Consider the following 144,179-nt stretch of genomic DNA (forward strand, 5'->3'; position numbering starts at 1 on the left):
TATCATTAGACTCATTAACCACTTGCTGCCCACCCACCGTCAAATGACGGCGGGGCGGTGCGGTGCGGCTCTCGTTCTGGGCCGACATCATATGACGTCAGCCCATTCAAGCAGGGCATGTGTGCGATCGAGTGAATAACCCCTGAGACACAGCTTGTCACAGACAGGGGGTAAACAGCCAATAAGCATGGCTGTTTACCACGTGATCGGCTCTGCCCCCTGTGTAGACTGCGCATGCGCGCGTTTGGGAGCGCGCTGCGCAGTCATGTCGGTGGCGGTGTTATCCCAGGAACTCAGTTTGTCACCAACAGTGATAAACAGCAAATGACAATGGCTGTTTACCTCATGATTGGCCGAGATCCATTCACAGCAGATCACAAACGTAAATACAAAGTGGCAACTGGCTGTTACCAGCTCTTCTCTCCTCACACACCGTTTCCAGTGTGAGGAGAGAAGAGCCAGGAGCAGTGAGTTACCAATCTGTACTGCACAAGCACACAATAAAGAGAACCTGTCCCTATACAATCTTCAGCCCACCCCCATTGTACCTGTCACCCAACAGTCACCACATCAGTGCCCATAAAGTGCAACTGTCACCCATCAGTGCCCATAAAGTGCACCTGTCACCATCAGAGACTGTCACCCATTAGTGCCATCACCTGTCACCCGTCAGTCAGCCATCAGCGACCGTCGCCTGTCACCCATCAGTGACCGTGACCTGTCACCCATCAGTAACCGTCTCCTGTTCCCCATCAATAACTCATCAGTGACCATCACCTGTCACCCATTAGTGACCGTCACCTGCCACCCATCAGTGACCGTCACCTGTCATCCATCAGTGACCATCACCTTTCACCCATCAGTGACTGTCACCTGTCACCCATCAGACACCCATCAGTGACCGCCACCTGTCACCTATCAGTCAACCATCAGTGACTGTCACCTATCAGTCACCGTCACCCATAAGTGATCGTCACCTGTCACCCATCAGTGACCGTCACCTGTCACCCATCGGACAACCATCAGTGACCGTCACCTGTCACCCATCACTGACTGTCATCTGTCACCCATCACTGACTGTCATCTGTCACCCATCAGTGATCATCACCTGTCACCCATCAGTGACCGTCACCTGTCACCCATCAGTAACTGTCACCTATCAGTCACCGTCACCTGCCACCTATCAGTGACCGGCAGCAGGCATCTGTCACCCGTTGTGCATAGCCTATCACCAAAGTCCCTGTCACACAGCCCATCACCAAAGTCCCTGTCGTACAGCCACAATCATGTCCAAAAAAGTGTAAAGCAGTGAGGAGATGTTTCAGATCCTCTCTATGACTGATGAGAGCAGCGGGGAGTTCTCATCAGATTCCAAGCTCAATTCCGAATCCAATTCAGTATTTGAACTAATTGATAGCAATGGATTGGCGAGAGAATCAGAGGAAGAATGGGTCCCTCCTAAAAGGGCATGGCGCTCTGGAAACCATGAAACCGCCATTAATAGATGCCAGGATCAAATTCCCAGGCCCAGTACCAGCACTGCCTCCAATGATAAACCCCAGGTTTAAATGCCCAGGCCCAGGCCCAGTACCAGCACTGCCACTAGCGATACACCCCAGGATCAAATACCCAAATACAATATATTCCTAGCAAAGGGGCCAAATAGGGGGGTCAAAATGTACAAGTTATGTGAAAGAGCCACGGGATATCTGTATGCGTTCCGCATATATGAAGGAAGTGATTCCCAGCTTCGAGCCCTTGAGTGCCTGGCCTACATGGTCACAACTGGAAAAATTGTATTGGACCAGGCATACCCACTGCTGAACAAAAGTTATTATAAATACCTGGATAACTACTATACCAGCCTGCCCCTTTTCAAACACCTACACCTTGCAAATACCCTGGCCTGCGGAGCCACCAGAAAGAACAGGAAGGGCTTTCCACAGTCTTTGGTTAACAAAAAAATGTGAAGGGGAAAACAGCTTTGAGAAGCAACAAAGTGCTGGCCTTGAGGTGGAAGGATAGCAGGAATGTATATATAATGTCCACCATCCATAATGACACCACAGTTGAGGTTCAACGAAGACGAGGTCCCATTCAAAGCCAACATGCATCAAAGAATATAGTCTTTACAATGGGGGGGTGTGGATTTCAATGACTAAATGCTTGAGCCCTATTTGGCAACAAGAAGGAGGTCCTATTTCTGGTACAAGAAAGTAGCAATTTATTTAATTAATTTGGCCATTTATAATGCATATATTATCTACACCCCCCTTTCTAAATTTAACCACTTAAGCCCCGGAGGATTTGGCTGCTAAAGGACCAGACCCCTTTTTTCAACTTGGCACTTCGTGACTTTAACTGATAATTGCGCGGTCATGCAATGCTGTACCTAAACGAAATTTACGTCCTTTTTTTCCCACAAACAGAGCTTTCTTTTGGTGGTATTTGATCACCTCTGCGCTTTTTATTTTTTGCAATATTAATAAAAAAAGAGCGAAAATTTTGCAAAAAAATGACATTTTCAACTTTGTCTTTTAAAAAATATCCAATATACTCAATTTATGTCATTTTTTTTGGCCAAAATATATTTAGCTACATGTCTTTTGACAAAAAAAAATCAATGAGCGTATTTTTATTGGTTTGCGCAAAAGTTATAGCGTCTACAAACTATGGTGTAAATACTGAAATTTACGAAGCTTTAATTTCTGACTGCCTATCTCATTTCATGAAGTGCTAAAATGGCGGGGCAGTACAAACCCCCCCCAAACTACCACTTTTTGGAAAATAGACATCCTAAGGAATGTTCTGAGAGGCATGTTGAGCTCATTGAATATTTTATTTTTTTGTCACAGGTGTTTGAAAAATGACTAAAAAATTTTTACACAATTTTTTTTTTTTTTACACAGTTGTCATTGAAATGATATATTGCTCACACATGCCATGGGTATATGTGTAATTACACCCCAAAATATATTCTGCTGCTTCTCCTGAGTACAGGGATACCACATATGTGAGACTTTTTGGGAGCGTAGCTGTGTACGGGAGCCCGAAACCAAATCACCACCATCAGAATTTCAAAGGGTGTACATTTTTCATTGCATTTTCTCACTACCTATAACGGTTTAGGAGGCCCTGAAATGTCAAGATACCACAAAACCCCCCCAAATGACCCCATTTTGGAAAGTAGACACCCCAAGCTGTTTGCTGAGAGGCATGGTGAGTCCATGGAATATTTTATATTTTGCCACAAGTTTCGGGAAAATTACAATTTTTTTTTTAATATTTTTTTTTTTACACAACGTTGTCACTAAAAGATAAATTTCTCACACATGACATGGGTATATGTGGAATGACACCCCAAAATACATTCTGCCGCTTCTCCTGAGTATGGGGATGCCCCATGTGTGAGACTTTTTGGGAGCCTAGCTGTGTACAGGACCGCGAAACCAATCAACACTCTCAGGTTTTCTAATGGCGTAAATTGTTCATGTCACCTCTGCACTACCTGTCACAGTTTTGGAGGCCCTAAAATTCTAAGATAGCACAAAACCCCCCCCCAAATGACCCCATTTTGGAAAGTAGACACCCCAAGCTATTTGCTGAGAGGCATGGTGAGTCCATGGAATATTTTATATTTTGCCACAAGTTCCGGGAAATATATATATATATATATATATATATATATATATATTTTTTTTTTTTACACAAAGTTGTCAGTAAATGATATATTGCTCACACATGCCATGGGTATATGTGAAATGACACCCCAAAATACATTCTGCTGCTTCTCCTGAGTACAGGGATACCCCATGTGTGAGACTTTTTTGCAGTCTAGCCGCGTACAGGACCCGGAAAACCAATCTGCACCTTCTGGCTTTCTAAGGGCGTAAATTGTTGATCTCACTCCTTACTACCTATCACACTTTTGAAGTCCATAAAAGGCCAAGATGGCACAAAACCCCCCCAAATGACCCCATTTTGCAAAGTAGACACTCCAATCTATTTGCTGAGAGGCATGGTGAGTATTTTGCAGCTCTCATTTTTTTTGGAAAATTAAGAAAAAACAGGAAAATGCATTTTTTTTCCTCTTTTTTTCAATTTCCAAAACTTTGTGACAAAAAGTGAGATCTGCAAAACACTCAACATGCCTCTCTGCAAATAGCTCAGGGTGTCTACTTTCCAAAATGGGGTCATTTGGGGGGGTTTTGTGCTATCTTGGAATTTTAGAGCCTCCGAACTGTGATAGGAGTGAAATCAACAATTTACGCCCTTGGAAAGCCTGAAAGTGGAGGTTGGTTTTCGGGGTCCTGTACTCGGCTAGACTGCAAAAAAGTCTCACACATGGGGTATCCCTGTACTCAGGAGAAGCAGCAGAATGTATTTTGGGGTGTCATTTCACATATACCCGTGGCATGTGTGAGCAATATATCATTTACTGACAGCTTTGTGTAAAAAAAAAAATATATATATATATATATATATATATATATATATTTCCCGGAACTTGTGGTAAAATATAAAATATTCCATGGACTCACCATGCCTCTCAGCAAACAGCTTGGGGTGTCTACTTTCCAAAATGGGGTCATTTGGGGGGGTTTTGTGCTATCTTAGAATTTTAGGGCCTCCGAAACTGTGATAGGTAGTAGGAGTGAAATCAACAATTTACGCCCTTGGAAAGCCTGAAAGTGGAGGTTGGTTTTCGGGGTCCTGTACTCGGCTAGACTGCAAAAAAGTCTCACACATGGGGTATCCCTGTACTCAGGAGAAGCAGCAGAATGTATTTTGGGGTGTCATTTCACATATACCCATGGCATGTGTGAGCAATATATCATTTGCTGACAGCTACTGACAGCTTTGTGTAAAAAAAAAAATATATATATATATATATATATATATATATATATATATATATATATATATATATATTTCCCGGAACTTGTGGCAAAATATAAAATATTCCATGGACTCACCATGCCTCTCAGCAAACAGCTTGGGGTGTCTACTTTCCAAAATGGGGTCATTTGGGGGGGGTTTGTGCTATCTTGGAATTTTAGGGCCTCCGAAACTGTGATAGGTAGTCAGGAGTGAAATCAACAATTTACGCCTTTGGAAAGCCTGAAAGTGGGGACTGGTTTTCGGGGACCTGTACTCGGCTAGACTGCAAAAAAGTTTCACACATGGGGTATCCCTGTACTCAGGATAAGCAGCAGAATGTATTTTGGGGTGTCATTTCACATATACCCATGGCATGGGTGAGCATTATATCATTTACTGACAACTTTGTGTAAAAAGAAAAAATAAAAATAAAAAAAAATTATTTTCCCGAAACTTGTGGCAAAATATAAACCATTCCATGGACTCCCCATGCTTCTCAGCCAATAGCTTGGAGTGTCTACTTTGCAAAATGGGGTAATTTGGGGGGGTTTTGTGCTATCTTGAAATTTCAGGGCCTCTGAAACTGTGACGGGTAGTCAGGGGTAAAATCAGCAATTTACGCCATTAGAAAACCTGAAGATGTGGATTGGTTTTCGGGGGCACGTACACAGCTAGGCTGCCAAAAAGTCTCACACATGGGGTATCCCTGTACTCAGGAGAAGCAGCAGAATGTATTTTGGGGTGTCATTTCACATATACACATGGCATGTGTGAGCAATATATCATTTAGTGACAACTTTCTGTAAAAAAACAACAAAAAAAAAAAGAAATAATAATTTTCCCGACACTTGTAGCAAAGTATAAAATATTCCATGGACTCACCATGCCTCTCAGCAAATAGCTTTGGGTGTCTACTTTTCAAAAATGGGTCATTTGGGGGGTGTTTGAACAGTCCCGGCATTTTACGCTCAATCTTAGCCACACATCACCCACTCTTCTAACCACTTGAAAACCAAGCCTTTTCTGTGCCTTTTTGTTTACATGAAAAAATATTTTTTTTTACTAGAAAATTACTTTGAACCCCCAAACATTATATATTTCTTTAAAGCAGAGGCCCTATAGAATAAAACGGTGGATGTTGCAAATTTTTTTGTCACACGGTATTTGCGCACAGATTTTCCAAACGCAATTTTTGCGAAAAAAATAAATTTTTTTAAAATTTATTGCACAAATACACTATATAATTCCAATTTGTTTGGTAAAATTTAAAAGATGATCTTATGCCGAGTTCATAGACACCTGACATGACATGCTTTAAAAATTGCGCACACCTGCGCAGCGGCAAAAACGTACGTACATTTTTAAAAACCTTTAAAAGTCTCTACAGGTTACCACTTTAGACTTACAGAGGAGGTCTACTGCAAGAATTACTGCACTCAATCTGGCGATCGCGGCGATACCTCACATGCATGCTGAAATTGTGGTTTACATATGACACTAGACCACCGCTTGCGTGTGCCATTGCGCGCAAGCACGGGGGAAAGGGGGGGGGGCTCAATTTTTTTTTTTTTTTGCTCTTTTATGTTATTTTGACACCTTTCCTTTAATTTTTTTTTTTTTTTAAATCATTTTTATTGCTATCACAGTGAATTTAGATATCCCCTATGATAGCAATCTGTAGTGACAGGTACTCTTTTTTTTTAAAATTGGGGTCTTTTATACTCTAGATCTCTCCTCTGACCTTAATGCTTCTGACCACGCCAAAATTGGTGTGATAAAATACTTTCCCAATTTCCCAATGGCCCTGTTTATTTCTGGCGAAAAAGAAGTCATGAAATGCTCGTAGCCTCCGGCATCTTAGGCCATAGAGATGATTGGAGCCATTCTAATCTTCAATTAGCTCTATGGTTAGATAACTGAACCACCGGCTGCACTCTCGGGTTAACCGGTGGGACAGGAGAGCCCGAGAAAAACCACGGAAGGCTGCGGAAGGCGGCGGTGGGGGGGAGGAGGCCCCTCCCACTGCATGTAAAAGCAGTCTAGCGGCCAATTACCTGCTAGGATTGCTTTTACATGTAAGCCGACCGCTGGCTGTAAAAAACGATACCAAGATGATGCCTAAATCTGCAGGCATCATCCTGGTATAACCACTCAAAGTCCAGCAACGTACCAGTACATTGCTAGTCCTTGTTTGGCATATAGGTTTTTTTTTTTTTCATGCAGCCTGTGGGCTGAACGGAAAAAAAGAGAACCTATCAGAAATCAGCACAGGAATAATGCGTATTATTACTCATCATTAACCGCCCAAACAACCACCCACTGAATTTAATGATGGGTATACACGGCACTATCCACGTATACCAAAATAGGATTTTAACTGCAGTGCTGAAATCAGAAAATCACCACAGCTGCTATCAGCAAAGGTATCCATATATGCTGAGCGCAAACACTGTTTGTGTCAGAATATATAAAATCAATGCGTGGTAGCCGACGAGTACCTGCAAGAGAAACAGGTCACAAAAGAATGAAAAAACAAACAAAGGACATTTAAATGTACAGTAAGAAGAGTAGAAGGACATATAAAATGACTGACACAACAACAGTTTTTGGATCCTTTTATTTTTCTTTCTAACTGTTTCTTCATGTCTTGATTTGGGACTGCGATCTTCTGCGATCTTCTCTTCCAGCTTGGGTCTCTCAAAATGTCGATGGACATCCAACATCCTTCGAGACCCTGTGTTTGTGTGCCCTACACTGTGTCGTGCTGTACCCTACACTAATTCTCCACTAGTGTATGGTAGCGCTCAAAACATTCCCCGATGCAGAGACCAGGTTGGTCAGGACATTTGGGACAATAATAACGGGTGTCACGCCTAAATCCGCGCCTGCTACAGACACGACATCTTCTTTGGGGCCATCTTTGGGTAGGGGTACTCGGGAGGACATAAGAAAAATGCCTCTCATGCAGCCGGCTCACTGCATCTGGAAGGGGAAGTTGGGCAGGCATGCCTCCTGGGTACAGGTAGGCAAGGATGATCTCTTCCTGGAATTCCCGGAAAGATCCAGTTCGTCCTGACGCCCTGTATAGGACAAAGGCGTTCAGCATCGCCAATTGGAAAAGGTAAACAGACACTTTTTTGTACCAGCGTCTGGCTTTACGGGCAACTAAATACGGCGCCAAAATCTGGTCATTAAGGTCCACCCCTCCCATGTTAAGGTTATATTCGTGGACACAGAGGGGTTTCTCCACAACGCCAGTTGCCGTAGTGATTTGGATTGTCGTGTCTGCGTGAAGGGAGGACAGAACATAAACATCCCGTGTATCCTTCCACTTCACCGCAAGCAATTTGTCCGTTTTCAAGCAGGCTCTCGCCCCCCGACTAAGACGGGAATCTACAAGCCGTTGGGGGAAGCCCCGGCGATTAGGTCGCACGGTGCCACATGCGCCAATTTGTAATTCGAGCAGGTGACTAAATAGTGGCACGCTTGTATAAAAGTTGTCCACGTACAAATGGTACCCCTTTCCGGATAAGGGTGACACCAAGTCCCAAACGATCTTACCGCTGCTCCCTATGTAGTCTGGGCAGTTGGGGGGCTCCACAGTGCTATCTTTTCCCTCATAGACCCGGAAACTAACTGTATAGCCTGTGGCCCTGTCACACAATTTATACAGTTTGACCCCGTATCTGGCACGCTTGCTGGGGAGGTACTGTTTCATAGCAAGGCGGCCAGTAAATTTAATCAGGGACTCGTCAACGCAGACAACTTGTTCGGGGGTAAACAAGGCTGCAAACCGCTGATTGAAGTGGTCTATGAGGGGCCGAATTTTGTGGAGCCGATCGTATGCAGGGTCTCCCCGAGGACGACAGATTTCATTGTCGCTGAAATGCATAAATCGCAGAATTTGCTCATATCTCGCCCTGGACATGGAGGCAGAGTACATGCGCATATGGTGAAGTGGGCTAGTGGACCAATATAGCCGCAATTCACTCTGTTTAGTTATGCCCATGTGGAGGGAAAGGCCCAGAAAGATCTTAAATTCGGAAACCGTTAAAGGTTTCCAGCCGAATGGTCTGGCAAGGGGCGAATTTGGGTTGGCGGCGATGAACTGTTGTGCATATAAATTTGATTGATCCACAATAGATCTGAAAAGATCTTCCGTGAAGAACAGCTCATAAAAGTTCAGGGGCGTAAAACCAGCTGTCTCCACGTGGATTCCAGGTTGGGCGGTGAATGGGGGAAGTACTGGCGCTGTAGTATCAGTGGGTTGCCAATTAGGAAATGCCAGCGCATCAGGGAGGGCACTATGGGCTCTACGGGCCTGTCTTCGAATACGCGGTGGCTGCGGGCCACTACTTGTGCTAGCCACCGCACCAGCTTCAACTGCACTTAGGGGACTCGCCACGTCACCAGGTCTTACTGCAGTGCTGGTTGTACTAGGTCCAGGGTGTACTAGGCCGCTGGCGCTTGCCAGGCCGCCAGAAGGATGAGCGGCACTAGTAACCACACTCTGCTCCATACGAGCACCCTGCGATTCCTGCATCTCAACAACTCCAGAATGGGGTCGGGTACGCTTGGGTCTAACAGGGACCCATCTGTCGTCGGAGCTATCTGTCAGGGAGCCGCTGCTGTCATTTGGTTCGTATACTGACCCTGATTCTGCCGGTGAGGCTTCCCCATCGCTCTCACCTGACATGGTCATTATACTGTAAATAGCTTCATCACTGTACGAACGTTTAGACATTTTGGTAACTAAATTTACCCGTACAGTGATGCGACTCACAGGTAATAAAAGCACCTGGTTGTCGAAGACTATTTCAAGCGCTACCAAAAAAACTGCTAATGCTAGCAGGGATCAGGCCTGACTCTGCTAACACAGCGGTTTTGTGTCTTGTGTTTTTTTGTAAGTGACAGTAATCTATTGATTACTACACTTACCTGGGTGAAAGGGTTAAACGCAGGTGCTGGCAGGAATCAGTGCTGACCTTGCAAACACTGCGTTTTGGGAACCCTAAACTATGGGGGCGCTAGTATAGTTCTGATCAGATCAGATATTGATCTGTTCAAACACTATACTAGAAATGGAAGTGTATGTGCGTGCGTGCGTGTGTGCGTGTGTGTGTGGCAATCAAGGGGTTATTTCTAAACTATGCGCTGGGGATCTGGGGGGGGGTGGCGGGGACCCTAAACCTCCTTTGGGAAAGAAACTAGCTAGCTAGTGCAACCTCAAGTCACAATGACACTAATACAAAATACAGTAAAAACAGTATATTATGTGTGTATTAGTGCTAATGTGACAGAGGGTGTAGGGGTTAACGGGATGTGATCAGGGGGGGATCAGGGGTTTAAATCTTTATTGGAAGGGGCTGGCGGGTATCCTAAGGATAAAAGGAACGGTGGCAAGCGCTAAACCTGGTCACAAGTCACACTTATACGGGTATATAGAAAATGCTATATACTGTATACAGTGTGCGTTGTGGCAGGGGGTGTAGGGGTGATCAGGGGGGGATCAGGGGATTAAATCTTTATTGGGCGGGTGGGGGGGACCCTAAACCTCCTTGGGACACAAACTTAGTCGCCTGCGCTAATTCTGATCACAATCACACTAATACAAAAATACAAAAACACAGTATATTACGTTTGTATTAGTGCTGATGTGACAGAGGGTGTAGGGGTTAACTAGCGGTGATCAGGAGGGGATCAGGGGGGATCAGGGGCTCAAATCTTTATTAGGGGGGGTGGCGGGTAATTCAAGTGGAAAAAGGGGGGTCGCAAGCGCTAGACCTGACCACAAATCACACTTATACGGGTATATAGCAAAATGCTATATACTGTATACGGTGTGTGTTATGGCAGGGGGTGTAGGGGTGATCAGGGGGGGGTCAGGTGGTTAAATCTTTATTGGGCGGGTGGTGGGAACCCTAAACCTTCTTGGGACAGAAACTTAGTCGCCTGCGCTAATTCTGATCACAATGACACTAATACAAAAATACTGTATATTGCGTTTGTATTAGTGCTGATGTGACAGAGGGTGTAGGGGTTAACGGCGGTGATCAGGCGGGGTTCAGGGGGGATCAGTGGGTTAAATCTTTATTAGGGGGGGGGGTGGGGGGTAATTTGAGTGGAAAAGGGGGGGTCGCAAGTGCTACACCTGTTCACAAATCACACTTATACAGGTATATAGGTAAATGCTATATGCTGTATATAGTGTGTGTTGTGTCAGGTGCTGTAGGGGTTAATTGGGGGGGCGATCGGGGGTGAAATGTGCCTATCTAGCTGTGTGTGGTGTGCTTGGTGCAATTACTCACAGTTAGAAGTGCTCTCCTCTCACGCTGGATCCAAAAAGACCGTTGTGAGGGGAGGGCACATCTCCTCTAAGCCTGTGTTTACATTTCACAGGCTTAGAGGATGATCTGATTGGGCAGGACCGATCAACAGGTCCAGACCAAAAATGATTGGCCTGGACCTGATGACTGATCGGTTCTGAACCCAATCGAGTCATCGGCGGCGGCGGCGGGGCGCGGGAGCGCGCACAGGGCCGGCAAAAAGTGCTGACGTAGGCCTACGTCAGTTTGCCTGGCCGGGGCTGAGTGCCGACGTAGATCGTCGTGCGCCGGTCGTTAAGTGGTTAATTGAAGAAATTGTCACGTCCCTCATCTATCAACAAAGACCCCCCCCCAGAAAACCTTTGCTCTAATGATGTTAGCAGACTTCATGAGTGCCACTTCCCGGACAACATTCCACCATCTGAAGCAGGCCAAAGACGCCAAAAAAAGATGTTGCGTGTGCAACAAAAGAGGATTTTGATGAAATACCAGCTACCATTGTCCCCAGTGTCCCTCCCAACCCAGCCTGTGGATTGGGGAATGCTTCCAACTTTATCACACGTCCCTAAAATATTAGCTCATATTTTTAATAATTTCCCCATTTTCATCATTTGTGCTGACCATTTTACATGTTTCCTCAAAAAACCATGCCACTTCCTTCCACTTAAACTGACCCTGGCCTGTTTTTCGACTATGCCTCTGCCTACTGTTTGGACTGCTTTCACGTGAACTGACCCTGGCCTGTTTTATCGATCATGCTTCTGCCTACCGTTTGCACTGCTTCACCGTGAACTGACCATAGCTTGTTTTAACAATTATACTTCTGCCTACCGTTTGCACTGCTTGACTTTGAACTGACCCTGGATTGTTTTATTAATTATACTTCTGCCTACCGCTTGGACTGCTTACGCGTGAACTGACCCAGGCCTGTTTTATTGACTATGCTTCTGCCTACCACTTGGACTGATCTGTTGCCCTGCTACTGTAGTACACAGGGGTCTCACATATTTGTTTTTCCGGATGGAGAAAACTAATTTTTTCTCTCTGGGTTTCGTAACTTCCGGATTAAGGTCTGGAGGCCGGAGGCTTCAAAGAGATTTGGGAGGGAGAAGCCTCTACCCCTGTGCCCAGGTCTTACCTGAAATAGGCCCTCAGCCTGCTGCTGACTTACTGCCATCATGCCTCTGCTTGCCGCATGAACTGACCACACCTCTGCCTGCTACCTGTACTATGGGAATAATTAGCTATAGCAAGAGGCAGTATGTTTATGAATGGCTGGAGAGCGATACAATGATGAGTGTCTGCAGGTAACAGTGTACCAGGACCAATATTATGGCTGTGCTGACCATGTCTCTGCCTGGACAATCCCTTTGGACAAATGCTTTGGCTGTGCTGCCAATATCACAGTACTGACTATAGACAATATTCCTACCTGCTGCCTGCATAATTTCTATTGTAGCTGCTAAACATGTCCCTGCCTGCTGCCTGGACCAATGCTCTCCTCTGTGGACAACTACACTACTAAAACCACAGGTAATACTTTTTTTTTTTTTTACCCTTTCCTCAATAGAATGTAGTTTGGAGTGTAGTTCTTGGTATGTATTTGCTATTTGTTAGAAATATGAAGGGCCTTCAAAAATTATAGGTTGTCAGTATATTTGATGTTTTTTTTATGTTCCTAGAACAGTGCTACTTGATTGTTGGGACTCTGTATATGGCTAGACTGTGTAAAAGTCTCACACTTGGTATCCCCATATGTAGGAGGAAGAGCAGAATGTATTTTGGGGTGCACTTTTTGCTATGTACATGCTATGTGTTAGAAATATTGTATAAATGGACAACTTTGTGTAAAAGAAAAATGTGTTTTCATTTTCTTTCAACATTTTCCAAAAATCGTGGGAAAAAAAAAAGATATATTCAAAAGGCTCATTATGCTTTTAAAGATTATACGTTGGGGTGTTCTCTTTCCAAAATGGGGTCATTTTGTGGGGGTTTCAATTGTCCTTGTGCTCCAGGGCCTTCAAAAGTGCGATAGGTTGTCAGAAAATGATATGTGTAATTTATGCTCCTAGAACGCCTGACGGTGCTACTTGGATGTTAGGCCTCTGTATGTGGTCAGGCTGTGTAAAAGTCTCACACATGTGGTATCGCCATACTCAGGAGGAGTAACAGAATGTATTTTGGGTTGTAATTTTTGCTATGTGCATGTGTTAGAAATATTGTATAAATGGACAAAAAAAAAAAAAAATATGTTTTCTTTTTCTTTCCACATTTTCCAAAAACTTGTGGAAAAAAAATGACCTGTTCAAAATACTCAATATGGCTCAAAGATTATACGCTGGGGTGTTTGCTTTCCAAAATGGGGCCATTTGTTGTAGTTCCCATTGTCCTGGTGCTCCAGAGTCATCAAAAGTGTTATAGGTTGTCAGGAAATGATATGTGTAATTTTTGCTCCTAGAACGCCTGACGGTGCTACTTGGATGTTGGGCTTCTGTATGTGGCCAAGCTGTGTAAAAGTCTCACACATATGGTATTGCCATACTCAGGAGGAGTAGCAGAATATGTTTTGGGGTGCAATTATTGCTACGTACATGCTGTGACGGTACTAACCGTCACTATGAGTAAAAACAGACAATTAATGGTTTAAATTGCTTCAGATGGGACGGTCATATTTGCCAGCAAATTTTGCCTTAAGAGAAACGTATTATGGGATGTATAAAGATATGTGGATTGGATGCTAAGGGGGAGGGGGGATTGTCCCACATTGTATATTTTTGTGTACACTGTATGAGAGTGTAAAACTCTGTTCCGATTGGATGGTGAATGTTGAGTACAGTCTTCAACAAGGTCCACCTGGGTGGTACCTTGTGGGTGAAATCTGTATATAAATCTGTTCAATAAAGTTGTTCTTGAGTTAGTTCACCTTCAATCTAGAGTCTTGTCTCTTATTGGGGGAATCTGCTGCAAGGGATTGCTATGGTCTTCCATACTCCCTTAGAGAATCACTGAGCTCTTGTAAGAGCTTGTGTAAGAGCTTGTTCTGGTGCACTCTCTGGGGAAAGAGAGGTTCACCCACAGGAACCTGGAGCCTTGTCCTAGGTCCAGGGTGGGTAGGAGATTGCGAGACCCTAACCAAGCTGCGGTGGTTCGTGGGGTCTGAAGTGGTTACGGTGTCTGGTGGAGTGCTTGGAGCCCTTGGGAAGCACTAGGAGCATCTGTCAACGGAGGTACCCAGTCCGGGGTGCCCTGTTCCGTTACACATGCTATGTGTTAAAAATATTGTATAAATGGACAACTTTGTTTTTCATTTTCTTTTTACATTTTCCAAAAACTTGTGGAAAAAAATTACATGTTCAAAAGACTCATTATGCCTCAAAGATTATACGTTGGGGTGTTTGCTTTCCAAAATTTTGTGGGCGTTTCCATTGTCCTGGTGCTCCAGGGCCTTCAAAAGTGTGATAGGTCGTCATGACATGTGTAATTTATATCCCTAGAATACCTGATGGTTCTCCCTGCATGTTGGGCCTCTGTGTGTGGCCAGGCTGTGAAAAAGTCTCACACATGTGGTATCGCCATACTCAGGAGGAGTAGCAGAATGTTTTGGGGTGTAGTTGCAAGTATACATATGCTGTGTGAGAGAAACAACCTGTTAATACGACAATTTTGTACAAAAAAAATAAAATAAAAAAAAATCTTAATTTTGCATTTTGTGGGAAAAAATTACAACTTCAAACTCACCATGCATGCCTCTTAATAAATACTGAATGTCTACTTTCCAAAAATGGGTTGTTTGGGGGTATTTGTACTTTCCTGGCTTGTTAGTGTCTCAAGAAATGAGATAGGTCTTCAGTGCATCATGTGTGATCAATTTTCAATGATTGGCACCATAGCTTGTAGACTCTATAACTTTCACAAAGACAAAATATTATACACTTATTTGATTTATTTTTACCAAAGATATGTAGCAGTAAAACATTTTGGCTGAAATTTATGAAGAAAAATTACTAATTTGCAAAATTTTATGACAGAAACAAAGAAAAATGTGTTTTTTAACAAAATTTTCTGTCTTTTTTATTTATAGCACAAAAAAATAAAAAATCCAGTAGTGAATAAATACCACCAAAAGTAAGCTAAATTCATGTGAAAAATGGACACAAATTTATATGGGTACAGTGTTGCATGACTGAGTAATTGTCATTCAAAGTGTGAGACCAGTGAAAGCTGAAAATTGGTCTGGGCAGCAAGGGGGTGAAAGTGCCCTGTATTGGAGTATCCCTCTATTGTGTGTACCTGTCTCAATAAATAGCACTGAGTGTCATTTCTGTCTGCTTCTTCATTCCTCTGCTATCAGCATGAATCACTTCGGACAAGTTTTCTAGACACCAGCAGAAAAATGGTGACAGGGAAGGGAGGCGTGGGCTGTGTAAAGGGGATGTGTCCGTTTCCTCTATTCAGCTGTCGGACCTCTCCTCATTGATCTCTGCAATAATTTCAGCTCTCAAATCCCTGTTTTCTGACAGCTCAGACAAGCTTTATAAACTGTTCCCTTTGAAGTAGCTAAGGGCAACTCTCACTTGGCCTCACCAAATTGCTTGTGGAAGCAGCTGCACTGCTTGAACCATACTGCCACATGTATGGAAAGGGTTAAGTCACCTTACTCTTTCTCTCCAGCAATAGACTTGGTGAACTATACTCTCAGGATACTCACTAGCATCCCCTTTACTAACACCCATCCACTGACTCTTCTTGCTGCAGGGTTGGCCCCCCTTAGGTCAGGCCCCTTGACACAGATCTGTACTCACTGTACTGCAGAATCAGATCCTCCAGTGTCTCCTCTTTCAATCAGCTTCACAGGACCTCTGGGTTGAGTTTCGCACTAGCACTCCCCAGGCCCCCAGGTCGACTACATGAGGCCACATGGCAGCTCTACAGAGGAAGAGGCAGCCGCCCCACTCCCTCCGGGACTCTGCTACCACTATCCAGCCAACAGACTCCGAGTACATGTGCTCCTGCCATTTATACAGTATCCCAGCATGCAACGAGGCACTTTCCTTTGCCAAATCACCAGGGCTGTATTAAACGCCTGTGCGCTCATTTGTCATGTTTCCTCCCACTGTCCAACATGCCTCCCTATTGGACCAGTGTGAAACATTCTGCAGACAGAAATTAGTTGCACCTGAGCACATTGAGCAGACCTCACTAACAGATCCTGCTCTCCGGTAGGCAGAGGACAATATAGATTTACCTGCAATCCCTCTGGAAAGCACCTACCTAGTAGAGTGCTACATAGCGAAGAAAAGACTGCAGATAAACAGGTACAATTTATGTAGCAGGATCTGTTTAATCTCTGTGTACCAACTGAGGCCAGTTACTTCATTGGGTATATGTTAGGGTTTATAACCACTTGAAAGAATGAATGTGACAGTTTAATGCTTTAAACTCAGCACCTTACCTACACCACCTCAAGAACTGCGTAGACACCAGGATTTACTTTTGTTTAATTGTGTCACCTCTTTGCTAACAGCTAATGTCTGGAGACAAATAACGATCCTGGATGATGTCTGAGCACAGATGGCTAGGTCCTTCTGGAGAGGAAAGCAGAAGAAGACCTTGTCAGAGGGAGTACTGTGGTTTCCATGAGAGGTAATACATATTAGTACTGTGATCTCCATGAAAGGTAATACATATCAGTACTGTGATCTCCATGAGAGGTAATACATATCAGTACTGTGATCTCCACGAGAGGTAATACATCTCAGTACTGTGATCTCCACGAGAGGTAATACATCTCAGTACTGTGATCTCCATGAGAGGTAATACATAAATGTACTGTGATCTCCATTAAAGGTAATACATATCAGTACTGTGATCTCCATGAGAGGTAATACATATCAGTACTGTGGTCTCTATGAGAGGTAATACATAAATGTACTGTGATCTCCATTAAAGGTAATACATATCAGTACTGTGATCTCCATGAGAGGTAATACATATCAGTACTGTGATCTCCACGAGAGGTAATACATCTCAGTACTGTGATCTCCGTGAAAGGTAATACATAACAGTACTGTGATCTCCATGAGAGGTAATACATCTCAGTACTGTGATCTCCATGAGAGGTAATACATATCTGTAAATGTTATATTTAAACACCTTCTTTTACATGCAGGCTCTTGACATGAAATATAATTATAATAGGTCAAATATAATTATAATAGGTCACTTTAAATTTCACCCTAAAGCTGGCCATACATGAATCAAAATTCAGTTTGTTCAGCAGGGACCGGCCAAATTGTGATCCATGTATGGCCACTGTGGTTGAACAGAAGTCGATCTACCATAAGTTTAAATTCAGATTAATAGGAATAGTCTAGAAATAATTGAAATACAGTGTATAAATTAATATATAATTTTTACATTTTGACCATAGATATACTAAAGAGCTCATTCACACATATTTGACAGGTGATGAGGAGGTGTTTTATAGCCAAATTAACCCCTGCTTTAACCCCTTAAGGCTCGGTTCACATTTATGCGATGCGGGAAGGCTGCGAATTCGCAGCCTGTTCCCGCATCGCACACGCACCCCCGGCAGTTCACACTGCCATATGCGATACGCTGGGGGTGTCAATGTAATCTTAACGACACCCCCAGTTTGATCGCATATCGCAGTGCGATCGTGCAGTTCGCACAGGAGCGGATTGCACAAGTGTGAACCGCTGTGCGATCCGATCCTTATGCGGCTGCAAAAATGCCTCCTGTGCGTGTTTGCTCCGGGTGCGATGCGAATTTAGCCATACAAACTGTATGGCTAAACTCGCACCGCACAGCTGATCGCATGTAATGTCGGAGCAGTGCGCTCCGACATTACATGCGAACCCGGCACTCGCAGAAGTGTGAACCGGGGCTTAATCCTGCACTAGTGCAATAAAAGTGACAGGAGGTATAATGTACACCCTCAGCCCCTAATACATTTAACACTCTGTGAGCCCTTAATACACTCCCCTGCTAAATCTACTCAAATGGGCCCATTTACAATGGGCGTTGCATTACCACAGTTCAGTGGTGAATGGGTTCATACCTAAACCCTTAAATATAAAATTCTAAATTGCTGATCCTAATATTAATCTAACACATCCATAATCAAAGCTCTAATAATGAAAAAACCCAGGGTTCTGTACCGTCACCATGTCCTCTGCCAACATCAGCTGCACCAAATCCACCTGTGCCAGAACACACTGGTGCCACTGCCAAGTTGTGACAGCTGATTACTTCCACTACATAAAGCTTACCTCTAAATTAATCCCTAACACTGTTTTCTGAAGAATACTTACCTTACCAGTGCCAAAGTTATCAGAGCCAAATGATGACAGTCACCTGACACAGGGCGGGGTAAACTACATTCCGTAACAAGACACACAGGTACGTTCAAACTTTTCAACAAATCATTAAATCAGTAACTGGGCACCCAGACGGCCTTTAGGAAGGGCTGCTGAAGAAATCCCCACTTCCCTTTAGCAACTAATAGCTGACAGTGGTTTAATTAACCTGTAAACTAATCCACATAAGCATATACATAACATAAAAGTTTGCTTCCAAGGTAGACAGAAACAATAGAACAATGGGATACAGCCACTTAAGATTAAAACCTTAACAACCCCCACCCACCTCAAACTATCTAGCAATGGTGTATGAGACACTCCCACAATATTCTAGCAGTCTGAAAGGTGAAATTATTTATCTTCATATATTTCTCGGGTGATTGTTCATAAATGTTACTGTCCCAAGAAAAGTAGCCCCTTCAACTTTCAACACAAACCACACATAAAGAGACCTGGATAACAGGGGTAAAACGAAATGCTGAGTTCGGTATGGTTGTACTGGGAGTCTGGTTAGTGCAGACCCGACTGGGGGTTCTCGGTCACCCTGTGCCCCTAATAGACACAGGGTTACTTACAAGTAAGTACCCCAAGACCTCTAAGGACATCAACCTCCTCTCTCTCATGAGAGGACCCTTTCAGTAGCCACCCAATCCGAAGCATCCACATCTCACAGATGGACACCTAAAAAAGGCCCTTCCAGGAAGTAAACAGGAGAGGATAAGTGGGCCTGTGATATCATTTGGCTTGGGGATTTAGCTATTTTTTTTTTTACTAACTGGATCAGTTATAGAGGGGTGGGAGGGGAGGTGGCTTGGAGGTGACAAGTATGACGGAGTGGGGCTTTAAGTTGATTTTTTTAAAGGAAGCAGTATAAGTGCCTGCATTTGACTTGAAATCATCCTTTTGCAATCCCCAGTGAAGCAGAGTTCAGACTAGTGGAGGGAGAAGCAGCACCAGGGTGCCACTCTATTTGTTGCATTGCTCACAAGAAACATGTCATTTAGGTGTGTTTCAGTGTATGGATCATGCTGATAGGAGGAGAAAGCAGAGTGAGATGAGCTAATCAGTCTGCTGCCTTTAGATTCACTGTCCCGTCACAGGCTGGGGGAAGGACAAGACCTGTTACTGAACTGTAGCATAGAAAAATCAGGTCTCCTCCCCTGCCAGACAGGGCTGTGCTATATGGCCGGGTTGTATAAATTTACCAACTAGATGGGCAGAAATACCATTTCTTTTGGCAGAATAAACAGCTAATATGCATGTAATCTGTGTATTTAGTTGTTTGCTTGATGTTCAACCTAAAATAAATCCTCTTTACATTTAGAGCCTATTCACACTATGGAGGCGTGTTAGCGCACATGCATTAATACGTGTCATGACTTGAAATATGTATGTTGTGCCATTTGAGTGGACTGTGTAACACACCAGATCATTGTGTAGCACCCTCTTAGGCAGGTGCTAGGATTTGATAAGTTAGTATTAGTGGTGTTTTGATAGGCACATTTAGTTGCCACACTGTAGTTAGTGTGGCTGTATTTGGTTTGACAGGCAAAAGCATTTTCTGCTCACTATAATGAGTGAAGCTACAATCTGCTAGTCCGGTCCGTTCAATGTGTTCAGCTGCTGCCATTCTCTGTATCCAGGAGACTTGAGAAGTTTTTGGACAGTAGATGTGAAGCTATGCAGATGGCAGCATGAATATGGATACAGCCCCAGCCTATCCCAGGGAGGCAGGCTCTGATGGCATGCTGGGAGACTGTATTTATTGAGTGAACACACAGAGCTCTGGGTCTTGACCCAGTGTGGAGGAGTCCAGCCTGAGGGGGGCACGCTGCCCTCTTAGGCACAGGCTGCCATGTGGAGGCCTCAGGTGGGTGACCTGAGGCCTCCACATGGGAGGGAGAAAAGCAGAGACCCGAGTGCTTAGAAGAAGACACAGTCTGCCACAGATCTGTCTGGTATCACTGGAGGGTATCACTTGGAAGATTGGAAGCTGGCATCCATCTGTCCCTGGGCCTCGTGAGTACAAACTCTGTTGAATCTTGGATTACTTTGACGCAGTTGGTCAGCTTAAACACGTATTGCAATATATGTGAACTAAATATCCCTGTTTTCATTGCATAGTTTGCTAGAAAGGGTGTAGCAGTGTAACAGAGGGTCCATCCAGAAATTGTAGTGTTAATATGTGGTCACACCCCTTTAATACCTGATAGTTTAAATACACGTACGAGCTATTGGGATTTGAGCACAGGTATATCTTTTCACTGTTGGATCTTGGGGACCTTGTGCTCTAGCTACCCCTCTGGTGCCTAGTTATAGTCAGATCTGGGTCTGTTAAAGGGGACACTGGCTGGTGTCCTGAAGAGCTCTATCCAGAAATCTGTCCACTAAAGAGAAGGGACTTTGTTCTACTTGTTCACCCTACTACTACTTAAATCAGAAACCCAGATTAAGTCCTCAGTGTACATAGTTATTATTCTTGGAGTATCCCACCACTTCCCTCATCCCTATCCAAGATCTCCAAAAATATAAAACAACAAAAATAACATCCCCTAGATTGGTTTTTGGAGAAAGAGTGAATGAGCCTGTTGTGTGCCTGAAGTTGGGAAGACCTGGACAAGTAATTCCTGCTACAGGAGAAGCGCTACAACTGAAACACCTGTCAGTGCTTGCTGTGCGTTACACTGCTCTCAAATGTCTGCTGGAAAGGTGTGTTCCGGTGCCATGCGGCACTGGTCCAGCACAGCAGGATAGTGTGAAGGAGCCCTTAAAGTGACTGCAAAGTCTAAATGTTTTTTTTTTTTTTTACACCAAACATGTTATATTTAACCTGCTCTGTGCAATGTAACTGCACCTAACTGCCTTTTCTGGGGTTTTTGTTTAGGCTTTAGAACCTATTTATTTTCAAAGGAGAAGTACAGCCGAAGCTCGTTTGGCTGTACTTCTCCTGTGGATTACAGGAGTGCAGTTCATCCTGTGACCTGTTTTCAACAGACAGTGGGCTGAAGCGTGCTGTCGTCTGACACCACAGAGCGGGACCAGGCTGCGGAAAGAACGTGACCATAAGTATGATTCCTAAATAAAAGTGAAACCCATACTTCTCTTTTAAGCAAGTGGGTAGCATTTTCAAAAGGAGAGGTCAGAAAATACATACTCCCCATTTCCCCTATGATAGGTTTACTTTAACCACTTCCCGCAAACTGACGTACCTGTACGTCAGCTTGAAGAAGTGGCTGTACTGGTGTGATGTCTGCAGCTGCAAGCATCACCCAGGTACCATTTTTTAGAGCGGGCGGTCGGCTTTCAGGAGATAATAACCGATGCGTCTCAGCAGCTGCTCGGTTGTTATACCAGTGAGTGGAAGGGGACGTCCCCTGCTCCCGCTGCCTTCAGCCGCTCTGCCTAAGTCTCCCACCCCACTGGGAGACCCGAACAACCAGCCGGCAAGTCCGCTGGCTGGTTAGAGTCCTGAATGAAGCCGGATTCGGCTTAGATCGGATCTTCGATCATTTTTACTTGGCTGTCATCAGCAGATACTTTGATACGGAATAGTTTGAAGTCCAATGGAGGGGTCTGGGGTCTTTTAGACCCCAGATTCCTCCATAAAGAGTACCTGTCACTGCCTTTTACTGTCACAAGAGATGTTTACATTGTTGTCACAGCAATAAAAGTGATCAGATTTTTTTTTTAACCGCTTAACGACTGCCCGCCGCAGTTTTACTGCGGCAGGCAGCCCCTCCTGTGTGAATCGATGTAGGTATACGTCGAATACATAAAGGGAAACAACTCGGTAAAGGAGGAGAGCATATTTAAAAGAAGAAAAACTACCACAAGAGGACACAGTTTTAAATTAGAGGGGCAAAGGTTTAAAAGTAATATGAGGAAGTATTACTTTACTGAGAGAGTAGTGGATGCATGGAATAACCTTCCTGCAGAAGTGGTAGCTGCAAATACAGTGAAGGAGTTTAAGGATGCATGGGATAGGCATAAGGCTATCCTTCATATAAGATAGGGCCAGGGACTATTCATAGGATTCAGATATATTGGGCAGACTAGATGGGCCAAATGGTTCTTATCTGCCGACACATTCTATGTTTCTATGTTTCTATGGATGGCGAAATCACTGAGGCGGAGGTCAAACAGGCGATTAAGGGCTTACACCCCTCTAAAGCACCTGGCCCCGATGGTTTTCCGGGACTATATTATCGCAAATTTCAGGACGTTTTGTCCCCCCAACTCTGTACATTCTTTAACGCGATAGGCCTTGGGGGTGACCTCCCGCCTCAGGAGAACACGGCGTTCATTCATGTCCTCCCCAAACATTGTACAACAGTAACTATCCGTCCCTCTTTACTCGACTGCTGGCTGACATGGATAGGTGGCTGCTCCACCCTCCGTCGTGGTTTGGCAGACTACACTCTGTTAAAATGAATATCTTGCCTAAAATCTTATACTTGTTTCGCACATTGCCTATTGCCTTATGTAGACGTGATATCCAGAGATTACAGAGCAAACGATTGTCCTTTATCTGGGGGAATAAGAGACCTAGGGTGCACAGGAGAACACTTTTGACTCCTAGAAACAGGGGTGGTTTGGGGGTGCCGGATTTGATGAAGTATTACTATGCAGCACAACTGGCCCAATTAGCACAATTTCACTCCAGTGGCGCCCACCCTATCTGGATGCGCTCTGTTCCGGGTAAATTGATCTCTCATTTATTGTGGCAACCGCCTAAAGAGCGCCCCCCCCCCCGTTTTTTGCCCGCCACTGTCCCATTCTCTGGCCGTCTGGGACAGATTGTCCAAGTCACATAATTTTAAATCGCTCCACACTCCTCTAGCTCCTGTGCTCAACTCTCTCTCCCAGTTCCTTCCAGTGGTGGACAAATAAGGGGCTTTTACGGATAGTGGATCTCTGTGACCACAGGGGTATACTAACGAGACAGGCATTGATTGAGAAGTACGCTTTACCTACGTCTGAATTTTATCGTTTTAATCAAATTGTGCACTTCCTACGTACTTTATCTCAGGTTTCCGATTTAACTACTATGACTCCCATGGAATTTCTCTGTCGGAAATATGACAAGCTTCACGGTTATATCTCCATACTCTATAATATGTTGTCTGAATCTTCTGTGAAGCTGACATATATGGTTCAATGGGAGGCCGACCTGCAGGAGGGCATCGAGCTGGTCGACTGGCGAATTATAAGAACTACAAAGTATTGTTGCGCTGGTATATGGTACCGGCGAGAATTTCGAAGTTTGTACCTGGCGCATCTTCCTTGTGCTTCCGTGGCTGCGGTTAGGAAGGAACTATGTTCCACATTTGCTGGCAATGCCCTAAGGCGCTCCGCTATTGGATAAGGGTGTATAACTTTATATACACCCTTACACAAGTTAACCTGACTAAATCCCCACAACAAGCTTTGTTAGGATTGAAGGTGGACGCTGCCGCGGGGGCTCAGAGAAGGCTCATTTTGTTTATTTTTACAGCTGCCAAGATAACGCTAGCACGATCCTGGAGATCTCCAGTCCTGCCGTTCGACCAGCTCCGCCATAAACTTACCTGGATAATGCTCAATGAACGTATGTCGGCCATGCTGAATGATAAAATGAAACAGTTTGACAAGGTATGGGAGCCGTGGCTCCGTTTTCTCACTGGGGGCAGCTAATGGAGTCTGGGGCATCGGGGATTTGGGGACAGGGGGGCTGGGCGGGGTCCTACTAATTCTCTTTTTTCCTTTCTTCTCTCTTGCTATCCCATCTTATTCCTATCTCTTTGGCCTTATGGGCGTGTACCGTTAGCTCACTTAAATCTTCACAAGTTTAAACCCTACAAGTAATTACATAGGCAGCACTGGGGTCGGTATATGGCAGTGGGCTGAATGGCTTTTATTGCTTCCCATGTTTTTTTTTTTTTTTTTATTGCCCCTTTTACTTGCTGCACTAGGATGCTCGTATTCCCATTGCTTGTCCTAGTTGGGTATTGTTATGTAACCTGTTGTACTGCATGTAGATTTTTCGCTATATTCGGACTATGATACGTAGTGACTGCCTATGCTGCGAGTGCCTTTTTTCTACGTTAATGTTTTGTAATTGCAGTAGGACAATTGAGACTGTTAGGCCCCGTTCACATAGGGGCGACGCTACCTCGGAGGTCGCGGTGCGAGCAGCGCGCCGCGACCTCGGAGCGGCCGCTACGGACTTCATAACATTGAAGTCTATGGCGGTCGCCTCCTGGTCGCCCCAAAGAAGCTCCGGACCCTTTTTCTAAGTCGGAGTGACTTGTGTCGCTCCTATTAGAACGGGTCCGCAGCTTCCCTATGGGAGGCGACCTGCGGCGACCTGTGAGGCGACCAGGTCGCCTCACAGGTCGCCCTAGTGTGAACCGGGACTTATGCTCATGTTGACGGTATTCCTTTCTGTACCTTTGATGTTTTTTCTATTTCTCATGAAAATTTCAATAAAAACCATTGAAAAGTAAAATTTAGATTTTTAATTTTTTTTTGGGAATGTAATATAGCAGAATGTGAAAAATATTGTTTTGTTTTTTTTTTTGAGAATTATCGCTCTTTTGTTTATAACGCAAAAAATAAAAATTGCAGAGGTGATCAAATACCACCAAAAGAAAGCTCTATTTGTGGCGAAGAAAAGGACATCATTTTTATTTAGTTACAGAATCGCACGACTGCGCAATTGTCTGTTAAAATAATGCAGTGCCCAATTGCAAAAAAATGGCCTGGTCATTAAGGGGGCAAATCCTTCCGGTCCAGAAGTGGTAAAAATAAAATAAATAGGAATTTTTTTTTTTTTAAACCACCCCTTGTCCTCGTGAGCTCGCACACTAAAGAAAACACATACGTAAGTTGCACCCACAAATGTAGGACACACAATGTATCTGGCGCAGAGGGTATTCACTATAGCAAAAAACAATTAAATATGTCAATGAATGATCAAGTCCACAAATGTAAACAGTGTTCAAATAACACATGTGAGGTATATCAGCGATCGTCAGAGTGAAAGCAATAATTCTAGCAAAAAGACCTTCTCTAAATCCAAACTGTAACCGTTAAAAAATTTTAAACATCGCCTATGGAGATTTTGAAGTACCGCAGTTTGACGCCATTCCCCAAGTGTGCGCAATTTTAAACTGTAATTTGTTAGGTATCCATTTACTCAGCGTGACATAATCTTTCACAATATACAAAAAAACTGGGCTAAATTTACTGTTTAGTTTTTTTTTTTTTTTAATTCGGTGAAGTGTAATTTTTCCCAAAAAATTAAGTTTAAAAGACCGCTGCGCAAGTTCTCCATGAACCCCAAAAAATATTGCAACGACCGCCATTTTATTCTCCAGAGTCTTTGATAAAATATATATATATGTATACAGGATAATGTTTGGGGGTTCTAAGTACTTTTCTAGCAAAAATACTGATTTTAACTGGTAAACAACATGTGTCAGAAATAGGCTTTGTCCTTAAGTGCTTAATTAATTCTTGCAAATCACAGATCACTAATAAATCGATAAACAAGAAATGATTGTTTATTTGGTTTGTGTGACAGACCACCTGGCACCCTGACTGGATGCCTCCACCAAACCGTGCTTCCTGACCTCTAAACCCTTCCAGTAGACCAGTAACTAATACTTACCCTTCACCCCAAGCATCATACGCAGAGAAGATGTTAAGGTAAAACTAAAGGAATATCTTTATTAAGCAGAAATACAGGTTTTTATACACTTCAAAAATAGGGACAGTCACCACATGAACAATAAAAACAAATATTACAGATTGAGGTAAAAATCCCACAATGGTTAGGTAACAAGGTAAAGTTGACACAAGACTAATCACATCCTGTAGGAATCTCCAGGAGGATTAGCAAACAGACAGAAACAATAGGTTACTTAATTAACAACGGGAATTCACACCTAGGAGACACACAATGGGGAAATTACTCAATGGGAGAAAGACACTTAAGCCTGGTACACACGATGAGATTATCGGATGAATGATCGTTAGTTTCTTGTTTGCATGCTAGTCTCTATCAAAAACAAATAGGTTACTAAAGTACATAAATTCTTGTATGACAGAAAGAAAATTCGGTAGTGATGTAATGTATTTGTATTGTATTTTCGGACGAAAACGATGCAGATTAAATGAAAATCATACGATCTGGTATCGAAAGAAAAAAAATGTCATGTTTGACGCTTCTGAAATTTTCGGACAAAAGCTGTGTACAAACGATCAGATTATCATACGATCGATTCAAAAGCAGTATTTTTTGTGTGATTTTCTGATCATGTGTATGTCAGGGCTTACCTGGAGTCTGTAACGCAGAGATGTACGCTCATCCTTACAGATATCCACAGTCCAAGGGGACCAGGTAAGGAAGCCACCTGGGCTGTGAATCTAAGCACGGGGGCTTGGCAGGAAAGGTACTCCAATAAGCAGGACCGACAGGAATACAATGGAAGGGAAGTGCAGGAATAACTGTAGTTACTGGATCACACAAGCCTGGATAAGGATCAGGAGATGGGAGGAAGACAAGGTCACAGGGTCAACACAGAGCGAAGGTACAGACAGAAGCCGCAGTCAGTCTGGAACACAGGAACTAAGTCTGTCAACCAGGAACAATGATCAAAGAACTGACCCTGCTCTCAGGGAGAGGCACTATTTTATACCTTGCTTAAATGAGCAATTGGCTTCAGGTGGACAATGACAGACAGGAGTATACACAGGTAAAGTCCAGCCCCCTAGTGCTGCAGGCAATGTCAGATAAACAAGACTGGATCCATCTGAGTTGAAGTGTGGCTCAGAGGTAGGATAACAGGACAGAACATCAAAGTATGCGGGTTTAAATCCCCCGCTAGGTACTTAGCGGTGGCTACAGTGAGAACCGTGACAGTAGACAGGATAGGCAAACATAGGTACACATTACAGTAAACACATAATACCTTAATAATCAGATTACACATTACAGCAGGAGACCCCAGCATCAGGTTGTTTTGAGCTGAATATAATCTTCTACTTTGAGTTTCTGAGTCTAGGAGGGGGTTGAAGCAGTCAGTGCTGGTTTGAGCTGTTGATTCTTTACCCCAACAAAACAAAAAGGCCCCAAAACTGTATCCGGGTCCTCCAGTTCTCAGAGTGTTTGTATTTCAGGGAGACTTGGACTTGAATCTGAAGTATAACTATTCCAAAAGTCCCCCAGGCGCACACATCCCAAAGAATAGAGCACCCTCAAAAGCCAGGGCCTATAGTCAGAAGGCAAAAGGCTAGTCTGCTGTCACAGTTTGCTTAGTGTGTGTTTCCTTGGCTTGCTATTTATTAGAAAATGTCAAGGGAACATCTGTCCTTAGCAGCCATGCAATTCTTCTATGTCTGTGTCCAGAGCTTTGGTTATTTTCTTTGCTTTGGCATAAGAAACCTGTCAAGAGTTTGGGAGAGCTTATAAGCACTTGCATTTATAAGCCTTTTTTTCCAAAATATTTCCCCCTTTTTCTGCCCAAAAAACTCTTCTCAAAAATGTTCCTTCTGCCTTTTGAAATACTGTATGCATCTAAACTCCCTAATGTACGTGGGCACATAGGGTAACATTAAGCTGCTTATACAGGCAAGATGCAAAACTCCTGTAGAAGCAGCACTTTTAAGCCCAGTGTGCATGGATGGACCCTTAGGTTCGCAGGCGGTAAGGGAATCAGAGAGATAAGATAGAACACTATTCTTGTTGCTGTAAGGCCTCTATTGACTCACTGAGTAGGCTGTCAGGTCTCTATAGACTCACTGATTATTGGCACAGGGCCTTAAATATAGGATAAGTGAGACTGTGCAGAGCAGGGTGAGTCAGTGCCTTACTGATTTAAAAAAGTATAGGCACTTATTTTTACTGTTTTCATAGCAGTTCCACTTTAATGTGCATGTGTTTAATGCCCCACAGCAGTCCGCGCTGGGGTAAATGGCCTTTTAGCAACTCAAAGAATTGAAGAAGGGATCTGCATAAAAGCCAGCTCACTGCACTTTTTTTTACTGAAGTGACAGCCTTCATGCTTTTCTCATTCAAACGCTTGTGCAATACAAACTATTATGAGCATTTTTTTATGCTGTTTTTTCTGCCAGGGGTTTCTGACATTTTTTTCTCCTCCTAGTGTGCATGGACCCTAGCCTCTGTCAGCCTTCCTCCCTAGCTGAGCCAACACATACAGTCAAGACTGGAAATGCACAAATTTTAATTACAGAAAGCAACATATAGTTTTTGAGACCAAGCAGAGGTTTCAAGTAAAGCAGCCCAAAGATTATGCAATTTTCTTTTCTTCCACCACAGGTGGAAATAAAGAAAATCACTTGATTTCCCCATCAACACAGTCAGTATTGATATGGGAATCCCTTCCACAGTGGAATTGTGTTCTGCCGGTCGGGAGTCTTCCCTGCTGGCAGAGCACAATGATCACTGCTAGTGGCTGTAGCTGCCTGGCATGTAAAAAGTCCATCAGGCTGGTTGTACCCAAGTTGATCGATGGAACAACTTGGGTACAACCAGCCTGCCCATAAATGGATTGAATCTGGACCGGTCCCTGCTGAACCGGCCGAGATTCAATCCATCAATGGCTGGCTTAAGGGAGTGACTGCTCTAGGCGGCCTCCAGCAAAAAGAAACAAAAGCAAAGCTGGAGGCAAATTAGAGCACTCAGTAATTTTGGTAGTATGATTATTATTGTGGAATGTTTGTTATTTTGGTAAAGAACATTCATTGTTTTTTAAATAACGTTTCATGGATAAAAAATCTTGCATGCAGAAACAGCATTTTTGGAAGTATGACAAGGTAGCCACACGCTTACCTCTCCCTTGCCATTACTACCTTTGGGATAATATTATTAATAATAATAATAATAATAATAATAAAAATATATAGTATGGACCATTTAGTAACTTTAGGGCTCATTCACAAGGGCGTAAAAAAAAAAAAACCCCCACTGCATATAGCTTTGAACGCAGGAATATAGAAGGCTATGAACTTATTAACACAAATATGTCTGGCATTTTAATGCTGCACTGCATTGTATTTTATGCTATATGCATAAAAAACATGTGTGCTAATGATTACTGGTGCACAAATACCCGATTGGCACCCACTGCTGCTAATGGCCAACATCCCATTATGGACAATGTGTAGCTAGTGTTGACAGTGCATGTACAGAATGACCTCGGCCAAAGGCGTGCGCACAGTGTGTGCCAGGTGTGCCTGGGCACACCCTAATAACCCTGTGTGGCACGGATTCCCCCTGTTTACACCCCTGGTATTTTAGCAAAGCCTCCTAATGGCTCCTACAATTGTTATAAAAAAAATAATACATTTTAAAATATCATAAAAAATAAAAACTTCTGACACCATCCACTGTCCTGACACCAATCTCTTCCCTATTGACACCCACCACTGCTCTACTGACACCATCAGTATATAAACACATGTATGTGTTTGAACTTTGAGGTGCACACCCTAATGCAATAGGCTGTGCACACCTATGACCTCGGCCTTTAGTTATTCAAAATCTGCTGAGGTCATTCTACATATGCACCACCGCTGAATAAATGACTCATTCAGGGCAGACATGTAAACATCAATTATGGGTTGGCTAATTGTGGCACAACCAAAGCACATAACAACATGGTAGTAACCCTTTAAGGCATTTAAATATAATAATGGAACAGCGCTAAAGGTGCCCACAGAGATTTGATTTCTGTCACCAATTTTGGAACCAACATATTGCTCATCCCATTATTCATAACAATAGTTGTGCTATCAACATATACAATATCATTGCTCAAAATTGTGCATTGATGTTATGCTTTATGAAGTGGTTCCTTAACACTGTGTCACTGTTTTCAGCAATAGAAAATATGGACTCATAAATAAGTATTATAGGAGTTTGAAAGGAACATTTAGGTGTGCAATACTGTATGATTTCTTGTACTCCTTGGACAAAATTTGTGTTTTGTCCAACAGTGGACAGATTGCCAATTTATTAGAGCGGATCTTCACTGCATCTGAGCCTCACAAACCAAAAAACACAATTTAATTAATTTAATATTTAAAGCAAACCTCCCACATACATCCATGTCTCCATGCTATAGTTTGTTGAGAAATCACCTTGAGTTAAGAAACAAACACACCAAATGGCGTTGAGGAGTAGCGACAGGCAGGAGTAGCTACTAGACCCAAATCCCCAGAGTAGTGAGAGTGATGAACAGGGAGAAGATGCAGAATTGTCAGGATTGGGGCCTTATGCAATCGCCCAGGCCTTATTAGCAAAGTACTCAAAAACTGATTCAGACTGGAGAGATAAGCCCCTCTCCTCTTTGTTGTCACTTGCAACTGCTATTGAAAGAAATATAGCTGATTGGGAGTCACGGAACCTCAAGGGATCTGCATTGTCACTGATCAATTGAACAGTGCAGATCTCGGCCTTAAACCAAAAGACCCGGACACTTCAAGAGGGAGTGTAGAGCTCCAAGACAAATTAGGCCACCACGACCTAAAAGGGAATCTGTAAGAGACCCTACGTGATGTGGAGAGCTCCTGGTGTTATCTGTAATCTCAACAAATGAGAAAAGAAGTGCTTATGTACAAATTCCATTAAATAATCAGACCCTAAATTGGTTAGTAGACACCAGGCCAGCTCGTTCAGTTTTGAAATCCAGTGAGGTAAATCTTCCCATACAATTAGAGGAGTTGGTCTAAGGGGTATATCATATCCCCTACTGGAAACCACTCCCACCAAAGTTCGAATTGGATCCTTTCAAACTGAAGCCTTCCTGCTCTTGAGCGATTCAGTTCCTTGCAATTTGCTAGGAAAAGATTTGCTCCCCCAATTGAAAGCACAAATACAATTTACTGAGGATGGAGTGGAAGTAAATATCCCTTCAGATCCTGACCAACACCAAATGGTAGAAACCTGGGATAGCATCATCGCCTTCTGTAAATTGGAATCAGACGTAAGTTTTGCAGAGAGCTTGCCCAGTGATTTATCCAAAAGCACAAATCTAAAGAGGAGAACACGGGAATTATGATCCACTGCCCCCCCTGTTAAGATAAAACTAAAACCAGATGCTATCCTCCCTAGGTTACCTCAGTATCCATTGAAATTGGCTAAATTGGAGCTGTGGTATGCTCATCATAAAAACATGACACGCCCAAATGAAAGAGATGCTTGGAGTATATGGATGCTAGAGTCAGTGAACAGGGCAGAGGAAGTGAATGTTTTTTTTGCTGAGAAATCTTTCCAAGCAACACTCCAATGTAGGGACAAGCAGAAACTGTCACACAAGTCACAACCCCAAAGTTGAGGTAGTTATGAACAGGGGGACAATAAGCAATTGTTAGGACTTGGGCCTTGTCTTGCAATTGCCCAGTCCTTGTCAGCAAAGTGATCACAGCTGCTGACAGCCCACTGGCCCCCCTCCTTTCTAGTCAGATCTGTGAGTGTATTGTCATGCAAATTGCCTGGTAATTCATTAACCACTTGCCTACTGTGCACTTAAACACCCTTCCCATCCAGGCCAATTTTCAGCTTTCAGTGCTGTCACACTTTGACTGACAATTGCGCGGTCATGCTACACTGTACCCATATGAAATTTTTATCATTTTTTTTCACACAAATAGAGCTTTCTTTTGGTGGTATGTAATCATCTCTGGGTTTTTTATTTTTTACAAAAAAAAAGAATAAAGACAGAAAATTTTGAAAAAAAAAAAAAAAGTTTTTCTTATTTTCTGCGAGTAAATTTTGAAAATAAATTTTTCTCCTTCACTGATGTGCGCTGATGAGGCGGCACTGATGGGCACTGATAGGCTGCACTGATGGGCACTGATGAGGTGGCACTTATGGGCATTGATGAGGTGGCACTTATGGGCACTGATGAGGAGGTGCTAATATGCCGCACTGATGAGCACTGATAGGCGGCATTGATAGGCGGCACTGATAGGCGGCACTGATAGGCGGCACTGATGAGCACTGATAGGCGGCACTGCTGGGCACTGAGAGGTGGCACTGAGAGGTGGCACTGCTGGGCACTGATGGGCGGCACTGATGGGCACTGATGGGCGGCACTGATGGGCACTGGCGGATGGCACTGATGGACACTGACGGGTGGCACTGCTGAGCACTGATGGGCGGCATTGATGAGCACTGATGGGCAGCACCATCAGTGCCCACACTCAGTGCCCATAGTGCTGCCAGTCAGTGCTCATCAGTGCCTTTATGAGCAGGCACTGATGGGCACTGACTGGCAGCACTATGGGCACTGATTGTGGGCATTGATGGGGGGCACTGATGGCGGGCACTGTGGGCACTGATGAGGGGGCAATTTGTGTATTTTTTTACCTTTAGTAATCAGGGCACTGGTGATCAGTGCCCTGATTACATTGCTGTGTGTCCCCGGCGGCTGACGGCTCCCCCTCCTTCCTCACACTGCAGGCTCTGTGTGAGGAAGGAGCGCCGGCGATGACAGATGATCTCATATGTTTACATATGAGATCATCTCTCATTGGACGGCTTGATCACGTGGTGAATGGCCGCTGTGATTGGCCATTCACCACGATCTGTGATCGGCTGTGTCCAAGGGACACGGCCGACACAGATTCTCTCCGATGTGCGCTCGCGGGAGCGCGCGGGGAGAGTCTTTCTGGGAGGCCGTTTAAAAACGGCCTCCCGAAAATTCAAGTCCGCGCTGCAGCCGTATATAGGCTGTAGCGCGGATGTGAGGTAGTTAAAGTGAAAGGTGAGATCTCTGTAATAGTGAATTGAGATGTGTATTCACTAACATGTGTTTTGTTTTCCAGAGAGACAGTTCTAAATAGTGTCATTGTTGTGAGGTATTATGATTTGTGAATAAAATGGTACCACCTAGATATTTTTTTTACGAGCTGCTCATTTTTTTGAGCATGGTGAAATTTTTTTTTTTTGGGGAATTAATGGTATACCATAAACAAAATCCACGTGGTAATTAGTTTGAGCTCAACAATTTTTTGTATTTGAAAAAGTGCACTGTTCCAAAACAACTTAGGAAAAATGTTTAAGTCTTTCTTTATAGAATGTAATATATTGTATAATTGTGTGTTTCATATGCTAATTTTTTGTCACATGTACTTAACCATTGGTTTATTTTTAGGAGGAAGAAAAAATGTAATGTTTATTTGTAGTTCTAAAATTATTGGTGTTTTATCCTTCAGATTCGATAATTGGGTTTCATGGCTTTCAGAACCAAAGGAGATCACAGCCTTCAGAGACAACTTTATATAAAAATTAATTTTTCTTTTTTAGGTTTATTTGGATGGGGCTTCTGATGTCAGTCCATTTGGCTGTGCTTGGTTCTAGACCTTGTGTGGTGTATGTTCTGATCCGACATATGTAGAGCCCTGGTATTAATGTGTTTCTTTCCTAAACTGATAAGCAAAACCAACTAGTTAAAGTCTGCTATGCCATATTTCCTCTGACAATATGATTGGTCATCTTCAGTCTTACTTAGGTTCTATAGTTGAGAAATTGATTAGGACTGCAGTGGATAATTGTCGCTCTAAACACCTATATTAGGTTGAAGAAGTGTTATGAACCTCTGGCAGTATTACTGCATTTATTGGTAAGGGTATTTTGGAATTGTCCAGAGTTTGAATAGATCTGTTACAGATATGTTTCCTCTATGCCCAAAGATCAGTAGCTATACTGGTACTTGTAGCTCCATGGATCTAACTTGTAAGGGTCTGCTGTTATACTTGTGTTTACGACTGGTTCACACCCTGCTGTTAATTGAATTAGTTACACACCCAGCCAGTCCTTTCTTTTCAAACTTAGCTCATTGCCTCGGGGGTAATGTAATTTTGTCTTCCTAGCAGTCTCTCTGTGTGTCCCCAAGTGTATTTCAAGGTTACTTCCTGCCCAGTGACACCATGCAACTATCTGTCTTAAAGTTTTCTGTTTGTTTTTATGTGGCTTTTCGATATTGGTCGTTTGTGCCCAGTAGCAGAAGTTCCTTGAGATGGATACACATTATGCAATTTTTTTGTTGTTCAGTTTCCTTTAGATTTACCTTTGGATAGGTGGTACAAGGGCCTGCCTGGTTGCATCCAATTTGAGAGTGTTTAGGTCTGGCCTCATATTGTATGGTTTTGATGACTCTGAAGAAGCATTGTATGGGAAAATTGTATGCGAATTGTATGGTGTGTTGCCAACTTCGGACTTTGTGCCTTGACCGTTCAAAGGGCCCTCACTTTTGTTATACGGGTGGGCATGCTGTATTCTCCTCAGTTGGTGCCCATAGGTGTCCTTCCGGTCCTAGACTCCTTGTGTACCTTAACTAGCAGTCTGTGTCCTGCATGCCAGTAAGACCAGTGCCCCAGTGCTGTACTATGCTCCTGCCATCCATGTGAGTCCTATCGGAATAGTTTATGCAGTTTATGTTGTATGGGTGAAGGATAACATTGTCTGATTACTGGATTGACAAACGGGTCTCAAGGTGTGCAGCCTCTGTAAAGAATCAAGTGTACATGTTGGAAGGTTAATTTCAATTCAGACTATTCCCATAGTTCGGTTAAAGAGAGGTTTATTGGAGACTGCAGGAGCTGGAGGCATGGCACTGGGTGCTTTAAACACTATCGACCAGAAGGTACTCAGGAACACATTGGGGAGTCTGGAGCTACATGTTGGTGAAGGGGTTAGAAAATCTCACTTACTCTGTCCAGCACCCAGGTACAATGAGAGGTGTTCCAGGACCCAGGAAAAGTGTTTGCCTCTTCCTCAATGGGACAATTTCCACTTCGCAAAGACAGGCAGTAGTATCCAAGTTTACTATGAGTCATATGGATTGGTGGATGACTCCGTTCCATGGCTGTCAAAACCAGATTTGCACCGTTCACGTCCCTGATTGCAGGGACTGAACATCGTGCGTATACCTTGGTCAATTTGGGTACTATCCTATCTGACTCTACAGTGTTACACCCCAGAGTCCATTATGTTCTGATGGTTTATGAGTCTGGAAAACCTCAAATGATTGATATTGACGGGTGCCGGAGAAAGGAAAGTGTTGTGTTATGTCAAAGAAATAAGACAGAATCATGAGTCAGCAATTCTGGAAAAAGAAGGAGTCATGTATCATGGATGCCGAGGTATTGTCCCAACCTGTCCTAAACAAAGTTAAAATTATTTGAGACCAGGGCACTGGTGCTGCTATCAAATGTCTAGTGATGCACGTGTTCAGCATCAGGTTAAATTATACTCAGCGGGGTACACTACCTTGGGGATCTATTGCACATCTTCTCTTGTCCTTGGCATGGATATAGCAGGAGCACTGGGACGTACCCCTATTACCCCAGAGAAAATACTTCATATCAAACATGACACCCCTTTACATCTACAGAAACTTCCTTTGGGATTTGGGGCAGAGCTAAAAGTTTGGTAGTTAGACTTTGGGCAACAGGATTTGAATAGCGCCCGCAGTTTCTGCCATGCATTATTAGAAGGACTCTACTTAAGGGGTTAATAATCCTAGGGGAGACGGTTGTACAAAAAGATAATAGCTGCAGGGGGAAATGATCTGATGGAGTTGGCTGAGGTAAAGTTCTTGGTGGAAGCAGAGTAGGCTTCCCTGAATAAATGAGTTTTCAGGGATCACCTAGTGGTGGACGGGGGTAGGAAGTGGCTGAGCATACTAGAGTATGGACTTCTATAGATTCTGGAGAAGTCCTGATAGTGAGCCTGGGAGGAGGTAACATGGGAGCTGGAGATCAGGATGCCTTAGAAGAAGCGCAGTGGATGATTTGGGCGATATCTTGAGATCAAAATAGATTAATCCAAATATCTCAGGTTAAGTTTTTTAATGGGCATATACAGTCCTAGGGCCACAGCTTTAGTGAACTCCACCCTGTTGCTGTCCTGATTTGGGTAATTATTAGGAGACCGATGTGGGGTATTGTGCGAATTTAATAGAGGACCCTAAAACAATATAAAGTTACAGGAAAAACAAACTACATTTTTGAATTTTTGTTTTTCGGGAGAAGCCTCTAAATTGGAGTAATTAAGTGCAGTCAGGTTTACCTAAATTCTAAAAGTTTTTTTTTGATCAACTTTTTGTTAATCTCTCCTTACTGTGTACCTGACCTGCAAATTCGTACTGCTGATCACTAGTGCGGGAGAGGAGTTGCCCTTTTTGGAAGGCTCCTTTCACACACTCCGTCCGTTGGAGTCCGTTTTTCTCAGCGGGGGATCGAGCCGCCGATTCCCCGCTGAGCAGCAGGAGGACAGCTGTGTCTCCGTGCTGTGTGCGGAGACACAGCTGTCATTTCCCCATGCATCTCTATGGGGAAAATCGGATGGGAACGGACCGTCAGTCCGTTCTCATCCGATGCCATCCGATCCGCTAGACAGATGGAAAATAGGGTTTCCATCCATCCAGATTTGACGGATCGGATCGGGTCGGATGTCAGCGGACATGTCTCCGCTGACATCCGATGCCCCATAGGAATGCATGGGGGGACCGCTCAGATCCGCAAAAAAAACGGACAGGCGATTCTGAACGGTCCGCCTGTGTGAAAGGGGCCTTAAAGAGGTTGTAAACTCGTTTTTTTTTTCCCACCCTGCAAGAGAAAGACATAATGAGCTAGTATGCATCGTATACTAGCTCATTATGCAATACTTACCTTAGAACGAGCCCCCGCCGTGCCACTCACTCACCTCTATGACGGGCGACATGTCCAGTCGCCCGTCTTCCAGGATCGCGGCATCCGGCCATCTGATTGGCCGGAGCTGCGGTGACGTCACTCCCGCACACGCGCGCGAGAGCCGACAGTCACGGCACGGGACTCTGAAGGAACGGCACGAGCGGCCGCTCCTTCAGAGCGCATGCACCAGTGACGTCACTGGCTGCATGTAAGGTAAATATCTCCTAAACGGTACATGTTTAGGATATATTTACAGTACCTATAGGTAAGCCTTATCATAGGCTTACCTATAGGTACAAGTTGTAGAGGAGGGTTTACTTCCTCTTTAAGTAGTTGCTGCAATGCTTTTTGTTTTTTTTTCTCCTTTTTCAGTGCAGTCAACAATAGATTTCAGGGCAACTATGTATTAGTGAATTTCTTTTTTTCTTTTAATACAGATTAAATGCTCTATAACTATCCAAAGTTGAAGGTGGTAAATAAAAATCTTAGTTGGAGCAGCATAAAATCTGTAGTTTTTATATTTTTTTCAAATTTTTAATTTTTATATTTTTAATTTTTTTTCTCATTTTTATTTGTATTATCCTTTTTGCTCATTTTTATTACTTATCTATCTTTCTTCCCTTCATCCCTTACCTATCTTTCTTCCCTTTCCTAGTTTAATATTCTAAGTTGTTCTTTTGATTTCTATCTTCTGTTCTCTTAGATAATGTAACTAAGGCACCAGCCATATAATTATTTGTTGTGAATTATAACATTCTTCCCGACTCAGCTTCAAGAGTCCGGTGGGAACCCACAGAACCATATTTAACAACCAATGAAAAAAGAGTATCCCTATAAATCCAGGTCTTATATTTTACATCCCTCGACCTGCCTACTGCTTTAACCTTAGCTTTACCTGTTAACATTAATAATCCTTAATGGCCACACAACTGCAACAATCTTGATTCCCCCATAACTGTATTATGACATAAACTCTTTTCTTTTTGTATTCATGCACAACTGTCCGGAGGCCTTCCCTACCACCACCTGAAGAAGCAACAACTACCACCTTGCCATAGCTTGAGACAAAGGTGCAAGACTGAACTTTCCTTAACCATGTTGAAAAGTGCACTCTCGCGGTCCGATCCAATCTTTGAAAACATCACACAACATTCCCCTGTTACGGGGTTAAAAGATGCCAGGATCCCACCATCGATGTTGGAGTTCCACTCTTCCAAGGCAGAGGAGTGAGTAAACATCGTTGCACATGCACTCATGGTCCGGATGTGAGTTCTCAGAGACACCAGGATTTCTATGACTTTTCAGTCTCAAGTCTATGTTGATGTGTTCATAAGAACAGATAAAGAGTTTCGTCGTGTTCAAGAAAAGAAGTGGAGGCCGCAGTGGTGGTGGTGGGGGGGTTGGACCTTCTGGGCTGTTGTGGGTGGGTACAACATTTTTAAGTTCAAAGAATGAACTTCAGGGGGAAATGTAATAGAATTATTGAATTCTAGTGTTTTTTTTACCTGAAATGGACATTATTCTGATTATTAGTATGACTAACAGTGAAATGCTGTGTGGACATTCTGATACACAATATGTAGGCCATACACAGCTGTGCCAATTCGAACTTCTACTGCTAACATATGGTTACTAAGGGGGAGGGGGGTTTGGTTTCACTAAGAGTGTTTAAAATGTATTGACCAAGTAATTTCCCCATTCCTTCCTTTCATCATCAAAACTAGCTGGGGGCTGGTTGAGGAGCAGGAAATCCTTGACCAGAAAAGGATGCTGGCCATCTGGTTTATAGACTGTATTGGAAAGGTGGGGGTTCAGGGGCAGGATGTCCTTGACCGTAAATGGCATACTAAGGGTGGGGGTCGTTTTGACTGAGGGATAGTTTTTTTTTTTTAAATTCAAACCTTTTATTGTTTTTTCAATACATTACATATTAGTGACATAAAATAAACAAGACATTCAATACTCTCCTGGCCTCCCCTCCCATATCCCACTCAGGTACAAAACAAAACAAAATTCGCCCGAAAGAAAAAAAAAAAAAAACCCCACCCCCCATCCCCTTCTTCAGTGACAAACTTAGAATACCACAACATAACAATCCCCTACATAACCCTCAATTCAAAAAAACTCATATGTAATTACAAAACCTTCTCCCCGCTTCATGCCTCTTCCCAAAATTGCAGTGCACTTAACACAAAAAAAAAAAAAAGAAACCCCCCGAGAGTGAACTGACTTTGTGAACCATTCCTCTACGATCCTCAATATACAAGGAAAATTATTTGTGCACCGTGCTCATTTATGCATACTATATCAATCTAGCCCCCCCTATCCTCCCCCTCCCCACAATGTAAGATCATATTAAGTACTACCCACAATCCCTCGATCTATCTCGAGTCCTCCACCGTCTTGGTGAAAAAAAAAAAGGGGGGGGGGGAAGAACCCCACCTCCCCCGCACCCAAGCAGGTGGGAAAGAGAAGCCGTTCTTCTCTCACAACACAAATCATATCATTCCCCAAACATTCCATGGCTATTACCCTGCCTGACTTAAACGTCAGGCCTCCTAAAGATCTTTCCACTGGCATTACGCGGGGGGGGGGGGAGCCGGGGGGAGAGAAAAAAAATATAAAAAGGGGGGGGGCGAGGGGAAACCCCCCCCCCCTTCAGCTCTCTCACACCTCCTCATTGTCCCCTTCCTGCTCCCCTATCCGGCCTCCACCGTTCCACGTCCTCTAGGCTTCGTATTTTCATATTTAACTTAACAATCGTAAATATTCCTCTGAGCACGTGAATTGTGACCATGCTTGCCATCTTAGCCTACAACGCTCTACACGTACGCGCCGCTGTTAACGTTTCCATCCTATGAATTTCCCTAATTTTGGCCAACCATAGCCGCAGTGTGGGCGGCTGTGTTTGTCTCCATAGTGCTGGTATGCAGGCTTTTGCCGCATTCAATAGATGCAGCAATAAAGAGTTCCTGTATTTTTTGACCGAACGCCGCGTGCCATGTAGTAAACATAACATGGGGTCTTCCCGCACCTTAGTCGAGGTTAGGTTCTCTGTTATACGGGCCATCTCATCCCAGAAACCCCTTATTGCTGGACACGTCCAAAAAATATGCGCCATAGTTCCACCCTCCTCTCCACACCTCCAGCACCTATCTTGATGTTTACTATCTATTCTATGTAATGTCGCTGGGACGCGATACCACCTGGATAGAACCTTATAGCTGATCTGTTGGTACCTGCTTGCTATCGATGTCTTATTCGTCAATCTTAAGATTTTGTTTATTTGTTGCTGGTTAAAGGAGACTCCTAATTCTCTTTCCCATTTTTTTAAGAATTTGAGTGGTTCCAAATCTTGCGCTGACCCCATGAGTGCATATATATGTGATAATGCTGTGGTATTCTATCCTCTCCTCTACACAGAGTCTCAAATGGAGTTAAGGGGCGTGGAATATAACCCATCTTCTGCATTTGTTTTAAATAGTGTCTAATCTGGTACGCGCTGAACGTGTCTAGATTCCCTTCGGGCCATGCTAACATTTCTGTCATCGTTGGTGGTTCCCCATGGGTCCATATGTCACATAATCGTGCTCTACCCCCATTAATTAACCCTATGATTTTAGCATTAGTACTCCCTGGGGTAAAGTTTATGTTACCTGCCAAGGAGGTCATTGGTGAAATTGTTGGTGCCACCGAGCAATTTTTTTGTGCTTTAGTTGCTTCACTTAATGTTGCCCCAATTGTCGGATGTAGATGTATTTCATCATCTTTTGATATAGGGGTCCATGGGGCTAGGGTAACTGATGTATTCATGGCCTCCCTTTCCAATTGTACCCACTGTTTGTATGTCCCACTACAATGCCATTCCATCACTCGCGTCAAATGTGCTGCTCTATAATACCGCAACAGTAACCCTACTCCTCCTCTCACCTTCGGGCGGGTTAAGATCCGCATCCCTATTCGTGGAGATTTTCTAGCCCACACAAAAGTTCTGAACACTGCCCTAACTTGTGTAAAAAATATCGCTGGTATTGCTATCGGGACAGCCTGAATAGCATACAATAATCGTGGTAATGCGTTCATTTTCAATGCACTGCATCTCCCGAACCATGACAAAATGATTATCTGCCATTTTTGTAAATCTGCTTTGATTGATTTTAGAAGTGGAACAAAATTTGCCTCAAACAGGTCCTTCGGGTCTGCTGTAATGTTAATCCCAAGATATACCAACGATTTATTGCTCCATTGAAAAGGAAAGGAAGATCTCATATGATTCCATCTGGTCCCTGAAATAGACACATTCAATGCCTCCGACTTTGACACGTTTATTTTAAAGTACAATACCTCTCCGACTGAGGGATAGTTATCTGTCAATATAAGCCCAAGCTGGGGTCTCATTCTGGCCTCTTTCTCCTGAATCTGGCTGAGACACATGGTGGTATGTATGATTCCTGTGTAAGGTAAAAATCCTCTCTTCCTGCTCTTCCAACCTTTTAGACAAGATGGTAACCTAGGTACAGCTTCTCTGTGTGAGATGACGCTTATGTCTTGTGTATTGTTCTGTGTAACTTTGTCCATTTGCAACACTATTTGTAAAGATCACTGTAATCTTAAGACTTTATCATCTATGTCATAAGTGATTCATCTAAAGTTTCTTTTCTGTGAAATAAATAAGATCTTTATTTTTTAGCAGTTATCATTCATTATTTATTCTAATAGTAATAGCCTCAACAACATTGGCTAGATTATTTTAAAACCTAAAAGAGTTATGATCACTTATTAGATTTATTAGACTGATTATTAAGTGGATAAGTGAGGTGAGTAGAAAAATTTCCATAACAAAAGTACATCCTGTATAGCTGCCAACATTCCCAAAACATTTTTAGGGACACTTTTGTTGCAGAAAGCCAGTATAGATGGAGCAGTATGTTAATTAGGAGTGTGTCATCATTTTTTGTGGGCATGTCCAGTTTTTTAAATAATTTTGGCATTAAAATGGGAGTGGCTTAAATTACATACATTCAATTTTGGGTGTAGCTTAAAGACGGTCTGGTTAAATAGTCTTTACCTTTAAAGTCCCTCTTTACCATCAGAGCCCTCCTTTACCATCACGTCAGGGCAGTCTCGTCAGAGCAATCTCTTTAGAGCAGTCTTATCAGTGCAATGTAATCAGAGCAGTCTTATCAGTGCAATGTGATCAGAGCTTTCTCATCAATGCAATGTGATCAGTACAGTCTTCTCAGTGCAATGTGATTAGAGCAGTCTTATCAGTGCAATGTAATCAGAGCTTTCTCATCAATGCAATGTGATCAGAGCAGTCTTCTCAGTGCAATGTGATTAGAGCAGTCTTATCAGTGCAATGTAATCAGAGCAGTCTTCTCAGTACAATGTGATTAGAGCAGTCTTATCAGTGCAATGTAATCAGAGCAGTCTTATCCGTGCAATGTGATCAGAGCTTTCTCATCAATGCAATGTGATCAGAGCAGTCTTCTCAGTGCAATGTAATCAGAGCAGTCTTATCAGAGAAATGTGATCAGAGCTTTCTCATCAATGCAATGTGATCAGAGCAGTCTTCTCAGTGCAATGTGATTAGAGCAGTCTTATCAGTGCAATGTAATCAGAGCAGTCTTATCAGTGCAATGTAATCAGAGCAGTTTTATCAGTGCAATGTTATCAGAGCATTCTCATCAGTGCAATGTCATCAGAGCAGTCTTCTTAGTGCAATGTCTTTAGAGCAGTCTTATCAGTGCAATGTCATCAGAGCAGTCTTATCAGTGCAATGTGATCAGGGCATTCTCATCAGTGCAATGTCATCAGAGCAGTCTCATCAGTGCAATGTCATCAGAGCAGTCTCATCAGTAGATGTGAAGTGGCTGCAATGAAGCTACAGAAGATCAGCCTTTGTGACACTGTAAATAAAATACAAAAAAGGATGAAAGAAGTATCTCAGCGCTGCTGATCTTCTGCACCCTTTATGGAGCCACTTCCTGTTTACATACATGTCCCCCGCTGTGACTCCATGTCATTCCTCTGGTGGGTTTCCAGTTACCATGGAATCCTGGAGGGTATCTGTAAATAAAAAGCTATAGTAGTAGTCTCAGCAGGAATCTGCTCTTCTTTCAGATATAAAACACATACAGCTGGAGGACTTGTCCCCCCCCCCCACCTGCTCTCAGTAGTTTGTAAACTTTCAGAGGAGTGCTGCACAGTGCAGATACAGGAAGCACTATAGAGTTCACCTGTCTGCCCCCTCCAAAGCCGAGCTGCATACCAAGACATTGCTCCTGATCTTACCGCCCTGTATATGCTGCTGCCGGTTCCAGTGATCAGCTGGGCTGTCTCTCCAGGTGCTGCTGTATCTGCCACGCCTCCGCCATTGCCCCACCACTCCGTCATGTCCCAATGTCCATCCTGATGTCCAGGACATTGGCGGATTTTCCCAGGCTGGCACATGGGTCTGATTTCCAGGAATGTCCTGGGCAAATCAGGACTGTTTACAACTATGGTCCTGGAGTCAATCTTCCCTTAGCTCAAGCACGCATGCAGTAAGCGTGCTTAGCTAAGAAATCCCCTCCTCCTCTACTTCCGTTCTGAAGACTCCTGGGATGTAGGACGTCATTTGCCTAGGCAAGAAACCAGGAAGTACCTGAAAAAAAAAAAAAAACATTAAAGCAAGTAAATAAGATATATTTTCCTACCTATTTACTAGTGGTAGCAATTAAGGATTAAAAATAGTCAGCATAGGGATTGAAAAAGTCTTGAGACATACACAGACTTTAATATACTTCATGTTCTTGGTGGCCAAAATCGCTATTGCAACCGCATGGAAAAGTCCTGTGATAGATATAGCCTTAAAGTGTTTGTAACCCTAAAAAAAAAGGAGAGATCCTGTTCCCTCATAGCAGGTAAAACAGCACAGTGTGTGTGCTGTTTAACCTGCCCCTCTCTAAGCTGTAAAAAATGTGGCTGATCCTGACAGTTCCTGTGTCCCCCTTTGTGTGCTGACCACGATAATAATGGCTGCTGAGCCATGATTACCGTAGTCAGTTTACGTGCCTCTGTCATCCGCAGCTATCCTCTCTTTCCTCCTCCCCCAGCCTGTCAGCTCCTTTGTCTGTGTGAGCCGCCTCCCCCCCCCCCTCCCCACCTTTATTAGTAGTAAAGAAAAGATTCAGAATTGTCACTGCCAGCCCCTTTTTTTTTTTTATCCAGGCATAACACACAGTGTAAGTGTTTTTTTTTTAAAACTATGCCTCTAAATACCTTTTTCAAAGATCTTCAGGCTGGTCACGTGACTCCCGGTCCACGTAACCAGCTCTCCTACTCCGATCTAGGGCTACAGCGGAAGGGGGCTGAGCGGCCAGCACGGTGGTCATGTGACCTCCCCGGCTGACATTTAGAGGGAGATCTCAGCCCCTCCCGCTGTAGCCTGAAGATACCTGAAAAAAAGGTAGAGGTAAAGGTTTAGAGGCTTTGTTTAAAAAAAACACTTACAGTGTGCGTTATGCCTGGAAAAATTAGAGGGGCTGGCAGTGAATTACTTTTTAAAGGAAACAACCATTTTAATGAAATGCAAACTCATATAGGTCATGATAAATGAAAAAAATTTGAGTGTCTTGCAAGATAAACAATTCCTCCTTGAAAAACAATGGGCTTACCTACTTGCAGGTCCCAGACATACGGAGCGGATTCCATGTGAGTTAGAACACTGGAGGGACTCACCTTCTCTCTTTTTCTTTTTCTTTCTCTTACTCTTCTTCTTCCTCTCTTTACTTGCCAGTCCTGTTTCTGTTCCCTCTTCTCCTTCTTTCCCCTTACTCACCTGTGCTACTCACTCTAATAATAGTGGGGAATTGTGTCCCCCATAAATGATTAATATAATGTTTGACAACAGGGAGAGCTGTCGTAATCATATAACACAAGTTAAAGGTTCTACCATCATGCAGACCACTTCATAGAGGTTACGTATTACTGATGTTTTAGTCCTCATGGACTCTATCTATACCATAGACAGACCCGATAAGCTATCTTTGTGATGACTCTCCCACACTGATAATGGTGATATTGGTCTACATCATGCAGGTTTTCTTCATACTTTTGATCCCCCTATATGCTTGTGAGTACTTGGGACCTAATGGATGACTCGTCCCATTTGTTATGGTTCTTCCATGGTTCCCCTTGTTCTTTATTTTTTATTAATGTAATAACTTTGTCATATGCACAGGGCATCGCAAGGATTGTTCACCGATCTTCTCTGTATTGTTCTTTCTTTCTCCAGAAAACATTTAATAAAAACATTTGAAACAGAAAAATAGTCAGTGTTGATTGAGAGAGTGACGTTCCACTTTAACCTGAGGGGGGCCCTAATAGCTCAGTAATAACACGTTGACCACCTCCATGTATAAATCCCTTCCATTATAAAAATTAAATAACTATTGAAAATGAAGGTTAAGTCAACAAACATGTAATACCATATTAGTAATAAAATACATACTTTATTATTGCTCCACAATTCCAATCACATAAAACACCCACAGTGACAAAAGGATCTCATGTTTTCCTCCTGTTCACATAAAATAACCTTTAGCAGGTATAGAAATTACCCCACAGTGGAAATATATTTATCTGATACATGGTATTTATAGTGATTATCCCCACAGTCTATGCATTTCGCTGACTCCCCTTCAGCTTTTTTATGACGTGGACACTCCAACTTTTTCTGCAGATACTTCTTTTCCACCATCAGGGTACAGGTTTGTAGACAAAGCTAAGACAATTGATTTGAAAAAAAAAATACATACAATAAAATAGGCTTATATAACAGTGATATAATACAAATATCATATAGCAAATATAGATTACAATATATAGGCATTTTTCACCTATGCTTTCATGTTATCATGGGTACATGCACTCCATACATGCTGCAGGGATATCATATTCAAAGCTCAGGTGATGTTTTTTGTGGGAAGGCTAAAACAGACAAAAATACTGATCAGATAAAACAAAACCCAGGAGTCCCTCTGCATCCCAGGAAAGAAGGGAATGGGAAAATTGATCAAAATGAAATAAATGTCCTGAGCAAGATGGACACAATCACGGATTCAACATCCCGCCAACACCTATGGCAACCTATGTCAATCTGTTATTTAAAAACAAAAGCCTTCCATGGATCAAACATACTGCTCTCACTACACCACAGGACTGGAAACCCTGAGCTGCAATCCCACTGCCACCGCCCTCCTATTTAACCATCACCTGATTTCACCCCTGGAACACTTCACTTCTGGTTCCAGGATCAGATGGGAGTCATCCAGGCATAAATGTCTTTCTATAGGTGTGAGTAAATTACTAATAGACAAAAAAAAAAAAAAAAGGGGGGGGGGGCTATCTTGAGCGTGCCAACATCCTATTTAATCAGGAAAAATAGAAAAGACAGGTGTTTACAAAGGAGCTACTGTCATATGTGTGGACTTTATGGACACGTCTTGATACATACATAGACTGCATATTATGCATAAAGAATCATTTTATTAGGTATTCCCTAAAAGCGTCTCAATAAAACATAAACAACTGGCCCCTAATAGGACTCAAACCTAGGAGATCAATGTCTCCAAACAATCACTGTCATGTATATCATACATATATAGATAAGATTGGTACATATCACAAAGATGTACAGGTATATGATTCTTTTCTGTTCACTGGTCGACACATTTCGTATACAGCTTCCTCAAGACCGTGAAGATATACAAAAAGTTTTATCTTGAAATAAAAAGACTTAATGTTAAAATTGAATTTCACATAATGTAATATATATTGTAAAAAACAAAACAAAAAAAAACAATGTACATCAAGGTAAATTCTCATGGCCTGTCTTTTCCATATATTTCTACCAATAGAAAAAGCATGTAATTGTGTATTCTCTTCCAATGGCTACATTTTATCTTTCCAATGTAAAAGTCCATGTCCATCAAAGTAAATATACACTGATCATTATGACCACTGACAATAAAAGGGAATATCTCGTTACAATGTCATCTGAAAATTGGTGGGATATATATATTAAGCAGCAAGTGAACATGTTGTCCATGAATTTGATGTGGTAAAAGCAGAAAAAAATGGGCATCGCAGTTTGTTGTGTATGGGGCTGTGAAGCCAATGGTGACCCATGTCTACAGCAAAAGCTTCTACAATGGTCACATGAACATCAGAACTGGATGTTACTTTGGTGTCCATGCCTCCGTTGGTCAGGGCTGTTTTAGCAAAAGGGGGCCATACTCAATATTAGGTGGGTGGTCATTATGTTAATGCTGTTTGGTGTATAACTCCCATTGTTTGACAATTTAAGTGTTGTAGCATTTATCATTTTCCAATTGGGTAAAATGTTTTATATTTTGTATATTTACAATAGGCGCAATGTCAACTTTTAAAGATGCCAATTGGTAATCTATTACATAGTTCTCCTTTTGTTGATGGTGAAAAGTGGCTCAGTACCAAGTTACTGTAGTTCTTTAGGATGGACCCCTTTAAAACAGAAAATTTGGTTGGCTAGCAATATATTTTGAAACTGCTGTATACACATTCATTTATTCATCAGCAAATGCCTATGTTTTTCTAGGCTCTTTTTAAAGCCAACAACCTGGTTGCTATATTTAGTTACATACGAGATCTTTCTGTGACTCTCCATGGGATTCTGTCCCCTTATATCACACCAAAACTCTATGGTTACTTTTTTTTCTTATATACAGTATGCCTGTATTAGAGATTTTTCTACCGTACCCTCGAGTTAGCAGCTGTTTCTGCAGTTTCCTAGCTTTGATTTCAAATTCCATATTTGTTGCACAGCTGTGTTCACTTTTAAATATTGTCCCCTAGACCTGGGGCATCTTTATGCACCAAAAGTGGAACAGTAATATAACATGTGTAGTGTGGAACAGTGAACAGTGGGTGTGGTTGTATGGCATTAAGGTGGTTCTAAGGATATTTTTTTTTTTAACCTAAAATAATAAATGTTATTCTTACCTGCTCTGTGCAATGTTATGGCACAGAGTGGTCCTAAACCTTCTCTTCTGGGTTTCCCCGCTGGGGTTCTCTGCTCCTCTTTTGAGTCAGCCCCCATAACAAGTTGCTGTGCTCCCTCCCAAGCCGGGCTGTGTGTGTCTTTAGACACACACTGCATGACTCGGCCTACTCTCCACTCTCTGCTCACAGGTTTTTATTGACAGCAGCAGAAGCCAATGGGTCCTGCTGTTGCCTCTGGGTCCTGTGAATGCAGGGAGAAAGGAGAGAGTAGACGGGCACAATGCTGGATCGTGTGAGAAATGAGAATCACAGTGTGCGCTTCATTCTGTACTCCTGTGACCCATTCCCAGTTAAAAGTGGGCTAAAATCCTCAGTCAATGAACTTCACTCAGCCAGTTCTGTCTGAGATCCTGACTTTAATGTTGAGATTCACCCAGATAACTGGACCGGCAGCTGGCTCAGTCTCTCAGCATGCTGCTAAGAGCCTGAGCAAGCCGCTCTCGTCCTCTGCACAGTCCAGTGCTCCAGTGAGTGCTGGAGGGACAGAACAGAGAGCTGGTGACTGAGTAATCAGTGGTCTTTGGTAGCTCAGGTCTCGGTCTAGAGGCGGTGGGGGATAGCTATGGCTGGGATCAGTGCTGCAGCCATCTAGGTGAGTATGATTTTTTTTTTAAATATATATTTTTTTCCATTCCAGAACTTCTTGTTTAACAAGCATCCACAGTTTTCGGGTTGGTCAGCTCATATTCCAGTAGCCAGTGGAGCTTGCTAGTGTAATGGACAATCCTTTCAGTAGATAGATAATAATCTCAAGTCCTGACCCCATTTAGGAGATACCAGGTATAGAGAATCTTTGTAACTCCCAGGTGGGAGTACAAATAACTGAAGGACCACAATATGTGGTTAACACATGTAGCGGGGTTAAACATGCCTAAAGACACTGTTTGATATGTGGGAAGGAACTAGGCTCCCTCTAGTGGTAGCTGCATGGAATTTCCCGGGTTGTGACTTCCTTTTCACAAGATGAAGAAACTACATCTCCCAGGCTGCTTTGCAAGATCCAGGAACTAGGCTCCCTCTAGTGGTAGCTGCATGGAATTTCCCGGGCTGTGACTTCCTTTTCACAAGATGAAGAAACTACATCTCCCAGGCTGCTTTGCAAGATCCAGGAACTAGGCTCCCTCTAGTGGTAGCTGCATGGAATTTCCCGGGCTGTGACTTCCTTTTCACAAGATGAAGAAACTACATCTCCCAGGCTGCTTTGCAAGATCCAGGGTGCACGGCTGCACCGCACGGCACTATGGGGGAGGTTATTTAAAGGAAGAGAGAAGCGCGCGAAGGGGGGGGCCTTTCTGCGCTGGACTCTGAGGAACCAGCGAGCGAGAGTGAAGGACTGACACTGGATATTGGGCCAGAGCCTTTTAGCCTGGAGGGACGACGTGGAACCGTCCCATCTCAAGCACGAGGCACATTCCTGGAGGTCATACTGCTGTTTGCCGAGACCGGAAGTCATCCGCCAGAAGGACCCCGCGCGGCTGGCATATAGCCAAAGGACTGAGACCGCAGTGGAAGCGCGCGAAGGAGAAACTTCTGTTGGTGAGAGGGCACATGCCCAATAACTGACTTTATCTGCTGAAGAGACAGTTTTATCTACAGATAGCGGTAGCGCAGCAGGAGGTGATAAAACCCCGGGGTTTATCACCATACTCTCTCAGGAGACTCATAGACAAACAATAAGGTCTGTAAAGGAGTCGCCAGAGGCTTATCTCTCTCGCAGAAGTTATTGCTCAGTTACGCAGACACCCTGCGGTGACAACTAACAGCTCGTTGTTTTTTCTTTCTTGATCTTTATTCCTAATCTGGATTACAAATGAGCTCTATTCAATAACCTTGCTAGCGAAGATCAACAAGAAAGAAGAGAACTCTGGGGGAGGGACTCAGATAGGCCCACCTACCTGGTACTGTGTCTAGCCTTAATGCAGGAGGAGTGTGGGGGTATTCTTTTACCTTTTTAAAGCTGTTTTAAATAACCTTTTATGGACTTGTATTGTATTGTATTGTATCTCCCCTATTCAATTTGATACATAGTAAACTAAGTTTGGTTAATTACAATCTTGTGCGTTGTTCCATTGTGTCACCCAGAAGGACTACTATTCAAGAAGGTAACAAGGTATTGTTGCATAGTGAAGTATTGTATTCCAACCTGTGTATCTATTTGATAGTCCAGTCCTATTCTGGGTCAGTTGTGCCTGAGGAGGGATCGAGCCAATTTGATTGGGTTGTTAGGCAGGGTGTAGACCCAATAATATAATCAGCAGCTCCTGCGGGGGTGGTGCTACACGTGGGGGCTCGTCCGGGATTTCTACAGTCCTGCAACACAACCCTCTCAGCCCCAGAATCCCCTCCCACGCAGAAATGGATCCTGTCGCTGCTGCTGAGTGGTGCAAGGAAGAGAATGTCATAGTGGAAAATGGCCTGGTGGTTGAAATCAAGGGAGAAGCCTGGACTGAAGAAAAGCTCCTCCCTGTTTTAAGGGCACTATCCACAGACAGGAAATTCTGGGTGATTGACATAAAAACTGACACCACTGCCCCACACACGTATGCACTGTGTGAGTGGAGGAAAGGGGTCCCTGATTATTTCAATGGAAACAGTGTAAAAACTATTGACCAAACAGAACTTTTCCTGATACATCCAGGAGTTCCTACTGCGGGTCCCTCATCCACCACCCCTGGGGTATCCAGCCAAGAAAAAGGTGTCCAAGAAGGGCATCCTGAGTCATCACCTTTGTCGACTTTTAGCTCAGAACTGTGTGCTGTTCTTGGGGAGATTGTGGCAAAATGTAGTAGGGACTCCTCGAGCTATTTGATGACTGGATATAGGAAGCTCCGGACATTCTCTGGGAAACAGCCTGTGCCTTCAGCAGAAGATGGGTTCGAAGAGTGGTTAGATACCGCCACTCAGGCTTTGGAGGAATGGGAGGTACCAGAACAGCACAAGAAGCAGAGAATCACAGAGAGTTTAAGGGGACCTGCATTAGAGGCTGTACGTAATCTAAAGCTTAGCAAGAAGAACTGCACTGCACAGGATTATTTGGACATTCTGCAAGATGTGTTTGGTCGGACGGAGAACGCGGCTGAACTTCTCTACCAGTTGGACCACTGTTATCAAGAAGAGGGGGAGAAGTTGTCCGAATTCATTAAACGTCTGGATAGGATTATCCACCAGATTCTGTTAAAGAAAGGAATAGACCACCGGAAAATAGATGAGACTCGTGCACGACAGGTTCTGAAAGGGGCTCAACCTTTAGATCCCATTGCCATACTGTTACGAACTCGTCGAGATGGCGGCATTCTAGAATACCCCGATCTGATTCGAATGGTCAGAGAGGAAGAGGTTATGTTGGACAACAAGAAGAAAAGTCGGCAGTTTGACTCAACTGCCCGGGTTGGAGTGATAAGTGTGGAAGAGGGTGACTCTCAAGTTGAACTCCTAAAGACCCAAGTGTCTCAGTTGATAGAAATGGTGTCCATCCTGACTGGTCAGGTATCCACTCTACCCAAGGGGAGTATATCGGAGAGGCCAGATGAACCTGTTAGTCTCAGAACAGATCCAGAGCCACGGCCTGCAAGATTGTTAACTTGTTTCAACTGCGGGGGAGTTGGGCATGTTAGAAGGGTATGTCCCAGCTCAGGAAATGCTGCCGCGAAACCTCGCGAGCCAGCGGGAAACTTCAGAGGACACCGGTGAAGGAGTCAACCGGGTGTCCGCCAGTCTTAAGGGACTCCAGAAGTGGTGCAGGATCAGGGAAACTGAGTCAGGGGGTCAGACCCAAATATAATACCCCCAGTTCTAGACTCCGGGTTACTGAGGGAAGGAAAGTCAATGCACGCCGGGTTCAGCGGGGGCCCAGATCAAGGAAGAAAAAGGAGAAGAGGGCCAGGGTACAGAGAACTGAATCAGACAACCAGGCTACATCAAGAGAATTCCCAACTAACTTGGTCGGGCCCTCCCCAGTGGTCTCGGTTCAGGTGGAAGGAATTTACACAAGAGCCCTCCTTGACACAGGGGCCCAGGTGACTCTTTTGTATAGAGACTTCTATGATAAATATCTTACCCATCTACCTTTGCAGAAGTTGGAAGATCTGGAGATATGGGGTATTGGGACCCAAAGTTTTCCCTATGACGGGTATCTGCCAATCAAGTTGACCTTTGATCCATCAGTGGCTGGTGAAGCGGAAACCTTCGACACCTTAGCGGTGGTCTGTCCTCGTCCACCAGGGGCCAACAAAAGCTCTCTCATCGTAGGAACAAACACTGACCTGGTAAGGCGCCTTCTGATACAACTGGTCCAGGGACAAGATGCTCAGGCGCCAAGGATCCATCCCATGCTACGACAGGCCTACCAACGATTAGTGTTGGAGCAAGAGACCCCCGCAGAAGGAGTTGGACGACTCTGGAAGCTGGATAGAGCAGAAAAGGTCTTACAGCCAGGAGAGGTGGCCTGTTTTAAGGCTTCTGTTAAACTCACATGGCAACAGCCGGGTCCCTTCATTATCTTTGAATCAGGTCAAAAGGAGAGACAGAGAGGGATAGAAGTGATCCCTGAGGTGATCCCTTTGAAGGTGTTACAGGAAAACCGTGGAAGGGTTTTAGTGAGTGTCAGAAACACCTCTATTACACCAGTGAAGGTACCGGCCAGAGTGCTCCTGGGCCAAGTCAACCCGGCTACCCCAGTTGCCCCCATTGATTTCAAAGAAAAGGAACAGGGTGAAGCGGTTATAGAGGAGCTTTGCTCTGGAAACGCTGCCCTCCCGCCGGAATGGGTGAAGAGGGCCAAGGCACAACTTGCTCGATGTAGGGAAATATTCTCTAAGGACGAGTTTGACGTGGGATGTGCCAGGAGCGCTACTCATAAGATCCGCCTGAGTGAGGACAAGCCTTTCAGGGAGAGAGTCCGGCGAGTCCCCTTAGGTGACTTAGAAGATCTACGTCAACAGCTGGCAGAGCTCAAAAAGATCGGGATTATCCGAGAATCCAGGAGCCCGTATGCTTCCCCGATAGTGGTAGTCCGGAAGAAAAATGGATCTTTGAGGCTTTGTATCGACTACCGAACGCTGAACAGAAGAACCATCCCAGACCAGTATACCACTCCTCGAATCGAAGATGCCCTACAGAGTCTGTCAGGGGCGAAGTGGTTCAGTGTGATGGACTTAAAGAGTGGGTATTATCAGATCCCCATGCACCCTGAAGATCGGGAGAAAACAGCCTTCATCACCCCTGTGGGGTTCTTTGAGTTCAATCGCATGCCTCAGGGGTTGTCCGGGGCCCCTGCTACCTTCCAAAGGCTGATGGAGAGGACCGTTGGAGATATGAATTTGATAGAGGTACTGGTATACTTGGATGATGTTATCGTGTTTGGCAGAACTTTAGAAGAACATGAGGAGAGGTTGGAAAAGGTCTTGAAGAGGCTACATGAAGAAGGTCTGAAACTTTCTCCTGAGAAGTGCCAATTCTATCAGTCCTCGGTCCATTACCTGGGCCATTTCGTGTCTGAAGAAGGGGTGGCCACTGACCCGGACAAGCTGGATGCTGTTGCTTCCTGGCCGAGACCCACAAATGTGACCGAACTCCGGTCATTCTTGGGCTTTTGCTCCTATTACAGGAGGTTTGTGGAGGGGTTCGCCCAGATTGCCCGACCCCTAAATGAGCTCCTGAAGAATGAAGAAGATGATGTCCCTGAGTTGGTAAAGCCGGCGAAGTCCACCATAGGCCCCCGGAAGGCTAAGGAATCCATCCAGGATCAGTGGACCCCGGAATGCGAAGGGGCCTTTGTCCAGCTGAAGGAAACCCTAACCACTGCCCCTGTGTTGGCCTATGCGGACCCCACAAAACCATATGAACTGCATGTTGATGCCAGCCGAGATGGGCTGGGGGGGGTACTTTATCAGGAGCATGAGGGTCATCTGCGACCTGTTGCCTATGTGAGCAGAAGCCTATTGCCTGCTGAAAGGAATTATCCTACTCACAAACTTGAATTCTTGGCCTTGAAGTGGGCAGTGGTTGACAAATTGAAAGACTACCTGTACGGAGCTGAATTCATTGTCAAGACAGATAATAATCCCCTCACCTATCTGTTGACTACGGCCAAGCTGGATGCAACAGGACATCGATGGTTGGCTGCCCTCTCTAGCTTCAATTTTAGCCTGAAGTATCGGCCAGGAATCGGAAATAGGGATGCAGATGCCCTATCCAGAAGGTTGCATGTTCCACAGGAACCTGCGGAAGAATGGACTCATTTGGCTCCAGAAGGGGTGCGTGCCCTATATCAGGGAACTGAATTTCGATCCCGAGGAGGGTCAAGAGCAGAAGAGATTGGGGTTTCGGCTATCGGAGTACCCAAATGCTACTGCCAGGTGACCCAAGTTGAAGGGGAGGGTTTGCCCCGGCTGTCCAAAAGGGACTTGCGGAAGGAGCAGTTGGAAGACCCTTTGGGAAAACTTCTCTTGGAAGCTCTGGAGATCCAGAGCCCTGAGTTGCTTCTAACTGACTCCCCTCAGGGGGCCCGTCTGTTGCATAGAGAGTGGACCCGGTTACAGATCAGAGAAGGAGTGGCCTACCGGAGAGGTCCATCTGAAGATCTGGAGGAGAAGTGGCAACTGTTCTTACCAGCTAAATACAGAGAGGGAGTTCTGGCCGCTCTTCATGATAATCATGGCCATCTGGGGCCCGAAAGAACCTTTCAGCTTGTCAGGGACAGGTTCTACTGGCCTTGTATGAGGGCCGAAGTTGAAGGATACTGTCACTCTTGTGTCCGGTGTATACAGAGGAAGACTCTGCCACGTCAAGCAGCCCCAATGGGCCATCTACAAAGTCAGGGACCCATGGAGCTGGTGTGCATTGATTTCCTTTGCTTAGAGCCTGATCTGAGTGGCCAGGGGAATGTCCTTGTGGTAACAGACCATTTTACCAGATATGCTCAAGCATTCCCAACAAGGGATCAGAAGGCCTCAACGGTAGCCAAAGTTCTTGTAGAGAAGTTCTTTGTACATTATGGGTTACCACAACGCCTCCATTCTGATCAGGGAAGGGACTTTGAAAGCAGACTGATCAAGAGACTGTTAGATATGTTAGGCATTCAAAAGACTAGAACCACTCCCTACCATCCACAGGGGGATGCCCAGCCTGAACGATTTAACAGGACTCTTTTGGATATGTTGGGGACTTTGAGCTCAGAGAAGAAACAGCATTGGGGCAAGCACGTAGCTGCCATTGTGCATGCCTACAACAGCACTGTCAGTGATGCTACTGGATATTCCCCTTATCGGCTGATGTTTGGAAGGGAGGCTCGGTTGCCAGTGGATTTGGCCTTTGGCATTTCGCCTGATCATACCTCTTCAGCATCGCATAGAGGATATGTGGACCGACTGCGGAAGAGTCTGAAAGCGGCCTATGACAAGGCTCAGGCCACATCTGATCAACGTGGACTGCGGAATAAAAAAAATTTCGACCTAAAAGTTCGGATCCATGACCTGCAACCAGGGGACAGGGTTTTGTTGAGAAACTTGGGTGTCCCAGGAAAACACAAGTTGGCAGACCGCTGGAAGTCCCAACCTTATGTTATCTGCAAGCAACTGCCAAACCTTCCTGTGTACCAAATTCGGCCTGAAGGAAGTGTGGGTCCATTGAAGGCTTGGCATCGGAACCATTTGCTGCCTCTCTCTGAAGCGGTTCGTATGCCCCCTGTGGAAGACGTGTCAGAGGCCCCTTCGACTTCTCGCCGGTCCAGACCAGTTACCAGATCTCAGACGACGCTCCCAGATGAGGGAGAGGGAAGTTCTCCATCTGAAGATTTGGAAGATGAAGAGGAGGTACCCGACTGGTTGTGGTCATCTCAGTTGCCAGAACCCACACCTGCCTCCCTGTCTTCATCTGACTTGGCTGATAGAGGAGCCCTTCGGGCAGAAGCCCCTGAATTCATACCCTTTCATATGCTTCCAGAAGAAGCAGCTGAGGATGAAGATCCTGAGGAGGAGGTTGCACCCTTCTCTGAAGAAGAACTGACCTCTCTTGAACCATCAGGTTCCTCTGTGTTGGAACATGAGGAGGGGGACATTGAAGAATCCTCAGAAGTGCCTGATCCTAGCACCTCTGAGAGCATGCCTCCACGGGAACAGAGGGAAAGGAGAGTCATTCACCCACCTAAGAGACTGACCTATGATCAATTGGGTGAATGTTCGGAAGAAGCTGTTTTTACCTCCAAAAGATCTCCTGACCAGCCTAGTTCCTCCACTGTAGATTTGGTGGGGGACAACCCTAGCTCACCCCCAGGCACAACTGTACAAGCCACCCAAGTTTTGGGGGGTCTGTGAGAGATCATGAGAACAAAGTATTGAAGTAGAAAACGTTTGCATTTAAGTTTGTACATAAGGATATTGGGTTTGGCCATTATAATAAGCACAGTTTTTGATGTTCACAATTTGGTTTACTTTGTGAGTTAATGTTTGCGCACATTTTGTTGCTCTGACCTCACTATATGTTTTTTTTTCTTTCTCACCTTTTGATGTTTTTTTTTCAACACAAACTTTAAGATGTAAGTGTTTAAGAAATTGCAAAGGCACATGTGCTTTTTAAAGGAGCACTATATAAAAGCACTAGAAATCAGCACTATATTAACACTGTAGAAATCACTTATTTGTTTATTAATTGCACTTTATCGTTTTACTGTTGCACTGCTATTAGAATACAAAATTGGATGTATTCAGATTGATTTATTTCAGCAAAATGTTAATGTTTTTGTTGTATAATGCCAACCTATGCACTAGGGTACATACTGTTGACCTCTTTGGGGACCAAAGTTTCTCAAGTGGGGGGAGTGTGTAGCGGGGTTAAACATGCCTAAAGACACTGTTTGATATGTGGGAAGGAACTAGGCTCCCTCTAGTGGTAGCTGCATGGAATTTCCCGGGTTGTGACTTCCTTTTCACAAGATGAAGAAACTACATCTCCCAGGCTGCTTTGCAAGATCCAGGAACTAGGCTCCCTCTAGTGGTAGCTGCATGGAATTTCCCGGGCTGTGACTTCCTTTTCACAAGATGAAGAAACTACATCTCCCAGGCTGCTTTGCAAGATCCAGGAACTAGGCTCCCTCTAGTGGTAGCTGCATGGAATTTCCCGGGCTGTGACTTCCTTTTCACAAGATGAAGAAACTACATCTCCCAGGCTGCTTTGCAAGATCCAGGGTGCACGGCTGCACCGCACGGCACTATGGGGGAGGTTATTTAAAGGAAGAGAGAAGCGCGCGAAGGGGGGGGCCTTTCTGCGCTGGACTCTGAGGAACCAGCGAGCGAGAGTGAAGGACTGACACTGGATATTGGGCCAGAGCCTTTTAGCCTGGAGGGACGACGTGGAACCGTCCCATCTCAAGCACGAGGCACATTCCTGGAGGTCATACTGCTGTTTGCCGAGACCGGAAGTCATCCGCCAGAAGGACCCCGCGCGGCTGGCATATAGCCAAAGGACTGAGACCGCAGTGGAAGCGCGCGAAGGAGAAACTTCTGTTGGTGAGAGGGCACATGCCCAATAACTGACTTTATCTGCTGAAGAGACAGTTTTATCTACAGATAGCGGTAGCGCAGCAGGAGGTGATAAAACCCCGGGGTTTATCACCATACTCTCTCAGGAGACTCATAGACAAACAATAAGGTCTGTAAAGGAGTCGCCAGAGGCTTATCTCTCTCGCAGAAGTTATTGCTCAGTTACGCAGACACCCTGCGGTGACAACTAACAGCTCGTTGTTTTTTCTTTCTTGATCTTTATTCCTAATCTGGATTACAAATGAGCTCTATTCAATAACCTTGCTAGCGAAGATCAACAAGAAAGAAGAGAACTCTGGGGGAGGGACTCAGATAGGCCCACCTACCTGGTACTGTGTCTAGCCTTAATGCAGGAGGAGTGTGGGGGTATTCTTTTACCTTTTTAAAGCTGTTTTAAATAACCTTTTATGGACTTGTATTGTATTGTATTGTATCTCCCCTATTCAATTTGATACATAGTAAACTAAGTTTGGTTAATTACAATCTTGTGCGTTGTTCCATTGTGTCACCCAGAAGGACTACTATTCAAGAAGGTAACAAGGTATTGTTGCATAGTGAAGTATTGTATTCCAACCTGTGTATCTATTTGATAGTCCAGTCCTATTCTGGGTCAGTTGTGCCTGAGGAGGGATCGAGCCAATTTGATTGGGTTGTTAGGCAGGGTGTAGACCCAATAATATAATCAGCAGCTCCTGCGGGGGTGGTGCTACACACATATGCTAGTTTTCAGAATGTTGAATCTTTTTAATTCACATGTTTGGGGTATTTGGGGAGTTGCAGTAACACTTTTAAAAGTGGAGCTGACAGCAGCCAGGACACTTATTCCTTTATGCACCATTTAACTGGTTATCTTATCTAGTGTGTAGGCAGGTTGCCTACAGGTATGTTAGTTAGTGGCTGGCTCAGGCTGGAGGATAGAGTTACTTTGTTCGCTGCTGTTTCCAGGCTTTTTGATACAGCCTGCCCAACAGTTATATAAACAGGGGTTAGGCTGGGGCCCAAGGGCGGCTTGCATAGTGGGATTTGGACTCTGAATAGACCTACTGTAGGCCTGCTGTGCCTAGACGTTAGTTGGAGACGCTGGAGATCCGGAGGACAGCGAGGACGTGGAACATGCCAGCTATGGACTATCAACTATAAAGGTATGCCTGGTCAGCCAATCAGTTGTAGTTAGGGTTAGGTTATTGACATTGTTCATGTTGAACTGTATTGCCAAAGACTTTAAAGCAAAGTTGCATAAACTGTTTTAGGCCTGGTCTGAAATTATTCAAAGGGGTGCATGCTGAACTTGGGTCAGTAAAGCACATGTGGGGTATGAAGCTCAGCTACTACAAAGGTCTACTCAGCAAAAAAGTAGGAGTAATGCAGTTGCTATGGGTAGCCAAGAACTAATTCAAAATACATTGCAGCCAGTGGCAAAGTGTAGTACCTGGAGCAGGTGATGGATCCTCTGGTAGCGACGGGGGTTGGTGGTCTGGCTCCCTCCCCAGCGGTCAGTCTGCCATGGCAACTGGGACAAAACACACATTACAGAAACCCTTAGCCTGGTAACATGGTACATGGAGGAAGGAGTTAACGAGTTCATGCATGAGATCCTAGCTGGTGTATGGTGGGACCCCATTCTGTTACTGGGAGTGAGGTGTAGTGCACAGATAGGATTAGTCTGGCTGTTTGATTCTGGGTTCCATTCCCTAATAGGCACATGGCAGTCACACACACAACATTTCCCACCCACTTGAGTCAGTAAACAGGCTGTGCAGCTCTTTTTTTGTTTCTTATTATTTTTGGGTAGAACTTGGATAGCGTTAGGGTGAACAGAGGGATACTCTAGTAACTGTAAACTCGAAAATGAGGACTCTAACTCTTCTCTTAAACCATAGGGTGAAGGCTCCCCCTTTGAAGTTTATAGATGAACAGTACAAAACAAGGACTCCTCAACAGGAATACAGTCCTGAGTGTGCAAATAGTAACTGCTGATCTCCCAGAAAAGCCAAAGAAAGTCTTTAGGTCCAGAAGGCTGGTACTCACCGATTCTTGATCTATGTGCAGCCATGTGCGAGGTCAGTCAACCTCAGTACTCCAGTTGCCTGTGTCCTGGATCCTTAGGAGGCTTTCTGTATATGCTCCAGGAGGTTAGAACAAAGGTCCCTCTGCCAAACGGTAGCCAAGATCCCATAAAGGTGCTTGCAGTTCCAGGCAGATTTCCCAGGGATGCCACACCCCTCAGGCTGGGTCTTACCCCCCCCCCCCCCAGGAACAACAGGGCTATGCTCTGGGTTCCAGCCTATTTATACTCCCCTCAGCCCCCTGCCGACCATCTGCCATATTGACCAGGGATTGGCTGGGGAGATATTAACATGCTGGCTGGGGTCATGATTCTCCCACCCACTATGTCCCAGAGTCCCCTGGAAGACAAGGGGTATTAATTTAGTCCATACCAACATGGCCCAGAGCAGACCTGTGATGAGATTCTCTTTGGGCAGGGGGGCCCATGAAACCCAGCTTACCTTAGAGAGGCCGGGAAACACCTTGTTCAGCTCCCCAGGTCCGTCTTATGTGTAAGTCACCCTGTGTCTATTAGGGGTACCAGGTGATCGAGAAGCCCAGTCTGATCTGCCCTAACCAGACTTACTGTAAAACCACACTGGACTCAGCATTTAATTTTACCCCTATTATCCTTGTTCTTCTGTTGCCTACTAGTCTGAGGTGGGGATGAGATCACAGTTTGTTATGTGTTTATTGTTAATTGGCTCACCTAATGTTTCTATCTGTCTGCTAGCAAACTTTTGTGGGATGTATGTGTTTATACTCATGATAATGTGTAATGTACTTTGTTGTGACCTTGGGGCCAGGCAATCTGACCTGGAGTGAGATCTCTGATTAATCACATTATCTGGCTGGCTAGTTGTTTAATTAACTTAATGTTTAAAGTATATGTTGGTTGTTGTTTAGCTATGGTAATTATATTCCTATTTACAGTTGCCTTTGCATATGATAACGTGATCAGCCTTACCTGATTGTGAAATGTATAAATTTGGTGTGAGTTTTCAATAAACAGTTCCAGTTCCCATACAAGCTATTGTCGGATAGTCTTGTATTGTCATCTATAACATCTGGTTCCTATGTCCAGACTGGAGGAAGCTGTATACTGGCGGAAGCACTCAAGTTGGGTGCTGGATGGTTCTGTCACGTTAAATGTGACTGAACCGCTTGGCACCCCGCTTAGGTGCTTCCTTCCGCCAACCAGTGCCTCCTGCCCTCCAAACCGTTCTGAGCAGACTGAGAGCTAATACCAGTCCTTTTTACCACTAACATTGTACACAGACAAGATGTGAGATAAACTCCAAGGGAATGACTGTTTATTGAAACTCAGACACATACTTTAGACCCCACAGGAGGATATTCCCTTCTGATCATATTACCCTAACAATACAAACTGTAAACAGAAATAAAATTAACATAGCTAAATAATAGCCAAGATATATTATAAACATTACGGTAATTAAACAACCAGCCACCCAGACAAAATTGTGATTAATCAGAGATCTCATTCCAGGTCAGACTGCCTGGCGCCAAGATCACATAACATCCCACAGTAGTTTTCCCCTTATCTTAAAGTGATTGTAAACGATCAGCTTGTAAAACAACCCATTCAGTTTCAAATAGAAATTAAATGAAAAACATATAAATACCTTTTTCCCCTTTTTTAAGTGATCACATTCCCTCTGTTCTCAGCTGCATAAGAGCTGGGGGGGGGGGGGGGGGAGTCAACAGTACACAAGCTCCCCAGTAAATGGCTGGGCTGTGCAGTGGGGGCATGTTAGGACAAGTCTGATCATTGGAGGAGAGTACACTTTCCAACACAGCTAGAGAACTGACCATAGTGTGCTTTCCTGCTTAGTGGGGTCAGTTATTAATAGGATAGCAAGGGGACTAGCAGGGACACCAGGGATTTTACATAAAGGGAGCAATATAAAGAGAACAGGATACTTTCCGATACAAGTACATGGTACAGCAGGCACATATCAGGAAAATGAAGTGTTGGGGTAATAAACGCTTTAAAGCATATAATATCACTGTGAATAGCTATGATCCAGGTACATGATTTACGCAAGTTGATGAGCTTTAGCATCAATATGGAGCATGAGCATAAATGATTGTTGTTAGAGTGCCCTCTTGTGGAAGTTTTAGTAACATAGGTTGAAAAAAGACATCAAGTCCATCAAGTTCATTCAATAGAAAATAAAAATTAATAGAAATAATAGAAAACCTAAACATACATAACTGTATATCCACAGTACAGAGAAAAAACCCCATGTAAAGCATGGTCCAGTTTGGTCCAACAGAGGCAAGAAAAACTTCCTGAACAAATAAAGCAATCGGATAATCAGATCAACAATCTCATAAATGGCAATGTTAATTTTTTGTATGTGGTGGTTTAACCTCCTTTCCTCGAGACACCAAAAAAGCCCCCTTGTCCTTTGCAATAACCTTGAAGTGAATCGTTGTTACCATTTTTGTATTTGTATATGGTGATCATATCTCTCAATAACTACCTTTTCTCAAGGGAGAATAAATTCATGCCACTTTTAATATTAAGTACTAAGTATATATTAAGTAATTTGCTTGCTTTAGAAACTTCAGCTTGGCATTGCAGGCTATTATTAAATGTGTGATCTCCCAGAACTCCCAGATCCTTCTCCGCCATTGTACTAGGCTATACCTAGGGTGTGTGATGCATGAATGTTTTTAGCCCCCTATTGCATACCTTATCCATTTTAAACCTCATTTGCCTAATATTTGCCCAAACGAGGCATTAAGGTCTGCTTAAAACTTTGAGACATTGTGTAAAGACTTAATTTCACTACATAGCTCAGTGTCATCTGCAAACTCTGAAAATGTACCTTTAATTCCAAACTCTATGTCATTTATTATTAGGCTAAAAGGTAAGGGTCCAAACACTGAACTTTGGAGTACACCACTAATAACTTTAGACCATCAGAGTAGGAATTATTAATCACTGCTCTCTAAATTTTGTAAGCCTATAGACTTTAAAGTGTTTGTAGCCTTGGGGCTGCATTACATTTCCAGCCCCTGTCTTGTATTCAGCTATAATACACTGTGTAAGTGTTTGTGGAAGACGAAGCCTCTAAATACCATTTTTGCAGATAGAGTGCATCTGGAAAGTATTCACAGTGCTTCACTTTTTCCACATGTTGTTATCTTGCAGCCTTATTCCAAAATTGATTAAATTAATTATTTTCCTCAAACTTTTTCATACAATACCCCATAATGACAATGTGAAAGAAGTTTGTTTGAAATCTTTGCAAGTTCCTGAAAAAAAAAAAATTAAAAATATTCACAGCCTTTCCTAGTTACTTTATTGAAGCACCTTTGGCACCAATTACAGCCTCAAGTCTTTTTTAGTATAATGCTACAAGCTTGGCACACCTATTTTTGGGCAGTTTCTCCCATTCTTCTTTGCAGGACGTCTCCAGCTCCCTCAGGTTGGATAGGGAGTGTCGATGCACAGCCATTTTCAGATCTCTCCAGGGATGTTCAATCAGGTTCAAGTCTGAGCTCTGGCTGGGCCACTCAAGGACATTCACAAAGTTGTCCCAAAGCCACTTCTTTATTATCTTCACTGTGTGCTTAGGGTTATTGTCCTGTTGAAACCTATGTCCCAGTCTGAGGTCCAGAGCGCTCTGGAGCAGGTTTTTTTTTTTTTAAACAAGCAGTTGAGTATAAGTTACAGAAGACCCCAGACTTGGGGAGAAAGTGAGGATACATACAGATGTGAGAGTAGGGGGAAGGTGGCAGGAACCACAGGGTGTAGAGGAGAAAAGCACAAGAGGGAAGGAAGGAGGGAGGAAAGAAGCAGGAAGGAAGCTGAAGGAGCTGGCGTGACCCAATTCCCCCGGGCCCATACCCCCGCGCCCTAGCCAGAGACAGAGAGCTCTCACATGTAGGCGTCTGTACACGTGAAGTGGTCCCACGGTCTCTATTTGTCCCGAAAAGCCTGTTCCTGATTGTGCAGAGTAGGCGACAAGTCTTCCATGTCCTGAAGCTCCTTCACTCTAGAACTCTGGAGCAGGTTTTCATCAAGAATGTCTCTGTACATTGCTGCATTCATCTTTCCCTTGATCCTGACTAGTCTCCCAGTTCCTGCTGCTGAAAAACATCCCCACAGCATGATGCTGCCACCACCATGCTTCACTGTAGGTATAGTATTGGCCAGGTGGATGAGCGGTGCTTGGTTTCCTCCAGACATAACACTTGCCATTCAGGCCAAAGAGTTCAATCTTTGTTTCATCAGACCAGAGAATTTTGTTTCTCATGGTCTGAGAGTCCTTCAGGTGCCTTTTGGCAAACACCAGGCAGGCTGTCATGTGCCTTTTACTGAGGAGTGGCTTCTGTCTGTCCACTCTACCAAAGAGGCCTGATTGGTGGAGTGCTGCAGAGATGGTTGTTCTTCTGGAAGGTTCTCCTCTCTCCACAGAGAAACGCTGGTGCTCTGTCAGAGTGACCATCAGCTTCTTGGTCACCTCCCTGACTAAGGCCCTTCTCCCCCAATCGCTCAGTTTGGCCGAACAGCCCATTCTAGGAAGAGTCCTGGTGGTTCAAAACTTCTTCCATTTACGAATGATGGAGGCCATTGTGCTCATTGAGACCTTCAATGCTGCAGACATTTTTCTGTACCCTTCTTCAGATCTGTGCCTCGATACAATTCTGTCTCGGAGGTCTACAGACAATTCCTTGGACTTTATGGCTTGGTTTGTGCTCTGACATGCCTTGTTAACTGTATAGACAGATGTGTCCCTTTCCAAATTCAAACAACTGAATTTACCACAGGTGGACTCCAATCAAGTTGTAGAAACATCTCAAGGATGGAAACAGGATGCACCTGAGCTCAGTTTTGAGTGTCATGGCAAAGGCTGGGAAGACTTATGTACACATGTTTTTTTTATTTTATTTATTTTGAATACATTTGCAAAGATTTTGAATAAACTTCTTTCATGTTGTCATTATGGGGTATTTTTTGTAGAATTTTAAAGAAAAGAATGAATTTAATCTATTTTGGAATAAGGTTGTAACATAATAAAATGTGGAAAAAGTAAAGCGCTGTGAATACTTTCCGAGTGCACTCTATCTTCAAGACGGTCACATGATTCCGAGCCGCTCTTCTACTCTGATTCAGGGCTACAGCAGGAGGAGCCGAGATCTCCCACTGAGGTCAGCTGGGAGGTCACGTGACCGCTGTGCTGGCCGCTCGGCTCCTCCAACTGTAGCCCTTAGATGGGGTGGAGAGCGGCCGGGAGTCACGTAACCGGCCTGAAGGGAGGGGAGGGGGGAGGAGGACACAGGAGAGCAGAGTAGGGTTGCCACCTCATCCCTTTAAACCAGGACAGATATTAATTACACAGGTTCTGTGGCTAATTAAGGTGGTACTTAAACTCACTTAGTGCCTTAACCACTTGCCGACCTCCCGCCTGCCACAGTTTTACTGCGGCAGGCTGGCTCGGCTGTGCAAATCAACATAGGGGTACGTCAGTTCGTGGGAGTGGTGTTGGGGGACCACTAGGCAGCGGGGATGCCGATCCACAAGACCAGTGGCCGCGATTGCCATGGGGCACCCGCAATCGCTCCCCGCTGAGAGAGGACGGTCAGTTGTAAACATAGCTGACTGCTGTTCTCTGTGGAATGATCACAGAAGCCTGTGATCCTTCTATATAGGATCACAGGTCTCAATGATCATTTCACAAGTCCCTCCCCCCACATTTAGAAAACACTTCCCTAGGCTCACAATTAACCCTTTGATCACACCAAGGTTAACCCCTTCCATGCCAGTGTCATTATGACAGTAACAGTGCATATTTTTAGCACTGATTACTGTAGTAATGTCACTGGTCCCCCTAAAAGTGTCCAAAATGTCAGTTAGGGGTCCAATCTGTCTGCCGCAATGTCGCAGTCCCGCTAAAAATCGCAGATCGCCGCCATTACATTTAAAAAAAAATAAATAAATACCTAAAAATTATTTATTTTTTTTTTTTTGGAATGTTATATAGCAAAAAGTGAAAAACATTGTTTTTTCTTTTTCAGAATTGTCACTCTCTTTTTGTTTATAGCGCAAAAAATAAAAAATGCACAGGTGATCAAATACCACCAAAAGAAAGCTCTATTTGTGGGGTAAAAAAAAAAAAGAACATCGATTTTATTTTATAGCAAAAGGGGAAAAATATTGTTTTTTTTTTTTTTTTTTTCAGAATTATTACTCGCTTTTTGTTTATAGCGCAAAAAATAAAAAAATGCACAGGTGATCAAATACCACCAAAAGAAAGCTCTATTTGTGGGGTAAAAAAAAAAAAAGAACATCGATTTTATTTCAGTACAGTGTCACACAACTATGCAATTTTTCGTTAAAATAACGCAGTGCCGAATCGCAAAAAAATGGCCTGGTCATTAAGGGTGCAAGTCCATATTATTAGCCTCAGAACCTGTAATTAATATGTGTCCTGGATAAAAGGGATGAGGTGACAACCCTATTTCACACAGGCCAGTCTGTTTTTATGGACTCCACTGGCTAAGCCAGGATCGCTCCGTTGATCCCTACTGAGCAGGAGGATAACAGGTCAGTCTCTGTGCAGAGACGGACCTATCAGAGTCCCGCTCTCCTCTATGGGGAGATCGGATGAAAATGGACAGCCTGTCCATTTTCATCTGATCCCATCCAATCTGACCCGTTGGACGCATGGCGAACGCCATCCATCTGTTTTTAGTGGATTTTGTCGGATCAGATGCCAGAATGGTATAAGGCCCCTTTCACACTTGGAGTCCGTCGGCGATCCCCCGCTGAGCAGGCGGATGGCAGTTCTGTCTCAGCGATGTGTGCAGAGACAGAGCTGTCAGGTCCCTGCTCTTCTCTATGGGGGAATCAGATGATAACGGACTGCCTGTCCATTCTCATCCGATCCGCCAGACGGATGGAAAATAGGGTTTCCATCCATCCGGATTTGATGGGATAGGATCGGATGTCAGCGGACATGTCTCCGCTGACATCCGATGCCCCATAGAGATGCATGGGGGGACCATTTAGTTCCGCCTGAAAAACTGACAGGCGGATCTGAATGGTCCGCAAGTGTGAAAGGGGCCTAACACATGTCTGCTGACAACCGCCTCAACAGAGTAGAATGGGTGGCCCGATCAGGTCCGTCTAAAAAACAGATAGGCAGACCTAATAGGTCCGATCATGTGAAAGGGGCCTTAAACTTGTTCTCCATGGGAATACACAGTATTTTGCAGTATGTTTGCAAACAATTGATTTGAAACATTCCCATTTCTATTCTATGTTCTTTGATGACAATATTCCCTCGCAATTCAAGTCTCAGAGAACAGCCTTTAGCCGTGGAATATGTAATCTCTCTTGGAGTCTTTAATAAGGCTTACCTATAGGTACTGTAAATATCTCCTAAACTTGCACCGTTTAGAAGAGATTTACAGTGCATGCAGCTTGACGTCATCGGCGCATGCGCTCTGAAGGAACGGCCACCTGTGCCGTTCTTTCAGAGCCCTGTGCCGTGAACGGCGGCTCCTGCGCGCATGCCCGGGAGTGATGTAATCGTGCCTCCAGCCAATCAGATGACCGAAGGACGCGAACCAGGAAGCAAGACGACCGAACATATCGGCCGTCCTTTCGCTGTGCAGGCGGCACTGCGGGGGCTTCGTTCTAAGGTAAGTATTTTATAATGAGCTAGCATGCATACTAGCTCATTATGCCTTTGTCTTACAGGTTTTTTTTTTTTCCTCATTTTTTTTCAGGGTTTACTTTCTCTTTAAAAAAAGGGTTTTTTTCTTTCCAGTATTTATTCATTGTTTACAGCTAACATTGAATGAAATCATGTTATGGTTGCTGCTACTCAGATGTTCTTTAACCACTTAAGCCCCGGAAGATTTTACCCCCTTCCTGACCAGGGCCTATTTTGCGATTCGGCACTGCGTGACAAAAAAAGAGCGTCAATTTTACAAAAATAACAATATTTTTCACATTTTTTTATATGAAATTACCCCCCAAAAAAAAGTAAAAATCAAAATTTTTTAACATTTTCGGCCAATTTGTTTTATGCTACATACGTTTTGTAAAAAAAATTGCAAAAAGCGTATTTTGATTGGTTTGCGCAAAAGTTATCGCGTTTACTAACAAAGGGAATGATTTTTGTCATTTTTGTTGTTTTTTTTTAACGCGTAATGGCGGCGATCTGCGATTTTCTTTGCGGTACTGCGACATTGCAGCGGACAGATCGGACCCTTGACTGACATTTTTGACACTTTTGGGGTTACCAGTGACATTTCTACAGTAATCAGTGCTGTACATATGCACTGTTACTGTAAAATTACACTGGCAGTGAAGGGGTTAACTTTTTTTGAGAGGGAGGGGTTATGTGTGTCCCTAGGGGCGTGATTCTAACTGTGATTGGCTGTGGCTTGAGCTGTAGGAACAGTGATCATATGGTCCTACATAGTAGAACCGTATGATCACTATTCCTACACAGGGGAGAATGACAGGTGGCTTGTTTACATCAGCCGCCTGCCTTTCTCCCTCTGCACCGACAATCGCCGAGTGCCCGGCGGACATCGGGTCCGCTGGTCACATGCGCGGGGGGGTCCGTGACCGTGCGGGAGTGGGAGCGCGCCTCCGGGGGAGCGCGCTCGCTCCCTAGACCCTCACAGGCTAGCGACGTAGTACTACGTCGTTTTGCCTGTGAGGGGCTGACCGCCGCAGTAAATAGTCGTGTGGGCGGTCGGCAAGCGGTTAAAGTGGTTGTAAACCCACTTTTATGATTTTAAACTATAGGTAAGCCTTTAATAAGGCTTACCTATAGGTACTGTAAATATCTCCTAAAATTGCACCGTTTAGGAGATATTTACATTGCATGCAGCCGGTGACGTCATCAAGGCATGCACTCTGAAGAAACGGAAGCCCGTGCTCTGGTCAGTAATACAGCGGGAGTCCGCAGACCCAGAAGGAAGATGGGTGAAGATGGATGCAGCGGGGACCACGCGGGCTTCGTTGCAGGTAAGTGTCACATAATGTGCTAGTACTCGATGCATACTAGCACATTATGCATTTACTTTGCAGGGGGGGGGGGAAACGGGAAAAAAAAAGGAAGAGTTTACTTCCTCTTTAATAAGGATGTGTGTAACAAGCTACCATTGTTTGAGAATAACAGATTCAACAGAGTATCATTGACACAGAGGGGCCTGCAACAAACTCTAACAATTGTCTTCACAGTATGCACACACACACATACAGACACTGACAACTTTTCATTTTACCCTGTCACTCGGAAAGAATGCATAGTCAGAAATAGTACCAGTCCAATCATGCGAAGAACAAAGCCAAGATTCAGCAATGCCAGTTAAATTATGGTGCTCTTTGTGCATAAAAGCTTCCTGCTCATCTGTTTTGCAGAATTCTGGTATTAGTGAAAAAACACTTTAATCCATTCTTCATTTTGCACTTATGTTAATAATATATTTTTTCTGTTGTTCTGTTGCATGGGAATTTTCTTATCACATGTCAAAGTCCTCATCCATCTTCCCCTATTTAACCCTCCATCAATGTTTGACCACTGCTTGACTTATCTGCCCCATTATATTCTAGCTATCATTCCCTCCTTACCTCCGACCACAATACTAGTTAGAAATACTCAGCAACCTTCCTATAAGTCTTTCCCCTAGCACAGCAGACCCCCTTCTATTTAGGTGCAAACCATCTTTAGTATATACTAGGTTGTGCCCAATCAAAAATCAGGCCAGTTCTCTAGAACCCCAAATCCTTCCTGCCAATACCAGGTCTTTAGCCATGTGTTTATGCGCATTCTCTCTTTCCTGTGTTGTGTATGGCACCAACAATCTTCCAGAAAATATAACCTTGGAGTTTCTTCCATTTAGTTTGCTGCATAGTTCTCCGAATTGATTCTTAAAGTATAATTCTAGTCAAATACCGACTAAATCTAAACATGCTCCCATCCACATTTTAAGTCTATACTTACCTATTCTGAGGGCACTCTGGTCTGGTCACACGATGGGCTCCCAATGCTGGCTTCACTGTAGAGCAGGGACAGCCAACAATGCCCCATAGTAAGCCTATGGGTGACGTCATCGCCCAGGCTCTGCAGCCATTGTAGGCGATTTCCCCTCTTCACTGAAGCCAGATGCTAGAGAAATCAGGTGACCGAACCAGAGCGCTCTCAGAATAGGTAATTATAGCCACCTTTCCTTTACAGGGTAGCTAGAATAGGCTTAAAATGGGGGTGGGATCGGGTTTAAGTGTAGTGAGTAAACTGGAATTCTACTTTAAGGATCCTCCATCCTTCAGGTTTTCTGATATTGGCCCTAACATGGACTAAGACAGTTGGGTGCACAGTCCCTGCCAAAAAATTTTGTCTACCTGCTCTACCGCATGCCAAACCCTGCCTCCGGAGAACAACAAATCATTAAGCTATACCTCTAGTGACTCTCTATGGCCACTCAGAATCGGTTGACCCAGGACTGGAAGAAGGAGGAATTGTTAAGTAAAGGATTTTGTGAGTGTAGCTTCACTGAATACAAGCAACACTGCATCCCAGTGGTAAGGAAACTACAGTTCCAAGAGAGCTATGCGGCCTGAGAGGAGGAGTGGAGGAAAATTCAGTGGGCTGCCCAGGGAGGTTTGAGTCACTTGGTGCCAGACTGGGGAAGGAAGTGGATGTCCAGGCGAGAGTGCTAAGCCTGCAAGCACTTGCTTTCCAGTAGTAGCATCTCCAGCCATACAGAGCGGGTTCACCGATCTTCATCTGTATCTACAGCCCTACAGAGTGGGTTCGCCGGTCCTCATCTGCATCTACAGCTAAAAAGAGCAGGTTCGCCAAAGTTCAGGCCATCGATCCATAAGCAGCCCTTCCACCTTTGGTATCCACAGCTGAAGCACAGGATTGGTGAGAGATTTACCAACCCACCAAAAAGCAGAACTCTAGCTAACACACTTTGCCCTCCAGTTCTTTAGATACTACCGTGTGTGTAGCATACTAGCGAGCAGTGCCATATCCTCTGTTCTGGATTACTCTATTGCCACAAATCCAGTTAACTTCTCCCTTCACTTGTTGCTTGCACTTTTTCTGATTGTTAGGACTTGTTAAAATTCTTCCTGCCAGAGCTTTTCCTCAAGTCCCAACTTTCTTGAACTGGGGGTATCTGGAAGCAACTCAGTATCACCATTAGTGCACCACCAAAAGGGCCCCAACCAAACCAGCAGAAATAACTTCTTTCCCTTTTGTTCGTGTTTGTGCGTGTGTGTGTGTGTGTGTGTGGGGGGGGGGGGGGGACTATTCCTTCCCTTTTTTACAGTATTTGCAAAGACTCTAGCAATGTTCACATTCTTTGAACACGGAAGTCCTGAAGGCAGACTTGGACCTAGCAAAGTCACTCTAAGACCTAAGGCAGTGTAGTCTACAGTCTACAGGGGTGTATACTATCCATTTCTGGCTGCCCTTAGGACACTCTAGGTAACTCTGTTACAGTTTAAAAGAGAACTATGGAAATTGAGCTTTTTAAGAATCATACTTACCTAGGTGGATGCAGCATTGGTCCGATGTTGCATCTGTCCCCCGCTGACTCTAACACCGAGAACTGAGCGATCAAACACCGCTGATTGCTCGGTTCTCACAGCTCCCTGAGCAGAGAGTTGCGTTCCCGCATCGCAGAAGTGTGAACCGGGACTTAGAATCATATTCTAAGATTGGTAAACAAAACTGTACTGCATACTCAAGATGAGGCCAAACTAGTAATTTGTAAAGAGGTATAAGTATTGATTTATCCCTTTGAACAAATACCCTTTTTATTGCACAATTATATTCAATTTGCTTGGCTACCTGTCACCTGACATTGCGTGCTATTTCTAAGTCTGTGGTCTACAAGGACCCACTATTTTTTTGCATCACAGACTCGCCCAGTGTATCACCTCCTAATGAGTATTTTGCATGCAAATATTTAGCCTCCAAATGAACAACTTAGCATTTTTCAATATTGAATCTCATCTGCCAAGTAGCGGCCTATCTCATATTTTTTCAAGGCCTGTAGTATTGCTATATCCTGTACCCAAAATTGAGCTACAGTACTTCTCACTTCCTTATAAAATACCAGGAGACCGGCTTGACAAGATCACCATTGAGAGGCCTGTCTGCTAAACCCGGAGAAGCCAGCGGACCTCACGATGACGTCAGAGAGAACATGGCGGCATGGGACGGGGCTGTGGGATCTCAGCAGGACAACGCTGGATCCACTGGATGGGTGAATATCTAAAATGTGCAGATACCACCTTCAGGTAAGCGGGACCAAAAAACGTTGCTGGAACGTTCCAGCAACGTTCATGTATCTTTAAAAATATTGCACAATTCGCTCACTTTGTTGATCGATGTAGATGTAATGATGTACAACCTTTTATATTGTGTATGCAAATAAAAATTCTTTGTTAATTTTTTATCATACATTTATTGTCTGTGTGCTATATAAACATACGCATATACAGATAATTTCTGAGGCACATGTAAATCCCCCTGGGTATAGTTCTACCAATTCCGTGGTCGATCTATACCTCCCTCTTGTTTCTTGCACATTTTACTCATATGGGGGAAGGTGCCATTATATCTTCTTTTTTGATAGGCCCAAACCTCCCCTTACATAAATTTTTCCTACAAGCTGATTTGCTTAACTTCAATATAATAATATTTCCCCGTCATTGGCACTTCCAAGGATACTTCTTTACAGTGATAAAAGAGAGAAAAAAAAAAAGTCCCCCCACACTCCCTCTCATATGTGTATACCGTAACGTGATTCAAATAATAAATCCGATACATTCATTTCATTCATTGTGAATTTTCTCCAATACTACAAATCAATTAGCTTAAGTTCAATATAATAATATTTCCCCGTTATTGACACTTCCAGGGATAGTTCTTTACAGTGATAAAAAAAAAAAAAAAGAAACCCCCTTATGCAGGAGGGAGGGTTTTGGGTATCGCCTATTCCTAGGCTCATCTGTATATAAAATTAAGTAACTTGCACTGATACATCCCCTAGGAACAGAAAAAAAAAAAGGGATATTACACTTACTTAAACCTCCTATTCTCCATTGCCCTGAATCTGCAGATACTCCTCCGTACACGTGAAGAGCGTCCACGGTTGCTACCGATTACGTGTCCGCTCTTCCGTACCCGAATGCGCAGCCATCAGGATTTCCATTAGTTGGATTTCATTAACCTTAGAAAACCATATTTGTAATAACGGGGGATACTATTCTGTCTCCAAACTGCTGGGATACATACTTTCGCCGCATTAAGTAGATGAATCAATAAAGAAATTCTATATTTCCTGATTGACATCTTTGTAGAATTTAAAAGACACAGTGCCGGATCCTCTCCCACCTCGACCGTAGTGAGGTTTTTAATCACCCTCGGTACTTCTTTCCAAAAGTCCCTCACCAAGGGACATGTCCAAAAGATATGCATCATTGATCCACCCTCTGCTCCGCATCTCCAACACTTGTCAGGATTTTTCTTGTCCATCCTATGTAAAATCCCCGGGACTCTGTACCACCTCGAAAGAATTTTATAACTAATCTCCTGATATTTATTTGCTATTGAAGCTTTATGAACCATAGCTAATATTTTTTTTAACCTGTTGTGGATTAAAGGGGGTTTCAAAATCTCGTTCCCATTTTTGAATATATGACAGTAATTGCTCCTCTTGTGTTTTTGTCAATAATGAATAAAAATATGACAATGCGTGTGGAATAGATTTACCTCCTCTACAGAGTGTCTCGAATGGCGTCAGAGGCCGAGGGATATATCCCAGCTTTTGTAAATTAAGGAGATAATGTCTAATCTGGCATGCACTAAAAGAGTCCAGGGACTCCCCCCCCCCCCCCCCCAAGCCATAATCTCTGTTAGAGTGGGTGGTTTCTTTTGGCACCATATGTCCACTAAGTGTGCTTTTCCACTCTGAACTAGATTTCTTATTTTGCCATTTGTACACCCTGGGGGGAAATCTAGATTACCTACCAGGGGCATCATTGGAAATTGAAGGTGCAACCTCTGTCATTTTTTGTATTTTCCTACATTCATTAATTGTGGTTCCAATCGTGGGGTGAGAATATAAAGGATCCACTGTTAACATAGGTACCCATGGAGCCATGGGTACTGGTCGATCTATAATGTTATTTTCCAGTGTCACCCATTTTTTAGTTGCAGAATTGCAATGCCAATCTAAAACCCGCATAAGATGGAGCGCTCTATGGTATCGCTTTAGGTCTGGTAAGCCTACCCCCCCTTTATTTTTAGGTAGGGATAGGACACTCATTCCTATCCGTGGGGATTTGGTGGCCCAAACCAAAGATCTAGTCAATGCTTTTACTTGTAAAAAGAAATTATCTGGTATTGCTATTGGTAGGGCCTGTAAGACATAAAGCATTCGTGGAAGTACATTCATTTTCCAGGCATTGCACGGCCCAAACCATGTTAATGTGAGAGTCTGCCATTTCTGTATGTTTGCTCTAATGGTCCTCAGCAATGGGAGAAAACTTGCTCTATGTAAGTCTTCCAGGTTTGTTGTAATGTGTACCCCCAAGTATACTAATGAATCTCCGGCCCATTGAAGCGAAAAAGACGATTGCAAAACCTTCCATACATCCTGAGGAATAAATATATTCAGGGCAACAGATTATGACAAATTTATTTTAAAGTAGGAAACCCTTCCATATTCTTGTATTGCCCCCAAAATCAGTGACAACACCTTCGTTGGGTTCGTCACAAAGAAAATTAAATCATCTGCATATGCAACTACTTTATGCTGAACTCCTGCAACTTGCAGGCCCGTGATCTCCATGTCTTTTCGTATCTTGCATAACAAAGGCTCCAGAGCCAGAATAAAAATTAATGAAGATAACGGGCAGCCCTGTCGTGTACCGTTTTTAATCTGGAAAAAATTTGATCTCCACCTATTAATACGAACTGCCGCTGTAGGTTTAGAGTATAGCCATGATACATGTTGTCATCCAAACTCCTAATCCAATATGTGACAGGGAGGCCTCGATAAAATCCCAGGCCACCCTGTCAAAAGCCTTTTCGGCATCAATGGAAAGGAGCATCATCGGTTTCTGTAATGTCTGTGCCTGATATGAGGTCAATTACTCTAGTCATGTTGTCCCTCGCTTCTCTGGATGGTACAAACCCTACCTGATCAAGATGTATCAATTGAGGGACATATGCTATGAGTCTATTTGCAATGATCTTTGTAAAAAGTTTGAGATCTAGATTCAGTAGGGATATGGGACGATAGTTCCCGCATGCCGATGGATCCTTGCCCTCCTTATGAATAAGGGTAATGTATGCCCGCAAGCAGTCCATTGGCATTGATCCTCCCCTGCCAATATTGTAAAAATGAGACAATAAGGGCATTTTCAGATACAGCCAAAATTGTTTATAATATGGCAAAGTCAATCCATCGGGACCCGGTGCTTTATGAGGTTTATTTTGATTTAAAGCCAAATTTAGTTCCTCTTCTGAAATATGTCCCTCTAACGCCATGGCTTGTTCTTTTTCTAGCAAGGGCATCCCTGATGTTTTAATATAGTCAAGGGCTTCAATAACTGTAACATTTGGTTTTTTTACAGGGTCATCTGAGGATGCTATTACATAGAGGGAATGGTAAAATTTGCCAAATTCCTCTGCTATCTCTCCTGTCTCTATAATTTTTTGTCCCTTTTTTTTGATTGAATGTGTGAGATCGCTGTCCGTTTCTGAGGACCCCGTAATGCCCTGGCCAACATGGCCCCGGGTTTGTTGGAGAATTCATAGTAATGTCTCCTCAGAGAGATCAGACTCCTTACTGATCTTTGAAAGAGCAGTTTGTTGAGCTCTTCTCTTGCTTTTGTAAGGGGTAAAAGATGTTCTATTGCCAATGATTTTTTATGTGTTGCGCTTAATTTTGCAATCCGTGACATCAATTCCACTACTCTCTCCTGTTGTTCTCGTTTACGCTGGGCTCCTAACTTCATTAGTACCCCCCTAATGACGCATTTATGTGCTTCCCACACCACTGATGGAGAAGTCTGCTGGTCAATATTCTCTCTAAAATATTCTGTCAACGCTGTTTCTATTTCTACTCTCATCTCAAGAGATCGTAATAGGGCTTAATTTAATCTCCATATAGGGGGTTTCGGTAGTACAGAGTCCAGGTCGATTGTAATATGCACAGGCGAGTGATCCGACATGGTGGAAGAGTCTATTTTTGAAGAAGAGACCCTTTCCAGATCTCACTGCGGGATCCAAAATTGATTCTTGAATATGTATTATGAGCTGCGGAGTAGTATGTGTAATCTTTCTCACCTGGATGCATGATTCTCCACGGATCAATTAAGTCGAGGAGGGAGAGTTCTTTCCTGAGTCCATTTAACCGTACGTATGAAAGATGAGATGACCCACGCAATGTGTCTAAGAGGGGCTCTGAGGCAAAATTAAAATCTCCTCCCACTACTAGAAGACCCTCTCGGAAATCCAAAATTAATGGCATCAACTGCTGTAATAATATTAGATGGTTAGTGTTAGGAAAATACACATTTACTAAAGTCACTAGACTTTGTCCTATTGTTCCTTTTACCAGTAAAAATCTTCCCTGTGGGTCTACCCTTGACTCCACAATACTTCTTTTGCTATCACAATGCTAACTCCTTTAGATTTTGGTATAGGGGAAGGAGCAAGGTATACCCATGGGAAGTATCCATTGTGTAATTTTGGTACTTCCTCAGGTTTAAAATATGTCTCTTGGAAGAAGGCCACATGTGTATGGCTTCTCCTCGTATCAGACAATAAACGCATACGTTTTTCTGGGGTAAACAGCCCCCTCACATTCAATGAGGTCAGCTTAAGTCCCATTCTATTGTCCCTGGATGTCATATTTACTCGCTACACCTCTTCAATACTATCCACAAGAATAGGAGGAAGGGTACCCACAGGCCAGGGCAAGGATATAGGAAAAAAAAAAAAAGAAAAACAAATTTGGATATATCAGTGCACTGATCCTCCCTGTTCCCTATCCTTTCCCCCCTAATTTGGTCCAATCTTGACCTTGCGCAACTAAGCGCTACCTAATTCAGGGGCGTGGGGGTGGGTCGCTCCATGCGACAAGCACTTTGACAATTAGACTCAAGAAAAAACAAAAAGCAAAGAAAAAAAAATTCTTAACTTAATCCACAAAAGCGGATCCGTGACCCCAAAGAGTCCGCCATAACATTATTTAAGGAAGAGAAAGGACGCACGAGTGTCTGACCTGACTACAAAGGGAGATAAACATCTCTATACATTGTATTTGCCTCAACAGGCATAGTGATTATATGTCTAAGTTTGTTATGATTATAGCTTTTAACTCATGTCTTCCCCTTTGACTCAGTTTAACCTCCAGTTCCCTTATGTCTCCTCGTGCCTCCCTCCCCTCCATTCATTACATCTATTTTACTTCCCCACTGTATTGTTACATTCTCTATTCTTCCCTTCTGCCCTATCCCATCCATATTACCAAAAAGGATAAAAAATTTTAACCCTCAATAACCCTCTTGCGGCCCCTCATTGGCCATGTGGTATCTCCTTGCATAAATGTCCTGGTCTATTTTTACTTTAGGAGTTACCCCCTTAATGGCGGGGAGCCCAGGGAATTTTTAAGCCCCTGTAATCCCAGCCAGTCAGGGACCTCCATAGGTGGGACCTTCAGAAAGGAAAACAGTCCTGGCAGCTGATCTGGCCAGCGTAGAGTATATGAAACATCTTCCCTCACAGCTACCAAGTGGAAGGGATGACCCCAATGGTAGGTGGCTCCAGCCTTCTGTATAAGCTCTAATAGGGCCCTCATTTTTAGGGTGTAACGTGACAAGTCTGGGAGTAACCGTATAGTTGAACCTTCAAAGTCAAACGGGCCTTTGTTCCATGTGTTTTTCATTATTTTCTCTTTAACAGAATAAAAATGAATCCTTATCAACACATCATGTGGGAAATCTGTACCCATGCTCCGTGGGGCTCGGACCCGGTGGACCTGGTCTATCTCGATATCTTCTGTCTGTGGGAGTTCCAAGAGTTCATTCAATATGGCCATTACCTTAGATTTTAACTCTGGGCCCTGGATTGTGTCCGCTAGACCCCGCAAGCGTATGTTATTTCTTCTACTTTGGTTTTCTCCATCATCTTGCTGGAGTTTTAACATAATTAATTTCTTAGAAAAGGCTTTTTGAGTGTCCTCTATATTAGCAACTCTGGAGCTTAGTATGCTGCACCTTGTCTCCACCACTTCTTTCGTTTTATAGATATAGCCACTTCTTGGCTTTTATAACGTATCCCAGAATGCACCACTGTTTGTGCCAACCCACTGAGATAGTTACAAAAGCCTGTGTGTCACTGGCTGGGTTTCCTCCACTGTCCAACAGGCTCCCCTATTGGATACGGTGGGGACACTCCATCAGCCCAGATGAATCACACCCTGGACACATGCAACAGGCCTAACTACTGATCTGATCAGGCTCTCCTGATAAGCAGACAGAGCAACTATACTTTCTCTGCCTAGCACCTACCTAGGAGGGTGCTACACTAGTATAAATTGAATTAAATGTACTGTTTTTTTTAAATGTTTAATTTTTTTCATATTAGAAAGTAGTTCAGAGATGTATGAGATGCCTTCTATCTTTGGTTGCTGTCCAGTTTGAATGTTTACTTGAAGATATATTCCAGTGCTTGTTCTGCAGTTCATTGCCGGAGTGCGAGTTGTTTATACAGCAATCCCCTTTTATGGTTATAAGAAAATCTTTTTAACATACTAACAGCTGTTTCAGATAGAACAAGAGAGAAGTTAGAGAAAATTTACAATAAATGTGAGATCCTATGGATTGTCACAGATATTTTTTCATTGATATGTTACTTTTTTACTCCAGCTGGATCGTCTGTTTTTTTTAATCTGTTGCCAACCGTGTAACACATGAATGTGGCTGCAAAAATGGTGGGTGGGCTTTAACACCAGCTGCTGCACATTTTCCATACATTAAAAAAGCTGCTTGAAAGGGCCACCTGGAGGCAATGTTGATGCTTTAATTATTGTTTAAGTACTTTAAATTTTTTTCACAAACCGCTTACAAAGTGCAGTTGGACTCTTAATGGATTCTGCTCTAATTATAATTATATGCAATATTTACAAGGCTAGGTGATGTACAGGGCCACTGATAGGGCAGTACAACCGGTTTGTTGTACCAGGCCCGGGCCCCATCAAGGGCCCCACCTGCTTTATAGTCAATGTCTGCGAAATAAAGAAACAGGGCTTACTAAAATACACCCCCCACTCCTACATGCTTTGGGGTCATATAAATACATTAAAAAGTCCCTGCAATGCACCAACCTCCTGGGCCCCACTGTTGACCTGATGGGGCCCAGGAGGTCGGAGCATTGCAGGGATTTTTTAATCATTTTAGGGGAGTAAGAACGTGTAGCACCCTCCCAGGTAGGTGCTAGTAACCTATAGGGGAGACCTTGCCTGCTTATCAGCAGGGTCCAATTGTTCAGCTAGGCTGTCATGTGCTCTCAGGTGTGACTATTGCATTGGGGAGTCTCTCTACTGTATCCAATGGGGGTTCCTATTGGACAGTGGAGGAAACCTGACCAATAGCACACCAGGGCTTGTATCTATGCCAGAGGGCAGATTCTGCCATAATGCATCCTGGGAGGGAGTATAAGTCTGTGGGGAGCACATGACAGGATGTCTTTGGCGGGAAGCAGAGTCCCAGGAGGGAGGTGACGGCTGTCTCTCCTCCTGTCAGCATGAAAAGGGTGTCCTAGGCGGCTGGCCTAAGAGGACAGAAGGTTGAGCTGAGCTGCAGAGAGGGATCCAGTGTGCTGAGGATCAAGCGGAGCTGTTGGGGGCTGGATTTTCCAAGAAAGCAGAGTTGTGAGTACTGTAAACTGCCCCGGGGTCTGCCTAGGATAGGGGACCACTCCGGAGGGTTAGAGGGATCCAGGAGCCAGCTAGCCTGTGTAGAAGATTAGAAAGGGGGTGCCAGAGTTTAAGCCCTGAAGAGCAAAGAGGGTGCCAGTGTGGGCCCTGAAGAGTTAAGAGTTGCAGCAGTGTTCACAGTTAAGCTACCTCAGCCGGGAGGGCTAAAGGGAACTATGCAAAGGACTTTGTATCACTGGAGAGTGTCAGAAGTCAGTTCAAGTTCACAGGCAGCAAGTCAGCATTAAGTAGTGCCAACAGGTGTTGACCGGCATTCAGCCAGCGTCAAGTCAGCGTCATGAGGCATTTTTCTCAGTGTCCCATTCTATTGTGTGTAGTTGAGCCAGAGGAGTGTCCCACTCATTTCCTTCTCCCATTCAAGTTCCTAAATAAATACAAAACCCAAGATGCCGGACTGTTTCTTGTCTCAGTGCTCACATTTGGAGAACATGCTTAACCTCCTTGGCGGTATTTCCGAATGTGGCTCCGGGTGGGATTTCAGTGCCATTAGCGTTAACCCCGAGCCATACTCGGGGTACCGCCAGGGAGCATCGCTGGATCCTGGTAGAGGGTACTTACCTTGTCCCCGGGATCCCGCGATGTGTTACTGCAGCATACGGCGGCCGGATCTTCCGCCCGATGCTGTGAGCCCCGGCTTCCGTCTCCTGCGACATGACGCTCGCAGTGGTGTGGAACCGGCGGCAAATTTGAAAAGTAAAACACACAAACACACTGATATACTGTATAGTAATCCTATTGGATTACATTACAAAATAAAATAAATTGACATTAGTTTGCCCCCCAGTGCCCTTTCCTGTAGTTTTACTGTACTTTATATATATATATATATATATATATATATATATATATATATACATATATATATATATATATATATATATATATATATGTATATATATATATATATATATATATACACACACATATATATATATATATATATATGTCTATATATATATATAGATATAGATATACACGTATATCTATATTTATATGTATACAAACACACACACATATATATATATATATATATATATATATATATATATATATATATATTTATATACACACACATATACAGTGTATATATATATATATATATATATATACTTTAACTTATTTATAGTTATTTATTATATTATAATTTATGATTTTGTGTTTCAATCTTTATCATACCTGAGATGTTATAAAGAAGAACGCACAGTAAAAAAAAAATCATATGTAAATAGTTGGTTTGGGCTGCTCGTCCTTAAGAATTACTAGCAAAATAATTGTACTGCTTTCAGCACCTAAAATCGGAAACAATCATACCGCCAGGGAGGTTAAATGTGCTGTTGTTGCTACCCACATCCAGCAAAATGGCTGGGAATCCTGCTACAAACATATTCCACCCTGAAACCTGCTCTGCTAAACTATACTTCTGGCCAGTTGGCTGCCCTCCCTGGTGGAGTGATTTTGTATACATGTTCCGCTCTCTCAGGACAGATGTCAGACAGATATAAAAAAATGTGAAAAATATTGCTATTTTTGCAAAATTGACGCTCTTTTTTTGTTTATAGCGCGTGATCAAAAAATCGCACAGGTGATCAAATACCACCAAAAGAAAGCTCTGTTTGTGGGAAAAAAAGGACGCCAAATTCGTTTAGGTACAGCGTCGCACGACCGCGCAATTGTCCGTTAAAGTCACGCAGTGCCGAATCGCAAAATACCCCCTGGTCGGAATGGGGGTAAAATCTTCCGGGGCTTAAGTGGTTAAAAGGTTTCTGATGCCGGGAGGTGGGGCAGGGTTTCTGATCATGTGACCGCTGTGATCGGGGGTCACATAAGCGGAAAGCTCCCAGTCGCAAGTAGAGATCGGGAACTTTCCTTTAGCGACTGGTAACCGTGCAGGGAGTGTGCAGGGCACATGCTCTCGGCACAGCTCTGTTTAGATTCTGGTACACATATAAGGCCCACCCGCCGAGAGGCTGCATATATGCGTGGGAATGGTTTGAAGAATTTAGGAACTTTCCAAGCTTTCCAATTAGGGCCGCCTGTCAGTTTTTTTGTGTTTTTTTTTTAATTTTCTTTATTAAAGATTTTCAACATACAAAAAATTTATTAATACGTTAATACCTTCTCCCCCTAGATTAGGGGGTTTAAACTATGTGCATATATCAATCTAACTTTTTTAATTTTTTCCCCCCTCCCCTACCTCCTTCCCCCCCTCTCCCCCCCCTAACGGAAATCAATTGGTAAGCCCTTATATCTCCTTTTTATAGTCTTGCCATACTTCCCAAATCTCAACTCTATTTTCAAACTCTTGATCCTGTTCTCCCCAGGGTCGCAATAGTTCTAATTTTCTTGTTTTCTCCACCCGTGCTATCCATTCTTTATATGAGGGCGCTTCTGTTTTCTTCCAATTTAATGGAATTAAGCTTTTTGCCGAGTTAAGCATGTGGGGGATTAAGGTTTTTTTATAAAGTTTAAACGGCATTGTCGTCCCATGGAGAAGACATACCCATGGATCCTTTTTAACCTCTATGTTAGTAATACTTTTAATTAATGAGAGAACCTCCGTCCAATATACCTTTATTTTTGGGCAATTCCACCATATGTGTGCTATTGTTCCTATTTCCAGCAAAGTCTTGAGGTCTCCAGATGGTATCTCCCCACGCCTGTCAGTTTTTCATGTGGACCTAATTGAAAGCGCTATGTAGGTCTATGCCTGCCTCCATGTCCGTTCGGGTCCAGAAAAAAAAATGGACTGCATCATTTTCTGTTTTTCCAGACCAGACTAGAGTCCATTTACATCTGGTCACCCATAGAGCCATCCCAATTCCACCCTTATCCGCTGTATGGTGCATGCAGATGCAAACTAAAAAGGCGGGGTCAGGGGAGGGACCAGGGGTGAGACCAAGGGTGGGATCGAGGGCGGGCCAAAGGGGGCCCAGTCAGGTAGGGCCCCCTTTCTAACAGCCCTGGTCATGTACATATATTTTGGCATGTTAAGGGGTGTAGCGCTACTCCTGTAGGTGAAAGGGGAGGGCGAGAAGGAAGCACCACCTAAGTGTAGTATATAAGAAATTTTATTTTACACAGAGGTTAAAATAACTCACAGGATGCAGGAGTAAATAAGCTCATAATGATGCTGTGTGGTGAAGAGCCGTCCCGCATGGTCTCAAAATCCACTTGGCTGTATGATGTTGTAAGCCAGGCATTCAGTTGTCCCGTGGCTACCGGGAAACAACCAGTGTGGACCGCAAGGAAATGACGTCACTGTAACCGGAAACCGTCAGACCAGGCATCAACAAACGAGTAGACTACATGCTCGGAGCAGCAGCTCCTTCTACAAGCCTCTGAAAAAGGGGCTACATCTTACTTCCCCTCCCCACAGGAGAGTAATAATAGTGATGGTCTAAGGGCCTTACTTACACCGTGGTCTCTTTTGTAATGTGAGCAGGTGGAAGCTTTAAAGGTTAAACTGTTTATGCTGAATTAAGTACAGTGTTGTATCTTTTTCTCTGGATCTGTGGTGCTGAGGTACAGAAGGCAGTGGTTTGACATAAGAAAGGATCATTCCTCTGTTTTTCTTCTACCTTTTCCCATGGGTGTCAATCTAAACAGAGTTTGCTTGAGTATAAATTGTTCATTATATTCTCTGCTCTGTTATTATTTCCTCCTTGACTGTTCTTTTCATTGGGTTTAATTGTCTAAGCAGAACATTAACCGGGTGACCACTTTATGTTGTTGGATTCTATTACGTTAGATGCTTCAGTAAACTAAGTTCATCTGTTTTCCCTAACTTGTGTGTGTGCTCCTGATTATTTGGTCACTACCAAAAATGTCTGAACCCAGGGTGCCAAAGTACTTGTAAGGTTGGGGCAACCAATTGGGTACTCATTCATTGAGCGGCCTTAATGGGGGAAGCGGTATTGATCTAATCCTAGCACCTATCTATTAGGGTGCTACATCGGCATTTATCAAGCATTGGTTACCCAATTAGGTGAAAATTAGTATGCCTCAATTTTAGCAAAGTCTCTGTGACAGTTTCCCTGTGTATTTGTTACCCTTGCACTTGTAATCCCAAATTACCAAGTGCGACAGATTTAGATACTGTCTCAGTTGACGTCCGTCGTAGGAGGAAACGTGTCAGAGAGGAGCGCCGCAACGTCACAATCCATCGCCGCGGACTGCGCTGCAGGCAGCCGCGGCTCTCCAGTCCAATTCCCCGGTATTCACTGCCGTTTTTGCCGCATACCAAGCTGTTATCCTGTAAGTGTATTTTATTTTTTACATTAAACTCTGTTTGGAAGATAATACACTATCAGCGGTTTCTTTACATGGCACACCAAGGGGACTTAACACATCTACCAGAGTGATTGATCCAGATATACCAGGAAGTGGAGAAGATACTCACCATAAGTGGAATATACACTTTGGCCTATATACAGATTTATCTGGTAAGAGGCTGATTTGTTCTCTCCGATCACGGAGGGAAGGATTTGGGATTTCTTACCTTTCCTGGGCACACTATAGTGACACACGCCCTTGTGTCATTCCATCTGGTAAGGGGCTAATTCATTCACGGTGGAGGTCTTCGCTGCACACTTCAGTTGTTGTGGATTTTGCACCTTGAAGTCACCTACATGCATGTTGGATGTTTATGATTTTGGACTTTCACATCTTATTTATGGACTCACTCTTTGGACATTTATTTGAGTTATTTTGGACTTAATTAATCTTTCACTTATTGCAATTTATGTGTAATATCACCATTTTGTTGTGGTTTTATTTGTTCACTTATTAAGTGGTAGGTTTTAGCCTCCAATCTTTTAAGACTTTCGTAGCAGCACTATTTAGTGACTGATTCACTATATTATATATTTTCATATATACTATTTGTCACTTCAAATAATTTAGCGCACCTGATTCACATATTTTCTTCGACAGATTTATTACTGACCGCTGAGACAGATATTCACTCTAAACCGATGTACAGTGAGGAAGTGGTCAGGTGTCATTCTGTCGCAGTGCTGCAATAAAGCAGTTGAGGGGGGATTCTCTAAATCAAGCTGTAATCTTGTAATAACTCTCTTGCATAATTATATCACTTCTCCTGTTTAGCATTGCCTTGCTGTGTATTGATTAAATGAAAATCGTACGATCTGGTATCATATGAGAAGAATTTTCGTGCTTGTCTGATCGCATAATATCAGATAAATTGTCCTAATCGGCTCTCAAAAGCTCTGTATTAACAATCAGATTATCGTACGATTGATTCGAAACTGTATTTTACATCTGATTTTCGAATCATGTGTACAGGCCATAAGGCCTCATGCACATTGTGCTTAAAAAAAAAAAAAAAAACCACCACTTTTACAGGCTTCAACCTTTTTTTTTGTCAGCCTGTAAAAGCACCTCTATGTTAGCCTATGGGGGAGATTTACTAAAGCTGGTGCACACAGAATCTGGTGCAGTTGTGCATAGTAACCAATCAGCTTCTAACTTCAGCTTATTCTATTAAGCTTTGACAATAAAACCTAGGAGCTGATTGGTTCATTCAGAGGAGAAAAACAAACACCTTGTTTGCATGAGGCCTAATTGTGTCACCAATTTACTTGATAAATGCCCCCAACTATATTTGAACAATATGTAATGATTTTGATATACCTTTCAGCATACTGTATGTGTTTTTTATAAAATAGGTACTTAATTGTTGGTCTTGACTTGGTTATCGATGCTTTTGAAATCTTCTTATAATAATAATAATAATTATTATATATGAAGGTACCAGCCTTCACCTATAAGTGACTATAGAGATTCTTTTGAGGTAGTTTATATTTCCAGTTTTTGATCTTTATTACTGTCTATGTTCCCATTTGTGAAAGTTGCTCTCACAATTTGTTAGTGTGACTGTAAGTGGGAGAAAAAACAACATTTTGAGTTGCCACCAGAACAGTGGGAAAATCTTCCAGTGGGGACAGCGGTTCCTGGGGCCACTTTCTAAGAAGGCATTTCCTTGTCCTTGGAGAGCTTTGATCAGACTTACAGTTGAGGCTACAGAACAGAAAGTAAATGGATATCTTCATCATCATTCCCTACTTCATTCAAAATTAAAATAAAAATTTTGGTTTTAGTTGTATTTTAAAGAGATTTCCTCTCACTTCTTATTCATGTGTAGGGTGTCAGACAAAATTTGAAGTGTGATGAATTCTTAGTAACGGTGGCACAGGCTAAATTTAAAACCTCTAGCCCTTCTGTGGTCTATCCAAAATATATTATTGCTGGATGTATTTAAAAACAAGTTCTTGAAACAAAGATCAATTCAAGATGAAAAAGAGATGTCAAACCATAATCTGATTTAGAAATACATATTCTTGTAATAGGTAAGTTGAGATGTACTTGTAGTGTAAGCAAAAAACTTGTAGGAAAGGGTCTATGGCAGACCCATTATTTCAGCACAATTTAATTTGTCTAATAAAACCTGTAAGTATTAATGAAAGAAGAGTCAGGCCAGGATCACACTGCACTGACAGGAAAGTCACGTGGCTTCTGATCCCACTTTGCCCTGTGACTTCGGTCTGACATCGATCTGACTTCCATGTGACCTTAATGAACAGGATCCGACTTTGAGATGAGTGCGACTTGGCTCTGGTATGGATTTCCATGCCAAATGTAAAAAGAAAAAAAAAAAACAGCATGAGGTGCCCCCCCCCCCCCCCCCAAAATCCATACCAGACTCTTCGGTCTGGCGTGGATTTTAAGGGGAAACCACAGCCAAATTTTTTTTAAAAAATGGTGTGTTTCCCTCCAAAATCCATACTAGACCCTTATCCGAGCATGCTGTCTGGCAGGGCAGGAAAGGGAGGGGGGGGGGCGAGCATCCCCCATTTAACCATACCAGGCCACATGCTCTCAACATGGGGGGTGCTTTGGGGAAGGGGGGCTCTGCCCCAACACCCCAAAGCACCTTGTCCCCATGTTGATGGGGACAAGTGTCTCTTCCCCACAACCTTGGTCTGTGGTTGTGAGGGTTTGCAGGCAGGGGGCTTATTTGAATCTGGAAGCCCCCTTAAAGAAAGGGGGACCCCAGATCCTGCCCCCCATGTGAATATACATAGTACCCCTATCCATTCACCCAAAAAAAAACTGTAGTGTAACAAAAAACATGAGGCAGTTTAACAAGTCCTTTATTAAAAATGAATAATGCCCGCTGATGTAGATCCAACGTCAATCATGATGACCGTCGCAGCCACCACCGACCCGAAATACAAAAAACGCTCCTCCCCTGGTGAATGTTCCCACCATCCTGGCAGCTCCCATGTCTGATAGTTCTTAAATAGCTATGGGGCGTGGCCATGCAGTGACGTCACCTGGAGACCCCACCCCCTCATCACGTCACCTCTCTGGGCATTATGGGTCTGTGACACCACAAGGGGGTGGGGTCTCTGGGTGATGTCACCACATGGCCACACCCCATAGCTATATAAGACCTGTTAGACACGGGAGCTGCGGCGGGAGCATTTGTCGGGGGTTTTTTTTTTTTTTTATTTGTTGGGGCGCTCGCTCACCCCCCCTTTCTTAGCCTGCCGGGCTGCATGCTCGGATAAGGGTCTGTTATGTTTTGGGGGGGCAATGCCGTTTTCTTTTTTCTTTTTTGGAGTGGGTTTCCCCCCCAAATCCATATCAGACCTAAGGGTCTGGTATGGATGTGGGGGGAGGGGGACTCCACGCCGTTTTTGTTTTTTTCAATACATTTTGCATTGCTAACATTGCATCTGAGCACAGGTTGCATGTCACAAGTCGGATCAGTTAAGATATTGATCCGACTTGGACACAACTTCCATTCACTTCTATGGGCTGAAATCAGACAGAAGTTGGACCAAAGTAGTGAAGTAACCTTTTCCAAAGTTGGACTGACACAAATCGGACTAGTTAGGACAGCTCCCATAGGGAATTATTGATTTTTACATTTCATGTGATATGTGCTCTCAAAGACAGTGTGGATGTTGCACCAGTGTGAACAGGCCCTCAGAGTTCCATTAACCTAGTAAGCTGATGAAACCATTTAAGCTCAAATAAAGTCTCACACATTTTAACTCTTTATAGTCCTGTTTACCCACGTCATGAACTGTGACTGATATTTGCTTGGAAATGTGCTGGAAGAGCTCAGTAACAGCTACACCCTACATCACAAGTTTAATCACACAAACGTGTGCTGAAGAGGAAGAGAGGGTTCACATGTGTCTAGGTTTGGTCCTGAGTACTGATTACTAAGTGTACTCTAGTGCCCATTTTGTTACACAGTTATATTTATCACCCTGCAAAACTGCTTTAACAGGAAGGTAGAGGTATTAATCTTAAAATGAGCGTTAACACATTGTCTTTCAGACTACATATCTGTGACTTAAGACCACTGAAGAAGTCTATTGGAAGACGCAACATGTTTGGAGTCAGGAGCTGACAGCTGATACCACCCTACGACCATTACCTATCAGACGGCGGTAACCCGGTGGATATTTTATTGTCCTGTATATAGCTGGCACGGCTTGCAGTGCTGTTTCATGTAAGTGAGCTCTTTTTAGACTTTAATTAATTTGTCCTTACGGAGAGCACTAGATGGTATGTGTTTTGTTTTTATATGAGTAATATGCGAGCACCGCATTAAGGAGAGAGCGGGGTTGTGAAACTCTCAAGAACATCCAGTCATCTACACAGAGCTCAAAGGGGAACAACGCACTTTGACTCTCTGGTGAAACAGGAGTCAAAGCTTGAGGTGAGCTCCTAGTGAATACTGATGGTGGATTATATGAGCACCTGTTTGTTTTTTAGCTGATCGTGGCACACAGAGTTGGCAAGAACACTCGTATAAGGCTTCATTCATTATTATTTGAAGGTTTTCATCGATTTGGACTTTTTTTTTTTAAATATCATTTATTCACTGATATATATTTTGTGCATGTTTTGCATATAAATTTGGAACATTCACTTGAAAAAAATTTTTGGGGATTTTTTCTCACACATGGAGATTATATGTTTATTTATATTATTAATTGATTTGTCATATAATTATTGCACTATTGAAACAGAGGATTGTGCTGTACTAATTTGATACTGATATTATCTCCATACTTGTTCTGAGTTAGTGAAACATGGTACTGGACAATGATAGCGAGGCAAGTAGCATTTGCAGAACATGATTTTAGCCATTTTTCTCTCCAGATCCATTTCAGCTCCCAAATTTTATAATTCCTATGAACTGGAACAATTTTTACATCACCGCTGTGAAATTTTTACATTTAGTGCTAATTTTGTAACAACAGTGATCTGTACATAAATGACTGAATATGATAAAAAAGTAATGTTATATCACATTTCTTGATGAAGCTTATGACCAGTTGGGAACAGTGTTCAGAAGCTTTGTTTTAAACAGCAGTTGTTGCTGGTGTGATACAGTGCAAGTCCTGGCTGTTATTTTGACAGCTGGGATTTGCCAACAATACTGGCCATGGGAGCAGAGGTGAAAGGAGAGGAACAGGGCATACATCGTTGAAGTTTTTTAAAGCACATGATGTATAATAAAGTCAATATCACTTTCAGACTCAATGACAATTTTCATCAGAACAAATAGAGAGACTGAATCTCCCTAACAGGGACACAGATGGCAGTAAAAACCTTACAGGGGTCTAACTTCATTGCTTCAATAAAATAAAAGTTTAAAAAAAAGTAGCAGTTCTTTTATCAATGGGTGGGGATAACTTGCCCATGGAACTAAAAAAAATGAGGATTATACAGCTCGGTAATACGTCTGAAGCATCCAATCAGAACTGAGAAATGTAAAGAGACACAAGAGGCAGCAGGACAGCGGTGCACAGGGACATCGTATTGGTGACAGCAGAGTTGCAGAGATCTGTGTCACAGCAAGTTGGTTTGACAGATGGGGAGCCCGGAGGAAGCTTGTCATAAGGTTGATTACAAAAAGTAGCAGGTAAGCAGGATTTAACATCATAATTAAGCATCTCTGGAAGAAAAACAGAGAAAAAAAAAAAGTCAATTTTCAAAAGATGAAGCAACAACCATCCAGAAACATTGATTTTGTCGGCTCCATGCACAATGGGCTTAAAAAAAAAAAAAAATCCAGTTCCCCTGGCATTAAAAAAAAGGCATTTTTGTACACTTTAGGCGAGTTTAGGAGAGTTTTGCGCCTTTTCTGCCAGAAAGCTATAATCAGAAACACAAACCAGAAGGGTTTTTTTTCCTGCCTCTAAACGCTAAAGTGATTGTAAAGTCTCCTTCTTTCTGTTAAAATAACAAACAGGTTATACTTACCTCCTCTGTGCAGTGGTTTTGCACAGGGCAGCCCAGATCCTCCTCTTCTGGGGTCCCTGGCTGGAGCTCCTGGTACCTCCTTCCTGTTGAGTGCCCCCACAGAAAACAGCTTGCTATGGGGTCACCCGAGCTGAGCTGCAGCTCTGTGTATCACTTCAGACACAGAGCTGAGGTTTGACCCCACTCCCTCTCTCCCCCTCATTGGCTAACCGAGTTTGATTGACAGCAGCAGGAGTCAATGGCATTGGTGCTGTGTCTCAGTCAGTCAGGGGGGGGAGTCCTGGAGGGTCGAGGCATCGCGGACATTGCTGGATCGAGAGGTAGCTCAGGTAAGTATTAGGGGGCTGAGGGGGGCCACTGCACACAAAAAGCCTCTGCCTTTACAATCACTTTAAGCTTAAAATATGCCTTTAATTGTCCTAATTTGCATGGAAACATAGGATAACATTAAGCTGCTTCTACAGGCAAAAGATAAAAATCCTGTGTTAGCAGCAATTTTTAAGCCAGTGTGCATGGAGCCAAAATAAAACTCCCCAAGGAAATTTAGTAAACCTGATTGCAGAGTTCTTAGGGTTTTTGCTCCGTAGATACCCGAGGTAAGTTCAGTGCACTTGATAAAAAAGAGCCCTTAGGGGAGGATACTTTTGAAGAGATTAAAGGACAACTGTAGTAAAGTTAATCTTTAATGAATCACCTCACTGTGCTGGCTTAACGCCTGGCCAGTCCAACGGAGGGGTGATGAGAGTGTGAGAGAGTGGAGGCAGGTGTGGTGAGTTAAAGCCGTTACTGAGCATCTGAAATTGTAATTGTGTGTAATAAGAAATAAAGTTAAAGGCAGAGTACTAACTAAAAAACTTCTCCTTTGGTCTCTCTCTCTCCTACTACACTGTTGTTTCACTTTCATTTTTGGCATTGATCCTTTGGTCTCCACTGGGTCTTAAATAATCCAGTGTGCGCATAACAAGCACACCATGAAAGGTTTTGGGATAAAAATTCTCAAAAGGAGGCAGTGGGCGTGCATTGGACGGTTTCAGCTGTAGGTGGCTGACCAGGGAAGGACCTCTGTCCTCTAAGAATGTCTGGAGTAATACGGTAAGACATTGAGACTGATCAATCATAAGCCATCTATAAACTTTCTGTAAACCTTAACCCTGTAAACCTTAATTTCTTATTCTGTTCTTTATGGAGATGCTGATTTCATTTTCTAGTAGGACTTGGCACCTGCCAAAAGTACCAATGCCTGGTTTAATGATCATCATGGTATCACTGTGCTTGATTGGCTAGCAAAATCGTCTGACCTAAACCCCATAGAAATACGTGGGGTATTGTCAAGAGGAAGATGAGACACCAGACCGCTATCAGGTAATAAGATCACTTCCATGCCATGCCACATTGATGCAGTAATTCATGCAGAAGGAGCCCTGACTAAGTATTGAGTGCATACTATACTGTTCATGGACACACTTTTCAGTAAGCCAACATTTCTGTATTAAAAATCCTTTTTTTATTATTGGTCTTATGTAATATTCTAGTTTTCTTACATATTGAATTTTGGAAGGGTTTATGTGATTCCGCGCTTAGGATAGGGAGTATATATGGAAAAAATGACACCGCACCTGGCTGCTGCCCACTTCAAAAAATGCAACCCTAGAAGGGGAGCATTTAGATAGATAGGGGAAATGGAAGAAGTGATTGGCGCTGCCCAGTGGGGTATTTGGGAAATCAATCTATGGTTGCTGCACTCCTGAGTTGAGTTTTATATAAAAAAGTCTGTGCAATATAATTTATATTAAGACCTGTGTATAGCCTTATAAAATCATGAACCAAATAACTAAACTGTGTAAAATCAGAGGTGGTCTATGCACATAATCTAAACATGAAGTAAAAACCTTTAAAATTGGGTAAATATATACATACAATATGTGCAATTGGTGAATATAAAGTGCAAAAAAGTGCAATGGTGAATATCAAGAGTGGAGTGATAAATAATTAAATAATTAAATAACTAATCATAAATTAGCAACCATGGAATCACAATCAATAAATATAGCCATAAAAATTCTAATAAATATAAATCCAAAAAAATATATATATATATATGTAGCTGCAAGCGAATAAGTGCAAAGGTGAAAAAAATCCTTCTTATATATAGCTGTGCAAAAACGGCAGCACAAAAGGTAAAGGTGTCCGTATAAATTATCAAACAAATAAATCCAAAGACATGTGCAATCTCGGTGATTTGATAAATCCAAAAAAGTCCTATATATATATAGTCCGTATATGGTGGTTAAGGTGCTCTTTTCTCTATGCCCAGAGTGTGGTGAGTGGGCGGAAGGAAAAAGTGTTCCCCTGAGCCTGGGGTCCTGCGCTTACCAGATTCCCTTACCCCTACAGGGGTAAACAGCGGGTCGATAATAAGGGATCGCTCCCATACACTGGCAATCAGGATATCCCTAGACCTTGATCTCTCTCCGTTATTGGTAATCAGATGTCAGCTCAGTAGGTATAGTAAACTCCAGTGCAGTACCCGGGTATGGAGAAGAAAAGGGAAGGAGCCTCCGATAGTGTGTTATCGTTTTAAAATCAGCTTTGATAGGTTAAAGGTTTTTACTTCATGTTTAGATTATGTGCATAGACCACCTCTGATTTTACACAGTTTAGTTATTTGGTTCATGATTTTATAAGGCTATACACAGGTCTTAATATAAATTATATTGCACAGACTTTATTTATATAAAACTCAACTCAGGAGTGCAGCAACCATAGATTGATTTCCCAAATACCCCACTGGGCAGCGCCAATCACTTCTCCCATATTGAATTTTGGGTTTTCACTGGTTGTGTAAGCCATAATCATCAAACTTAAAAGAAAGAAATGCTTGAAATATATCACTCTGTGTGTAATGCATCTATATAAAATATATGAGTTTCCCTTTCTGAATTGAATTAATGAAATAAATTAACTTTTTGATGATATTTTAATTTTATGAGATGCACCTGCATATTTGAAAGCTGATCAATTCTGATGTGCTGACAATCATCTCAATTCTGGAGGACCTATAATTCCAGGACAGTGCAAATACTGTATTTAGTAAGAGGCATTGTGACCTTTTTGAATAATTTTCTGTCACAATTTTTTGAAAAATTAAGACATTTAAATACATTTAGTTTTACATTCTTTTCACAAAGTTGTCATTTAAATAATGTTATTTCTCACACACAGCATGGGTATACTTAAAATTACACCCCATAACACATTCTGCTACTCTTCCTGAGTATAGGGATGTCCCATGTGAGGGACTTTTTTGCAGTCTAGATGCATAGAGGGGCCCAAATTCAAGAAGCATCATTGGCCTTTCAAAGAGCATAAATTACGCATCTAATTTTGTGACTACCTATCACATTTTTGGAGGCCCTGGAGCACCAGGACAGTGTAATCACCCACAAAATTACCCACAAGGTATTTCCTGAAAGGCATAGTGAGTCTTTTAAAAATGTAACTTTTTTCCACAAGTTTTTGGAAAATGCAAAAAAGAAAATGAAAATAGTTTTTTTTTTTTTACACAAAACGATCTATTAATAAGATAGTTTTAACACACAGCATAGGCATACTTAGAATTACATCCCAAAACACAATGTGCTAATCCTCCTGTGTATGGGGATACTACATGTGTGAGACTTTTTCACAGCCTAGCCACATGGAGAGTTCCAATGGGCACCTTCAGGAATTCCAGGGGCATGAAATAGGCATATCATTTCCTTAACACCTATGACATTTTTGGAGGCCTTGGTGCACCTGGACAGTAGAAACACCCCAAAAATGACCACATTTTGAAGACTAGTGCGGCCTGGTTACATTGTACTCTTGTGGTGGTGATTAGAGGCAATGGCTGGTGGCACTGACATACAGTGATATCAGAGCAGAAAGCCATTGTACATGATCATAGCCCACAAGAGTACAATGTCACCATAGTGACACTGGACTTGCCCTGGTGACAGGATGTAAAAAAAAAGTGTAAGAAATCAGTAAAACTATTAAAAGGCTTTTATTCAGGATATATTTGTTTACTACTGTGATGCATTGATTAGTCAAAGATATTGCAAGGTACAGGGCTGCTGTGATTGAACCTGGTTCCATGTTATTGCTGTGACCAATCACAGAGATCACACAGCAGTAAACAATGACGTCATGAACAACAGCCTTGTTTACTAATTTAACTGTGATCGCTATGATTGCTTTCAGCAATCACACCGTACCAGGGACAATTATAGTGGCCCAGTAACCTGGTCTGTAATCTGCTGGAGGACACATCGGTCACAGAGTCGACTCATTGGCGCTTCTCCCTCGGGCCGTATATATATATATATATATATATATATATATATATATATATATATATATATATATTTATATATATATATATATATATATATCTATATCTTAGCTGGAAGGGAGGCATTCAAAAAAAGACTCTTCCCATTTATCCTAAGGTCACACCAAATATGCTGAATGTTCTGGATGTCATTAGCATTTGCTGCAGAGGCATGTGCAATATAATTCAGAATTTTATCCAAATTAGGACACCCTAACACATTAAAAATATGACATGAGTCTTTGTAATGCAGAACACTGCAATGGGTAGCATGTTTTCTTTTGGTGTGCTGCAGTGCGTGTGTAATTCAAAGCAAATGGCACCACGATGCACATATAGTGGTGCAAAGGCTCCCATGTATTGCGGTACTCAGTCTGGATTTCAACCTCAACACTCCACAGAAACTGCTCTCCTTAAATTAACAAACAATCTACTAACAGCCAAAACCAATGGACACTATTCTGTACTCCTACACCAGGACCTTTCTGCTGCCTTTGATATGGTTGACCACCCTCTCCTCCTCAAAAAATTCCACGCCTTTGGTCTCAATAACTTTGATCTTCACTGATTCTCTTCCTACTTATCCAACAGCACCTTTAGCGTTACTTACAATTCTACTTCCTCCTCTCCTTTTCCTTTCTCTGTTGGGGTCCCCCAAGGTTCTTGGACCTCTCCTATTTTCAATCTATACCGCCTCTCTAGGTCAGAGGATAGTCTCCCATGGCTTCCAATACCATGTATGTATGTTTATGTCTTATGATGCATTGAAGGTTTTTTAGAAATCAATGTGGTTTATATACAGTAACTAAATGTACATGCAAGTCATAAAAGACTGTTTGTTTTTTGTAATCATGTAATAAAGTTTTTCATTTTTTTATATATATCTTTTGCTTCACATTTTCTTCCCCTGTTCCTTTTGGAAAATCCTCTCCTAGGATCTCTTCCAGGTTTTTTCTAATATATTTGGGATGGATGGCAAAAATAAATTACTCTATATATGAGTGTAACTGAGCAGTCATATATGCTTTCAATACCATCTCTACGCTGACGACACCCATTTCTCTACCCCTCAGCTCACTCCCTCAGTCTCCTCACGTATCACAAATTTACTAGCAGATATATCAGTCTGGATGTCACACCACTTCCTCAAACTCAATCAATCCAAAACCGAACTTATAATTTTTCCTCCACCACTTGCCCCTTCCTCTGATTGATGGCACAACTATTAGCCCATCCCGCATGCCAAGGTCCTAGGTGTAGTCCTGGACTCTGAACTCTCCTTTAAGCCCCATGTTCTGCCCATATTGGTCAGTGCTGTTGCAGATTATACTGCAATGTTGTTGATGTTGCTGCCATCTAGTGGTCAGAGTTAGTTATTTGCCAGAGCTTATAGTAAGTAATGTTTTCCCTCATAGGAAGAGGCTGTAACCTTTAACCTGGAAGTGTATTTGCTAGAGATTGACAGGAAAAGGTATTCCCCTCAGAGGGAAGGGCAGTAACCTTTAACCTGGAACTGTATTTCCTCCATTTCATAACTATTCCTGACAGCATTCAGAAGAGCTCTTATCTATTCCAGGACTAATGAGAGAATTGTCTGTAAGTACATCCACTGATGGAGTGAGGCTGCTGTATAATGTTTAATGTACTGACACATATGTTTTGTTTATGCTTATGTTGTAGTTTTACAAAGTTATTCAGAAAAAAGAATACATACAGATTTGATGTCTCACGTTTCTTGACTTCTGAATTATTGTTAAGCTGTCTGACTAGTGTTATACAACAGTTCAATAACATGAAGCAGAACAGTAAAAAGACAACTACATCCGGTCCGGAATAAACTGAGACGCCATTACTGCAGCATGAGTCTAAGATCAGGAACAAAGTACAAGGCTGATGTCACGCCACCGCCGACACAGCAAGGCAGGGAGAACATTCCCAGCGCCCAGCAAGACGATGCACAATCGCATGCATCCAGATCTTCACGGGCTAGCAAGATGTCCTCAGCAAGTTCCTCAGCGGATAGAGCTCGTGCCAAGGCAGAAGCTGCCCGTGTCCAGCTACAGTACGCAGAAAAAGAAGCCAAGATGATGCAGGAGTTAGCAGCAAAGAAAGCCAAGATGATGCAGGAGTTAGCAGCAAAGAAAGCTGTCATGGCACAAGAAGATGCAGAATTAGAATCAAAATTGCTCATCCTGCAGCGACAAGCTGCAGTTGCAGTTGCTCAAGCAGAGGCCGATGCCTACATGGGAACAAGTCGATCAGGAAGTGAAAAATCATATAAAGGCGCAGAGGTTCCAGAAAAACTTCTATTCTCTGCAGATCGTACAAGTGAGTACATCCAGAACCTTACTGATGCGCATACAAAGGAACAGTCTCTTAAACCTGAAGCAAAGGAAGTCAGGTCGAGATCAACAGACCCCCTGAGCAGGCCCAATCAACCACATGAGGTCAACGGCTGCCAGCGAATCAAGAATGAAGCACCAGAAACCCCTAAGAACAAAAAACAAGTGTTCCCATCGCCTCAACCTATAGATTACATGCGCGAACAACAATGTGCAGTGGACGTCACCAAATATCTCATCCGCAAAGAAATGGTTAGCTCAGGCTTTCTCCAATTCGATGACTGTCCTGAAAACTATTGGGCATGGAAATCTTCCTTTCTGAATGCCACTGAAGGCCTGAACTTATCACCAGCAGAAATGCTTAATTTAATGATAAAATGGCTTGGTACCGAGTCAGTAGAGCATGCGAAGAGGATGAGAAGAGCAAACCTGTTCAATCCTAAAGCAGGACTCAACATGACCTGGAAAAGACTCGAAGAAACATATGGATCCCCAGAGGTAATAGAAGGAGCACTGTTGAGAAAACTTGAAGTCTTTCCCAAAGTGGGCTACAGAGACAACGTGCGGCTACAAGAACTAAGTGATCTTCTACTAGAGATAGAATATGCCAAAGAGGATGGCTACTTACCAGGACTTTCATATCTAGATACAGCTAGAGGCACTAATCCCATAGTAGAGAAACTACCCTCAAATCTGCAAGACAAGTGGATGTCTGTGGGAGGTAAATTCAAAGAAGATTATGGAGTTGCCTTTCCCCCTTTCTCTGTGTTTTCTAGGTTTGTCCGACAGCAAGCGAAAATCCGAAGTGATCCCAGTTTCGCCTTCACCACCAGCGGCAATCAACCACACAGACCTGAGAGACCTCACAGACCTCACGGTAGGACCTCTGTATCCACACACAAAACAGCTGTACCTTCAGAAGTCACAGACTACCAAAGCACCCACAAGGTACACACCATAGAAAACCCTGATAGACATTGCCCAATACACAAAAAACCACATCCACTAAAGAAATGCAAAGGCTTTAGAAGCAAACCCATTGCAGAGCGAATGTCCTTCCTTAAACAAAACGGCATCTGTTTCAAGTGCTGCGGATCTACCTGTCACATTGCCAAAGACTGCAAAATACCAGTAGAATGTACAGAATGTGGCAGTGAGAGACATATTGCAGCTTTACACCCTGGCCCTGCTCCTGCTTCACTAGAGACTGTAGAACCCAGGAAAGATCAGGGCAGGGAGCAACAAGAGACCCCACTCTCCTCAGTAATGTCTAATTGCATTGAAGTATGTGGACAAGGCAAGAGTGCACGATCATGCTCAAAAATCTGTTTAGTGACTGTGTATCCCACTGGCAAGAGAGAAAGAGCAGTGAAAATGTATGCAGTGCTAGATGAACAGAGCAACAGATCCCTTGCAAAGTCAGATTTCTTTGATATCTTTAACCTCAAGGCAAGTGCAGTTCCATACACTCTAAGGACATGTGCGGGGACAATTGAAACCACAGGGAGAAGAGCTACTGACTTTACCATTGAATCCTTCAATAAGAAAGTGCAGTTCCCGCTTCCTACCCTAATAGAGTGTGGCATGATACCTGACGACAAAACTGAGATTCCCTCTCCAGAAGTAGCCCATCACCACCCTCACCTCCGCTCAATTGCTCACCTTATCCCAGCTGTTGAGCCAGATGTTTCTATCCTTCTACTTCTTGGGAGAGACATCCTTCAGGTACACAAGGTGCGCCAGCAAATAAATGGACCTTATAATGCCCCCTATGCACAGAGACTGGACCTGGGGTGGGTCATTGTAGGAGAAGTTTGCCTGGGGACAGTGCACCAGCCTGACAACATTAGCACTCTGAAGACGTCTGTGTTAACAAATGGACGCACATCCCTTCTCAGTCCCTGTCACAACAGCTTCGTTGTCAAGGAAAGCTTTGGCAGGTCAACACAACACTGTGACTCTTTTACACTATATGGTAAAGAAGAAGTCAATTCCAACATTGAAACAGACAATCTAGGGATTACAGTGTTCCAGAAAACTAAAGATGATGACAAACAGGCCCTCTCTATAGAGGATCAGACCTTCTTGCAGATTATGGATAGAGAGGCTTACCAAGATGACAATCACAGTTGGGTGGCCCCTCTCCCCTTTCGCACACCCAGACGTGTTTTGCCTAGTAACAGGGAACAAGCCATGAAGCGTTTGCATTCACTTAGAAAAACACTGCAGAGAAAGCCAGAGGTGAAAAAAGATTTCATTGAATTCATTAAAGGGATGCTAGACAACGATCACGCTGAAGTCGCAGAACCACTTGAGACAGACAGGGAACACTGGTATCTACCGATGTTTGGTGTCTACCATCCACACAAACCTAACCAAATCAGAATAGTTTTTGATTCCAGTGCAGAGTATAAAGGAGTCTCTTTGAATGACGTACTTTTGAGTGGCCCTGACCTAAACAATACTTTGCTAGGTGTCCTCATGCGCTTCAGAAAAGAGCCTGTTGCTTTCACAGCAGATGTGCAACAAATGTTTTATTGTTTTCTTGTCAGAGAAGACCACAGAGACTTTCTACGTTTTCTCTGGTACAAAGACAATGATATAGACAAAGAAATTGTCGAGTACAGAATGAAAGTGCACGTATTTGGCAATAGCCCATCTCCTTCTGTCGCTATATACTGCATGCAAAAAGCTGCCCAAAAAGATGCAGAGCGCTATGGACAAGAAGCCAAACACTTTGTATTGAGACATTTCTATGTAGATGATGGACTCGCTTCTGCTAGCACACCTGAAGATGCAATTTCCATCCTCAGTAAAGCAAAGCAAATGCTGGCAGAATCCAACCTGTGTCTTCATAAAATTGCTTCCAACAGCCAAGAAGTAATGGAAGCCTTCCCTGTAGCAGACAGAGCTAAGGACCTAAAAGATCTTTGCCTGGGTACAGACACTCTTCCCCTGCAGAAAAGCCTAGGCCTAAGTTGGGATCTAGAATCAGATAGTTTTGTTTTCAGAGTTTCCTCAGAGGAAAAGCCTTTTACACGTAGAGGCATTCTATCTACTGTAAATAGCCTCTATGATCCCCTAGGGTTTGTATCGCCTGTGACAATAAGAGGTAAGGTCCTAGTTCGGGAACTGTCATCTGGGAAAAGTGAATGGGATGCATTGCTTCCACAGGAGAGACTAAGTGAGTGGGTTCAATGGACAGAATCCTTGCAAACCTTAGAGCACCTAAAGATAGCCAGATGCTATGTGCCCGTATCTCTATCATCAGCTTGCAGGAAGGAACTGTGTATCTTTTCAGACGCATCCACCACAGCTATAGGTGCAGTAGATTACTTGAAGGTAATTGATGCAGAAAATGTGTGTCATGTTGGATTTGTCATGGGAAAGTCCAAATTAAGCCCTAAACCAGCCCACACTATTCCTCGTTTAGAGTTGTGTGCTGCTGTACTTGCAGTCGAAATGTCTGAGCTAATCAAAGATGAACTAGACACTGACTTTGATGCTGTGAAATTCTTCACTGATAGCAAGACTGTCCTAGGGTACATTTGCAACACCACTAGGAGGTTCTATCTGTACTTGAGGAGATTCTTCTCAATTCGTGGCCCAGCAAAACTGTTCAGTTCTGACAAAGGAACAAACTTTGTAGGAGCCTGCAAAGAACTTAACATTTGTGACAGTGAATCACAATTGCAAGACTTTCTCCAAGACAGAGGATGTACATGGGTCTTTAATCCTCCACACTCCTCACACATGGGTGGTGTCTGGGAGAGACTTATAGGTATTGCCAGGCGAATCTTGGACGCCATGTTGCTACAAACCAAACCTGCTAACTTGACCCATGAGACTTTAAGCACCTTTATGGCAGAAGTGACAGCTATTATGAACGCCAGGCCTATAGTTCCTGTGTCCTCGGACCCAGATACACCTATGGTCCTTACCCCAGCAATGTTGTGGACTCAAAAGGTGAACTCTTTGTCGGCTCCATCTGGAACCATAAGTACAACCCAAGTCCATGCGAAACAATGGAAGCAAGTACAATGCTTGGCAGACACCTTTTGGAAAAGATGGAAGAGAGAGTATCTGTCAAACCTGCAATGCCGTAGGAAATGGACTAAGGATCGCCCAAATCTAGAAAGTGGGTGATGTTGTTCTGTTGAAGGACAGCCAAGAGAGCAGAAACGAGTGGCCCATAGGACTTATTGTCAATGTTCTACCAAGCAGGGATTGCAAGGTTAGAAAGGTAGAGGTCAAGATTGTAAAAAATGAGACTGCCAGAATTTATCTCAGACCTATAACTGACATTATAGTTTTGATCTCAGACTAAGTAGGATTCCATTTACCTGTTTATGTTTTTTCTGCATAGCAGTAATTGTTTGGGTAGTGACATAATAAATTATGCCAGACAGGGAGTGTTCTGCCCATATTGGTCAGTGCTGTTGCAGATTATACTGCAATGTTGTTGATGTTGCTGCCATCTAGTGGTCAGAGTTAGTTATTTGCCAGAGCTTATAGTAAGTAATGTTTTCCCTCATAGGAAGAGGCTGTAACCTTTAACCTGGAAGTGTATTTGCTAGAGATTGACAGGAAAAGGTATTCCCCTCAGAGGGAAGGGCAGTAACCTTTAACCTGGAACTGTATTTCCTCCATTTCATAACTATTCCTGACAGCATTCAGAAGAGCTCTTATCTATTCCAGGACTAATGAGAGAATTGTCTGTAAGTACATCCACTGATGGAGTGAGGCTGCTGTATAATGTTTAATGTACTGACACATATGTTTTGTTTATGCTTATGTTGTAGTTTTACAAAGTTATTCAGAAAAAAGAATACATACAGATTTGATGTCTCACGTTTCTTGACTTCTGAATTATTGTTAAGCTGTCTGACTAGTGTTATACAACAGTTCAATAACACGAAGCAGAACACCCCACGTCCAATCACTGTCCAAATCTTGCCGCCTCAACCTCAGCAACATCTCCAAAATACGCCCCTTTCTAGCCAATGACACAACAAAGCTTTTAATTCACTCCCTGGTCATCTCACTCCTCGACTACTGCAACTCCCTTATTGGCTTACCTCTACATAGGCTATCCCCCTATTCAACAATAATAGTCTGGATGGGGGATTCGCATAACTTTCCCCTCTTTATCCTGCACTCGGATTGACCAAGCCTGGCCAGATCCATCTGGGCGGCGGACTTCTACCCGGTCTATATAGATAGCCCACCCATGATTCCAATGTGCCTTTACGGACAGGAAGGTCTTCCATAACTCCAGCTTGGACTGATTGCGCTGGGGTTTGGGGACAAAGAGAAAGTCCCAAAGAGCCTCATCACACCAGGCTTCTCTTTTGGCTTCTATTTCCAGCATGACCTACCGTGGAGCATAGGGATAGTCATACCCATACTCTAAGGCCACCTTCCGCTGTATCCATCTATGCATCCTGGAGAATCTGGGGAGGGTTTTCCAGTTACCTCTCCCCGATGGGGAATATAGGGTCTCCTCCTTTTTGATGAGGGAGGCATAGGCCTCATTTTGATCCAGAGCCCGTGCATAGTTTAGAGGTGAGGATAGGTCTGGGACCCGGTTAGCGTAGGCCTCACAGAACCCCAGATTCTTGGCACACTGTGAACGCACCACGGAATCCCTAGTCTCCTCATCAGAACATTTGGACTGGCTGAACTGCTCTGGTCATCTGACCCCCAGTCCCATTCGGTCTCTTCTTCCGATTTCCACACATCTAATCCCTCCTTCAAGAATCCATACCGATGCTGGAAACTGGGAGACCCCACATCAATGACCTGGCTTCTTCCTCACTGCTCACACTCACAGCTTTGGTCACCGCAGGCCATCTATTCCCCTCTGCCTTGATTGGAGCAGACTGTGTTCCTCCCACTGCAGCTTTCTGCACATCAGGTGGCCGCTCCCTGGCCCGCACTACCTGCATGCACACAGACTCGGAAGTTCGGGTTTCCTTCACTTTACACACTATATCACTGGCAGATTGTATACAACCCAGTTCCACTAGCACTCTAAGGACTCCTCTTCTTCTGGCCACGAAGGGTCCCGACTCCGCAGCCGACAGGGCATGAGTGACCCCGGTCTCCCATGTCACACTCAGTCTTCTGGGCTGACCTCCACTCCTCTCTGCCCGCAGCAGCAGATTGCTGCAATGCCGGCACTGGCCTCAAGCTTGCATCCGCATGGTAACACTCAGACACTGACTACATACCAGGCCCAAGTGCTCCATGCCTCCTCCGGTGCACAACGCCAGTCTTCCGTTGGGCACTAATCACACCCACAGGGTCGATGTCGGCTTTCTGGTCTGCTCCGCAAGATCTTGCCAACACGTGGGATAGCCTCTGCGCTCTGGCTCACTCCGGTACTCGCCATCTTGCTCCTACCTCTCAGCCCCACCCAAAAGTGGAAGTAATTTATGGACTCCTGCCTCTTTCCGGATTGGCTGTGCATAGGCGGTGTCTCTCCAGCCTATGCTTTCCCGCGCGGTACAGTAACCTTTTCAATGCCGCTCCATCTCAGCTCAGCCAGCACGAATGTCACTGTAAGGCGAATCATGCTCTTACCATCCTTGTCTGTACCAGGGCCCCCACTACACCTCCGTGTCTCCAGGCCAGCTGTCCCTCTTTGCTATTTAGTAGAATTGTCCCGCTGTCAGATGCACAGCCGACATTTCCCTTCATAGCACTTGTACAGGCAAAACTCGCCATATTTTCTTGGAAAAATGTCCCGCTGTCATTAGTTGTACGGTCAACAATTTTCTTTACAGTATCCTCTGCCATTACTTTTTTTAAAGAATGTCTTGCTGTCAACATTTTCCTGCATAGCTCTGGCACACACATGGTCCCCAGCACACCGATCCACGTGCCCTGGGCCGCCATTTTCTCCGTCCACGCTTGCACCATCTACTGTTAAGCAGACACAGTCCATTTTTTTTTTTTTTTTTTGAAAATCTTTTTATTATTTGTAGCATAAACAACAACACACAAACAGTTGGTGCAAAAGAGTCAGCAACAGCCCGCTACCGGCGACCGGCAGCAGGGATAACAATCCGGAACTTGGGGTGCCCACGCAGGGGCGGATCAATAAGACATCGAGATATGAGCACATATCAGTAAACCATATCAGTCACAGACAACAATCGGGGCGGCAGCCCATCCAATACCAAGATGTGTCTAGATGACCCCCGGACCCCCCCCTCCCAGACACTCTGCAAGCAGCTGTACCGAAGAGTCCGCCAGCCACCCGGCCCAGACTCTGTCATGTTTCTTGGGGCATCCCCTATGAAAGTAGGTGTCTTTGTATAACGGTATCACCGAGTCCACCAGTGCTCTCCATCGCTGCAGCGAGGGGGGGGACCGCTGTCTCCAGTGGAGGGCAACATTCTTCCTAGCAAAAAATAAGAGGAGACCCATGAGGGTGCGGTCCGCCACCCTAGGCAGCAGATCATCCAGGAGACCCAATAGAGCTATTTTAGGCGAGGGGTCGAGCGAAACCTGCAGAACCCCATTCGCAACCGCAAATATGCGCGACCAATAGTCCGCCAGACCCGGGCACGTCCAGAAGATGTGTATAAAGTCCCCGGGAGCGTGGCCGCACCGCCAGCACTCCGGGGAGTGGGAACCATGCATCATGTGAAGGCGGTGAGGGGTGATGTATGCTCTGTGGGCAATTTTATATTGGACCATGCGGTCCCTGATGGAGATCAGTATCTTAAAGGGGGAATCCCACATCTGGCGCCAGTCCTCCTCGTCCATGTCCGGAATGTCCCGCGTCCAGCGGGCCCGAAGGCCCGAGAGCTCTGGAGAGGACACCCGAAGGAGATGGGCATGCAGGATGGAGGCGGCACGGTCGGCGCAGTCATAACGGAGGACTCTCTCCAGGTCCGACAGCACCGCCCCCCGGGCGGGAACTGAGCTCCGAAGGCATGGGACAACTGCAGGTAACGGAACAGATACGATGGCGGTATCCCATGAGAGTCAATGAGGCCCTGGAATGTGGGAAGGGAGAGGTCCGCGGACAGATCCGAGATCCTCTTGATTCCAAATTTAGTCCAGGCCACCGGGTCCGGGATATTATATAGGTGTGGCAGGGCAGGATTAATCCACAGTGGTGCATTGGGGGAGACCGCGGTGCTCGGGTACACTTCTAACGCCAGACCTTGGCGCCAGGCCTTGATCGTCGTCCTCATGGAAGAGGTCAAGGCGTATGGAGCCTTGGGGCCCCTAAATAACAAATGCGACAATGCCTCTACGGACCCCAGCACCGCCGCCTCCGTCACCACTGCAGAGTTGAAAGCATCTGGAGATAGCCACCACACCGCGGTGACCAGTTGGGAAGCCAAAAAGTACTTATGACAATCTGGGAAGGCCAGGCCCCCTTGAGACTGGGGTCTCATCAGCGTGGAGAACCTGTAACGGGGGGGCGGGAGCCCCATAGAAAGGAGGAAAAAATCTTGTTCAAGTTGGTAAAGAAAGACTTGGGGATCCACTGGGGCGAGTGTCGGAAGAGGTAGGTCAATTTGGGGAGGATCTTCATTTTTACTAGGTTTACGCGGCCCAGTAGGGAAAGGGGGAGGTTCTCCCATGCCTTCAGCTTGGCCCGAATGTCCCGCACCACCGGATCCAGATTGAGGGAAATGAACTCCGTAGGATCTTTGGACACCCGCACACCCAAGTACATGAAATTCTCGACCCACTGAAGCGAGAGATCCGACGGGGCGCCACTCCTGGCCTCCCCGTCGATCGCGAGCAACTGGGATTTCGACCAATTCACCCTCAGTCCCGTCACTTTGGAGAAATCATCCAATATAGTAAGCGCCCCCCTAAGCGAGGGACCCGCATCCTGCAAAAACAGGAGGAGGTCATCCGCGTACAGTGCCACCCTCTCCTCCAGCCATGCCACCCGAAGCCCCCGAACCTCCGGTGAGGTCCGGAGCGCCTCGGCCAGTGGCTCCATAGCTATAGCAAAAAGGGCCGGAGAGAGAGGGCAGCCCTGCCTCGTGCCTCTGGATAGCGGGAATGAGGGGGATAGCCTACCCCCCAATCGAATGGCCGCCACCGGAGAACCATAGATAGTCCGTAGCCACTCGATGAACAAGAGAGGGAACCCCATGCGCCTGAGGACCTCCCATAGAAAGGGCCATTCCACAGAATCGAAAGCCTTCTCTATGTCTAGAGAGACGACCACCCTCGTACCGGAGTTCAGATGCTGCGTTTGTAAATTGGTGAAGAGCCTACGCAGGTTGACATCGGTGGACCTGTGGGCCATAAACCCGGTCTGGTCCTGATCTATCACGGAGGGGAGGACGGGGCGAAGTCTGGAGGCAAGTATTTTCGTAAGAATTTTGAGGTCGTTGTTAAGGAGTGCTATCGGTCGGTACGAGGCACACAGTTTAGGGTCTTTCGGAGGTTTGTGAATCAGGATAACGTGTGCCTCCGCCATAGAGGGTGGTAGCGAACCCATCGCCAGGCAGTCGTTATACAGCGCCGCCAGGAGAGGGGCCAGGACACCAGAGTGAGTTTTGTAAAATTCGATGGGTAACCCATCCGGGCCGGGAGCCTTGCCTCCAGGGATAGAACGAATGACAACCTCCACCTCCTCCTCCGTGACCGGCCGAACCAGACCAGCGCGCTCAGAATCCGACAACCAGCCCAGGGCCACCGGGTCAAGTAGCCGCTGCAGGACCTCCGGCCGGAGATCCGTGGGAAGAGTAGTGGCATATAATTTGGAATAGAAGGCACAGAACGCCCCCAAGATCCCCGCTGGGGACGTGACAGCCTCCCCAGTAGGGGAAGTGAGCTCCGGTACCAGGGTGAGGGGGGCATCATGGTGAGACATCACCGCCAACAACTTCCCGTTCCGGTCCCCATGTTCAAAAAACCTCTGCCTGGATTGGTACATGGACAATCGGGTAACCTCAGACAGGTGGAGATGCAAATCTCGCTTGGCCGACTGCATCCCCTCAAAGTGGACGGCCGAGGGGTCCCGGGCGTAACAGCCCGAAGCCTCCTCAACCGCCGCCTCCAGGGCAGACACCGCTGCCGCCTGCTGCACCTTAACAGCTTTAATAGCCGAAATATAATGGCCTCTGGTGACCGCCTTAAAGGCATCCCACACCACCCCGGGAGAGGATGTACCCGCATTAATTTCCCAGAATTCCCGAATCACGGGCGGGGTCTGGGCCACTATCTCAGGTTGGTCTATCCACTGAGCCCCGAGTCGCCACATGGAGCTACTACGGTCCCACCCCGCCCTGAGGACAACCTGCAGGGGACTATGGTCCGACAAGCCGCTGGGAAGGTACGAAACGTCCTCCACATCAGTCAGCATGGACGGGTTAGCGAAACCATAGTCTATCCTGGAGGATGTCTTATGGGAAGCAGAGAAGCAGGAATACACCTTCTCCTGTGGGTTTCTCCAACGCCAAATCTCTTGTAGCCCAGCGGCCTCGGACCAGTGGAGTAAGTCCCCAGAGAAGGACTTGGGAGGCGTGGGTCTATCCAGGTCCGGGGAGAGAATGGCATTGAAGTCCCCCAGGAGAAGCAGTTTGGCCGGACAATAAGCGGAAATCTTCTCCAGGACCGTGTACAAGACCTCAGCCCTAAACGGCGGGGGCACGTAGACACCCGCCACCACATACCTCTGCTGCCACAAGGAGAGCACCAGTATAACATATCTACCAGAGGGGTCAGTGTGTACTGCCTCCACCACAACGGGCAGGGACCGTCCTATCAAAATGGATACGCCCCTGGCATATGTGGAATAGGAGGCATGGAAGGCCCGCTGCACCCATGGTTTTTTCAGAGACAGAAGCTTACTGCCCACCAGGTGAGTTTCCTGCAGGATCAGTATAGAGGGACTGTAACGCTGTATATATTGGAAGAGCAGAGCCCGCTTGAATTTGGAATTTAGACCCCGCACATTCCAGGATAGCACCGAGAAGGTAGGAGATTTACGTGATGCCATCATGGAAGGTTATAAAAATAGACACCCCAGAAGAAGCATATGTGGTCACAGTCACCCGGGGAGCAGCAAGGCTGAGCAAACTCATGCACCAAACACAAACATGTACAAACAGTGTAGGCTCCCCAACGGGGAGAGCACAATATCCCCAACAGAGAAGTCTTACCCTACCGTACCCCGGCATCCCCATCAACCGGAAGGGGGAGACCAGGGCCAGTTTTGTCCCAAAACTTGAAAAAAGGAGCACGAGCAGGCGCCAGCCGTACAACCAGCTGGGCCTATCGTGGGAGCGAGTCTCGTGGCGTGAACTCCGCCAGGGCACCAGAGGGGCCCCCGCCGCGACCAGTCACTCCACAGCGAGGGACTCCCAGACGCCCCCAAGAATAAAAAAAAAAAAAAAGGACAAGAAAAAAGGAACCAACCAAAAAGAATAATAACAAAAAACAATGTAGGGTCCACAGTGGTCCGACCAACTACTGGCAGTCCGTTGCACAGAGCGGGAGCTGAAGTGAAGAAGGAGAAAAAAACAAAAAAGAAAATTCTGCAGAGCCACAGTCCACCCGAGCTCCGTGGTAAATCAGCAATGGCACAAGGGCTAAACAAGGATACCCATGCGTTCGTCGCCCATAGGCGAGCAGGGGCAAGGTCTCACGGTCCAGGAGGGACAATCCAGGGAAAAAGAAGGGGAGGGCAATTAAGGGAAGAACAAGGAAACACAGGAGTCAGCTCAGGAACCATCCTACCACCGTCAGGACATCGTATGACCGAGAGGACCCAAGGACGAAGCACCGATCAGGCAGCAGCACCCAGAGCATCAATCCAGTCACTGGCATCCAGAGGGGTCTCAAAGAAGCGCACAGAACCCTGATGGGCCACCCGCAAACGGCTGGGGTACAGCATACTGTACTTGATGTTCTTCTCCCGCAGGCGACGTCTCACATCATTAAAGGATCGGCGGCGTCTCTGTACCTCAGCGGAAAAATCCGGGAACAGCATCACTTTAGTGTTTTCATAAGGCAATTCCGCCATTTTCCTAGCCGCAGCCAGGATCATATCCCGGTCTCGATAGTTCAGCAGCCTGACCAGGAACGGCCTAGGAGGGGCACCGGAGGGCCGCCTGCCCGTGGGCACCCGATGGGCCCGTTCGACCACGTAAGTGGCGGGAAGGTTATCCAGGTGCAAGAGGGACTTAAAGAAGGTCTCCGCAAACGTTTCAGGGTGATCCCCCTCCGCACCCTCCGGCAGGCCCACCACTCGCACGTTATTGCGGCGCTGCCTGTTCTCAGCATCGTCCATCTTGGATGTAAGTGTGGCAACCAGGGATTGTAGTTCAGAGATCTGAGCCGAGTGTGAGCCCTGGCGATCCTCCACCACTCCAATCCTCTCCTCCGCTTCAGACAGCCTGCCCCGAATCTTATCTAGGTCGTGGCGGATTAGTGCACATTCTGACGCCACGCCATCTATCCGGATCATGAGGGACGCCTTACTACCCTCAATGGCGGCCAGGATGGGAGCCGTGATGGCCGCTGCCTCCACCGATGCCTCGGCAGCAGCCAGGGAGCACTTGTCCGGAGTACGCGAGCCCTGGGGAGAAGACATCCCCGCCGATGCTCCGGAGCCGCGGCCCGCCCGAGCGCCGTCCGTGATAGGCAAGATGGCGCCGGGAGCACACGTGACATGCCCCCGGCCCGAGCGCTGAGGCTTCGGATCCTTGGGTACCTTTCCCTTGGGCTTGGTTGACATTGCGCCCGGATCGGGAGGATGCAGGGAGGAACCGCAATCCAGTCAGCCGGGTCTCAGGGACAGGATCGCCTTGTAAGTGAAGGATGAAGTCGGATGGACACGGAGCTCTGCAGCCGCACGTCTTGTCCCGCTCACATCCCGGCCACGCCCCCAGACACAGTCCATTTTTACAGCAAGATGCAACTCTTACGCTCTCCAGCACCTTACTAGAGCAGACAATTTACAGTCCCGACAAAAGTTCTTATGTTGCCATTGGCAACCATCACAGTGAATTTGATTCTTCATCCCACTCTCCCTTTCTCCTGTAGAGCAAACCTCACTCTCCACTTGAGCATTAGAACACATTTCTTGAGAGAAAAATTTAGTTTTTAGAAATTTTCTTCGACCGTTGCCGTTAGCAACCATTCTGGTAACCCAGGGCGATATCCCGGATGAGCCTCCAAATGTAGCACTGCCCTTTACAGGACTGCTGAGAATTACACTTTCTGGATTCCCCTGGGTTACCCTTAGCAACTGACAGCAGATAAACAGCAATGAAAGTTCTTGGCCCAGTCAATAATCAATCCAGGGGATGTTGTTTTTGTGTATTTATTGAGAACTTGGATAGGAAAAGGGATGTGTGGGATACTCCAACTATTAACTATTCACAGTCTTGAGGACAGCTAACTGTAGAATGCTGCAAGGCCGCGGCTTCACTCTGCCACTGAAGTGAAGATGCTTTAATTGTTCCTGCTTGAATATTCTCTTCAGGGTTCTAAACTTGGCACCTCCTTTACTCTCATTGCCTGTGTGCTGACACTGTCTGCTGACTCTAGCCTCTGGAGTGGTCCCCTTCCTGGCAGACCCCTGGTCAAGTTCCTCTGTACTCATGGACACTGTTTTTCCAGAGTCACCATTGCCTCCAAGCTCCGACAGTCAGCCTCCACCGAACCTCTGGGTTCAGCCACACTTTCTGGTTCACCTGGCCGACTGCCTGAGACCACCTTCCACAGCTTCAGAAGTGGAGACAGCCGTCACCCTCCTACTGGGACTTGGCTTCCCTCCCAAAGACCCCCTGCCTCATGTGCTCTTGGCTTTTATACCCTATCCCATGATGCACGTTTCACTGTGCCAACCCACTGGGACATTTACAAAAGCCTGTGCATAATTGGCCAGGTTTCCTCCACTGTCCTCCTCATTGGATACAGTGGGGATACTCCCTCAGGCCACATGAATCGCACATTGAGCACATAGAGCAGGCCTAACTATCGATCATGCTCCCCTGATAGGCAGAGAGAGCAACTATGTTTTGCCTGCTACTCTCCTGATAAGCAGGCAGAGCAAAACTATTCTTCCTACTTAGCACCTATCTAGGAGGGTGCTACAGATACTGTATGTCCAATTGAGACCCCTTATATTAACTTAGTTGTACACTTAGTATGTACCAAGCTTTATTTTTACATATGATTGTAGTAGATTGGTGATAATGTTCATTGATATTTATAGGCTACACTCTGCAAAGTGGAAAAATAAATTATTTTTATTATATATATTTTTTTAATTAATATTATATGTTGATAAGTTTAAATCAGTTTTTTTTATATCTTCTTTTTTTTGTTTTTACAAATTAGATTTAAAAGTCCATTTTACAATCTCTTCTAGTATCTTTTACAAAAGTAACCTTTTAATGCCTGGGAAATGATTCCTAAAGCACTATGGGTCACCTGAAGAGCAAGAACAGAAGTAGCTGTCTCCTTATAGGCATCTTTGGAAGTGCAATTCAGAAGTAGGGAAATTTAGGAGAAGGAGTCACTGCTATGGCTCATTTATTTAAGTGTGTACATGTCATTCTGTACTACTGAGCTCTAAAAAAACAGACTTTTTATAATATTTGAGGTAAAAAAAAAAACCCTTGGAGTAGATCATGTCAGATATTCTTACCATTTTTAACAGAAAGTGAAATGCATTTGTTTCCAGCCATGCACGGCATCGTTGTTGGATTTTCACAATTTCCCGTGCACAGATAGCACTCCAGGGAACTACCTGTGAAAGATAGAACACTGAACTTCAGACATAAAAGCAAATAAAAGAAAAGATATCTGTTTTGCCATAGCGACTGGTCATATTCTGCACTTTTCTTTTTATAATTTTATTAACCTGCACTTGAACAGGAGAGGTTTCATGAACAAATAACAGAGATAAAAGTTAAGCAAAAAACAATATAAACAGACAAAACACATGTAAAGCCCCGTACACACGTACCGATTGTCGGCCGTAAATATTCGGCCGACGACCGATCGGCCGATTGTAGGCTTGTTAGTATGATGCTTCCGACAGCGCATTTTCGGCCGAACAAAATCTGTCGTGCAGACTTAAAAATTTTTTTTGGCCGTCACCAGAACGGCCGATTGTTCGCCAGTCAGTACAGATTTCGGCCGACAGACATCTACAAATCGGAACATGCATGATCGGAACCAAATAACGTCCCGGAAGAATATTCTCAAGTAAACTAGACATTTTATCCAGAAAGAACTTTCGTCTCGCGGCAGTCCAAAAAATATGTGAAATGCGGAGCACATGCTCATCTTGATAAATGTGAGAAGAAGGAAGATGCTGCTCATAATGCCATACTTTACAAATAAAAAGGCATGTGTTCTGTTATGATGAAGATAATGCTTTGTCTATTCTATATGTTGCATCAAATTTTACAATTAAATATTTTAAACTCTTCACCATTATCTTTGTATTTTGACTGCAAAGATCTAACTATTGATATGTCTCTTTATTCTTTTATGAATTAATGTATAAAACATATATTGCTGGTTATGCACAATATTCAACATGTTAAAAAATTAAGATATGCCATTTTTAATTTTCAATCTTATTTATTTTTGAAAATAAGAATAACCAAACAGAAAACATCAATACTCTCCGTATTTTAAAAATACACATAAAAAAGATCCATTTGGACTAATAGAAATTAGTAAATTGGAAAAAGGGGTAAAATAAATAACAGGGTACAAAATAGTGTAAATTATAATTGCCTATAAGTATAGTCAGCCTGCCATGAGGGCATGTTGGCATCATGTTGCCCATATTGCCACTGACTGCCACGTGGCAGTTGTCGAGGTGGTGGCTGGTGTTGTGGAGGTGGAGGTGGAGGGCATGGGTGCTCATCGCACACGTGCGTGTGCTCCTGCAGGCGGCCCCTTTCGGCCTTATGCAGCACCTCCAAAATAAGTTTTTCAGCGAATTGCCGCTGGAGTAATTCCACTTCGCTTAATTTTTTCCCAGTCAAATTACCGAAGGACTCATAGGCTTCGGGCTTTCTTCTGAGGGCTATGGTGGCCTCACTGATGAACTGGGTTGTGATCTCATCCACATTTTTTTGTTTTTGCCTTTGCTGTTTGGCAGGAGGTTGATAAGAAACAGAGGGCTAAACAGCCTCCTGGCTGCCACCTGCCTCCTCCTGATACTTCCATCACCTATACCCTCAGCTTCTTTAGCAAGGCAGTGGTCGTCTACCGTGCTGCAGCTCAGTTTCGGGTCTTGGGAAACTTCTTATAGCCTATGCCATCTTTATGTAGAACAACAATTCTTTTTTTCAGATCCTCAGAGACCTCTTTGCCATGAGGTGCCATGTTGAACTTCCAGTGACCAGTATGAAAGAGTGAGAGCGATAACACTAAATTTAACACACCTGTTCCCCATGACACTAACGAGTCAGATGACACCGGGGAGGAAAAATGGCTAATTGGACCCAATTTGGACATTTTCACTTAGGGGTGTACTCACTTTTGTTGCCTGCAGTTTAGACATTAAGGGCTGTGTGTTGAGTTATTTTGAGGGGACAGCAAATTTACACTGCACGCTGTACATTCACTACCTTACATTGTAGCAAAGTGTAATTTCTTCAGCGTAGTCACATGAAAAGATATAATAAAATATTTACAAAAATGTGAGGGGTGTACTTAATTTTGTGAGATACTGTGTGTGTGTGTATATATATATACAGTATATATATATATATCATTATCAACAGAGCCACTGGAAGACAACACACAGATATGAACCCACAGCTGCTGGGGAGGGAGCCGAGCAGGAGGATCACATTCAACTCCTCAATGACCAGGCACCTGCATTATGTAACCACCAGCCACTACTTGAATCCCCCTATGTATTTTCAACCTGTCATTTCACACATAAATGCACGTATACATACAAGCATGGACATACACACATACATGCATATAAAATCATACATACAAACATGCATAGATACACATGCACATACACACATGTACACATACACTGCTCAAAAAAACTTAAAGGAACACTTTGAAAACACATCAGATCTCAATGGGGAAAAATATCATGCTGGATATCTATACTGATATGGACTGGGTAAAAAAGGAACGAAAGGATGCCACATCGTGTATTTGAAATTAAAATTATGAACCTACAGAGGGCTGAATTCAAAGACACCCCGAAAATCAAAGTGAAAAATTATGCAGCAGGCTAGTTCATTTTGCTGAAATTTCATTGCAGCAATTCAAAATGGTACTCAGTAGTTTGTATGGCCCCCACGTGCTTGTCTGCATGCCTGACAATGCGGAGGCATGCTCCTAATTTGATGAGTGATGGTGTCCTGGGGTATTTCTTCCCAGATCTGGACCAGGGCATCACTGAACTGCTGAACAGACTGAGGTGCAACCTGTCGGTGTCAGATAGACCGGCACATAATGTCACAGAGGTTTTCTACTGGATTTAGGTCAGGCGCCTGTGGGGGCCTTTCAATGGTATCAATTCCTTCATCCTCCAGGAACTGGCTGCATACCCGCGCCATATGAGGGCAGGCATTGTCGTGCACCAGGAGGAACCCAGCCAGGACCCACTGCACCAGCGTAGGGTCTGAAAATGGGTCCAAGGATTTCATCCCAATACCTAATGGCAGTCAAGGTGCCATTGTCTAGCCTGTAAAGGTCTGTGCGTCCTTCCATAAATATGCCTCCCCAGAACATCACTGAGCCACCACCAAACCAGTCATGCTGAACAATATAAGAGGCAGCATAATGTTCTCCACGGCTTCTTAAGACCCTTTCACGTCTGTCACAAATGCCCAGGGTGAACCTGCTCTCATCTGTAAAAAGCACAGGGCACCAGTGGTGGACCTGCCTATTCTGGTGTTCAATGGCAAATGCCAATTGAGCTCCACGGTGCCAGGTAGTGAGCACAGGGCCCACTAGAGGACGTCGGGCCCTCAGGTCACCCTTATGTAGTCTGTTTCTGATTGTTTGGTGAGAGACATTCACACCAGTGGCCTGCTGCAGGTCATTTTGTAGGGCTCTGGCAGTGCTCATCCTGTTCCTCCTTGCACAAAGGAACAGATACCCTGCTGATGGGTTAAGGTAAGGTGACCAGATTTTTAAAATAAAATCCGGGGACATATTTTTTTTTCTAAGCAAATGGCACAGGACTACATAATACACTGAGTGCTGGGCACAGGACTGCATAATACACAGAGCGCTGGACACAGAACTACATAATACACAGAGCACTGGGTACAGGACTATATAATACACAGAGTGCTGGGTACATGACTACATAATACACAGAGTGCTGGGCACAGAACTACATAATACACAGAGCGCTGGGTACAGGACTACATAATACACAGAGCGCTGGGCACAGGACTGCATAATACACAGAGCGCTGGGCACAGGACTGCATAATACACAGAACGCTGGGTACAGGACTGCATAATACACAGAATGCTGGGCACAGGACTGCATATTACATAGAGTGCTGGGCACAGAAATACATAATACACCAATTGCTGGGCACAAGACTGCATAATACACAGAGTGCTGGGCACAGAACTATATTATACACAGAGAGCTGGGTACAGGACTACATAATACATAGAGCGGTGGGCACAGGACTACAAAATACACAGAGTGCTGGGCACAGAACTATATTATACACAGAGTGCTGGGCACAGAACTATATTATACACAGAGAGCTGGGTACAGGACTACATAATACATAGAGAGGTGGGCACAGGACTACATAATACACAGAGCGCTGGGCACAGAACTACAGAATATACAGAAGGATGTTACGCATAGAGTGCAGGGTTCAGGTTTGCTTTTTTCCTTCAAGCTTACTCTAATGTTGATAAACCTTTTGAACATTATCTGAAAAACACATTAGCTTTATATTGTATTTTGTAAAACTTTAAGAAAATTATAGAAAAAAAAAAAAGGACACTGATGACCCACATAACTCCAATTTTCTATTTTTCAACAAAGACATCACTGCACTTTTTATTTTTTTACTATGCCTGGATCAACTATGTCTTTGTTTGAAAATAGGAGTTCTGTGGGTCATCAGTGTATTTTTTTTTTTACTATGCCTGGATCACCCAGGTATAGTACAGCAGACATAAGATGAACATTAAATTATTTTTAATGTACTTACCAGCCTGGCAGCTAAGAAGGAAGACGAGAGCAATGGGTAAGAAATATTTAAACTGCATGGCTCCCAGATGTTCTGCAATGTCTTTCAAGGAATCCTCTTTCTGATAATAAAAAAAACTCTGGTTTGCTCCTTTTTATACCCTCTGCTTCTCCTTAGAAATGCAAATTAACATTTCCCAGCAGCAAGTGATCATACAGTATTTAGAAAAAGAGAGGCATTAACCCTGCTCTTACATCAAGCTTATCAAAATAATACAATGAAAAAAAAAGGAAACACTGCCCCCATAGGGTGGACATCGTATGAAATGTTTGAACTGTTATGCTTAGTCCTGCTTCTGGGAAAGTGGTTAAAGTGACTCTGTCCTTAACCATCAGACCTTTGCAAGATTTACCCCCCTTCCCGACCGGGTCATTTTTTTTTGCAACACGGCACTGAATTACTTTAACTGACAATTGTGCGGTCATGCGACACTGTACTCAAACAAAACTAATGTCCTTTTTTTCCCACAAATAGATATTTCTATTTTGATCACCTCCGTGGTTTTTATTTTTTGCGCTATAAACAAAAAAAGACAAAAAATTTTGAAAAAAACCCCCATATCAAATAAAACAATTCGAAAAATCTATTTTCTTCATCATTTTAGACCAATATGTATTAAGCTACATATTTTTGGTTAAAAAAAAAAACAAAAAAAACCCCCAAAAAAACCAATAAGCATATATTGATTGGTTTATCCAGAAGAGCTGGATTACGTATATATACATGATCCAGCGCACAGCTGCCGCTCTGTAGCAGTACAACTTCTATGGGGTGGACAGCAAATGGTTAAAATAAAATTCTTAGGAAAGCTTCTTGCAAAAATAATACTTACCTCTCTGCCATCCTTATGTCATGTAGTTATATAGGGCCAGCAACTGGAGCCACAGTATGTGGTGGGGGATGCAAGCATCTGACACTCCCAGTTTTGGGTCATTTTTATTTTAGTTATTTTATTTAAAAAAGATTATTATACTTTTTTAACTGTTGCATTTATTTTTTTATATGTTTGTGTATGTAGCACTGCCCCCTTGGGAGCTTCTGAGTGCAGATTTCCCTGGGTTACCCATAGCAACAGTTTGTAAAATCTTATCGCTTTGTACTTGGCTCAGTCAATGACCAGTCCAGGGGATTTGTTTTTTTTTTTTGTGTTTTATTTAGTATTGGGATGGGAGAAGGGATGAGTGGGATACTCCAGCTTGACAACTATGCACAAATCTTGAGGACTTCTAACTGGATTGAGTGTGGCAAGGCTGCTGCTTCACCTTGCTACTGAAGTGAAGATTTGAAAGGTGAACTATTCCTTAGGTTACTCTTCAGGGTCTAACTTGGCACCCCCTTTCTCACTTGCTGTGTGTGCTAGCTTCTGTCCACTGACCCCACTGGAGTGGTCCCCTTCCTGGGTAGACCCCTGGCAAGCTCCCGGGTACTCAGGTGGTGGTTTTCCTCCAGTCACTCTGCCTTCAACTCCACTGTCAGTATCCTGGACCTCTTGAGCACCACACTCTGGCTCACTAGGCTGACTGCCTGTGACCAACTTCCTTGCTGACAGTAGGAGAGACAGCCGTCACCCTCCTCCTGGGACCTGGCTTCCCACCCAAAGACGCCCTGTCACATGTGCCTCTGGCTTTAATGATCAATCCCAGGATGCACTGCGGTTGTGCCCTCCCACAGGGACTGCCACAAAAGCCTATGTGTCACTGGCTGGGTTTCCAACAGGCTCCCCTATTGGATACATTGGGGACACTCCCTCGGACAAAATGAATCACACCCTGGACACATGTAACAGGCAGAGCTAACAATCAGACTTCTCCTGATGAGCTTTTACCTAGCACTTATCTAGGAGGGTGCTACATGTACAAACTTACAAGTAAACAATTATTGCCCAACAAAAAATTCCTGGAGTACTATGGGTTAGCTGAAGAGGCCACACACCAGATGCCAATTGCTTTGCACCTTTACTTGTTTAATCCAAACTAGTGGAGCTACAAAGCATGCAGTCACTTCCAGCACTCTGAAATCCACCAAAGACAGAACGTTTGGCAGACCATGGATGGCAAGCGTAACATCTATTGGGAATGCTACGTTGGTACAGCCTTCCTCAGACCTGGGGAATCCATTGGAAACGACAAAAAACACACACATGCTGGCTTGCGTTCCATCGCCCATCACCCCTGCTCCTGCAAGGGTAAATACTTGCGATTATTATGCAGCTCTTCACATTTCTTTATTTTCTACTTTTGAAACTTTTTTTTTAGGTTCATTTGATGCACTTCTTGAACCTTGATGGCTTGGAATTACATGTTGTTGCAGGTAATGTGGGCAATTTGAGATAACGTTTGACCCCGTCTTTGAGTCTCTGCCCCTTTGTGGGCTGCACATAGGCCTATTGGGGTATACATATGTGGTCTGTAGTGCTTGGTGGTCAACTTAGCTCTGAAGAAGGTGGAATGTCCTTGAAAGACGTCAGCTCACCAGCACTGCAGTTTTGTTTGTCAGGCTACACGATTCCCACACTGGATTGTGCTTCATGGTTTCAATGCCTTCTTTTCTTCTACTGTGGTGAGTACCCATTTTGTTAACGTTCGCTATTTCTACAATAAATCTCTGGTAATGCACTAGTCAAACTAATGGAGGTGCCTAATAATGGACAAGTCACTTCTGTACTGTTGATATTGAGTTCTATAAACAGTATGCTTCTTTCAGCATTGTATATTTACTGAAATGAAGACCACAGCTCCATGTGCCAATTCTAAAGGAGAAGGCAAGTTAATAAAATGCAATTTTGTGACTAACTTAAAAATATATAAAACATTCAATTTGTTTTGCTCCTGACCCTAATACATAAAGGAAGAAAATATAAAGAAGCTATTATACAATTTAGATTCAAATTTAAAGTATAACTAAAAGCAAAACTTTTTAACTTTTATTTTGGATAGAGTGGAGATAGATTAGAGCACATGTCAGTTTTTAGTGCTGTCTGTGCCCCCACTAAGGAGATTCCCCCTCTCTATTTCTCCTGTTTACCATTATCATTGAAAGTGAAAGAAAAAGAAAATCCGCAAATTTTGGGTTGTCACCAGAAAAGTAATATAAGTGTCAAGCCATGTCTGGGATTCAATCCTGAGACCTGGTGTTCTTTGGACATTACCCTATTGCCTGTCCCACTTGAGAACTTGCTTGGGAGTATCACTCTTGTTTTTTTTTTTTTACTCCTTGAGTTTGGATGCTGGCCCCACCCTGTGTCCAGCTGTTGGCTGTCATCTAATGTAGTGATCCCCTAAATCTTCACTTCCCCTTCCTGTCTTCGCCCCAGTATAGGTCTTGTTCCTGGGTGTTGGTGGGAAACTTGGATTTTGTTGATTGCCTTTGCCGACTCTGCCTGTTCCTGACCTTGCCTCGTGGACTTCTCCTTTGGATTTTCGCTGATCTTGGTTCGCTGAATTCTCTCTCTACTAACCGTGAGTGCTTGTTTGGTGTTCCTTGATCTAGCCTGTGTGCACTTTCTATTGAGGTCCCATATTTCTGGCTGTAGGATCTCAACCGCCCTTCCACCTGATACTGAGATAAGACGACTACAGGTCAGGAAACCGGAGGGACGGTTAGAGTCTCCTGATAGACCTGACAATAAGGCAAATATTCCAATAGGGATACTAGTTCTGGTGACATGGGGGTCCCTAAGGAATGTCTTTCATTTGCAGGGATTTCCTCTCACTTCCTGTTTGGCTATGGGACAGAAAGTGTAGCGTAATTTCTGCAATGGGACGCAGATGGTGAAAAAAAAAATCTGAAAGGGGTTATAATCCTCCCAAACTCTATCCAAAATGAAAAAAAAAAAATTGCCCATAGTTCTACTTTAAAGCAAAGGGAAAGCTATACTGCAAAAAAAAAAAAATATATATATATATATATATATATATATTTTCATCATATTGCCCCAAAACTTTCCAAAAATATTTTTTTCTCCTATTTCTAAAATGTGGCCCTTTTTAAACTAAATAACAAATCTCACAAACCACACACTGCCTATAGAGAAATCTCTGTGCTTAAGGAGGGATCAGCTGACCGCTGAATGTGATATATTGAATGCTGCTACTTGACAAATAAATATACGGTAACATTTGATACAGGCAAAACAATAGCAAATAATAGTAGCACAAATGACAATCTCAAATTGTCAGAATCCAGGCATGAAGATAAGGAACACCCGTGAATAATATAAAAACACTAAAAATGTCCCACAGTCCTTTCAGCCAAAAGTGCAAGAAAATGATGTATAATCCAATAGACATCCGATTGATCGTGAGATCTAAAGGGGTCACCTCTGTTTCCACCACCAAGTGTCGGGGATAGTGTAAGAAATGGCAATTCACCAGACCACCATGCTCATCTACTCTCGTAAATGAGCAGGAATCGCATTCAAATAACTGGACCAGCAGGAGTCATAAAAGAATGTATGGACCAATTGAAAGGAATCACCTTCTAATTCACCATAAATCATCCACCGGAACTCTTTTATTGTTTGTGTAGATTTGGGCGGTTCAGGTTTTGGTGTTGTTTTTGCCTTTGGATCTGCTGGTTTCATAGTCCTTTCTTGTGATGCTGGCACATTACTGCTCGCTGCTGAAGCTGCAGTCGAGGGTGCACTAGCAGTGACGCTTGCACTTGTACTTCCTTGCTTTTTCGCCACCACCTTCCAGCAGCAAAAATGCAATAGAGGTCCTCTATTGGGTTTTTGCTGGATGATTTATGGTGAATTAGAAGGCGATTCCTTTCAATTGGTCCATACATTCTTTTATGACTCCTGCTGGTCCAGTTATTTGAATGCGATTCCTGCTCATTTACGAGAGTAGATAAGCATGGTGATCTGGTGAGTTGCCATTTCTTACACTATCCCCGGCACTTGGTGGTGAAAACAGAGGTGACCCCTTTAGATCTCACGATCAATCGGATGTCTATTGGATTATACATCATTTTCTTGCACTTTTGGCTGGAAGGACTGTGGGACATTTTTAGTGTTTTTATATAATTCACGGTTGTTCTCTATCTTCATGCCTGGATTCTGACAATTTGAGATTGTCATTTGCGCTACTATTATTTGTTATTGTGGCCCTTTTTAATAGGATAACCACTTTAAGACCAGTTTTTTTCTGCCACTTTTTGTTTACAGGTTTAAATCAGTATTTTGTGCTAGAAAATTACTTATAACCTCCGAACAGTATACATTTTTTTTTTAGCAGAGACCCTAGGGAATAAAATGGCGATCTTTGCCATTTTTTAAGTCACATGGTATTTGCGCAGCAGTTTGGCAAAAGCAATTTTTTGGACAAAATCCACTTTATCGAATAAAAAAAAAAAAGCACAATATATACCCCAATATGTTTGATGATGTTACACCGAATAAATAGACACCTAACACGTCATGCTTTCAATCTGCACAAGCTTGTTTGAATGGCGACAGACTACGGTACTAAACAATTTCCATAGGCGACGCTTTAAACACCTTTACAGGTTACCTGTTTAGAGTTACAGAGGAGGTTAAGTGCTAGAATTATTACTCTCGCTCCAATGTTCACAGTGATACCTCACATGTGGTGTGAATACCGTTTACATATGCATGAGTGACTTACGCATGCGTTCACTTCTGCGCGTGAGCATGGAGGGATGGTTCCCAAGCTTACTGGAGCCGTTGGTAACCCGGGAACTGATCCGGTGCAGCCGATGGCTAGGCAGGAAGCTGAGTGAAGGCAAGATAGCCCCCACTCATCTCTATGCCCTTGGAGGACTGGAGCGCCTGCTGATGTCATTTTTGCTTATTGGTCTTAAAGGCAAAATGTTTTTTTTTTTTTTTTTTAAGGTAAATTAGATATCTGGGATCTTTTTGACCCATGATATCTCAATCTCAAGAGGACCTGTCATGCATATTTCGATTACAAGGGATGTTTACATTCCTTGTAATAGGAATAAAAGTGATGCAAAAATAAAATAAAAGGGACAATGTAAAAATGAAAAATGAAAAGTAAAATGAATAGGGAAAAAAAAACTTAAAGCGCCCCATCCCTCCATGCTTGCGCGCAGAAGCGAACACATACGTAAGTCACGTCTGCATAAGTAAACAGTGTTCAAACCACACATGCCAGGTATCATTGAAATTGTTAGGGTAAGAGCAATAATTCTTGTAGTAGACCTCACCTGTAACTTTAAAAATGTTTAAAGCGTCGACTATGGAGTTTTTTAAGTACCGTAGTTGGTCGCCATTCCACGAGCATGCGCAATTTTAAAGCGTGACATGTTAGGTACAGTGCCTTTCGAAAGTATTCGGCCCCCTTGAACTTTTCAACCTTCTTTCTGGAAGAAAACCTGATGGAGTCTGCAAAAGACCTGAGACTGGGACGAAGATTTGTCTTCCAACAAGACAATGATCCAAAACATAAAGCAAAATCTACAATGGAATGGTTCACAAATAAACATATCCAGGTGTTAGAATGGCCAAGTCAAAGTCCAGACCTGAATTCAATCGAGAATCTGTGGAAAGAACTGAAAACTGCTGTTCCCAAACGCTCTCCATCCAACCTCACTGAGCTCGAGCTGTTTTGCAAGGAGGAATGGGCAAAAATTTCAGTCTCTCGATGTGCAAAACTGATAGAGACATACCTCAACAACTTAAAGCTGTAATCGCAGCAAAAGGTGGCGCTACAAAGTATTAACTTAAGGGGGCTGAATAATTTTGAACGCCCAATTTTTCAGTTTTTTATTTGTTAAAAAAGTTTGAAATATCCAATAAATTTCGTTCCACTTCATGATTGTGTCCCACTTGTTGTTGATTCTTCACAAAAAATTACAGTTTTGTATCTTTATGTTTGAAGCCTGAAATGTGGCAAAAGGTCGAAAAGTTCAAGGGGGCCGAATACTTTCGCAAGGCACTGTATATTACTTCGCATAACATCATCTTTCACATTATACAAAAAAACTAACTTTAATGTTTTTTTTAAATTAATTAAAGTGTATTTTTTCCAGAACAATTGCATTTGAAAGACCACTGCACAAATACAGTGTGACATAAAATATTGTAATGACCGGCATTTTTACCTTTAGAGTCTCTGCTAAAAAAATATATTTAATGTTTTAGAGTTCTAAGTGATTTTCTAGCAAAAAAATACTGAGTTAAATTGTAAACAACACGTCAGAAAAAGCCAGGGTCAGCAAGTGGTTTTAAGGTAGGATTAGTGTATTGTGTGTGTAACAGAATGGAGTTTTGACAAATGACTATACTAGCAGAGCAGGGAATTGTATAACCAGAGCATCCTATTCCGGTGAGATGGGAACAGTTCCAACACTTTCATGTATATGTGTTATCCCCTGCGTTTCCTGGCAGTGTTAGTAGTGATAAACTTCTACAGGGTTGTTGAAATAATTAAATAAATAATACAAAAAGTATTGTACAAAATAAAATAAAAATCCAAACAAGGGATTGCTGCAACACCTACTGTGTTAACACATACACAGTAGATCAATAATTTAAACTAAGACGTCGCTGTGCAGTTCCTATGTAAATGCATGTGCACTCCAAATCAATTAATCAATACATACATCAAACATGCATTAAATCTCAAGAGCGCCAATATAAAACAAGTGCTGGTAGTGAATAAAAAAATAATGTCCCAGTTCAATGAAATCAATATATACATATTCCACGTATGTGATCTGTTCTCCTTTTACTGTGGGGGGTAGACTGTGCTTCCACCAGACACCTCAGTACTCACAGAACTCTAACCTTACTCCCATATAACAAGAGCCTAGAATCTCTAGACGTAAGGTTCCAGCCATATGGTCTGGTCAGCCTTTCCGTGAGAGGTCCTCCTTTTTGATTTCTCTGTTGGATACTTGGCTAGAGGGTCTTAGCTCCTTCTAGGATGTCGCTGGCCTCATACATCCATATGTTAGGGTAAAAAAAAATAAAAAATGCCCCCCATAGTGCAAAATGTTAAAAAAAAAAAAAAAACTTAAATTTATTAAAAGTAAAGGTATGTGCTTACATCAAAATCTGGTTAAAACCGCATTGAGAATAATAAAAACTCAGGCAATGCTGCCTCCCACGTCACTTGGGGTCAGGATCACAGTGGCGGCCGCAGGGCCGGATTAAGAGCATCATGGGCTTGGTGCTGAGGATTTTGAAGGGCCTTAAGGGCCGTGCCTTGGCATGCACCCAGAGGAGGAAGGGTGCAGCCATGCATGCCTAATTCCACATGGGATGCTGTCTCTGAAGCCCATAAACACATCCATGCATCGGCAACTGTTACTCCTTGTCCGGCCTTCGCGCTGTGTGGGGAGGTTCTGAGGGTGCTGCCTGGGGAAGCAAGCATAGAAGCCAGACTTCTGTGTTTACAAGTGACAGAAGAGCGGTAACAGTGAATATGGCCAACCCGGGGCCTATATAAAAGGTAGGGGCCTGGAGCTGCAGCTCCAATAGCCCCTACATTAATCTGGCCCTGGGCGGTCGGCCGATAGGGGGCGCAGGGGCGCCGCCCCCCAAAAAGAAAAAGAAAAAAAAAAGATTAAAAAAAAAAGATTAAAAAAAAAAAATCATTTTTTTTGCCCACTAGGGGCGCCCGTCTCATTGGTGGCTATGGGGGGAGTGGGGTTTTCCACCTGGCAGAGGTGCCGATTGGCGGCCTTCTGGGGCGTAACTGTGGCGCAGAGTACTGCGCTACAACACACCCCTTTTGTGATGTTTTGGATCCTGATTGGTTCAGACTCCAGCCTGGACCAATCATGATTCAGGACATCCATGCTGACCTTGTTGGTGGCGGTGCCGGTGCGTGCATCAGTCACTCACCGTCACCGCCTGGTCACCTTCCTGCCGCCGAAGAGGAATCTCCAGAGAAGAAGCCGGCGCCGCTCACCTTCCCGCCGCCCCCCGTCTGCCGCAGAAGAGGCCGAGAGGGAGAAGCGCCGCTCACCTTCCCGCCGCCCGCTGCCGAACGAAGAAGAGGAGAGGGAGAAGCCGCTCACCTTCCCGCCGGTTCCCGCAGAACGAAGAGGACGGAGTCGGAGGAGAAGCCGCCGTGACTCACAGGTAAGTGCACTGCTCTCAGTCGGGCACGCACGCTAAACTCTGCATTGGGGGACATGTACACTGATCAATGCATTGAAGGGGGCACGCACGCTAAACTCTGCATTGGGGGACATGAACACTATCAATGCATTGAAGGGGGCACGCACGCTAAACTCTGCATTGGGGGACAAGTACACTGTCAATGCATTGAAGGGGGCACGCACGCTAAACTCTGCATTGGGGACATGTACACTGTCAATGCATTGAAGGGGGCACGCACGCTAAACTCTGCATTGGGGGACATGTACACTGATCAATGCATTGAAGGGGGGCAAGCACGCTAAACTCTGCATTGGGGGACATGTACACTGTCAATGCATTGAAGGGGGCATGCACGCTAAACTCTGCATTGGGGGACATGTACACTGTCAATGCATTGAAGGGGGCACGCACGCTAAACTCTGCATTGGGGACATGTACACTGATCAATGCATTGATGGGGGCACGCATGCTAAACTCTGCATTGGGGACATGTACACTGATCAATGCATTGATGGGGGCACGCACGCTAAACTCTGCATTGGGGACATGTACACTGATCAATGCATTGATGGGGGCACGCACGCTAAACTCTGCATTGGGGACAAGATGATTGTACACTGTTCAATGCATTGATGGGGGCACGCACACTAAACTCTGCATTGGGGACATGATGATTGTACACTGTTCAATGCATTGATGGGGGCACGCATGCTAAACTCTGCATTGGGGACATTTACACTGTTCAATGCATTGAAGGGGGCACGCACGCTGGTCACTGCATTGGGGACATGTACGCTGGTCACTGCATTGGTGGCATGTACGCTGGTCACTGCATTGGGGACATGTACGCTGGTCACTGCATTGGAAGCATGGTATGCTGGTCACTGCATTGAAAGGGGCATGTATACTGGTCACTACATTGAAAGGGGCATGTATACTGGCCACTACATTGAAAGGGGCATTTTACTGGTCACTACATTAAAAGGGGCATTTATACTGGTCACTACATTGAAAGGGGGCATTTATACTGGTCACTACATTGAAAAGGGGGCATGTATGCTGGTCACCACATTGAAAGGGGCATATATACTGGTCACTACATTGAAAGGGGACATGTACGCTGGTCACTGCATTGAAAGGGGGCCTGTACTGTGGGGTTTGTGCTAGGGAGCCTGTACTGTGGGGTTTGTGCTAGGGTGTCTGTACTGTGGGGTTTGTGCCACTCTCAGTCAGTGTATCCCATAATAGGGTGTCTCTCACAGTATATCCCATAATCGGGCCCCTGCTCCCTATTATAGGATATACTAGTACTGAGAGACCCCTTAATATGTGATATATTGGGAGAATTTGTTCATGCAAGCAAAATACAGGGGACAAAATGGGTGGAGTCTATAAGGGGTGGGGCTTCTGAGAAATGGGAGGGGTCAAAATAGAAGGGCGGGGTCTTGCACCCCCCCATCTTAAAACTTCACCAGCAGGATCACATGGGAATGCATGCTTTCCCGTGGGAAAAAAAGACTCCGGAAAAAATAGTGTTTGCACTACTTTTAAAAACACACTGCACCAAATTGCAAAGTACTGTGGCACTGCATTGACACTGATGGAGTATTGTTGGCACTGATGGGGCACTGTGATGTCACTGGTGGGGCACTGTGATGGCACTAATGGGGCACTGTATTGACACTGATGGCAAAGATGGGGCACTGTGATGTCACTGATGGGGCACTGTGATGTCACTGGTTGGGCACTGTGATGGCACTAATGGGACACTGTATTGACACTGATGGCAAAGATGGGGCACTGTGATGGCACTGTTTTGACACTGATTGGGCACTGTGATGGCACTGATTGGGCACTGATGGGGCATTATGATATCACTGATGGGGCAACTAGATTGACACTGATGGGGCACTGTGATTGACACTGATGGGGCACTGGATTGACACCGATGGGGCATGGTGATGTCACTGATGGGGCACTGGATTGACACCGATGGGACACTGTAATGGCACTGTTATTGCACTGATTGGGCACTGTGATTTCACTGATAAGGCACTGAATTAACACTGATGGGGCACTGTGATGGCACTGATGGCGCACTGTATTGACACTGATGGTACTGAAGGATGTAATTTCCAGGTTTCGGCGCCACCGGGAGGTAGGGAATGACCAGTATATATATAACAGCAGTCCATACAGCCACTTCTAGCACTTAATTCCCTTCTGGCACCTGCAAAACCAATAGTCCCTAGCAAGGTTATTACTCAGTGTCCCAGAAGCTGTCAGACAAGGACCAAGGCCTGGTTCACACCTATGCATTTTTTAGTACTTTTTTTTTTTTTTTTTTTGCAGACACACATTACAGTTAACTTAACATGATCCATTATCAAAAACAGACTAGTGAGTCCAAGAAACAAAGAAAGAAAGGGCGTATGGAGAAAAAAAAAACCAAGAGAAACCACTCCGGAGAAGGTTCTAGGATCCAAGTATCAGCTAGCTGTAAAGGGGGTGCCTGGTCAGAGGACCCTGAAGTGATAAAGGTGGTACCTGTAGTTTGGGCCCTGAAGAGTTAGTGCACAGTGTGTAGTGCATCAGTTGAGAGTTGCAGCCATACAGGAATATACAGCAAGCTACCTCAAGCCAGTGCAAGGCTGGAGGGAGTAGTCAGTGACTTTACAGTGCAAGCAGTGTCAGAAGTTCAATGTTCTACAGTCCTGGATCTTTTGGACTTAAGTCGGAGTTCCAGCACAACTTTCAGAGATAGTGTGTTTAAGGCGCCAGTGAGCATTGGCTAGAGTCAACTGGCTTCAAGACAGCGCTCACGGGCATTTTTGCTATAAGTCCCGGAATTGTGTATAGTCGAGCCAAAGGAGTATCCCACTCATTCCCTTCTCCCATCCCCTAAAACTACAATAAAACAAACAAACAAACAAAGATGCCGGAGTTGTCGATGTGTCAGTTCTCACACCCAGGGCCGCAGCTCACATAGGCTGGAGAGGTAACCGGTAACAATGGAAGACCCACCTCAGGCCACAGGCCTGGAAATATTGTTACATATATACAGTGAAAAACAGCGTTACTTAACACAATTACTTTAGAGGGTAACGAGTAATCTTACTGATTACTCATTCCCTCATGGTAACGCCTTTGAAATTACTTCGGCCGCGTTACCGCAAATACATCTACCGCCACTAGATGGCAGTAGTGTAATTCCTCCTCTCCTCTATGACCGAGGCCGGCGCTGTCTGCAGTACTGGCCTCAGTCGATGAGAGAGAGGCAGTGCGGAGCAGAGTACAGCGCGCCAGGTGGCCCAGGCAGGCCATGAGGAGGGCACTCAGGGGGCAGATGGCGGCGATTAATTAATAAGTTAATATATAGGTGGTTATGCAGGCAGTACACCACCGGTCCACCATCGCCAGACTCGACACAGGCAGCCAGCCAGAAGAGAGAGGCAGCAGCACAGGCCTAGAGGAGGAGGACGGAGCCAGACGGACCCCAGTGTGCCTGGGCAGGCCACACACCACCACCAGCAGCCAGCTACCACCACCAGCAGCCAGGCAGCACTGTAGCATGAGCACAACAGGTACCAAAAAACAAAAAAAAAACTCAGTCACAGACAGTCAAGACAGGATTTAGAACCCCACCACCAGTGTGCCATACCACAGGACTCAGACCCCACCACCAGTGTGCAGAGATGTATAGTAACGAAGTAGAACTACTTAAGTACTGTACTTAAGTACCGAAATGCGGTATCTGTACTTTCCTAGAGTAGAATTTTTTTCTCCTACTTCTACTTTTACTTCACTACATTTTTTCGATGATTTCGATACTTCTACTCAAGTATTTTTTTTTTGTGCTGCATAGTTACTCGTTACTTTTAAAAAAATTACGACTGCCAGAACAGTAGATGGCAGGTTGCATAAAGCTCAAAAAAATGTGTATAATGTCATTTGTAAATCAGCGCATAGGAAAATAAAGGCTGTGTATAATAAAAGCTGCTATACCAAATCTTTCCAATAAAAAGAAAATATGAAACAAACAAATAAATGGTGCTACAGCGCTTAAAGTGCATCAAGAAACTACTAACAAACACAGGTTAATCATTTGAATAAATCATTTGAAATAATAAAAACAATATGATGTTCAAACTTTTGACTTATTTCTTTAATAACTACATAACACAGTACTTGTACTTCTACTTTCAGTACTTGAGTAGAATTTTTTTTTCAAAACTACTGGTACTTTTTACTTTTAGTACTTAAGTAGCAAATTTTTTGAAAAAACTACTTGCAATACTTAAGTAAAATAAATGTTGAATACTTTAGTACTTCTACTTAAGTAACTTTTTCTGCGAGCACTTCCACTTCTACTCAAGTAATTTTTTGATCGAGCACTTGTACTTTTACTCAAGTAGAAATTTCGAGTACTTTATACAAGTCTGCCAGTGTGCCACACCACCACCAGCCTTCACCAGCAGCCAGCCACTCCAGGCAGCAGCAGGTACCAAAAAGAAATATAATAAAACACGGTTACTCAGTCAGGTGGGCTCAGACCCCCACAGTGCGCCACACTGCCACCACCACCTACCGACCCTATACACCCACTGACCTCTATATACACCTTCCCACCCACCCTATACACCCACTGACCCCTATATACACCTACCCACTGACCCCCAAATACACCTACCCACCCATCCTATACACCGGCAGTGTACCACAGTGCCACTCTCAGCAAATACCACTCAGGTACCACTCAGCAAATACCACGCAGGTACCACTAAGCAAATACCACTCATTCAAGGGGCATATAAGTTATTTGACATATTTGATTATTTTTTTAAAGTAACGCAATAGTTACTTTCCCTAGTAATTAGTTACTTTTTACTGATGTAACTCAGACATTAACTCAGTTACTTTTTGGGAGAAGTAACTATAACGAATTACTTTTTTTAGGTTACATGACCAACACTGCATATATATATATATATATATATATATATATATATATATATATATATATATATATATATATATATATATATATATATAATATATATATATAGAAAATGTGTAAAAGTTGTGTTGTTACAGATAGAAATAATCACCACATGAGCAAAAAAGTGGGGAATGAAAACCCTCCGGCTCAAGGATAAAGGTGATATAAATATAATTAGGCAGTCCATTAAACCCAAAAAAAGTGGCTCTTAAGCCCCGTACACACGTACCGATGGTCGGCTTACAAATGTTCCTCTTTTCTCCCCGGGATGTCGGTGTCTGCTGAAAAGTGCAAAGACAGCACAAGGACAGCACAAGAATTTTGTCCGCCGACTGCAGAAGTGATGTCATGTAATGGTTAACTTTCCCTGTGTTTTCTATTTTCTGAGCATGCCCAGTCTTGCAAATCTGCGGTCTGTCGGCCGAATTGTGTACTGACAGGCGAACAATCGTCCGTTCTGGTGTCGGCATACAAAAATTTTCATGTTTGCACGAAAGACTTTTGTTCGCGGATTGTGCGCAGACATCTGTCGGAGGCACCATACTAACACGCGTACAATCGGCAGATCCTTCGTCCACCGACGTTTGTATGCCGACGATCGGTACGTGTGTACGGGCCTTTAAGCAAAAAAATATACATACCGCTAAGACAATGAACATAAGTAGCTGACCAGGGGGTTGATGAGGGAAGTGTTGACAACGAATATAAAGATATTTGAATCATCAATCTATTTATTCAAAACGAGAGGCTGTTCCTAAAAATGGAAAGTATTTGTAAGCCAATATAATGTAATATATATTATTGCACAGTAGCACAAGGGGGTATACACAGGCTAAACCTATGCTTAGACAGGATCCACCCCAATAGTTCAAGAAAAGAGGGGAAAAACACACATAAACAAATATTCGTTTGTTTTTAAAATTCCAAGTAAAAAAAGGGGGGCGCTTACCCATTGCCAGTCCACCTGTAGTCCATGTCCAGTTGAAGTGTGCAACCTATAGATAATAAGAAGGCTATTAAGTCTACTTATAGAAATCTAAAAAATCATATAGAGATGATTCGCATAGTTGTCATACCTTCAAATACAGAGTCCCTCGTGTCTCCCTGCAGCTCAGCTGACTGTAGCGGTGGCGACGCTTAAATAAGACACTCCAACCCGACACCTCATATCCCACAAACTCGGAAATCGGAGCACGTCGGGTCCGATCCCTAACTGCGCATGCGTCAGCCACGTTGCCTGCACAGTGCCAAAAACGAAACCACTGTAAAAATACAGACTGGTCCATGAAGCAGCGAGCCGGAGTTCCGTGAAAAAACCCTACCCGTGAAAATTCCCTACCCTCGTCACTTCCGGTGCACCTACGTCGCACCTACGTCATGGAACAGCTGAGCAGGTTACCATTGCGCATGCTCAGAGGTCCAGAGGGTAGGGAATTTTCACGGGGTAGTGTGTTGTAACGTTACACCGCATACGCTGTTGCCACGGTAACATTAAAACATCTCTGCTGCAACATGAAATCATCTCCGCTCCTACCCCTGTGACTTCACTGATCTCGGCTACTAAATTTTAAAGCGGCGGCGGGTCTATGAAAATATAAATCACGGAGCCGAGATCTCTGTGATTTATATTTTCATACACCCGCCACTTTTACATTTAGTAATGTACACCGGAAGTGACGAGGTATGGAATTTTCACGAGGTATGGTTTTTTAACGTTACACCGCATCAGCTGTTGCCGCGGGTACATTACAACATCTCGGCTGCAACATGCAGCAAGACACCAAGGCCGCGTCCATCCCCGCTCACCCAGGGATCACACACTCATCCCCAGGGAAGCAAGGGTTCGCCCTCTAGTGGTCGAGGGTGCTAGTCAAGGTGCCCATCAGCCAGCACGCAGCTGCTATGAGAATCAGCAATTGGAATAAACAGCAATGTGTATAGTAAACAGAAAAGATACATATACATGTTTGTTCACAATGTAAATAAACAAAGAAATACACAATTTAGAACTAGAGCATAGAAACTATAGTAAATCCTATATATTACAACAATGACAAGAAGCGATATATAACATCATAATATATGTAATTATGCACAAAAAAAGAAAGAACAAACCTGATACCAGATTGTCCACCATGAAATCGTACCTGACACGCACAGTCATGGAAAATAATGTGTCCGGAACTATATCAGGAGCATATCCATAATTTCTAGAACAGTTCATGTTATTGTGATCCAAATTTCCATTGGGCAAAAAATATAAACGGTAAAGAAAAAAAATTGAGGTGAAGAAAAAAAAAAAAAAGGAGAAAGGAAAGGGAAAAACACAAAGGCAGAGACACTGCAGAGATTAAGTGCCGGTTCACACTACGTTGCTCCGACTTCGGGGGCGACCTGTGAAGTCGCGTGCAGCGCGACTTCGGCGCGACTTGCATGGACTTCATAAAATAAATGTCTATGCAAGTCGCTGCAGGTCGCCCCAAAGTAGTACAGGACCCTTTTTCTAAGTCGGAGCGACTTGTGTCGCTCCTATTAGAACAGGTCCTGTACTACTCAATGGACCGCGACGGTGCGTGACTTGCCAGGCTGACCAAGTCGCCTGACAAGTCGTGCTAGTGTGAATGGAGACTTACAGGAAACCCCGTGCCTCGAGAGCCTATATAAAGAGAAAAACCCAACCAATTTTACAGGAAAGGTTTATAGGTAAGTACCCCATTTATACCTGGAGGTGTAGTGGCATTTAGACGTTCGATCCAATATGTCTTTTTTTGCAATATGCGTTTATCCCAGTCTCCCCCTCGGGGGTCTGGGGGAACAACTTCCAACACAAAATCACTGAGTTGTCATATTTATGATACAGCCCTATGTGTCTGGTGGCAGATGTAAGGATCTTGCCACCATCTGAGTAATACAGATTATATCCTATTCTTTGGTTAAGCTGACGTATTGTTTTGCCAACTAAGAAGACCTTACATTGGCACTTCATGAGATACACAACACCCTGGGTGGTGCAGTCCACATATTGCCTGGACTGATACCACCCCCCATGGGGTAAAGAGATGCCTTTGCCCACTGTTATCCAAGGGCAACGTGTACATTGGCCACATCTGTAGGTTCCCTTCTGGGTTTCCTCTATATTGTGGTTGGCAACATAATGACTGGTAGTCAGGCGGTCCTGCAATGAAGTGGCCCATCTGAACACCATCTTGTATCTTGGCTTAAGATATTTAGCAATGGTGTATTTGTTGTAAGTAAATGCCAGTGTCTGGTTAAGGTGGCACGCAATTTTTGTTCATGCATCGAATATTTGGTGACAAACCTGACTGTTCCTGTCTCTTTTTTCGGTGTAGTTTTATATATTAGGCTGGATCTAGGTTGTACTTTAGCCTTGTTAAAGGCTTTTTCAAAATCAAACGCGAGTAGCCTCTGTCTAAAAGGCGTGCCTGTAGGCCATTTGCCTGCATCTGAAAATCCATCTCCGAAGAACAGTTCCTCCAAAGCCTCAAGTATTGAGCATACGGAATGCTTCTATTTGACTTAATTGGTTTCCTATGCGTCTTGTTCGCATCTGTGCATTTTATGGAAAGGGCCAGGAACCAGCAGGTTGTAGGTTTGGTTCTATAGACTTCAATGGATCAAAAAAGTGTATTGAAAAATGCAAAATGCACTTGGAATATGCATCAACTGCAAACTGCATAGGTGTGAACCAGCCTTAAAGTGGTTTTAAAGTCAAAGATTTAAATCAGCACTATGCCTTTTAATTTTGGGCTCTTATATTGCCAGTGTTTTTTTTTTTCAAATATAGTGTCTAAATACCTTTTCAATGTAGCCTGATATAGCAGTCACATGATCACTTCTGCTCCCTCTCTCGAGCTGCAAGGCATAGATATGATAGACATGGAAGGGCCTGCTAGTCCTCTGCTGACATACTGAATAAACCTTGACCTTGTGTCTGATTGGCAGTGTGCCAATATAGGAGATTCTGCACCCAAGCTCCAGCCTATAAAGAATGTGAAATCAGTTAACCCCATCAATGCCGAGCAACATTTGCGGCATAGGGGATGGAGCATAGTTGCCAACAGTCCTGATCTGCCAAGGACATTCAGACTGATGTCCCGGTCTGAGTCGGTCCCGGGCAGAATCCCGAAAATAGGCTTTGTAACGGACAGGGGCAGACTGGGCCGGCGGGTCCTATCCCCCATAAAAAGGCCGCACCGCTCTCCTGTCACCAGGTACGGCGTGCGCATAGTTGCCAAAGTGTCATCCCGGCCTGCCCACATTGTAAGCTGGGTGGGCTGGGAGCCAAGATATAATGGGTGATGTAAAGAGGGAGGGATGTAACAGCAAACTGCAGCTATTGACTGAGGTGGAAGCAGGAGGAGGGCTGTACCTGGTCCCAGCCAATGGGTGTGCTGTCCAGGCATGGAGCTGCTTTGCAAATAAGCTGCATGAGATGAGAAAGCAGGAACTGTTTTAGACGCTCAATGCTAATTTTTTTTAACTTGAGAAGGATGATGCTAGCCACAGGCACGGAGTATTGACATGTTCTTGAAAATAATAAATATTCATCCTGTGTTTTCTGAGAGGTTAGAACTGTACTGTATCCCTTTCTCCCATTGTCCAAGGACTTCTGGTGCAGTAGGTTCCTCCTGGTGCACAACAATGCCTGGGCTCATGTGGTGAGAATATGCAGCCAGTTCCTGGAGGATGAAGGAATTGATACCAATGGCCCCCATGCTCGCCTGAACTAAATCCAATAGAACACCTCTAGGACATTATGTTTCGGTCCATCTGACACCGCCAGGTTGCACCTCAGTCTGTTGAGAAGCTCAGTGATTCCCTGGTCCAGATCTGGGAGGAAATACCCCAGGACACCATCTGTCGTCTCATTAGAGCATGTACCATTTTGAGTTTCTGCAATGAAATTTCAGCAAATGGACTAGCCTGCTGCTTCATTTTTCACTTTGATTTCCAGGGTGTCCTTGAAGTCAGCCTTCTGAAGGTTCATAATTTTCATTTTCATCAAACGATGTGGCATCCTTTTGTTTCCAACACATTACCGAGTCCATATCAGTATAGATATCCAGCATGATAATTTTCCCCATTGAGATCTAATGTGTTTTCAAAGTGTTCCTTTAATTTTTTTTTTCAGCAGTGTATATACACATACATAAACGAATGCACATACACACATAAATGCATGTATACATACACACATGGACATGCACACACACCTACATGCATACATACATACACGCATGCACATAAATGCATACACACATACAAACATGTGGGGGCGTGGCTTGGCGCGCAGTGTGGATGGCTGCCTGAGAGCGGAGCTCCGGACCCGAAGCGGCTCCTTTTCACATTCTGCGGCCACATATACACCTCTATCAGCCGAATATGGGCAGAATTCTTAAAGCAAACTCCCAGGGCAAGAATTTGAGGAATCTCAGGACCTCGAACGGCAAGATCATTGCTGAAATCTTCAGAGCCCAGGCACCAATCAAGAAGCACATTACAGGATCCAAGATGGCGAGGAGACTGTCACAGGAGGTGGAGGAAGAATTTGAAACGGACTCACTGGCAGCATCGGAGGATACAGTAAGTGATTTACCAACTGCTGACAGACAATTAACATTTAACGATATGACTGCCATAGCAGCCGATATAAAAGGCTCCTTTGCGGCGGCGATCACCGACCTTAAGGCAGAAATTGTCAGCCTTAAGGACCAGATGGCGGGGGTTGAGAGGGCGGGCAGGCAGAGAGACAAGGCCATAAACAGACTGGAGGCCATCACAAGCACTCATTCCAATCATTTTAATTGAAATGAACAGACATCTGGAAGACTTAGATAATCACGGTAGAAGGAATAACATCAGAGTAAGAGGTCTTCCAGAATCCGTTGATGGTAACAACATCCGCTCTGCCTTTACCTCCATATTCAATAATTTACTGGAAAGACCACAGGAATCCCCAATAGAGATGGACAGGGCACACAGAGCCTTAAGGCAGAAACCCTCAGACTCCATGCCGCCCAGGGACGTGATCTGTTGCCTAACAAGTCACACTTTAAAAGAAGAAATACTGGCAAAATCTAGGCAAAATGATCAAATACTGTTCAATGAAACGCAAATTTTTCTATTTCAAGACCTGTCACCAATTACACTGAAAAACAGGAGGGCAGTGAGACCAATCCTGGAAGCACTGAAAGAAAGAAATATTCCCTATAGATGGAAATACCCCTTCGCTGTCCAAGCTACCTTTCGTGGCAAACAGTTTTTTCTGCGTACCCCTGAGGATCTGCAAGCCTTCTGCGCCAATCTCCAACTAGATCGCATTGACTTGCCGGATTGGTACGCAGAATTCCTCCTGCCAGCTTCACCAACTAACCACCTGACCCTAGAGGGCTCGCCTTCCACTTACAGATCTCCCTCTACTAAAGAGGGGAGAAAGACAAAGAACAAGGGACCTCACTTACAGTCTCCATCTCCTCCTAAAACACCAAGATCCAGAAACTACAATTAATGTGTTAAGTAGCCATAGCCTGGATTCGCTAATCACTACCTGGTTTAAATTTATGGACATTTCTCAGGGCACTATTGGTTTTCTCCAGTAGATGGCGGTCTCAGACCTCCTCTGCATATGATTTCTGCAGATGATGCTTTACTGGAAACAAATACCCAGTCTTCTAGCACATTCTCTTTACGGTTATTAGAGGACATCTTCGAATAGCTACAGTTCTCTTGTTTAACCACTTAAGCCCCGGAGGATTTGGCTGCTAAAAGACCAGGGGGTTTTTTGCGATTTTTTACTGCGTGACTTTGACGGACAATTGCGCGGTCGTGCGACGTTGTACCTAAACAAATTTGACGTCCTTTTTTTCCTACAAACAGAGCTTTCTTTTGGTGGTATTTGATCACCTGTGCGATTTTTTGATCATGCGCTATAAACAAAAAAAGAGCGTAATTTTTGCAAAAATAACAATATTTTTCACTTTTTTTTATATGAAATTCCCCCCAAAAAAAATGTAAAAATCAAAATTTTTTAACATTTTCGGCCAAATTGTTTTACGCTACATATGTTTGGTAAAAAAAATCGCAAAAAGCGTATTTTGATTGGTTTGCGCAAAAGTTATCGCGTTTACTAACAAAGGGAAAGATTTTTGTCATTTTTGGTGTTTTTTTTTTTAACGAGTAATGGCGGCGATCTGCAATTTTTTTTGCGGTACTGCGACATTGCGGCGGACAGATCGGACCCTTGACTGACATTTTTGACACTTTTAGGGGTACCAGTGACATTACTGCAGTAATCAGTGCTACTGCAAAAATGACACTGGCAGGGAAGGGGTTAACTTTATTGGACAGGGAGGGGTTAAGTGTGTCCTAGGGGCGTGTTTCTAACTGTGCAGGGACATGGCTATTGGTGTAAAAGCAAAGATCAACGGTTCTACATAGTAGAACTGTCAGATCTTCATTTTTACACCAGGGAGAATGACGGGCGGCTTGTTTACATAAGCCGCTCCGCCTTTCTCCCTTCACAGGAGCGATCGTAGTGTGACCGGCGGACATCGAGTCCGCCGGACACACGCACTGACTTGTCTGTGAACGAGCCGCGGTGGGCGCGCGCCTCGGCGGGCGTGCGCCCGCCCGCAATAGGCTCGCAAGTCAGTGACAGGCGAGTGACGTATCGATACGTCACTCTGCCTGGCCGGGGCTGACCGCCGCAGTATATAGTCGTGCGGCGGTCGGCAACCGGTTAATACGTTTTTTGATGAAAAGCCACTCTGGGGGAATCAAGGACAGATTGCAACAAGCAGATACTTACAAAGGAATTAGATGGTTCGCTGACTGAATCTGTCATAAAAGCACTGACTCTCATCATCCCTCATCTCAGTAATATTAAAAGTTTCGCTAAGGAAAATGATTTGACTGAAATTCTCAGCTTAGTTATTGTTGGGACTACGGACCATCTGCTGTTCCTCTTTTATTTAATCTCCGATGCCTGGGAGGATGGCGTTTAGTTATTTTCTGTTTTTTTTTTCCTCTTACACATCCTCAACCTTAGAGTGGTTATATTTGATGGAATCTTGATTGCTCACATTCTTAATATGCCTTCTTTATTTTTATTTATTTTTGATATCCAAGAGGTAAGCTCTTAAAGTCATTCCCCAAGGACTTTGCTGTTTATGGACTCCTCGGGAGAGATACAGCTGGAGGATGACCTGAGATCGATAGAATATTCCACCAGCATTACCAACCCTAACCACTTCAAGGTACTGTTTGCTATGCAAAAGATGTTTGAGCTATGGCTCATAATATAGTTTATGTCGCTCCTGTTGCAGACTCCCGCAGAATTACATTCAAGACACATTATGGTGAACCTTTGCCCTGGATTTCTCTAACGTACAGGTTTCTCTTTTGATAACACAGAAGCTCACTAAGGGTTCCTGAGAACTTCCTACAAGGTTTTCACTCCTGGTGGTTATGGGCCAATCTTGTTCTGGTTGTTTTTTGTTTTTCTTTTTTTAGCCGCAGAACGCATTTAAATATAATTGTAATAGCTAATCTTACAAGGAGCCGTCTTCCTGTGGTTTGGGACAATATATTTTGAATCACAGGAAACTCGGTCACCATCGGTGGCATCCATCGGCGCTCCTTCCACTTTACCCGAAAGGCTAATTTTACAGTTGATTCTCATTGCATTTTTTCTGTGATAGAAGCCTATTTTAGTTGACAAGGAGAATAACTCTCTAGTCAACCGGTCTTGACATTTGTCTTATCTTTTCTTTCTATTTCTCTCTCTTTCCCTTCTGGTTCTCCCTCTTTTCCCCTCCCCCTCCCACCTCCCCATTTTCACGCCAAAAGCAATTACTGGAAAGATGGCTTTCTCACACCTGGGGAAACCACCCACGATCGTTTCACTTAATGCAAATGGACTCAACATCCCCGAAAAAAGAAGGAAATTACTGACCAAACTTAAAAAAAGTAGAGCCCAATTTGTATTCATGCAGGAAACCCATTTTCAAGGTAACAAAACACCAAAATTAACAGACAGACACTTCCCCACGATTTACACTGCCTCGAACTCGTTGGCAAAAACGAAGGGAGTCGCCATTTTAATAAGTAAAAATGCCCCCTTCACCGTAGACAAACATTATGCTGATCCTGAGGGTAGATATATCTTCCTAGCCGGATCTCTAAATGGACGCCCAATAACTCTAGCTAACGCTTACTTTCCAAATAAGGCACATGTATCTTTCTGTACTAAACTTATTGATGATTTGAAGAACTTTGCTGTAGGATGCATTGTCCTGGGGGGGGGACTTCAATATCCCACTAGACCCACTTCAGGACTCCTCCACAGGTAAATCGAGCGTGACATACAAAAAGATCAAAAAAATTAGGTCAATGTTGAGATCACTGAGCCTAGTGGACACCTGGCGCTCTTTACATCCTTCAGAGAAGGATTTTACACACTTTTCCGCACCGCACAACAAATACGCTAGGATTGACCTTCTTTTTATCTTCCAAAGAGATCTTCCAGATTTAATAGAAGCCAAGATTGGCGTCACGGCTTTATCCGATCATGCCCCTATCTCGATCACGATTGCGACAGACAAAATTAGTAATCCTACATTTAATTGGAGACTAAACCCCTCCCTTTTAATCGATCCAAATATCAAAGAAAAAATCTTCGAAACCATCACAAATTACTTTAAAGAAAACTCCACGCCTGATGTCTCTCCCATATCTATATGGGAAGCACATAAAAGTGTGATAAGGGGCGAGTTTATTAAATACGGGGCTAGGAAGAAAAGAGATAAGGAAAAACAAATAAGTGACCTTATTACCAAAATTACACTCCTAGAAGCCCAACACAAAATCTCACTAGCTAAGTCTCTCTTGCAGGAACTGACGGATACAAGGAAAGAGTTGGCAGATATTCTCAACAATAAAACTAAAATATCTCTATACTTTAATAGAGCAATTTACTATAAGCATGGCGATAAGGGCAGCAAATATCTTGCTAGAGCTCTTAAAGACCTTCAATCTGCATCCCACATCTCTTGCTTGAGAGACAAACAAAACAATAAAATACATGATTCCAGATTCATCGCAGAATCTTTTCGTTCCTTCTATGAATGCCTATATAACTTACCCCTACAAGCACGCCCTGTAGACCTTCAGGGATCAAGAACTTCACTCATTAACCAATTTATCAAAAAGAGCGGTCTCCCAAATTTATCTCAGTCGGATATTGCACAACTCGAAAAAGACATTTCCACAGAGGAGGTACAGCAGGCTATTGGTTCCATGAAAGGTGGCAAAAGCCCGGGTCCTGATGGGCTGACTTCCCAATATTTCAAAACGTTTGAATCAGTTTTAACCAATCCTTTAACAAAAGCTTTGAATATCCTTTCCAAAAAAGATAAACCATCTCCGGAATTCTTAACGGCACACATTACAGTGATCCCTAAAAAAGATAAGGACACGACTTTATGCGCTAATTTTAGACCCATCTCCCTTCTCAATCTGGACGTTAAGCTACTGGCAAAAATATTAGCAAACAGGCTCAGACCTCTGCTGCACATCATCATTGGGCCAGAACAAGTGGGCTTTATGCCTGGTCAAGAAGCCAGAGACAACATCATAAAATCATTGAATCTGATTCACGCAGCACGCAAAAATAAATTAGAAGGATTACTTTTGTCAACGGATGCCGAAAAAGCCTTTGACAGAGTGGCCTGGGATTATCTCCAGGCCACGTGTCGCCACTTAGGTCTTGGCTCCAATATGATGGGTTGGATTGGAGCTCTGTACGCAGATCCCATTGCTAGGGTCAAGGTTAATAACATTCTCTCCACGCCTCTACATCTGAGAAATGGAACTAGACAGGGATGCCCCCTTTCACCAATACTTTTCATACTGGCCCTGGAACCGCTAATAAGACATGTAAATGCAGAACCGGCGATACATGGCTTCCAGATTGGGAATAGAGACTTCAAGGTCTCTGCCTATGCAGATGATTTATTGTTCTACATTACCCAGCCACACATCTCGATACTGAACCTAAATTTGAAATTTCAGATATTTAGATTTTTATCTAATTTTAAAATAAATCACTCAAAATCCGAAGCATTGGATATATCCCTGTCTGCAGGCACAAAATCATTAACTCAACGCAATTGCCCCTATAAATGGGAAACTAAATCTCTCACCTACCTGGGAATACAGCTCACCCCTAAAATTGAATCTCTTTTCGAAGCAAATTTCATCCCCCTTTTAAGAAACATAAATAAAGACCTACGTAACTGGAATACTAAGAATTTTTCGTGGTTCGGAAGAGCGGCCATCTTAAAAATGGTTATTCTCCCGATATTACTTTACTTGTTTCATGCTCTCCCGATTAAAATACCTAACGGTTTCTTTCGCAACCTTCTCTCCGTTCAGAGACAATTTATCTGGGCCCTCAAGAAACCTAGAATTAAGTTGAAAATCTTACAGCTATCTAAGATCAAAGGAGGAATTGGCATGCCCGATTTCATCAAATATTACCAAGCATCCCATATAACTAGGGTGGTTGATTGGCATTGCCACTCCCACCACAAAGACTGGGTAGACCAATTGCACAAATGCTCTCTCAGCACCAAGATCCAAGAAACCTCGTTCAAAATCATGATGCAATGGTATTTGACACCAGTAAAATTAAAGACATGGTCCCCGCAGGGTTCTGACAGATGCTGGAGATGTCTAAAAGGAAAAGGGACTTTCGTTCATATTTGGTGGTCATGCACAAAAATTCAAACATTTTGGAGGCAGATCATCCACCTGATTAACTAATACTTGTCTGGTTCTAGATGCTGCCACTTGCCTACTACATGTAAACTACTTCTCTTACAAGAAATATAAGCACTCCTTATCCAGACACCTGCTGAACGCGGCAAAGGCCGTCATTCCTCTTCACTGGAATTCTCAAACCACCCCCTCAACAAAGGAGTGGGCAGATAAAGTTAAATTGTTACATGAAATAGAAGAAATCGTTGCCATTAAAAAAGATAATTGTACTGACTTTCACAAAATCTGGAGACCTTGGACAGAATTTACATTGTCCGCCACATATCCAAGTCCTATTACCCGTTAGACAAACGACTTTCAGTCAGATATCACTTGCTAAATTCATCTGAGTACATCTCCTCAACTCTATGTCCCCTCCCTCCCCTTCATTCCCTCCTATCTTATCTTATTCTCTTTCTTATCTTTTTCTTACTCTCTCTTCATCTCTGGGCCTTGGGCCCTTGGTATGGACATCCCGGTCCATACCCCATATTTGTTACAGATTGCTTTGTTGTACATCTAGGTTTTAAAATGGTTGTATACCTGTTTGTCTTACCTACATTCTACGATTTCTGGATGTATTTCATTATTGTTACAATGCGCTTTATTTGACAAGCCATTTTACTGTTGTTAATGTTTACTTAATTAACTTCAATAAAGCTCTTTATTGGAAAAAAAACAAACAAACATGTATTCATAGATACACACATGCGAAAACACACATGCACACAAATGTATAAGCATACATGTACACATTAACATACGCATATATACACGCATTCACGTGCACACATAAATGCACATATATATACACGCATGGAATGCATTCACGCATACATAAATGCACACGCATACAAACATGCATTCGTAGATATACACATATGTATATGCGAACATGTACGCATTCACATACGCTTATATACACGCATGCACGTGCACACATAAATGCACGTATAAATACACACATGGACATTCACATACGCCTACATGCATGCATACATACATACACGCAAGCACATGAATGCATACACACATAGAAACATGCATTCATAGATACACACATGCGAAAAAACACATGCACACATATGTATAAGCATACATGTACGCATTAACATACGCATATATACACGCATGCACGTGCACACATAAATGCACATATACATACACACAGGGACATGCACACCCACATCCAAACACACAAGCACCTACATACAGGCACACACACATACAGTACATATATGTACACACACATAAACATACATGCATACACACACACAAACATGCCTATGTGTATATATATATATATATATATATATATATATATATATATATATATATATATATATATTCAGAGGACACGCATCAAGCAAGGTTTCTACCCCAAAAAAGGAGCAGGAGGTTATTTTGGCAAAAAGCTTTGCATAATGCTTTTTGCCACTCAATTCTGTCAACCAACAATAGTGTCAACAACGCAACGCGTTTAATGTGCCATTAAAAATCTACTCGTGTTGTGTTTTGTCACCATTGCAGTGTAATTTGGAATTACTGGCAGAATCGTGATGATGATGCCCACAATTCAAAATTACGAAGTGTAAATTTTTAATAGCACAACAAACACATTAACCAAATGCGTATGTAGCACTACCCCCTAGGGGACTGCTGGATATAATACTTTCTGGATTCCCATGGGTTACCCGTAGCAACTGCTTGCAGAAACTTATCACTTTAAGTACTTGGCTCAGTCAATGATCAGTCCAGGGGATGTTGTTTTGTAGTTTTATTTAGAACTGGGATAGGAGAAGGGATGAGTAGGATACTCCAACTAGTAAATATTCACAATGCTGGGGACATTTGACTTGAGGATGTGGCATGGCCGCTACTTCACTCTGCCACTTGAATGAAGATAGAATAAATGTTCCTGCTAGTATTTATCTTCAGGGTTCTAACTTGGCACCCCCTTTCTCTCTGTGTGCTGACACCCATCCACTGACTCTTCACTCTGGAGTGGTCAA

Source organism: Pelophylax lessonae (assembly GCF_965119305.1).
Source record: "Pelophylax lessonae genome assembly, chromosome: 7".
NCBI lineage: Eukaryota > Metazoa > Chordata > Amphibia > Anura > Ranidae > Pelophylax > Pelophylax lessonae.